Source organism: Coregonus lavaretus (assembly GCF_964263955.1).
Source record: "Coregonus lavaretus genome assembly, chromosome: 17".
Lineage (NCBI taxonomy): Eukaryota > Metazoa > Chordata > Actinopteri > Salmoniformes > Salmonidae > Coregonus > Coregonus lavaretus.
In genome coordinates this window covers 16,038,460-16,181,370 of record NC_140004.1, presented here as the reverse complement: position 1 = coordinate 16,181,370, position 142,911 = coordinate 16,038,460, and the positions used below count along the sequence as shown (strand labels likewise).

The following is a 142,911-nucleotide window of genomic DNA, read 5'->3' as shown; positions in this document are numbered from 1 at the left end:
GGCAAGCAACACTAAAGCATGCAAGAGAGCACCAGCTGTTCCAGATGACTGTGTGATCACGCTCACTGTAGCCGATGTGAATAAGAACTTTAAACAGGTCAACATTCACAAGGCCGCAGGGCTAGATGGATTACCAGGATGTGTACTCCACACTGCCCTTTCCCACCTGGACAAAAGGAACACCTACAGTTGAAGTCGGAAATTTACATACACTTAGGTTGGAGTCATTAAAACTCGTTTTTCAACCACTCCACGAATGACTTGTTAACAAACTATAGTTTTGGCAAGTCGGTTAGGACATCTACTTTGTGCATGACACAAGTAATTTTTCCAACGATTGTTTACAGACAGATTATTTCACTTATAATTCACTGTATCACAATTCCAGTGGGTCAGAAGTTTACATACACTAAGATGACTGTGCCTTTAAACAGCTTGGAAAATTCCAGAAAATGATGTCATGGCTTTAGAAGCTTCTGATAGGCTAATTTACATCATTTGAGTCAATTGGAGGTGTACCTGTGGATGTATTTCAAGGCCTACCTGCAAACTCAGTGCCTCTTTGCTTGACATCATGGGAAAATCAAAATAAATCAGCCAAGACCTCAGAAAAAGAATTGTAGACCTCCACAAGTCTGCTTAATCCTTGGGAGCAATTTCCAAACGCCTGAAGGTACCACGTTCATATGTACAAACAATAGTAGGCAAGTATAAACACCATGGGACTACGCAGCCGTAATACCATTCAGGAAGGAGACGCGTTCTGTCTCCTAGAGATGAACGTACTTTGGTGCGAAAAGTGCAAATCAATCCCAGAACAACAGCAAATGACCTTGTGAAGAAGATGGAGAAAACAGGTACAAAAGTATCTATATCCACAGTAAAACAAGTCCTATATCGTCATAACCTGAAAGGCCGCTCAGCAAGGAAGAAGCCACTGCTTCAAAACCGCCATAAAAAAGCCAGACTACGGTTTGCAACTGCACCTGGGGACAAAGATCGTACTTTTTGGAGAAATGTCCTCTGGTCTGATGAAACAAAAATAGAACTGTTTGACCATAATGACCATCGTTATGTTTGGAGGAAAAAGGGGGGCATGCAAGCCGAAGAACACCATCCCAACCGTGAAGCACGGAGGTGGCAGCATCATGCTGTGGGGGTGCTTTGCTGCAGGAGAGACTGGTGCACTTCACAAAATAGCTGGCATCATGAGGAAGGAAATGTATGTGGATATATTGAAGTAACATCTCAAGACATCAGTCAGGAAGTTAAAGCTTGATCGTAAATGGGTCTTCCAAATGGACAATGACCACAAGCATACTTCCAAAGTTGTGGCAAAATGGCTTAAGGACAACAAAGTCAAGGTATTGGAGTGGTCATCACAAAGCCCTGACCTCAATCCTATAGAAAATGTGTGGGCAGAACTGAAAAAGCATGTGTGCGAGCAAGGAGGCCTACAAACCTGACTCAGTTACACCAGCTATGTCAGGAGGAATGGGCCAAAATTCACCCAACTTCTTGTGGGAAGCTTGTGGAAGGCTACCCGAAACGTTTGACCAAAGTTAAACAATTTAAAGGCAATGCTACCAAATACTAATTGAGTGTATGTAAACGTCTGACCCACTGGGAATGTGATGAAAAAAATAAATGCTGAAATAAATCATTCTCTCTACTATTATTCTGATATTTCACATTCTTAAAATAAAGTGGTGATCTTAACTGACCTAAGACAGGGAATTTTTACTAGGATTAAATGTCAGGAATTTTGAAAAACTGAGTTTAAATGTATTTTGCTAAGGTGTATGTAAACTCCCGACTTCAACTGTACGTGAGAATGCTGTTCATTGACTACAGCTCAGCGTTCAACACCATAGTGCCTTCAAAGCTCATCACTAAGCTAAGGACCCTAGGACTAAACATCTCCCTCTGCAACTGGAACCTGGACTTCCTGACGGGTCGCCCCCAGGTGGTAAGGGTAGGCAACAACACATCTGCCACGCTGATCCTCAACACGGGGGCCCCTCAGGGGTGCATGCTTAGTCCCCTCCTGTACTCCCTGTTCACCCATGACTGCGTGTCCAAGCACGACTCCAACACCATCATTAAGTTTGCCGACGACACAATGGTGGTAGGCCTGATCACCAACAACCAAGAGTGTGCAAAGCTGTCATCAAGGCAAAGGGTGGCTACTTTGAAGAATCTCAAATATAAAATATATTTTGATTTGTTTAACACTTTTTTGGTTACTACATGATTCCATATGTGTTATTCATAGTTTTGATGTCTTTACTATTATTCTACAATGTAAAAAATAGTAAAAATAAAGAAAAACCCTTGAATGAGTAGGTTTGTCCAAACTTTTGACTGGTAGTGTACATTTACATCTTACCTCATTTACCTAGACTAACCTGTACCACCGCACATTGACTCGGTACCGGTACCCCCTGTATATAGCCTCGTTATTGTTATTGTTGCTCTTTTACTTTTTTACTTTAGTTTATTTAGTAAATATTTTCTTAACTCTTATTTTTCTTAAAACTGCATTGTTGGTTAAGGGCTTGTAAGTCAGCATTTCACGGTAAGGTCTACACCTGTTGTATTCGGCGCGTGTGACAAATACAATGTTATTTAATTTAATTTGATATGCCCCCTTTATTTATCCTACGGTTCTGACTTGGTGTACAGCAGTGGAGGCTCCTCAGAGGAGGAATGGGAGGACTATCCTCCTCAGTGAATTTCATAAAAATTAAAATTGTAAAACATTTAGAAAGTTATCCTTTTTAGATAAAACCATACTAAATATAATCACATCACCAAATAACTGATTAAAACACACTATTATGCAAAGAAGGTCTACAGTAGCCTCAACAGCATTGTAGGGTAGCACCATTGTGTAGCCGGAGGACAGCTAGCTCCCGTCCTTCTCTGGGTACATTGACTTCAATACAAAACCTAGGAGGCTCATGGTTCTCACCCCCTTCCATAGCCTTACACAGTAATTATGACAACTTCCGGAGGACGTCCTCCAGCCTATCAGAACTCTTGTAGCATAAACTGACATGTTGTCCACCCAATCAAAGGATCATATACAGTGGGGGAAAAAAGTATTTAGTCAGCCACCAATTGTGCAAGTTCTCCCACTTAAAAAGATGAGAGAGGCCTGTAATTTTCATCATAGGCACACGTCAACTATGACAGACAAAATGAGAATTTTTTTTCCAGAAAATCACATTGTAGGATTTTTTATGAATTTATTTGCAAAATATGGTGGAAAATAAGTATTTGGTCACCTACAAACAAGCAAGATTTCTGGCTCTCAAAGACCTGTAACTTCTTCTTTAAGATGCTCCTCTGTCCTCCACTCGTTACCTGTATTAATGGCACCTGTTTGAACTTGTTATCAGTATAAAAGACACCTGTCCACAACCTCAAACAGTCACACTCCAAACTCCACTATGGCCAAGACCAAAGAGCTGTCAAAGGACACCAGAAACAAAATTGTAGACCTGCACCAGGCTGGGAAGACTGAATCTGCAATAGGTAAGCAGCTTGGTTTGAAGAAATCAACTGTGGGAGCAATTATTAGGAAATGGAAGACATACAAGACCACTGATAATCTCCCTCAATCTGGGGCTCCACGCAAGATCTCACCCTGTGGGGTCAAAATGATCACAAGAACGGTGAGCAAAAATCCCAGAACCACACGGGGGGACCTAGTGAATAACCTGCAGAGAGCTGGGACCAAAGTAACAAAGCCTACCATCAGTAACACACTACGCCGCCAGGGACTCAAATCCTGCAGTGCAAGACGTGTCCCCCTGCATAAGCCAGTACATGTCCAGGCCCGTCTGAAGTTTGCTAGAGTGCATTTGGATGATCCAGAAGAGGATTGGGAGAATGTCATATGGTCAGATGAAACCAAAATAGAACTTTTTGGTAAAAACTCAACTTGTCGTGTTTGGAGGACAAAGAATGCTGAGTTGCATCCAAAGAACACCATACCTACTGTGAAGCATGGGGGTGGAAACATCATGCTTTGGGGCTGTTTTTCTGCAAAGGGACCAGGACGACTGATCCGTGTAAAGGAAAGAATGAATGGGGCCATGTATCGTGAGATTTTGAGTGAAAACCTCCTTCCATCAGCAAGGGCATTGAAGATGAAACGTGGCTGGGTCTTTCAGCATGACAATGATCCCAAACACACCGCACGGGCAACAAAGGAGTGGCTTCGTAAGAAGCATTTCAAGGTCCTGGAGTGGCCTAGCCAGTCTCCAGATCTCAACCCCATAGAAAATCTTTGGAGGGAGTTGAAAGTCCGTGTTGCCCAGCGACAGCCCCAAAACATCACTGCTCTAGAGGAGATCTGCATGGAGGAATGGGCCAAAATACCAGCAACAGTGTGTGAAAACCTTGTGAAGACCTTGTGAAAACGTTTGACCTGTGTCATTGCCAACAAAGGGTATATAACAAAGTATTGAGAAACTTTTGTTATTGACCAAATACTTATTTTCCACCATAATTTGCAAATAAATTCATGAAAAATCCTATAATGTGATTTTCTGGATTTTTTTTCTCATTTTGTCTGTCTTAGTTGACGTGTACCTATGATGAAAATTACAGGCCTCTCTAATCTTTTTAAGTGCGAGAACTTGCACAATTGGTGGCTGACTAAATACTTTTTTCCCTCACTGTAATTAATATATTACTGAAAGCATAAACTACAGCTAGCTAGCACTGCAGTGTATAAAATGTGGTGAGTAGTTGACTCAAAAAGAGAGAAAGACAATAGTTGAACAAATTATTTTCTTTCAAAATGAAGGAGAAGCAAGAGACAAATAGAGAGAGAGAGAGATTCTAATTTCTTTTCACTTTCAGTTTCACTTACTTATCTAGCAAATGCAGCTAGCTAGTTTAGCCTACTGAAACACCCTGCTCAATGTTAGCTAGCTGGCTATGACTTTACAACACTGGAACTCTTCCAAGTCAAGGTAAGCTTTTGGTTTACACATTTATTGCCACCGGGACCCGCCGGTGTAACTGCTTACAGACTGTACACTAACTTTACTGCATGATTGTAGCAGGTTTACTAATGGATTAACATTAGTTCTATTAGCTACGCTGACTATGATGTTACTCTAGCTAATATGGTGACAACTATGTATGCTGTGTGTAGCGTTTTGGTTTGGAAGGTTATTTCGCCTGGTCACATACAGCTGATGTGTTGTGCATTGAAGTCCACAAGCGAAGGGAAGAGGTGAGAGCAGGAGTGTGCATGGATGCGAGAACGAATACAACATGGCTGTCATCAAAGTTAACTGTGTTTACGGGTGATCAGGGGTGTATTCATTCCGCCGATTCTGTTGAAAACGACCTGTGTGCACTTACGTTGTAAACTTTCATTCATAGGCTAGGTTGCAGCAACCTCGTGATGGGTATAGGGAGAATTCGAGTATCATGTAGTAGCCTAAACCTATCGCTGTTACATTGAACTGGGTGAATGGAATATGAATGAGAGTCATCCAATATGATGTAATAGAAATAAGGCTATGCTCATGATAAAACATTTTTTTCTGAATTCTGTCGCTGTACATTTCAAAAGTGCTGAACAAATAGTTATATTGACTACGTCCGTCCTAGCTCGCTCATTAATGTCTTAATCGAAATTACGGATTGCCTTTAATCCGCTCGTCGTCTCCTTATGCCATAGATTGTACATCTCAATTGTCAGTAGAAACCACATTTGTTTAAGCAAGGCAGGCATGTTTTTTTACAAGGCAGTAAATGAGGGTGAATTAACTGTTTCGCTGCCAGACAAGGCTCCGCTTATAGCCAGGTGTAGCAGTGGTAAGGATTCCATGGCGCTGAAAAGAAAGCTCTGCTGTTGGGACAGCTTTATGTAGGCCCTTACAGCTTGTGGGAACCGTTTGTCACCGTTATAGTGCAATTCATGTATTGTTTAGTGTTGTGTTGTGTTGTGTTGTGTAGTGGCTTTGCTGGCATACATCTAAATAAATTGGCCCACCAAGATATACATGCTAAAATCGCCACTGTCCACGCCTAATAGTCATACTCGTCACTTATTATTATTATTATTATTATTATTATTACAAATAGAAGATTATCACTTCACACAATGGTGCTCGTTTAGTAAAGTTACATCAAAGCTGAATCAATGTCTCGCAAGATCACATAATGATTAATTCGTATTTTACATAACAGAACCAATATAATAGCATAGCATACTAGGCCTATAACGTTACTGTTACACCAAAAGTAGCTCCTCATTTCTAATGAGATTTTAGGATAGTTAGCTGAAGCTGAATAGTCAAAGAAAAAATGTAATGCGCCAAAACTCAACAGAGCCACTAGGCAGGATATATGCTTTGATTGAAACAAAATACAACAAAGGCCAATAGTTTGTTAACACCATCTGCTCTAATTCGCTAACGAAACAGATCGAAATGCATAGGCTATTCCCATGAAACTGACTGAGATCAATCAAGTGACTGGCATTCAGATGCAGTTTCACCTGTAAAACGTGAATATTTATCATTCATGATTGACAGTGATGATGTCCTATTTTGAAATTAGGTATGCCTAACTTGTTATTTGAAGGTATTAAAAATATAAAATTTTCTTGAGACAAAATGTGTGGGTAATTGGAGAATGCATTTTATGCATATTTTATAACAGGGCTCTCCAACCCTGTTCCTGGAGAGCTACTGTACCATCCTGTAGATTTTCATTCCAACCCTAATCTAGCGCACCTGATTCTGATAATTAGTTGGTTCATAAAATGAATGGGTTAGTTATGACTGGGGTTGGAGTGAAACCCTACAGGAAGGTAGCGCTCCAGGAACAGGATTGGAGAGCCCTGTAATGATAGGCTATTCAATAGGCTATCTTTCGGTACACACTTTGATTGAGGAAATGATGTCACCATTTACATAATTTTTGCACTCCCTCAACTAAAGAAATTGCACTAAACCACTGCAAGTAAGATCTGTGGTAGGTCTGTAGGGGGTGGTGTCTGCCAGTGGAGACTGGTGGGAGGAGCTATAGGAGGACAGGCTCATTGTAATGGCTGAAATGGAATAGAAGGAACGGAATCAAACATGTGGTTTCCATATTATTGACACCGTTCCATTTATTTCATTCCAACCATTACAATGAGCCCGTCCTTCTATAGCTCCTCCCACCAGCCTCCACTGCTGTCTGTATGCTGCATGTGTGCCCTGCTGGCTTCATCCATCTGAGCAGAAGCCAAAATGCAACGTCCCGTGCTCATTACGAACAGGGTAAATAAAGGACCTTGAATGACAGCACCATGGACAACTCCTCCATTCACCCGGAGACTTCGTGCAGTATTTTGGTCTGCCGCAGACCAGGTTTTAGCATTCTTCTCCATGTACATTGTGTCATAGCCTACACTTAGATTAGCCTACACTGTAATTCATTAACTGGACTGGATTATTTTACCACACCAGTATTGCAATCCAATATATGCACAATTTATGCAATACACTGAGATTTCTGCAATACACTGAGATATATTGCGGCGCTGTAATTATTATTTTTGCCTGCGCTACAGACGGCAATATTGGTTCGCTAATACAGGACTAGTAGAGGCCCAGTGCACTACTTTAGTGAAATAAATATACTAGATATTTAAACAAATAACGAATATTAGTTTTTATTCCGATTTTTCAGCGGGTGCTGCAGCACCTTCAGCCCCCCTACTTCCTGAGGCTATGCTTGCCACAGTCTGACAATGTACAATGGCCATTAGAATGGTATTGCTTTGGGAATACCGTGTGTGAGTGACGCCTGTTTGAACGAGTGTATTAGACACCCCCAAAACAAACACACACACACAACCCACCTGTCTCTATCTGTGTATGTAACCACATGGACTTGGATGAGATACCTCATCCCAGTCCGTGTGGTTCCTCCCTCTGAAAATAATCTGTGGCACAACCTCTTCCATGTCCTAATAGGCCTACTTATAATAATATGGTTATTATGTGCTAAAAGAGAAAGTATTTCCTTGTTACTAAAGCCAATTCTAAAGTATAGTTCCAGGTCATGTTATTATCATGTTGTTCAAGGTTATTGTATATATATATACATACATACATACAGTGGGGAAAAAAAGTATTTAGTCAGCCACCAATTGTGCAAGTTCTCCCACTTAAAAAGATGAGAGAGGCCTGTAATTTTCATCATAGGTACACGTCAACTATGACAGACAAAATGAGAAATCACATTGTAGGATTTTTTATGAATTTATTTGCAAATTATGGTGGAAAATAAGTATTTGGTCAATAACAAAAGTTTCTCAATACTTTGTTATATACCCTTTGTTGGCAATGACACAGGTCAAAATTTTTTTTCTGTAAGTCTTCACAAGGTTTTCACACACTGTTGCTGGTATTTTGGCCCATTCCTCCATGCAGATCTCCTCTAGAGCAGTGATGTTTTGGGGCTGTCGCTGGGCAACACAGACTTTCAACTCCCTCCAAAGATTTTCTATGGGGTTGAGATCTGGAGACTGGCTAGGCCACTCCAGGACCTTGAAATGCTTCTTACGAAGCCACTCCTTCGTTGCCCGGGCGGTGTGTTTGGGATCATTGTCATGCTGAAAGACCCAGCCATGTTTCATCTTCAATGCCCTTGCTGATGGAAGGAGGTTTTCACTCAAAATCTCACGATACATGGCCCCATTCATTCTTTCCTTTACACGGATCAGTCGTCCTGGTCCCTTTGCAGAAAAACAGCCCCAAAGCATGATGTTTCCACCACCATGCTTCACAGTAGGTATGGTGTTCTTTGGATGCAACTCAGCATTATTTGTCCTCCAAACACGACGAGTTGAGTTTTTACCAAAAAGTTATATTTTGGTTTCATCTGACCATATGACATTCTCCCAATCCTCTTCTGGATCATCCAAATGCACTCTAGCAAACTTCAGACGGGCCTGGACATGTACTGGCTTAAGCAGGGGGACACGTCTGGCACTGCAGGATTTGAGTCCCTGGCGGCGTAGTGTGTTACTGATGGTAGGCTTTGTTACTTTGGTCCCAGCTCTCTGCAGGTCATTCACTAGGTCCCCCCGTGTGGTTCTGGGATTTTTGCTCACCGTTTTTGTGATCATTTTGACCCCACGGGGTGAGATCTTGCGTGGAGCCCCAGATCGAGGGAGATTATCAGTGGTCTTATATGTCTTCCATTTCCTAATAATTGCTCCCACAGTTGATTTCTTCAAACCAAGCTGCCTACCTATTGCAGATTCAGTCTTGCCAGCCTGGTGCAGGTCTACAATTTTGTTTCTGGTGTCCTTTGACAGCTCTTTGGTCTTGGCCATAGTGGAGTTTGGAGTGTGACTGTTTGAGGTTGTGGACAGGTGTCTTTTATACTGATAACAAGTTCAAACAGGTGCCATTAATACAGGTAACGAGTGGAGGACAGAGGAGCCTCTTAAAGAAGAAGTTACAGGTCTGTGAAAGCCAGAAATCTTGCTTGTTTGTAGGTGACCAAATACTTATTTTCCACCATAATTTGCAAATAAATTCATAAAAAATCCTACAATGTGATTTTCTGGATTTTTTTTCCTCAATTTGTCTGTCATAGTTGACGTGTACCTATGATGAAAATTACAGGCCTCTCTCATCTTTTTAAGTGGGAGAACTTGCACAATTGGTGGCTGACTAAATACCTTTTTCCCCCACTGTAGTACATTTATCATAATTTGGTTGTAATCCAGAGAGGTTAGAAAATGTATCTAGATCCTTTATGAGGCTGTGGAAGGATTCAAGTTGTGGATTTAAAAGAAAACATAAATCATCAGAGTACAATGACACCTTTGTTTTTAAGCCCTGGATTTCTAATCCCTTGATATTATTGTTGGATCTGATTTTAATAGCTACCATTTCGATGGCCATAATAAATAGATATGCCGATAGTGGACAACCTTGTTTTACTCCTCTTGACTGTTTAAAACTTTCGGCGAAATAGCCATTATTTACTATTTTACACCTAGGGTTCCTATACATGATTTTAACCCATTTTATAAGAGATTCTCCAAAATTGAAAAGCTCCAGGCATTTATATATAAACTCCAGTCGTACTTTATCAAATGCCTTTTCAAAGTCTGCTATGAATAGCAGGCCTGGTTTCCCATAATTTTTCATAGTGTTCTATTGTTTCCAGTACTTGCCTTATATTATCTCCAATGTATTGTCCATGTAAAAAAACATGTCTGATTAGAATGAAAAATGTCCGACAATACCTTTTTAATTCTATGCGCTATACATGTTGCTAGAATTTTTTTTATGGTTGGATCTTTATATTTCCCACTTGTATCCTGTTTAAGTAATAATGAAATCAGACCTTCTCCTTGAGTGTCTGATAATCTACCATTTACATAGGAATGGTTAAAACATGCTAATAACGGTCCTCTGAGTATATCAAAAAGGTTTGGTATACCTCGACTGTTATGCCATCCAACCCTGGAGTTTTCCTGGACTTAAAGTCTTTAATTGCATCCAGAAGTTCCTCCTCTGTAATTTCACCTTCACATGAGTCTTTCTGTATGGCTGTTAATTTTACATTATCAATAGAAAAAAATCTCTACAATTAGCTTCAGTTAGAGGAGAAGGAGGCAACTGAAACGAAAACATATGCTTAAAGTACTTTGCTTCCTCCTTCAAAATATCATTTGGTGAATCATGGGTGACTCCTTCATTTTTAACCAGTTTCAGTACATTCTTTTTGGTAGCATTTCTATGTTGAAGATTAAAAAATAATTTGGTGCATTTTTCCCCATATTCCATCCAGTTTGCTTTATTTTTATAATATATTACACTTGATCTTTCTTGAATAAGTTTCTCCATTTCTTTTTGTTTTTCCTCAAATTTATTCTGAGCCTCTATGTTACAGTTTTTATTGCTATCTATCTGTTCTGTTAGACCTTCTATTTCCTTTGTTAGTATGGACTCTTTTGACCTAAATTGCTTTTGTTTTCGAGATGAGTACTGAATTGCATGGCAATTTAAAGGTGTCCCATACAATAAGGGGATTTGCTGTACCTATGTTATGTCGGAAAAATTCAGTTATAAATTCCTCTGTCCTAGTTAAAAACAAGTTATCATCCAATAGGCTTTGATTACATTTCCAATATCCTCGCCTACGTGGAAATTCAGTAAGAGTAATGTATATGCCAATTAATATGATGGTCCGACCGCATTCTGTCCCCTATCAACACTTTTTAAACTTTTGGTGCCAACGAGAATGACATAAGAAAGAAGTCAAGACGACTAGCTTGATTGAGTCTCCGCCATGTATATCTCACTAGGTCAGGATATTTAAGCCTCCATATATCCACTAGTTCTAATGTATCCATGACATGTACATGATATCTTTAATTTGATCACTCTGTTGTCGCAGATAATTTTTTCTGCGCAGCATGAAATGCAAATTGTAGTGTATTCAAAGTTTAAAAAGGCTTTTAAAGTTTGTAATTTCCACTTTAAAATGTCAGACATGATTTTTCCTAACGGAAAATGTATCAACCCCTACAAAAATGTCAATTAATTATAATCTACAGTGGGGAAAAAAAGTATTTAGTCAGCCACCAATTGTGCAAGTTCTCCCACTTAAAAAGATGAGAGAGGCCTGTAATTTTCATCATAGGTACACGTCAACTATGACAGACAAATTGAGAAGAAAAAAATCCAGAAAATCACATTGTAGGATTTTTTATGAATTGATTTGCAAATTATGGTGGAAAATAAGTATTTGGTCACCTACAAACAAGCAAGATTTCTGGCTCTCACAGACCTGTAACTTCTTCTTTAAGAGGCTCCTCTGTCCTCCACTCGATACCTGTATTAATGGCACCTGTTTGAACTTGTTATCAGTATAAAAGACACCTGTCCACAACCTCAAACAGTCACACTCCAAACTCCACTATGGCCAAGACCAAAGAGCTGTCAAAGGACACCAGAAACAAAATTGTAGACCTGCACCAGGCTGGGAAGACTGAATCTGCAATAGGTAAGCAGCTTGGTTTGAAGAAATCAACTGTGGGAGCAATTATTAGGAAATGGAAGACATACAAGACCACTGATAATCTCCCTCGATCTGGGGCTCCACGCAAGATCTCACCCCGTGGGGTCAAAATGATCACAAGAATGGTGAGCAAAAATCCCAGAACCACACGGGGGGACCTAGTGAATGACCTGCAGAGAGCTGGGACCAAAGTAACAAAGCCTACCATCAGTAACACACTACGCCGCCAGGGACTCAAATCCTGCAGTGCCAGACGTGTCCGTCCCCCTGCTTAAGCCAGTACATGTCCAGGCCCGTCTGAAGTTTGCTAGAGTGCATTTGGATGATCCAGAAGAGGATTGGGAGAATGTCATATGGTCAGATGAAACCAAAATATAACTTTTTGGTAAAAACTCAACTCGTCGTGTTTGGAGGACAAAGAATGCTGAGTTGCATCCAAAGAACACCATACCTACTGTGAAGCATGGGGGTGGAAACATCATGCTTTGGGGCTGTTTTTCGGCAAAGGGACCAGGACGACTGATCCGTGTAAAGGAAAGAATGAATGGGGCCATGTATCGTGAGATTTTGAGTGAAAACCTCCTTCCATCAGCAAGGGCATTGAAGATGAAACGAGGCTGGGTCTTTCAGCATGACAATGATCCCAAACACACCGCCCGGGCAACGAAGGAGTGGCTTCGTAAGAAGCATTTCAAGGTCCTGGAGTGGCCTAGCCAGTCTCCAGATCTCAACCCCATAGAAAATCTTTGGAGGGAGTTGAAAGTCCGTGTTGCCCAGCGACAGCCCCAAAACATCACTGCTCTAGAGGAGATCTGCATGGAGGAATGGGCCAAAATACCAGCAACAGTGTGTGAAAACCTTGTGAAGACTTACAGAAAACTTTTGACCTGTGTCATTGCCAACAATGGGTATATAACAAAGTATTGAGAAACTTTTGTTATTGACCAAATACGTATTTTCCACCATAATTTGCAAATAAAATCATAAAAAATCCTACAGTGTGATTTTCTGGGATTTTTTTTTCTCATTTTGTCTGTCATAGTTGACGTGAACCTATGATGAAAATTACAGGTCTCTCTCATCTTTTTAAGTGGGAGAACTTGCACAATTGGTGGCTGACTAAATACTTTTTTCCCCACTGTATATAATAATTCAAATTTCCTGTTGCTGCAGGATTATTTTCCTGCTGCGAGAAGCAGGGTCAAATTTAGATAGCACACCTGTACATAACATGGTATGATTGAAATATGAAAAGATATGAACAACCATTGTAAAAAGTGGGTGAATAATGCCTGAGATTTTTTATCCTTTCTAAAAAGGCTATAGCCGCAATCAAACACACAAACGGCACCCTATACGATTTTACCTGATTTATATCTGTAAAGAAAAGATTAATATTAGTGATAGTAATTCTGTGTCATACTTTCTGAATTTTTGGGGACTGTCACTCAGCCCCAAAACTACTGCCTCTCAGAAAAGAAAATAGAATTAGACCAGGCGGTGTCTGACCTCTGACCTGGAAGATCGTCAAGGTCAACAACTCCAGTCACCCGAGCCACGGACTGTTCACTCCTGTTCACTCCATTAGTTACCATCTGGAAAACGATATCAGCGCATTTGGCAAACTGCCTACTCGGCGAAGGAAAGGCGCCCTGTGTGAAAGATTCTTTGACAAACAGTGATATACACTCTGAATGACCTCAAATGATTAATCCCATATTGGTCTTTCACAGTCAGGCCAACCCAAGCTGTACTGTGCAAGTAGGCTAATATTAGGCCTACTAATCAAATAGATAAGTGAGGCTGTCAACTGAGTCAGAAATTCACAGGTTTCAGATTTTTATTTTTCAGGTTTTCGCGCTCAAAGTCACACTTTTTTAATAGAAAAACATAAAAATGGGATGTTCTAAGTCCACAACAATGCTTAAACCACATCAAGAGACCACTTTTGAGGTCTGCGAAAAATCTAAGAAATTTAGATTTTGAGGGTAGTTACCCCTTAATTTAACTGTGCAGGCACCTAGCACTGTTGTTTGGTTAGCTGGGTTTCTAAAGTGCACATGAAGTGGTGTTTGCAAACCAAATGGCCACTGGATTGATGCAAATAATCATGATATCATTCCTCCAGGTAGGCATAGGCTACTTTTTAGCTAGTTACCATTTAATTGAGAAGAAAAGGCTTTCACAACATCTACCAGAAGATGGTTAGGGCTATCATTAGTATCACTATATTTTTCCTGTTCCTTAATTGTTTGAAACCATATTATGAGGCATGTCTTACCTTGTTTCAAAGTAGCCTATAGCCAAAATCCCACCATAGAAATGTGGAGGCAATTATTTTATGAAGACTGCCTCATATGGCTCTCCTGTTCTATTGGTTTTCAATTCAACTTTATTTCATTGTCTAGCAGCCAAAGGTATTATTGTAGTCATATTAGCAACCCATGATTGTTGTCATAGCTGCGGGATGTAGGGGTGCTGGGGGTGCTTCAGCACCCCCTTGTGGTGAGATGTTAAAACTGCAATAATGTGTTGTTGCAATAAAAAATGATTAAATAGTTGCACTATTGATATAAATGATAATGGGATTTGGGTAGGGGAGAGAAAAAAAAACATGGGATATTTATATACAGTGCCTTCGGAAAGTATTCAGACCCCTTGACGTTTTCCACATTTTATTAGGTTACAGCCTTATTCTAAAATGTATTAAATTGTTTTTCCCCCCTCATCAATCTACACACAATACCCCATAATGACAAAGCAAAAACTGGATTTATTTATATATATATATATATATATATATCATATTTACATAAGTATTCAGACCTTTTACCAGTACTTTGTTGAAGATTACAGCCTCGAGTCTTCTTGGGTATGACGCTACAAGCTTGGCACACCAGTATTTGGGGAGTATCCCATTCTTCTCTGCAGATCCTCTCTGTCAGGTTGGATGGGGAGCGTTGCTGCACAGCTATTTTCAGGTCTCTTCAGAGATGTTCGATTGGGTTCAAGTCCGGGCTCTGGCTGGGCCACTCAAGGACATTCAGAGACTTGTCCCGAAGCCACTCCTGTGTTTTCTTGGCTGTGTGCTTAGGGTCGTTGTCCTGTTGGGAGGTGAACCTTCGCCCCAGTCTGAGGTCCTGAGCGCTCTGGAGCAGGTTTTCATCAAGGATCTTTCTGTACTTTGCTCCGTTCATCTATGTCTCGATCCTGATTAGTCTCCCAGTCCCTGCCGCTGAAAAACATCCCCACAGCATGATGCTGCCACCACCATGCTTCACCGTAGGGATGGTGCCATGTTTCCTTCAGACGTGATGCTTGGCATTCAGGCCAAAGAGTTCAATCTTGGTTTCATCAGACCAGAGAATCTTGTTTCTATGGTCTGAGAATCTTTAGGTGCCTTTTGGCAAACTCCAAGCAGGCTGTCATGTGGCTTTTACTGAGGAGTGGCTTCCGTCTGGCCACTCTACCATAAAGGCCTAATTGGTGGAGTGCTGCAGAGATGGTTGTTCTTCTGGAAGGTTCTCCCATTAACACAGAGGAACTGAATACTTATGTAAATAAGGTATTTCTGTTTTTCGTTTTTAATAAATTTGCTAAAATGTCTAAAAACCTGTTTTTACTTTGTCATTATGGGGTATTGTGTGTAGATTGCTGAGGAAATTGTTTTATTAAATCAATTTTAGAATAAGGCTGTAACGTAACAAAATTTGGAAAAAGTCAAGGGGTCTGAATACTTTCCGAAGGCACTGTATGGTCCCCATTCTGCATGGAGAGCTCTCGGCTCTGTTTTGTAAGCGGTGCGCTCATGATATGCTCATATCTATTCAGTTGTGGGGGTTTGGAGTCGGACACACACTCTGCTGTACGTTAGACAGTTTAGTTTGAGTTAAGGTCTCTCTCTCTCCCTCGTCTCTTCTCTCCTCCTTGTGGTGGATATCAACTGATCTGGAGCAATAGTCTTCCACTTCTATTTTCTATTAGTTTACAATTCTAAACTTGGCGGAAAGGTAATGGGAACAATATCAAATAAGGAACATGGCATTCTCTCGTCCTTGGCTCGTAGGCCTGCTCCTGCCCTATGTCAAACACGTAGGCATACTAACCCACTATCCTAGCAAGCAACACAGTGCTGGCCGCGGCCCAGTGAGTGGCGCTTTCCACCCACTGGTGCACGATGGATCGTATAGCTGTCCGTTTGTGCTCAGTTTTAATAGATACAATCTTAGTTACAACACCACTCTCTTTACCGCGCTCTCTCTCACAAACACCCTTTGTAATTATGCAGTACAAATAAATGTGCACTCTGTTCACAACAGTCTATTCCTAGGCAGCGAGTGAGTTTCAAGTTTGTGAGTTTCAAGTTTGGGGAAGCTTACAATTTATCAAACCATTTAACTACCGATCTGCGTGCCAGTTGTGATTTTCATATGCACATTTTCATGGAACAGTTTCATTTCAATGGTTAATAATACAAATCGGAATTAAAATGATAAAAGTAGAAAAGTAGAAATTCCACTAATGCGAGCCTTTGCCATATGGACACATTGATTCACTGTGAGCCATTGGCAGCTGAATAAATTAGTGCATGGAACTAAGAGATGCCTATAGGCCAATGTAGCAGTAGGCCTATAACTTCCATTGTCAACTAAGTAAAAATACATAAAGCCGACAAATAAAAACAGAAAATATCCTGATGAAGATGCAGGTTCTTTCAATTGCATTCATCGCTCTACTCCACCTGTCTGCCTCCCTTTCTATATGTCTTGACTTGAGCTATAGCTAGTGAAGTGCAACATTGTATCAAATCAATCAACTGGGTCCACCCAATGAAGGTCTGGCCGGAAGCTGTTGCTAGCAAACTTACAACATTGTATCAACTAGCCTCCGGGCCCTCAGAGTTTCCTGCACCTGTGAGCTCGGGACAGACACAGCTGTTTTTGTGCAAAGAGAAATGTGTTCAGGTATTTTATGACGTTTCCACTGGATATGTGGTATCCCAAGAGCATGGCATCTTGCTCTTTCACAATGAGTGAGGCCTGGTGATTATCAAGATTTTTCAAATAATATGAAGAACTATTATTTTTCACAATGACTGAGAAGCTCCGCTGATTAGTAGTGGTGAGTTAAGACAATCAGAAATCAGACATCCCCAAATGGGCACTTTCCTACTTTTGCGCACAGCAGGCCAGTTAGCCTACTTCTATGCCTGCTCAGCCGCACAAGCTCCCTTCACATTAAGAGGACAGAGAAACCAGACACATGCTCATTGCTCACATGGAGCGCTCCAAACAAAATAATAATAATAATAATATGCCATTTAGCAGACGCTTTTTATCCAAAGCGACTTACAGTCATGCGTGCATACATTTTTGTGTATGGGTGGTCCCGGGGATCGAACCCACTACCCTGGCGTTACAAGCGCAGTGCTCTACCAGCTGAGCTACAGAGGACCACAAATACAATGAAAAAATTGACAAAACTCATAAATGATGGTATGAAATAAATCACAACTTGTTTCTCACAAGAGTAGGTTGTGAACTCTGCAAACAACGTTTCCACTCCGAGAATAAGAACGGTAAATGACTGTAGGCCTAATTAATCCATGCATTAACAGAAATTAATGTAACCAAATGATGGGATTAATGGTAAATGTTTTACTAGTGACATATGCAATAGGGAATTGAACGAAATAAACAAAGGGCAAACAATAAAACAATGAATGAGCAAGAATTGGTGTGAGACAGCTCAGCGCATTCTGGAGAGAGACACGCCAATATCTTTGCCAATGTCTTGCCCGACTCACGCCTCTCCCTTGAGATTAATGAGCAAGCCTAAATTACCCCTGCTTCAGGCCTATTACCTACAGGTGTTGCCGTTCCAGCCCAGTTCCGATCCTAGAGACCTGCTGGTACCAACCGCGGCACCGGCTTCCCACTCGGCTGCCGACGGCTGGGGTGGGAGAAACCTTTATTAAAAACCTAGCTCAGGGGTTGGGTGACCCATAGTTCATCATGCTCTCCTAGGACTATAAGACCAGGGGAATTCGAGTGGTGAGTATACTTTCTCAGCTCGGCAACTTACAGTATCATTAAATAAATATAGTTGTACACCCACGGGTGCACGTAACAAACACTTCACCTGTGGACCTGGAGTTACTCTCCGTAATGGGACCTAGTGTCCCACGAGACTAAGAGGTATATTCACCTTGCCGTGCCTTAGCCTATCATCCTAAGACATTTCTATACACACCCCAAGCATGGACCCCATCGATAGCAAGAAAGAGGAGACCCTCTGCTCTATTACGGTCAGTGGCCCCAGTCGGGAAAATCAATTCAAGGAAAGCCCTTTACAATTACCCTAATTATCCCCCAAAATATCCTGTCTCCCAAGCCGAGATCTAAGGTTTTTTTTTTTTTTTTTACATGACTTTAAAAAACCTAAGCCTATGCAACATTAACCTATTAAAAACAGTACTGTAGTCATGAAATTTGTGCAGTAGGCTATAGGCCCGTAACATTATCACAGCATATTGGCTTTGCTTGAATTGCCCTCCCAATGCATTGTTGTTCTTCTCAGACCATAAAAAAATTATCAACATTTGAGGTAGGCTATATGATCACACCGGTAATAGATCAGTTGTTGTATTACTTGTGAGGCACAGCTGAGTGAGAATACATTTGAATAATTTGCTTTTTTACTTTATAATAATAATAATAATATGCCATTTAGCAGACGCTTTTATCCAAAGCGACTTACAGTCATACTTTACTGGGCTGATGGAGCCTGCATCTGATGGTCAGTCTCAGCGGAGGGAGAGGGTAGCAGATTGGTTCTGCCTCTCAACGTCCCTCCGTTCTCCCTTTCCTCTGCTGACACTGACCAAAAAGGGACACTCTCTTCCAGCTGCTGGCAAAATTCGAGTCGCACTGCATTATTTCTACCTCATGCACAAATTCATCTTGTTACGCCTATGACCAAGTGAAATATTCCTAGATATAAAAAAATACCCAAGCCGCTAATAATAACAATGCAAGCCTATCGATACACTTTCCTACTCATTCATGGCAGCTGCAGTGCTGGTTGTAGTGCGAGTGGAAGTAGGGAGAATGCACATTTTATGGCTTATGAAAGTGTTGACAGTGCTGAGTAAAAACTTAAACATGAACTCACTCATAAAAACAGCAGCTCTTTGCTGTTTTCGTTGACAGTCTCTCTCTCTAGCCATGGTTTTAAAATCTCACAGTATCAACTTTGCTGTAGCTTTCTTTTCCGCCTGCTACGTTACTGCAGACACGGTAATATGAGTCCTCTGATTGGCCAGCGGTAAGCCTATAGTGCACTTGATTTTCTCCCCCCGGGCCCGCCGGGAAGGCAGTTGTACCTTCAGACATGAAATGGATGAAAATGGGAACACGTCACCTACTACGTGCGCTAGGCATTTGAATCGGGTGCACCTACCGCCAACAGCGAGACTAATAAAAAAAAAAAAAGGAATGCAAGGCTTATCGTTGTTTTTTTACAGAAATGTTTGACAATCGACTAGAAATGCCTTGGCGATCGACCAGTTGGTGACCACTGCCTTAAACCATGACTTATATACTGTCATATCAACACACAACTCCTCCTTCAAAACTGGTTACATCAGATTCATACAATACTATAATTTCCCCTTATTCAATCACTCCCTTAAAACCGGTTACATCTGGTCCATACTGGACTCCCCCTCCCCAAACCCCCAGCCCTCATTGCTCGTCATCTTCCAGAAGGACTTCAAAGGGGTTTATGGAAGTTCATGTAGCCCCAGCTATTCAGCCACTCATTCATCCATTCCAGTGTGAACGTCTGACCAATCAGGCCTCCACTCACATAGCCGCGGCATGACAGTTTCCCTGTTACCATTCGAACCCAACCTCCACCGGCTAACCTCTTCCACCTGGTTTCCTCAGGTGCCCATTTTATTTTTTACAAGTTTCCCTCTAACGTCCTTTAGACTGAAACGATACAGCTTGCCCCTGGCTCATGCTATAACGGTCACATCCTTCTCAGGGGGATGGTCCTACACTCAGATCATAGGGTACGGTAATCACTTGGGTGTCTCATGTGTCTCCTGCTGAATAAACCGTGGCCAGATAATGGTAACAAGTCCAGTAATTGTTTCTCCAATCCAGTTTATTCAGGCATGGTTTCACATAGTTCAGCACCTCCCAGGTTTGCAGACCCCACCATACACAAGCCTTATCAGTGGTAAACACTTGGGTATACGATTTTAGCGCACTTTTCACCGTGCCGATCCTCGTAGCCCTGTGCAATTATACCGCCATAAGCCCTTCTCCCAGGCTCCCACCTGGTGTATAGAGCACCTAGGAGTTCCCCAGGAATTCCTGACTCCATCCAAGGTGAAGTCCTTGCCGTCTAGGGCCTCAGCCATCGCCTTACTCACACACTTATCCAGTTCCGCGAAGTGAGTTCGATTCACCCCATCCAAATCCCCGGGGGTGGGTTGGGACTGTACCCATATTTCTATTCCCACCATTCCAGGGGGTCGTTCACAGCTAATATGTACAGTGTAACAGGCCATCGAGCGCCAGGGAGGGGGCGCGGGAGCAGGCGTGACAGTACCCCCCCCCCTTAGGGACGCCACCCCGCGTTCCACCTGGGCGAACCTGAGGCATGGGAGCCGGACGAGCCGGCCGAGGCGCGGGAACCTGTCTAGCCTGACGGGCCGGCTGAGGTATGGGAGCCTCACGAGGGTGTCAGCATTCTGTGAGGACAGATGCTGGGAGACAGGAAGCAAGTACAGGGAGTGAACATTTAATGGAAAAAACAGACAGGAATAAAACACGGACAGCGTCTGGACAGGGGAAACCAAACAAGATCAATGCTGACACAGGGATCAAACAGAGGAACAGACTGATATAGGGGAGGTAATCAACAAAGGGAAGGAGTCCAGGTGAGTACAATGAGCGCTGATGCGCGTAACGATAGTAACAGGTGTGAGTAATGATGGGTAGCCTGGCGCCCTTGAGCGCCAGGGAGGGGGAGCGGGTGCAGGCGTGACAGAGGTGGCCTCTCTTGACCAGGGGCATGTCAAATCTAGTTTTCCCCAAAACCGGCTATCTTGGTGTATGCTCACGATGCATTCCGCCTCCCCTGATCCACTGTTTCCACAAACTCTCTTTCTCAGAGCGGTGTGTCAGGATCTCCCCTGTGGTTCTTAATACACCAGTCAGCATACTGCCGAGGTGGTCCTCCATTTCTCTAATCCAGATCAGCTGCATAGGTCTGTCCTCCAGTTTGGACCATGACACGTGACCAAATACAAATATCTATGGTCCCAGTTCACATCCAAAACTCGAAAGCCCGTCTTATGATTCAGGTTGCCATCAGTGACCCAATTATCCAGCCCTTGGGTACAGTTGTCAACCGTTCTGTTCAACTCCTTCCCCACCACTTTGTTAAACCCACTCCACTTTTTTCTCACATTCCAGTGTCTGAATAAATGACTACCATCAACGGGGCCCCAGCCTTGTCCCCACCCACATACTGTATCATTGGTAGTGTGTATGTTTCAAACACGGGATAATACTCTGTTCCGTTAAATTGTCTAGTTGGCCTTATTCCTACCCTAATATGTGTGTGTTCCCAACCAGGCGCTACCATGAGCAGAGCCCTGAACAGCATGCTCATGCTAATTTCGTAACCTCATTTACACCACTTCCTGCTAGGCTTTCCTTCGGGTCCAGATGGTAGGGAAGCTCCATCTCCTTTGCTTCCCTTTACCTCCATTCTTACCCTTTCTGGGTGTCGGCTTGGGGGCGTCCTTTTTTACCAGGTCAGTCCAGCTGCTGGCTTTACCACTCTCACTTCTGTTGAAAGAGAGTAGAGACCCGTTAGCGGCACATAGACCGTCCTAAGCTTCTCCCTCAGCTGCACAGGCTCCTTTCCTGCCAGTGGACCAGGCGCTCTGTCCACCTGACCCCCAGGGACCTGCAGTACACCCTGTCTAATTGTTTCCTAGGTGACTGCCATCAGAATCATTTCCTTGCATCTTATTCAGGCTTCTCTACTCCCTCTGCCATCTAATCTGGTCAGGATTTAGCGCAGCCTACCACTATTTTTCCCTTCCTCATCCGGAATTTGAATTCCCGTTTCCTCCCACAGGATTCGAGAATCCTTCATAATTTCCTTTATCAACTGGTTCCAATGGTATAATTTCCATAGGCCTGTCCAACCCTTAGCCTCTATCCAGTCGGTTAATTGGGTGACCCATATTGAGGTGTCCCCTCCCTGGGTACAGGGGTTCAGGCACTCCATTCTGACGTGCCCTGTCCCACTGGGATATACCTCCCATTGAATCTCCCTCAAGCCTCCTACTGCGCTCAGAAGGAGTCTGGTAAATTTCCTAACCTGGTAACCATCAGCCACCTCGGCTGACATTAGCAGGCCTGCCCTTTTTAGATCACTACATTCCTCACATCTCCCCAGCTGTGCCTCATCCCACTGACAGGAGCAGTCCTGGGGTCCTTTCTCCAGTCTCTCATTGCCACACTGGCCTACATTTTTAAATTTTTAGTCATTTAGCAGACGTTCTTATCCAGAGCGACTAACAGTTAGTGAGTGCATACATTATTTTTTAATTTTTCATACTGGCCCCCCGTGGGAATCAAACCCACAACACCAGGCACGACTGCAGGCCTTTTATTTCCTGGTCCTTGCCATATCTTGGGCAGGTTATATCCCAGGCAAACTGAGCATGCTCCCCCAGCCAAAGGACCACACCTAATCACTTCCTTCTCCCTGGATATCAATCCATGATTTGCCCTGTTCAGAAACCCCAACCCTCTACCGATCCATGCTTGGGTATACCCTTGTCTCAACACTATGATCCCCTGTACGATGGCCACCCCTGCCCAGGGGGGTAGTGCTACAGTTTTTGCTGCCATACGCAGGGCCGGCGCCAGAACTCATCCGTTGGATGGGCATTTGATTTCCATAGAGCGCCAAAAAAAATCACGGGACCTCCTATATGGATATATGTAAAAAAATATATATATATCTTTTTTTTTTCTTTTTTTTCAAGGGTTCAATCAATTGTATTCGTGCAGTGCCTTTGCTACAACTATGAAACAGAAAGCATTGGTGTTGGAACCCCGTATAAGCTTATTTGTTGTAATATTTAATAAATACCCCAATAATAATAAAAATAAATACCCCAACCACCAAGACACACGGTCAGCAAGATGCATGGTTAAATGACACAAACATCAGTAGCCTAAACATCATTACAAGGGCCAAGTGTGCTTGATAATAGTGAAAATCATCACAAAAGCAATAATGGCATTATAAATATGTGTTAATATGACAGCAGTCAAAAAGTCAATTATCAGTTGGAGCATGTCCATGTCACATAGCCTAAACAACGAAAGCTGTTGAGTGCATTGCTGATTTTATTTCTTGCTTGAGATGTAGGGCCTGTTACCTCAGTAATGACATTTTGTGCTGATAATAATAGCCTGTATAATTCTCACTGGCTTGTTCTATTCTCTCCGGTCTCACCGTTTCAACCTCCCGAGTGGCGCAGTGGTCTAAGGCACTGCATCGCAGTGCTAGCTATGCCACTAGAGATCCTGGTTTGAATCGTAGCCGGCCGCGACTGGGATACCCATGGGGCGGCGCACAATTGGTCCAGTGTCGTCCAGGGTAGGGGAGGGAATGGCTGGCAGGGATGTAGCTCAGTTGGTAGAGCATGGCGTTTGCAACGCCAGGATTGTGGGTTCGATTCCCACGGGGGGCCAGTATGAAAAATAAAAAATAAATGTATGCACTCACTAACTGTAAGTCGCTCTGCGTAAGAGCGTCTGCTAAATGACTAAAATGTGGTGTGGTGCGTACAGTTCTGGCTTTTTTGCGCTTAGGCCACGGAGGTTCAGGTTGAGGCTCAGAATAAGAAGAATACTCGTTAGAGATGCCACCATGATTAGAATACTAATGAGTTACAGTGGGGGGGAAAAGTATTTAGTCAACCACCAATTGTGCAAGTTCTCCCACTTAAAAAGATGAGAGAGGCCTGTAATTTTCATCATAGGTACACGTCAACTATGACAGACAAAATGAGAAAAACAAATCCAGAAAATCACATTGTAGGATTTTTAATGAATGTATTTGCAAATTATGGTGGAAAATAAGTATTTGGTCACCTACAAACAAGCAAGATTTCTGGCTCTCACAGACCTGTAACTTCTTCTTTAAGAGGCTCCTCTGTCCTCCACTCGTTACCTGTATTAATGGCACCTGTTTGAACTTGTTATCAGTATAAAAGACACTTGTCCACAACCTCAAACAGTCACACTCCAAACTCCACTATGGCCAAGACCAAAGAGCTGTCAAAGGACACCAGAAACAAAATTGTAGACCTGCACCAGGCTGGGAAGACTGAATCTGCAATAGGTAAGCAGCTTGGTTTGAAGAAATCAACTGTGGGAGCAATTATTAGGAAATGGAAGACATACAAGACCACTGATAATCTCCCTCGATCTGGGGCTCCACGCAAGATCTCACCCCGTGGGGTCAAAATGATCACAAGAACGGTGAGCAAAATTCCCAGAACCACACGGGGGGACCTAGTGAATGACCTGCAGAGAGCTGGGACCAAAGTAACAAAGCCTACCATCAGTAACACACTACGCCGCCAGGGACTCAAATCCTGCAGTGCCAGACGTGTCCCCCTGCTTAAGCCAGTACATGTCCAGGCCCGTCTGAAGTTTGCTAGAGTGCATTTGGATGATCCAGAAGAGGATTGGGAGAATGTCATATGGTCAAATGAAACCAAAATATAACTTTTTGGTAAAAACTCAACTCGTCGTGTTTGGAGGACAAAGAATGCTGAGTTGCATCCAAAGAACACCATACCTACTGTGAAGCATGGGGGTGGAAACATCATGCTTTGGGGCTGTTTTTCTGCAAAGGGACCAGGACGACTGATCCGTGTAAAGGAAAGAATGAATGGGGCCATGTGTCGTGAGATTTTGAGTGAAAACCTCCTTCCATCAGCAAGGGCATTGAAGATGAAACGTGGCTGGGTCTTTCAGCATTACAATGATCCCAAACACACCGCCCGGGCAACGAAGGAGTGGCTTCGTAAGAAGCATTTCAAGGTCCTGGAGTGGCCTAGCCAGTCTCAAGATCTCAACCCCATAGAAAATCTTTGGAGGGAGTTGAAAGTCTGTGTTGCCCAGCGACAGCCCCAAAACATCACTGCTCTAGAGGAGATCTGCATGGAGGAATGGGCCAAAATACCAGCAACAGTGTGTGAAAACCTTGTGAAGACTTACAGAAAACGTTTGACCTGTGTCATTGCCAACAAAGGGTATATAACAAAGTATTGAGAAACTTTTTTGTTATTGACCAAATACTTATTTTCCACCATAATTTGCAAATAAATTCATTAAAAATCCTACAATGTGATTTTCTGGATTTTTTTTCTTCTCATTTTGTCTGTCATAGTTGACGTGTACCTATGATGAAAATTACAGGCCTCTCTCATCTTTTTAAGTGGGAGAACTTGCACAATTGGTGGCTGACTAAAGACTTTTTTTCCCCACTGTAGATCTCAATGGGGACACACCAAAGAGATAGATAGAGGACTCATCATGGATATAACCAGTTTTAGCATGGACATTGCCACTGAGGGCCTCCACCATTTTAAAATAGTCAACTGGGTGGGGAATCCTATGGGTTGGGCGCAATCAGCTAATGATCAGAGCATTGTCTACTTCTTCAAATTGGGTGTTATTGTTTGTAAATGGCTTTAACCTATATAACCGCCATCTAGTGGCCATAATAAATGAATGACACAAAATTTGGTTCAAGACTCCAGCAATGCAGGTGACAATAAATCACCAATATTAGCTTCACACTTTTTTTTTTAACACAAAAGAAGAAAACTGACTACTTTAAAATGGAGATAGCCTCAATACATATGACTGTATATATGAATGGACAAAGCCATCGATCATGTGACACCATTAATTCGTATGTGAGTACTCAATAGCGCATTGAAGCCAAATGAAGTCGGTTAAGATGGCATCTCATGGAGACCTAACATGCACAGTTTGAGCTACTCCAATAAGTCACATTGCAGTCTTGGTCAGTGCTGCCCCCTCTCATTGAGTAACTCAAGTTGAATGCCAACCGGGGTACTGCAGGCTGCCATTAGTAACTAAATTATCCTTATGACTTCTTCTGTGTGCGATTTTAAAATAATCTGTTAAAGGACATACATCTGATGTATTAGAAGCAATTATTGGTACCATGATTTTCTTCTAAAAACATTTTTATTTACACAAAAATTCACCACAAAGATTTTTCCATTCACTATAATGGGGGATCCTTGTTTTCTGCGAGAGGGGGCACTCATTCTCCCCTGGGCGCTGCCCAAGCTGTCACAGACGCTAGTAGCCTATAATGGCACAGATATAAGTCCTCTATGGGACAAGCGCCAAAGAATGGAATGGACAGCATTCCCGCGTTCCTGATATTCCAATCTTTACGGAGTACATTTTAACAGAAATCAGACATTCCTAAGTCAAATAAATAGCATAGTAAAATCACAACCAGCACCAAAACACAGTTTAGTTCCCGAATTCGGTCCTTTGTCATGATGACGATAACGTAGCCTAGTGTGCTTTCGCTCTGCCCTGTGTAGTCTACTAACTGTAGTGTCAGGTTAAAAAACCCTAAGTCCATGACACACCTTTTACTACTGCAGGGGTGTAATCATTAGTGCACACCTGAGTAAACAGTTGCAAACAGTTGCCAATACAAAACGTTTTTCCATCAAAAACGAGAGTTTCTATTGGGCAAATTCAGGTAGGTCACTACCAATGATGTGCGTCATTGGTCAGTATCCGTTTGTTCCGTTTGCTTTTGTTGGCTGTTTGGTTCCTAGCTAGTACACCCCAGGTGTAACACACCCTGAAAGTATTGCCCAACCCGCTTACCCTGGTATACGGCGCTAGGCCTACTCTTGACTGAAAAAAGACGCCGACCGCTGTCATCAAAATGTGTTTATTTAAATCTTTACGGTACAAAATGCTATCCAAACGTATATGAAAACGGTAAACGCATAGGCTTCAAATATATCTCCATAGATTTTCACTTATTCAGATACATCCCTTGTACAGCAAGGCATCAAAACATAAAGGACAACACAAGGAAATCAGGCTGGTAAGGTAAGAACTACGTGGTTGTAAGAACCAAGTGGTTGTCAGCTTTCATGACAGTCACAACAATTAACAATGTCTGAGTAACATCTCACATTCTATTAGTGAATGTAATTATGTTGGCCAGCTGTTATTTTAATGTTATCCCCAAAAGATGGGGATAAAAAAACAATCCTGTCTATCTTAAAGGGGAAAATCTACAGTTGCTACATCCACTTTTGCACTTGAGCTTAGTTCAACTGTCATACCCCATCAGAACCCAAATTATAAGCTTGCTTTACTCCAATGTTTGTAAACAAAGTAAATGTAAACAAATACTGTATAGCCTCAACATGGTTAAAACTATAATTTAGAAATCATGGATGGACAGTCCTTGCATCTATAGCTCTATGAATTTGAGAGTGGTTACATTTTCCCCTTGACAGGGCATGTACATTTCCGTCTTGATCTAGTTGGTCACAAAGAAAATTATCAGAGATTTCAGAAATGTTTATTTTGCTTAAAAGTGTTCAAGTTCGACTGATATTTGAAACGAGCTTCCCTTCCAAACCTCTTGAATGACAATAATTAAAACAGGTGAAGGTTTTAAGTTTCAGACCATGGAAGTAACATTTCAACATGGTTTTGAGGGTCTTGATTGTACAATGCAAGTTTAACTGCACTCCAGGACTCCTATGGATCAGGTTAGTGTATATGAGGAAGAAGGAGATACGTTTTTTTTTTATACAACTTCACATAATTGTGATTCTTTATGAGCCAATAAACCTTTTTATAAAAAAGAAGAGTACTTTACTGAAAGTCGTGCACAGGAGGCACTGTTTCTCTACGATAGAAGAGAATGTATGAAAATGTATGCACTCACTAACTGTAAGTCGCTTTGGATAAGAGCGTCTGCTAAATGACTAAAATGTAAATTTCTCCTTTCTCAGCTTCTTACTGAAAGTGGCAGGCATGTTCTTTGTTATTGTTTTAACTGCAGATTTTTAGCTATACAATATAGATCCAGAGGTCTCTGTTTGCTGTGGCTTTGTTTATGTGAGAGGTTTGTGGTTGTGTGTATACAGTATACAGTGGCTTACGAAAGTATTCACCCCCCTTGGCAGGTTCCCGAGTGGCGCATTGGTCTGGCACTGCATCGCTAGCTGTGCCACTAGAGATCCTGGTTCGAATCCAGGCTCTGTCGTAGCCGGCCGTGACATGGGGCGGTGCACAATTGGCCCAGCGTTGTCCAGGGTAGGGGAGGTAATGGTCGGCAGGGATGTAGCTCAGTTGGTAGAGCATGGCGTTTGCAACGCCAGGGTTGTGGGTTCGATTCCCACGGGGGGCTAGTATTAAAAATAAAAAATATTATGTATGCACTCACTAACTGGAAGTCGCTCTGGATAAGAACGTCTGCTAAAAATGACCCAAAAATTTTTTGGGGACCACTGCTCCACTCGGGAACCTGCCAAGGGGGTTGAATACTTTCGTAAGCCACTGTATACTGTATACACACAATTTTTATTAAAAACTATTTTGTTGCCTTACAACCTGGAATTAAAATTGATTTTTTGGGGGTTTGTATCATTTGATTTACACAACATGCCTACAACTTTGAAGATGCAAAATATTTTTTGTGAAACAAACAAGAAATAAGACAAAAAAAACAGAACTTGAGCGTGCATAACTATTGCGGCAGACATAGCGTTTTCCTTGATGGCCAAAAAGTTCAATTTTAGTCTCATCTGAGAGTACCTTCTTCCATATGATTGGGGAGTCTCCCACATGCCAAACGTGTTTGCTTACTTTTTTCTTTAAGCAATGGCTTTTTTCTTGCCAATCTTCTGTAAAGCCCAGCTATGTGGAGAGTACGGCTTAAAGTGGTCCTATGGACAGATACTCCAATCTCCGCTGTGGAGCTTTGCAGCTCCTTCAGGGTTATCTTTGGTCTCTTTGTTGCCTCTCTGATTAATGCCCTCCTTGCCTGGTCTGTGAGTTTTGGTGGGTGGTCCTCTCTTGGCAGTTTCGTTGTGGTGCCATATTCTTTCCATTTTTTTATAATGGATTTAATGGTGCTCCGTGGGATGTTCAAAGTTTCAGATTTTTTTATAACCCAACCCCTGACTTTGCCCCTGACCTGTTTGGAGAGCTCCTTGGTCTTCATGGTGCCGCTTGCTTGGTGTTGCAGACTCCGGGACCTTTCAGAACAGGTGTATATATACTGAGATCATGTGACAGATCATGTGACACTTAGATTGCACACAGGTGGACTTTATTTAACTAATTATATGACTTCTGAAGGTAATTGGTTGCACCAGATCTTATTTAGGGGCTTCATAGCAAAGGGAGTGAATACATATGCACGCACCACTTTTCCGTTATTAATTTTTTTAGATTTTTTTGAAACAAGTAATTTTTTTCATTTCACTTCACCAATTTGGACTATTTTGTGTATGTCCATTTCATAAAATCCAAATAAAAATCCATTTAAATTACAGGTTGTAATGCAACAAAATAGGAAAAATGCCAAGGGGGATAAATACTTTTGCAAGGCGCTGTATGTGTGTGGTACCCTCGTGGTGAGCCTCTGGTGACTGTGAGTTGTTTGTGGTGTGTGTGATTGTCAGATGGAGAAGAGGAGCGGTCTGCGCCTGTGTCACTTTGGGACAGCCAGGCGGAGGCGATGGTGGGGTCTGAGGAGAAGATGGATTTACATTTACATTACATTTACATTTACATGGAGGATGCTGGGGCTGTTTAAGATCAACCAGGAACATGACTTCTGCAGCCTCACCTGTCTTATGAAAGAGGGCCTGCATGCTGCCCTACAGACCAGCAACGACACAACAATACCTGTGAGCAAACCTATAGACTACACAACAATATGCACACTATTTCAACTGTCACATAGAATACATTTTTATACCATAGGAACTTACTGCATTGACCCACCTCTGAGAAAATTGCTCTACATACAGTATTTGCATTGTACATAGCTTTCCCTACTTATATGACAAGAAACCTTTCATTGCGGTTTGATAATTAGTTGATCTTGTTTCAATCAGGATAAACTTTCTGCTGAACATTACAAATTGGCGGAGACTCAAGTCCACAAGGTGCTATTTAATCACTATTCAAACAAATATGTTAAACCAATCCCGACAGCATACTGTCTATTTGAGTAAATGTTTTTTGGGACACGTTTCAATTTTGACCCGTGGTCCTCTGTTGCCTCCCCCTGCAGGACTTGGAGATGCAGACGTTTGCAGGGCCGGTGTTTGCCAGCCTGCGGCGCTCCCTGGATATAACAGAGGAGGAGTACCAGAGGTCCCTCTCTTCAGACGGCTGCTATCTACAGTTCATCAGCAACTCCAAGAGCAAGGCTGACTTCTTCCTCACGTGAGTCCTGCTGGAGGACACCATAAACATCATAAATGTACACACAACACACCTAATCTATGTCAACTCTATATAGTAGCATATGTAGTAAATGTCTTTTTTTCTTCCTTAGGAATGACAAGAGGTTCTTCCTAAAGACACAGAAAACACGGGAGGTTACCTTTTTCCTATCCAACCTGAAGGCATATATGGATCACTTGGAGAAATACCCCCACTCACTGATGGTCAGATTCCTGGGTGAGAGAGAAGACCAACAGCTTAAGATCAAAATATCACATGACAAATGGACTGTCACCTTTGTCAGATGTTCATATTCTTATTTTCTTATTCCAGGTCTCTATAGTATCCAAATTCCAAATAAAACAAAGGTAATTTTAATGAAGCACAAATATTCACAAACACAGTTGTTTTTTTACTCTGTAAGTAACTTTTCTCTCACTCTCCCTCAGAAGTATTTCATTGTGATGCAGAATGTGTTTTACCCGGACGAGAGGATTAATACCAGGTAAACATTGTTTGTATTGTAGTTATGAAAGATAAAGTTGATTAAAAAAAATATATTTCTGGATTGTTTGTTGCCAATTTTGGCTTTGTCTCTTAGATATGACATCAAGGGCTGTGAGGTGGGTAGGTGGACTGACCCTGCATCTACGGGAAGCCCAGTTACTAAGATTCTGAAGGATAACAACTTTGAAGGAAAGAACATCATTCTGGGTAAGAGTCTGGTATGCCCTATATCTGTCAGCACCTGAGGGGATGGATAAAGTAATATTGTATTGTGTTCTTTCCTTGTGTCTTATCAATTGAAAGGTAAATCCCCACATGTTCCCCTAAGAAGTAAACATTTATCATGTGTTGACAGATCAGCAGCGCTCCTGGCTTGTGGAACAGGTTGAAATAGACTCTGCCTTCCTCCGTAGCCTCAATGTGCTTGACTATAGTATCCTGCTGGCCCATCAACCCTTGCACCAAGACGAGCAGGACAGGAAGCACTCCTTTAGTAACCTGACTATGCGCACTGCAAAGTAGGTGTTCAGTGGAGAACAATAATCTACTGTATGACAAAGTATGAAAAAAAGTAACACAATAGTTTTCTTTAGTGGACCTTCCAGGCAAGCAACTAATGTAAAGTAACAGTGAGAAGATAATTAGAAATCAGGGCTTTTACTCTTAAGCTGAGTTATTGAATGGTCTTTCCTCTGCAGGTCCATGGACCAAGACAGTCCCACAGAGGAAGATCCCCCCGCTATTCCGTTGTTGGAGGGGGACTCTGCTCGACTGGCATCAGATACAATAGACAGTGGGTCAAACCACATCCAGAATACAGGGGAACACTCTGGCCATGGAATCCCCCTCCAGGAGATAAACCTACACTCAGTAAACCGTACAGATGCAGAACTCCATGAGTTCCATGCTCATCACCGTAGGCTGCTGCCTAATTTAAAAAACTCAGTGCATGTCATAGACGGACCAAAGCTGCGCTACTTTGTGGGTATTGTAGACTTTTTCACTGTGTATGGTGTGAAGAAAATGCAGGAGAACCTGTGGAAGAGTCTGCGCTTTCCTGGCAGAGCCTTCTCCACTGTCAGCCCAGCTACCTACTCACAGAGGTTCTGCCAGTGGGTAAAGGACCACACCAAGTAAAACGGGGACACTGTGAGAGATAGATACATTGCTAGAAACACAAAGTCCATTGAAAGAAACAGAAGAGAATGTCAAGTGAATAATCAAACTGGGCATCATTTTTTTGTTTGTTTTGTGAACAGCATGAACAGTAGGTGGCATCAAATAGCTTCTGTTGCAGTGGAAGCCTATTTCAAAATACATAATGTACAAACAACTTGTCATGTAACTTATGTTATTCAATTTGTTCATATTATGGTATTCTATGTGTTATATTATATAAAAAATGATCTAGAGGAATTTCACTGAAGTGATATTTACCCCAAACAATTATGTCAGGTTTCTCAAAAATCATACATGAATGTGTATAAAAATGTATTGGAATAAGTCGTGAATAGAAAATCAATAATAAAACCTGTCACTGCATAAGAAACCATAAACTCCATAAATTGTAAGATGGGTAGACGACCATTCATATAAGGATTCCAGGATGATGTGTAGATACCAGAGACAGATACCGCTGACTGAATAACATCTGTCGCTGGACATAGCTAGATGTGTGTTTAGCCAGATACTTCCTACATAATGGATTTCAACGTGAAGAAATTAGCTTCGGATGCAGGAGTGTTTTTCACACGAGCTGTACAGGTAGGGTAGTTTATTTCGTGTCTCCTATACATTGACTAACGTTAAATGCTAGCTAGCTAATGTTCGCTAAATAGCTAGTAGCGTCTGGCTTCAGTAAAAACTGGAAACGTGATGATTTGGCATCATTGCCAAAGTCCTTTAGCTTACGTTATTGACAGAATACCCTCTATATCCTATACAAAACACTGGTTCAGCTGACGTTATCCTCCCTTCTTCACAGTAGCCATCGTACAGTACTGCTAGCTAGTTTGCCTGGCGTGCACTATAGCCAGATATATTGGAGGAAGGTTTCTATGCCGTCTGTTATAGCCACTGCTAACTTGATGCTATAGCAGAAGTTCGCTAGTTGTGTTTTCGCAGAGGTCTTTCTTTGCCTTTCAGGTACAGTGTAGAGTGTGGGGTCAGAGGTGGCCTATCGTGTCCCCTTTGTCCAACCCCCAAACATTCCAAAGCAAGATAAATCTTTCATTATTGTGACAGTGTGTAACAGGTCATGATAAAAATGTCACCAGGGAATGACAGTGGGACTGATTTCCTAATGACAGTAACGTTGCAAGGAAGCAATGAATGTCTGCTCAGCCCATCGAAATTCTGGTGAAACATTAGACAGGGACTGGGAAACTAGCAGGTGTAGTGTTTCATGGCGTATGAGGGCTTGGTATTTAGTTAGATGGTTTCCAGTAGCCTATGAGGAGACGCATGACGTGAAGAGCATCTCAAAAGCAGTGATAATGCTGAAGCTTCTAGTGACATGGCATAGGGCAGCTCCACAGGCACTATAGAAAAGTACAATGATACACAGAAACAGTGGAAATCTTGAGTCAATGCAATAGGCCTACTGCAATAGGCCTTGTTCACAGACAAGTGAAAGTGATGCTGTCATTGTGTATTTTGCCAAAGTTCACAGGGGAAAAGTTTGGACAGGTAGAGAAGACTGAGCTGGATGCCCATTTTGAGAGTCTGCTCAGCCGTGCTGATTCCACTAAAAACTGGACAGAGAAAATCTTCAGGCAGACAGAGTGTCTGCTGCAGCCCAACCCAAGTAAGGCCCGGCATACACACTGAACTCCCACCCCTACTTAATGCAAACACACACACATATACACAGGATAGAAGGACCAAAAACACATTAGATTAAAACTGTAAAAAAAAAAACGTTTTATGTGAAACATGGTGGTTACATGGTGATAGAGAGCAGGGAGCTCTAACCTGTGACTTTCTGATTTTCCATGCTACAGTTGACCACACTGGTGAGTATCCCTCCCTCCCATAGTGCCCTGTTGTGGAATCTTTTCATCCGTATGGTCTGTAGTGCAGCTCTATGCAGTATTGGGCATTTTCAAGCACCAGTCTGTTCTAACACTTGGTCTGTTGGTATGAAAACCTGTTGATTATCCTCTATGGCAAGCGGTAGCCTACTTATTAGTGAGCAGCTCAACAGCTGTGTCAGCTGTAACATGCAGCAATTCATTCCTCAGAAACATGCATTTACCATGTTTGGGATAAATATGTTAGTCTCTCTACAAAGGCATTATCTGAGTGAAATAACATTTATCTCCACAACGACTTCATTCTACACCTCGTTCCCACCATGTTGAATTACAATACTGTACATTCTCATTTTGGCCATTTTCTTACTTTGCTTTGGCATTCTTCTCTCCCACCAATTTCCATTCTCAGACTAGGTTTCATAGTGTCCATCAGTGACAACTGTTTTTTGCCAGGCCTCTCTTGAAGCATGCCCCCTCTTTCTATCTGCAGGTGCCAGGATTGAGGAGTTCCTGTATGAGAAGCTTGACAGAACGGTTCCCTCCAGACCAAATAATGGAGAACTACTGGGTCATTACATGCAGGATGCGGCAAAAGATTTTGGACCTGGAACTCCATATGGTGTGTGACTCAGGCTTTGTGTACACTTATTCTTCCCAGGTGGTCTAAATCTGGTTTGTTTGAGCGGATTGGCCAGTGATCATTTCATTTTTGAGAGAGGAAGCCGACACCGTGCCTTGGGCCCCATTCAAATCCATTAATACAATTTTCTGGAAAGTGCGTTTACACACTTACCCAATACATCTTCACTCTGTGACCTCACCCTTATGCATGCTATAAGAAAAGCTCAAACCATTTGTGGTATATCCCTGTGAGAAAAGATCTCCATAGTTGATACAGGATATTGATTTTAGATTACATTAGAAGTCAGTCACAGGTTGCAGGTGTAATTACAGGGTACAGTGAAAATCTTAAGCTCTGAGCTCCAACATATGGTATTTTTCCAATAGTTTGTAGTGTATAACTCTTTCGAAAGCCTTTGTTTATACTGATGATTTCACCGTAAGGTGAGTGAGCAGTGAGATTGGTGATGATAGCTGTTGTGAGCGTTAGTGAATTGGTCTCCTCCCACCCCTTCACTTCCCTGCCCTCCAGGCTGTCTCATGTCTGTCAGGCCAATAAATCGGCCTCTCTCCTTCACTGTCCTGAGGATCAATAGTTCTCTCTCTCTCACTCTCTCTCTCTTCTATGTGGATGTTGTTGAGAGCTGCAGGCTTGGCTCTGATGCGCAGAATGTTTATGCAGAAATTAGTTTATTAGGTGTTGTGGAAAATAACCACTATACTGTATTACAAATAAGGTCTTACATAGTTTTTGTTGCATCAAGAAATGACTTTATTAAAGTTTCAACAAAGCCGATACCAGTCTGCAGAGTGGCACCCCGTTCTCTCTCCCTTACGTCACATTATATACCATCATCCCCAACTCTTCTAGCTCTAAATCCCTCCCTCTTCAGTTTCCCGCTCTTTATCACTCCACGCCCACTTCCTTTGTCTCTGAGGGGGGCTAAACCTAACATACACAAACCTCACCCCATCATGCTGCAATCAATCAAGAAGATACCAAGGAGACCAAGGTCTAGCCCAAACTCCATTCAACCCTGGTGCCACTCCCTTCACTGTGTTTGACGAGAGAGACAAGTTTCAGTCTCTCATCAGATAAGACAGCCATGGATTTAAGTAAGAGCAAGCAATTTGACCCTAGGGCAGATTCCCTCTCTACTCACCCACACAGTGAAATTATGACCCAATACAATTCCTGGCCCAGTAACAAAGAATTCTAACTTTATGCTCTTGATTAACCCAGTTCTACCTCATAGTCCATTAAACTCTACAGTTCATTACTAATAATTCACCACATAGGCTGCCTGTCTGTGGTGCTTTTCTCCTTCAGTTGAAGAAATGTAACTCAGTCACAGAGACCTGAGTACTGGGCCATGTACAGTTTCATTTAGAGCTCTGCAGTACTGCTGCTTAGCAAGGATTTGATTTATAAATTAATTCCATTATTTTAGAATGGCAAGCTGATGCCAATAAGTCCCCTTTGTTTTTTCCAATATGAAAAATGCACACAAATACAGTAACCTATACTAAGCAAGAACATGCATGTTTTAGTGATTTTAAATCATTTGTTTTCTAATTAATTAATTTGTACATCATGTCACAAAGCAGACAGCTGTGTGGAGCAGTGGAAACCCCTGTGGAAACCCCTTATTGGCATACAGATCAATACATCACTCATCAATCCCATTCTCTCCTCTCCTGCAATAGTAACTAGATGGGCACTGAGCTGCTCTAATCAGGTCGTTAGTGGCCTGTTTCTCAGTTGTGGGTTTTAGTGATGCAACCTTCTGTGTGTGGGTGTAGTAGTGGCTCCTCAAAGCAATGACGTGTAGAAAAACAATTATAGTTCCTCAGTATAAGAATGCAGTCTGTCCATGTTTTCCAACAAATAACCTACACAGATATTCATACTTCAAATTACACAAGTAGTAGGCCTGTTTGATGCTATTATCCTTGCTATGTGGTATTCAGCAGGTATCCCTGTACTCCTTTAGTCTGTTTTACATCTGAGGAAACCACAACGTTCAAAGGGGGAATTTGAGTTTCTGCTTTTTTTGATAGGTCATGTCAAGAATGTTGCTACTCTGGAGGTTCCCTCTCTGTTTCCTTCCCACTTTCACAGGTATTAAGTAGTTGGGCATGTAAAAGACACAGAAACGAAACTTAAGAACAGGAAGCATAGAAATAGCGCACATTGAACAGATCTACCGCTTCTTAGACTTGTTTTCAATGAGAATGACAGATCTATTACACACATTTCTATGTGAATTTGGGTGACCCAAAAAGTTGCATATTGCAGCTTTAATGTTTGAGATCCTAAACTGGTTGTGTTGCACTACCAAGTCCTATTGGTCTCGACTTTGTCTATCTGTATTCCTCTGATAAGTATTAAGTCATTTCTCTGATAAGTATTAAGTCATTCCTAAGTAATAAGTCAGACACTTAGACCTATATTTCACATATTGTGTGTGGGTTCATCATATGCTCATTGTGTGTGTGTGTGTGTGTGTGTGTGTGTGTGTGTGTGCTATAGGTAACACCCTGATCAAGGTAGGCGACTGTGAGAGGAGACTAGGCGGTGCACAGAGAGAGTTCCTACAGACCTCCGCTATCAGCTTCCTTGCCCCACTCAGGAACTTTCTGGAAGGAGACTGGAGGACCATCTCAGTGAGTCTGGCTTTCTGGCCTCAGAGGGACATCTTGGGATTGCATGCAGACCAGTGTATAGACCAGGATTGAATACAATGCTAATCAACACCTTGGGATTTACTTTACTACTTATTACTGTATGGATGTAGCAGGACTTAAGGGCCTAGCCAAGTTAAACATAGCCTGTATGTGTGGGGTTATGCCGTGCAGAGAGTTGCTGATCTTCTCCTCCCTGTCTCAGAAAGAGAGGCGTCTCCTGGAGAACCGCAGACTGGACCTGGACTCCTGTAAAGCACGGCTGAAGAAAGCCAAACTAGCAGAGTCCAAGGCCGCGGTGAGTCCCCCCTCTACCCCCTGCCCTCCACCTCTCCCTGTGCCCCTTCAGCTGCATCATGTAACCAGCCTCCAGTTCAGCGTGAACTGCTACTGCTAACTAACATCTTTCTCTGTTCTAATTATGTTCACAGTGTGAGGGAGAAGTGAGTATTAGTGTAAAATATTGTCCACTTTAGTTCTTTATTTTCCCTTTTTCTTTCTGACATGCTCATTGCCACCATGAAATCCAGTTGAATCCATGTTTGTTTTCCAAGCATTGCTCAATGAGAAGCCAAGAGAGGAAAAAAACAAAAACAGACTAGAGTTGTCTTGAAAGTGAATGAAATTAACTTGTGGCATGGTACACTGGAGCAAACCCATATATGACCCTAGAGTCAACAAAACTGAGTAGTACACAAAAGTATTTGGAAAATGCCTTTAAATTGGACTAGTTTATGGTTCCAAAGTGACAAACTGCATCCAATTTCCAAATCTATCCCCTCATTAAATCACAAAGGCCTATTTGAGACCAGTAGTGAGAGGAGAGGCCCTGTCCCATGTGAGTGCAGATGACTGGGGTTGAGAGTCCTGATTGCTAACATGCTTGCGCTATTATACCATGACCAGTGAATGTCTAGCTTCACCTCACATTCCCTGCTCCCACTCAGAGCATTTGAAATGTTTAGATTTTTGGCTGAGTTTTTCCTTCAGCTCAAAGATCTGATTTGATAAGCCATTGTATTAGCCATTTGAGTAGTTGTTTTTCTGTAATAACATGAGTAAATAAACAGATATACAGAGGAAATACATTTTCTTTCAGTTGTAGACTAATATCAAATCAGATATTTGAAACCTGTATGCATGGTAATTGCCACATGAAGGCATGCTATTTTTGAAATATGTATTTGTTTGTTTAGCCTACTTACACTATATATACAAAAGTATGTGGACACCCCTTCAAATTAGTGGATTTGGCTATTTCAGCCACAACCGTTGCTGACACGTGTACAAAATTGAGCACACAGCCATGCAATCTCCATAGACAAACATTGGCAGTAGAATGGCCTTACTGAAGAGCTTAGTGGCACCGTTATAGGGTGCCACCTTTACAACAAGTCAGCTCGTCAAATTTCTGCCCTGCTAGAGCTGCCTCAGTCAACTGTAAGTGCTGTTATTGTGAAGTGGAATCTTCTAGGAGCAACAACAGCTCAGCCGCGAAGTGGTAGGCCACACAAGCTCACAGAACGGGACCGCTGAGTGTTGTAGCGCGTAAAAATCGTCTGTCCTCTGTTTGCCACACTCACTACCGAGTTCCAAACTGCCTCTAGAAGCAACATCAGCACAAGAACCGTTCGTCAGGAGCTTCATGAAATGAGTTTCCATGGCCGAGCAGCCGCACACAAGCCTAAGATCACCATGCGCAATGCCAACCATCGGCTGGAGTGGTGTAAAGCTCACCGCCATTAGACTCTAGAGCAGTGGAAATGCGTTCTCTGGAGTGATGAATCACACTTCACCATCTGGCAGTCCGACGGACGAATCTGGGTTTGGCGGATGTCAGGAGGACGCTACCAGCCCGACTGTAAAGTTTGGTGGAGGAGGAATAATGGTCTGGGGTTGTTTTTCATTGTTCGGGCTAGGCCTCTTAGTTCCAGTGAAGGGAAATCTTAACACTACAGAATACATTGACATTCTAGACGATTCTGTGCTTCCAACTTTGTGGCAACAGTTTGGGGAAGGCCCTTTCCTGTTTCAGCATGACAATGCCCCTGTGCACAAAGCGAGGTCCATACAGAAATGGTTTGTCGAGATGGGTGTGGAAGAACTTCACTGGCCTGCACAGAGCCCGGACTTCAACCCCATCAAATACCTTTGGGATGAATTGAAACGCCGAATGCGAGCCAGGCCTAATCGCCCGACATCAGTGCCCGACCTCACTAATGCTCTTGTGGCTGAATGGAAGCAAATCCTCACAGCAATGTTCCAACATCTAGTGGAAAGCCTTCCCAGCAGAGTGGAGGCTGTTATAGCAGCAAAGGGGGGACCAACTCCATATTAATGCCCATGATTTTGGAATGAGATGTTCGACGAACAGGTGTCCACATACTTTTGGTCATGTAGTGTATTTCTTTCCTGCAAAACATTTGTCTTTTGATACTTTATTTACTTTGGGATTTTCCACATACTCATACATTTACATAAAATATACATTAAAGATCAAACCAACAACTCATCACCCAGATATAGCATTCACAGTTCCAGTTCCTCTATACTCCATTATATTATAGCTTAGCCTCTGTGAAGACAGGAACTATTGTCCAGGTATACTGATGGTGAATGACATGATGGTTGAAGGTTGGCTTCCTTTATGGGCTATGACACATGACAGGCTGTGTACAGATAATGATCTCACATCCTGCTGTGTTTATTTACACATGCTGCATAACCATTAACATTCTAGTCTAACGTGGCTTGGGACTCCCCAGGAGATATGCAGGTGTTGAAAGATATTTGGACCGGTCTCAGACTTGTCTCTGTATATCAGCAAGCAAAGAACAAAGGGTTTCGTTTTTGCTATGTGTGCTTTCCTGTCACATGACATTCTTAATTTTTTTGTTTTGTTTGTTGATTTGTTTCTTTGGTTTGGTGCACACCATACTGTATGTGTAAACTCCTCTGCCATGTCTGTAGGGTGTGCCTGATTTTCAGGAGACCAGACCCAGGAATTATGTCCTCTCTGCCAGTGCATCTGCGGTAAGGAGCTTAAACAGCCAGTCCACTCTACACTAACACTGTACATGTAGCCTACTCTCACTGACCCTCAGTGTGCTCATACCCTCGAGCAGCCTCTCCATACACTCAGTGTACACATGCGTCATGTTGCAGGCAGATAGAGACTACAGCCTACTGTTGAGAGTGCAGCTCCCCCTAGAGGTCCTAGAGCAGTGTTTCCCAATCCTGGTCCTGGGGTTGCCTCGCGAGCCACCCTGATCTAACAAGCTTTCATGAATTGTTCACTACACAGACAGAGATCTGTGTAGCGAACCATTCACGTAAACTCGCAAGATATTCTCTACACAGATACAGATATGACAAAGTTGGCTCTTTTACAATGGGGTCATTGGAAAATAATGTTTGTTTTCCCCTATTTGTGGGCGTGGTCCTTCTTATGACGTGAATATCGTCTTGGAGTATAAGTCACTATAATGTTAATCATGTCTGTCTTTGTGTTGTCACCCATGACAACCAGGGTTGTATACAAGACACACCATGAGACATATTTATTAACATCACCAGATTGCTTTCGGCATAGTTTTACGGTAGTCCATTATCTATCTATGTGACACTTTTCGGACACACCCACAAAAGTAGTGTAAATATCTTCACAGGTGTTTCACTTCAAATTATCCAGATAAAATGTACTCTGAACACAGTACCAGAATATTTGGCAAAAGCTGCTGTTCTGAATGCACTCTTGGGTTGAAAACGTATGTTTCTTAACTGTCATGTCATCAGTCTCAATCCAATCTAAGAATGTGTGTGTCTCCCCTGTGATGTCATCAGAATGTGTCTCTCTCTCCCCTCTCTTGTTGTGCTGTGGCTTTTCAGCTCTGGAGTGAGGAGGTGGACAAAGTGAGTATGACATGTTTGGACACCATCCTCACGTACTGTCTAAATAAATTATTTATTTACTTTTTATCTTTGTTTCTAGATAGTGTCTCTTTCCACAAGTTATCACCCCCAGAGTTCACACAGGTGGACACAAAAACAAAACAGCTGATAAAGGACAATGGGGTGATGTAATATTACATGTAGGTGTTACCGCCACACCAGCGGTCACGAGTCATGAAGGCAGTCAAATTGAACGTGACCGTTTAGTCACGGTAATTAGGCTTCTCCAAGCTCTGATGCTGCTGATCGTCATTAGTAGCATAACAAACTTGATAACTGGCTGTTACTCAGCACTCTGTTGTCCCTCTAATCACTCTGACATCAATGCAAATGTAATCGAAATTCTAATGAAACGCTTCATGAGAGCCCATGAGTTCATGTTGCGCAACATTTCTATAGTCTATGCAATTGCACGAGATCCCATCAGCTTTCTATAGGCTAGGCCTACTATATTTATTTCTCAACTTTCCTAATATTAAGCACATTGCTTATCTTTACAACAGGAGTATAGCCTACCTGGCTGGCATGAAAATGAACCACGGGAAAATCGTCCTCCATTTGCTATTTAAGTGCATAGATTACATGTATTTTTTCCCACTGCCCCTGTTTCGAGACGGGTGCATGATAATATAATAATATAATATGCCATTTAGCAGACGCTTTTAACCAAAGCAACTTACAGTCATGTGTGCATACATTTTCATGTATGGGTGGTCCCTGGGTTCGAACCCACTACCCTGGCGTTACAAGTGCCATGCTCTACCAATTGAGCTACAGAGGTCCATTCTAAATGAAAACAAATTTCACACATATATTATTTAGATTAAATCAAGAATAGTCTGATGGGTGACAATATTAGCCTATCACTTATGAATTATATATTATCATTTGTGAATGATGCCCAGCACAAGGCAAGAAACAATGCCTTTTATTGCAACTTTTTAAAATCATAGTCGCACACCTCATGTAGCCTAGCCCATAGGCCTATATGTTTTAATAAGGATTGTATCACAACTAAAGCGGCCAAATAACTTCTTAAAATTAAGCACATTAATCCGCTTTACAGGGGTGTTAAGCCTAACTGGCATACATAAACTCCCGAGTGGTCTAAGGCACTGCATCTCGGTGCTTGAGGCGTCACTACAGACCCCCTGGTTCGATTCCAGGCTGTATCACAACCGGCCGTGATTGGGAGTCCCATATGGCGGCGCACAATTGGCCCAGCATCGTCCGGGTTTGGCCGGTGTAGACCGTCATTGTAAATAAGAATTTGTTCTTAACTGACTTGCCTAGTTAAATAAAGGTAAAATAAAATAACATAAATAAAAATAAGCAGCGTGTGAGTTTCAAGTTTAGGGAAGATAATTTCCACCATAAAAATGCACCTGTGCGCTTTGCTGCACTTATAATGTGAAGAAATAGCCTAATAGTTTATCAACATTTAAAGCTAAACATTCTGATCTGTTGTGTCAGCCACATTGCGTAAAAATTAATTTGGGATCTATCGCATCCCACAACTGTCCCAGACTATGTTTGGAATATTTATTTCTCGCATAGAATAGGTCAACTTTTGTACTATTGGGGATAGTAGATTGACATAGGCTAGTGCTTTTGCTGTTCGTTAGGCCTACTCATCTTGTTGGCTGACGAAAAGTAAATGTGGACAGTTCTTCCAATATCTTCAATATGCACCTTGGAATTGGATAAGGACATGCGCAGTTGCGTCCCCGATGTGTCTGTCTTCACTTGTAGCCTGTGAGAAAGACCCGATCACGTGATGGAGAGCCATGTGAATGAGAGGTGCTTCGGAGTTCGCAGCACTCCGGGCCAAGGGCACAACGGCCACTGGCCGCAAAAGGCATGGATTTTGTTTAGGGTGCATTACGGCCACACAAAGGGGATGCCGCCGTGAAATTCAAGGCATTATCAAGTGCTTGTCAAATTCTGAACGAGAGACTGATAAAGTGTGTACAGCCTGCGCAAAAAAACTGCAGAGCTCATGCCTTTCAAGCAACTTTTTTCAAATCATCATTAGAGTTGCCTAATTTATAAAAAATCTAAACATATAGCCCAACGTTTGTAGAACACCTGAAGTTACATAAATAACTTTAAGCATAAAGGAATACCTATTTCTTTGTTAACCGCTCAACACAAGAATAGCCACATGTGCGCACTCAAGTCATTTGGAGAAAATATCATTTATATTTTATTCAGCTTTGTTCAATTGTATTCTACATACTATAAAATAATGCAAATCTTGTCTGCTAAATAAACCAGTGTAGCCCACAGTCATTTGGCATAGCCAGATCAGGACCTAACATAAGGACAACTCATAGTATGCTATTTTGTTCTTCTGAAATAGACTACATTTTCTTCATATCTTGCTTCTTTAGACATGTATAAAATAAATAATGGATTTATTGTGAAGGTGTAGGCTATTGAGGGAAAAACGTTTTTGATCCCCTGCTGATTTTGTACGTTTGCCCACTGACAAAGAAATGATCAGTCTATAATTTTAATGGTAGGTTTATTTGAACAGTGAGAGACAGAATAACAACAAAACATCTAGAAAGACTCATGTCAAAAATGTTATAAATAGTTTTGCATTTTAATTAGGGAAATAAGTATTTGACCCCCTCTCAATCAGAAAGATTTCTGGCTCCCAGGTGTCTTTTTATACAGGTAACGAGCTGAGATTAGGAGCACACTCTTAAAGGGAGTGCTCCTAATCTCAGTTTGTTACCTGTATAAAAGACACCTGTCCACAGAAGCAATCAATCAATCAGATTCCAAACTCTCCACCAGGCCAACACCAAAGAGCTCTCCAAGGATATCAGGGACAAGATTGTAGACCTACACAAGGCTGGAATGGGCTACAAGACCATCACCAAGCAGCTTGGTGAGAAGGTGACAACAGTTGGTGCGATTATTCGCAAATGGAAGAAACACAAAATAACTGTAAATCTCCCTCGGCCTGGGGCTCCATGCAAGATCTCACCTCATGGAGTTGCAATGATCATGAGAACGGTGAGGAATCAGCCCAGAACTACACGGGAGGATCTTGTCAATGATCTAAAGGCAGCTGGGACCATAGTCACCAAGAAAACAATTGGGAACACACTACGCCGTGAAGGACTGAAATCCTGCAGCGCCTGCAAGGTCCCCCTGCTCAAGAAAGCACATATACAGGCCCGTCTGAAGTTTGCCAATGAACATCTGAATGATTTAGAGGAGAACTGGATGACAGTGTTGTGGTCAGATGAGACCAAAATCGAGCTCTTTGGCATCAACTCAACTCGCCGTGTTTGGAGGAGGAATGCTGCCTATGACCCCAAGAAAACCATCCCCACCGTCAAACATGGAGGTAGAAACATTATGCTTTGGGGGTGTTTTTCTGCTAAGGGGACAGGACAACTTCACCGCATCAAAGGGACGATGGACGGGGCCATGTACCATTAAATCTTGGGTGAGAACCTCCTTCCCTCAGCCAGGGCATTGAAAATGGGTCGTGGATGGGTATTCCAGCATGACAATGACCCAAAACACACGGCCTAGGCAACATAGGAGTGGCTCAATAAGAAGCACATTAAGGTCCTGGAGTGGCCTAGCCAGTCTCCAGACCTTAATCCCATAGAAAATCTGTGGAGGGAGCTGAAGGTTCGAGTTGCCAAACGTCAGCCTCGAAACCTTAATGACTTGGAGAAGATCTGCAAAGAGGAGTGGAACAAAATCCCTCCTGAGATGTGTGCAAACCTGGTGGCCAACTACAAGAAATGTCTGACCTCTGTGATTGCCAACAAGGGTTTTGCCACCAAGTACTAAGTAATGTTTTGCAGAGGGGTCAAATACTTATTTCCCTCATTAAAATGCAAATCAATTTATAACATTTTTGACATGCGTTTTTCTGGATTTTTTTGTTGTTATTCTGTCTCTCACTGTTCAAATAAACCTACCATTAAAATTATAGACTGATCATGTCTTTGTCAGTGGGCAAACGTACAAAATCAGCAGGCGATCAAATACTTTTTTCCCTCACTGTAACATGGATTTATTATACTTTTTAAAATGTAGATGTTTCAAAGGTCTGCATCAGTGGCTTGTAGGCTATGTGTGGAAGCCAGGAGATGCTAAATGTGTTTATGTTAATTAACGTCAATTACGGTGAGACCGACAGTTATTTGCTCGACAATCACCGGCTGACGAAATTTCGTAACCGCCACAGCCATAATTACATGATATCTCGTTCTGTGTTTTTGTTGTTCTGTAGGCAGCGCATGAACTTCGAGTGGCCCAGACAGAGTTTGACAGACAGGCAGAGGTCACACGGCTCCTGCTGGAGGGCATCAGCAGTACACACGTGAGTCATGATGTCACACATGTGGAGTGGACAAACATGACCACTACACAAAACCATTCTCTTTAGCATATGCACTGTTTACCATGTATTATGCTGTTTTAACATGGTGGTCACAGGGTATGTTGAGGTTGTCTTGTCTGTGTTTTGGATATGTTGTCTGTAGGTGAACCACCTGCGCTGCCTGCATGAGTTTGTGGAGGCGCAGACAGCCTATTACAAGCAGTGTTACCTGCACATGCAAGACCTGCAGAAAGAGCTGGGCAGGTGAGGACTGGCTCTGGGTAGATGCAGAGCATTTATATTGGGCACACTTAGCTGGGGTGTCTATGGCTGGCTTTCATTTGCTGCAAGCTGTTTATCAATGACCGTCTCCACTGTTATCTCTTATGCTTTCAGTTCCAATGGAGATGTGTAAGTAACATTTGATGACGATTACAGTTGAAGTCACCTTTACTCAACATATTTATGTTCACCGTTTTTCTAAATCAAACATGAAGTCTTATTATTCCTTAGGGAATGTGCTGTGTACCTTACGACTGTCTTCTCTCCCTAAACCTCTGCAGGTTTCCCAACGCGTTTGCTGGTAACCCGGGCCTCTCCATGGCCTCCGGTGGCTCCTCTCCCCAGGGGAATGCCACCCTACCCCTGGACACTGCCAGCGCTGTGGAGACAGACACACTGAAAATCGAAGAGGTACAGGCTCCTGCCACGGGCACACGCAAGGCCAAGGTCCTGTACGACTACGACGCTGCCGACACCAGTGAGCTCTCCCTACTGGCTGACGAGGTGAGCACACAATCCTTTCTTTCTGCACACCAGTGATTAGTTTAATCAGGTGTGTCCGTGAAAGGCTAGAATATGTGGACTGGTTGCTGGCTCATGTACAGTTGCATTGTATTAACACTGCTGAAGCACTATTAATACACTACTGTATGTTATTTTGTCTTTTCCCAGCTAATCACAGTTTACACAGTGCCAGGCATGGACTCTGACTGGCTTGTTGGAGAGAGAGGGAACCAGAAAGGGAAAGTGCCTGTCACATACCTGGAGCTGCTCAGCTAAAGAAACTACACTCAAAGAAATACATGGACAGACAGACACACACACAAACACACACACACAAAATTGCACTCACATGCCTTCAAACATGCAGACATCGACAAATTCAAACAAGCAAACACACCCACTGTACATTCTTTACGCACGAGGACTGCATGAAATCATTGGTGATTATGAAGCCAAATGCACTACATTGAATATGGATGAATGGTTACCATGACAACTTGGCAGAAAATTCTGAAGTGTAAGACGTTTACAGATTATCTTAATTTCACCCTGCTTCTCACCGCAGGAAAATTATCCTGCAGCAACAAGAAATGTAAATGATTATGTGGATTATAGTTAAGGGACATTTTTGTAGGGGCTGATAAATTTTTTCAATAGGGCAAATCAAGTCTGGCATTTTAAAATGGAAATTACAAACTTTAGAAGCCTTTTAAACCTTGAATACACTACAATTTGCATTTCCTGCTGCGCTGGAAAATTCTCTGCGACAACAGAGTGGTCAAATTAAGATAGCAGATCAGTACATACTGAAATCCCCTGTATTATTCAGACTTTTTTATTTTATTTTAGGTGACCTAAAGCAGGTGTGAAGCTTCTTACTAGCGTCATAGCCTACCCACTCAGTAGCACCTGTTTAAACTATATGCACCAATGCATGCACCAATGCACCAATCTTTTCCATTCCAAATACTATTAGGGTACTGTACGTCTAAAACATATTCCATACACCCTGTGCACCTCTGGTTAGTCCACATTCCTATGGCATTTCCCTGCACAGCTCTACCACTACCTGGCACTGAAACATTTCATGGCCGTATGCCCTGCTTAGTGACTAACTGGAAATGTACTCACTCTCACAGCGAAGATTTGAAGCACTCCTAGTCGTTTACTAACTGCCTTACAATGATGGGAGAGAGCTGTTTCCATCTGCTATAAGTAATAGAATGTATTGTACACACCACAATGTCCACACTCTCCTGTTTGCTTGGACACTTCTTTTGAAGAAGAAAAGCCAGATCTAACATAGAACATACATTTTGGCATGCAAGACTATAACTTGTTATCATTTAAGTATCTGTGGTGAGCAAAATTCCCATTTGTGTCCCTTTTTTAGTTTGCTCTTTTGCTCTTCTGTTTCTTAAACATGTTACTGTTCCTTCAGTTGTCTTTCTGTGATCTCAGTGGCTTCAGACAGGACCTAGGCTGCTGCATGTTATGTGATACTGGCAGGAGTTGGTCAGACTACTCTGTCCACTGCAAAGCCTCTTTTAAAAAATTGTAATCCAAAGTTTTAATGGCTGTATATTTATTGCTCAGACCTTATTAGTACCAAAGCAAACACAAGTATACACATGCATGCAATTCTGAGCCCAAACCTGGTTTGTACCATTGCTGCTGTGACTGTTTTGGCATGTCTTGTTTTGACCCTTTTCTGCCTTTACTGTCAATGTATTTATTGCCTGTTTACAAGCCATGCTGAGTGAATGAAAATATGTAGGATGTAATAAAAAAGTATGCTTTATTTGGACACAATCCGGTTATGTGGTCGTCAGCTCAAGTTGTTCTTAAGCTAATATTCTGGTGTAGCAGTCAGTCAGATCGAATGTAATCATTCTCTTCTTTATGTAAGATTTAACTTTATGTCCAACATCCTGTAACACATCAAATAAAAGTTTATTGGTCGCTTACACAGATTTGCAGGTGTTATAGCAGGTGCAGCGAAATGCTTATGTTACTAGCTCCAACAGTGCAGTAGAATGTCTAGCAAATACACAAATAATCAAAAGATCTAAATAAGAAATCAAGAAATGTCAGAATGAGTCCAATTAACAATCCAAGTAGATATATTAGAGTGAGCAGTGTCAGAATCCAGAATATAAATAAGTGGTGTGTATAGACAGTATATAACTTGGAAATAATTGTATGTACAGTAGTAGGTATATTAGGATGAGCTATGTTGAGAATACAGTATACATACACAGTTAGTAAACAATATAATATATGCCACACAGTCATGGGTGTACAGGGAGTACAGGAGGGGGCTGGGCACACACCCCTGGGGAGCCCCTTCTTGAGGATCAGTGTGGAAGAGGTGTTGTTGCCTAACCTCACCACCTGGGGTCAGCCTGTCAGGAAGTCCAGGATCCAGTTTTAGTGGGAGTTCAGACCCAGGGTCCTTAGCTTAGTGATGAGCTTGGAGGGCACTATGGTGTTGAAAGCTGAGCTCTAGTCGATGAACAGCATTCTCACATAGTCATTCCTCTTGTCCAGGTGGGATAGGGCGGAGTGCAGTGCGACGGCGATTGTGTCGTCCGTGGATCTGTTGGGGCGGTATGCAAATCATAGTGGGTCTAAGGAGTCAGGTAAGTTGGAGGTGATATGATCCTTAACTAGCCTCTCAAAGCACTTCATGATGACAGAGGTGAGTGCTACGGGGCGATAGTCATTTGGTTCAGTTACCTTAGCTTTCTTGGGTACAGGAACAATGGTGGACATCTTGAAGGAAGTGGGGAAAACAGACTGAGATAGGCACGAGGTTGAATATGTCTTTAAACACTGCTCCGAGGATGCAGCTTGGGATGCCGTCTGGGCCGGCATACTGGTAATTCACTGTTTGACACAACATACTCTCCTATTTCTAATCGTTTTATGAGTACGGCATCGACATGTTCATGCGTATAAAGTATTTTATCTGGCATGCTTGGCATTAAAATTATGATTTCATTTCAAATAAACAAAGAAAAAAATAGCTTCAAACCGCATTTAAAATAAGTGCTATAGGTCATTTGTCCAGCAAATCGGGGAATATACGTACATGTTTATGTATATTTGAAATGTCATTACAGTTATGTTTATCTATAGTGCCTGTACATTCTAGAGGGTGCACCACGTACTCTCACTACTGGCGTCCCCTAGGGCTCGGTTCTAGGCCCTCTCCTTTTCGCTCTATACACCAAGTCACTCGGCTCCCTCATATCCTCACATGGTCTCTCCTATCATTGCTATGTGGATGACCTTAAACTACTTTTCTCCTTCCCACCTTCTGACACCCATTTGGTGACATGCATCTCTGCATGCTTGGCAGATATCTCAGCTTGAATGTTGGCCAAACACCTCAAGCTCAACCTCAGCAAGACGGAGCTGCTCTTCCTCCCGGGGAAGGCATGCCTGCTCCAAGACCTCTCCATCACGATTGACAACTCATCGGTGTCCCCCTCCCAGAGTGCAAAGAAACTTGGTGTGACCCTGGACAACACCCTGTCGTTCTCTGCAAACATCAGAGCAGTGACTCGCTCCTGCAGGTTCATGCTCTACAACATCCGCAGAGTACGACCCTACCTCACACAGGAATCCAGGCACTTGTCATCTGCCGTCTGGAATACTGCAGCTCGCTGTTGGCTGGGCTCCCAGCTTGTGCCATCAAACCCCTGCAACATATCCAGAACGCTGCAGCCCGCCTGGTGTTCAACCTTCCCAAGTTCTCCCATGTCACCCCGCTCCTCCGCACACTCCACTGGCTTCCAGTCGAAGCTCGCATCCACTACAACACCATGGTACTTGCCTGCGGAGCAGCAAGAGGAATTGCCCTTCCCTACCTTCAGACTATGCTCAAACCCTACACCCCAACCTGAGTAAAAAAAAAAGCCTTTTGTGAACTAACACTCGCAATTGACTTTTCCCCCCTTACTGAATTTGCTGATAGCAACTTTATTGAGGAAAGATATACTTATTATAACTGAGATACACTATATATACAAAAGTATGTGGACACCCCTTCAAAATAGTGGATTCGGCTATTTCAGCCACACCCGTTGCTGACAGATTTATAAAATCGAGCACATAGCCATGCAATCTCCATAGACAAACAGTGGCAGTAGAATGGCCTTACTAAAGAGCTCAGTGACTTTCAACGTTGCACCGTCAAAGGATGCCACCTTTCCAGCAAGTGAGTTCGTCAAATTTCTGCCCTGCTAGAGCTGCCCCGGTCACGTCTTGCAACACACACTACCGAGTTCCAAACTGCCTCTGGAAGCAACGTCAGCACAATAACTATTCGTCGTGAGCCAAGCAGCCGCACACAAGCCTAAGATCACCATGCTCAATGCCAAGCGTCGGCTGGAGTGGTGTAAAGCTCGCCGCCATTGGACTCTGGAGCAGTGAAAACGTGTTCTCTGGAGTGATGAACAACGCTTCACCATCTGGCAGTCCGACGGATGAATCTGGGTTTGGCGGATGTCAGGAGAACGCTACCTGCCCCAATGCATAGTGCCAACTGTAAAGTTTGGTGGAGGAGGAATAATGGTCTGGGGCTGTTTTTCATGATTCGGGCTAGGCCCCTTATTTCCAGTGAAGGGAAATCTTAACGCTACAGCATACAATGACATTCTAGACGATTCTGTGCTTCCAACTTTGTGGCAACAGTTTGGGGAAGGCCATTTCCTGTTTCAGCATGACAATGCCCTCGTGCACAAAGCAAGGTCCATACAGAAATGGTGTGTCGAGATCGGTGTGGAAGAACTTGACTGGCCTGCACAAAGCATTGACCTCAAATCCATTGAATACCTTTGGAATGAATTTGAATGCCAACTGCGAGCCAGGCCTAATCGCCCAACATCAGTGCCCAACCTCACTAATGCTCTTGTGGCTGAATGGAAGTAAGTCCCTGCAGCAACGTTCCAACATCTATTGGAAAGCCTTCTCAGAAGAGTGGCGGTTGCTATAGCAGGAAAGGGGGGACCAACTCCATATTAATGTCCATTATCTTGGAATGAGATGTTCGAAGAGCAGGTGTCCACATACTTTTGGTCATGTAGTGTATGTTGTTGTCCCACCTAGCTATCTTAAGATGAATGCAATAACTGGAAGTCACTCTGCATAAGAGCGTATGCTAAATGACTAAAATATAAATGAGTAGATGTGTATCAGGTGCAAATCGAAAGTGGAGGCAGGGCCTTACCGTGTCGGCTATGCACAGAGAGATATCACTACATATATGATCCAGCCCACACAAACAAACACCCCAAACATTAGGCTGAACAGCACCAGCAGACGGGCCTTCTGGGAAGCCCTCTCTGCCTCCCTCATGTCCCCTCTGGCCAGAGCAGCACGGGTCTAGAGCAGAGGGGAGACACAACCAGCTCAGTCAGGACATGGTCTGTAGCCAACAGGCATATGCATTGTTTGAAGATGTCTGATAGGGTACAATTGAAAATCAAAAGAATTGAACTTTCCATAACTTTCCTTCTACTGAATCAGACATCTTGTTATGTCATCATTGGCGTAAGGAAGGCCTTGATAGTATCACTGCATTCTTAGGATTCTACTACACCTACACTGAAACTCATGCCCACTCTCTGCCTTAATTCATTTCACAGCCAGGCCTTTGTTAGTGCACTAAGGATATAGTGTACTTGAGTTACCTCATATGAATACATAAGGGCAATGAGGCCACTCATGAGGCAGCAGAAGATGGTGACCAGCAGGGACTCCACCATGTAGTCCTTGGGCAGGGGAGGCCGCTCATCCCCCAGTGGAGGGCCGTTCATGTACTGAAACACAACAGAGGCAAACATGCATGGACACAATAACCCATTAAAATAGTGGACATTCTTGATTTTGAATCGAGATTTAAAATAGAAATGGCACACTGTCGATCCAAGCACATTACTTTCATTACAACACAGGAAAATATTTAGATCTATTGTTAAATCCGGAAGTAGTCTCGCGTGGCCATAAGGGAATACATTTTTGAACCGTACGTGAATCATGTCCTGTGATTCAATAAAGCTATGAGGAGTAATTTAATGTGCAAATCTGTTATAAACTTACTGTATATCTAATAAATTTCCCCCCTTCCACCACCACCACCACCACCACCACATGAAAAAGTATGTGTGTTTGACAGCACATTTACACTTGTTTTTTTTTGTTGCTCTATACTGATACTCTGATACTCTCTTACTATGGTGTAGGGAGGGTAGCTGGGTGAAGGCATGAACTGGGCCTGGTAGAAGGCTGGCTGGTTGGGTCCTGGCTGGCAGGCTATGACAGGGGGTCCTGGGTAGTGAGGTGGTTGTGGAGGGTAAATAATGTAGGCCATCTTGGGGTCAGGTGGGCTGTAGGGTGGGGGCTCCTCTGATGGGGTAGATGCTGTCATGTCTGGTTGGACCAAGGAGATCTGTGGTTGACACACAGTCGAGGGCGTCCCTCCTGCTAGGTCAGTCTGGCCTAGCAGCTCCTCCCTGGTTAACCTCCCATCACTGTCACTGTGAGCTCTGTATGGCGGACAGGCAGCAAAAGTACTGTCTGCCTTAGGCACTGGAGGACAGACAGTGTGGACACTGTCACTGATGGATGACAGATGGGTGGTTTGGACAGGTAAACTTGTACGTCCAACATGGTCTTGGGTTCCTGAGTTTCCCTCCTGCACTGCTGTCCTCCCACTGGACATGGCCTGGCTCTCAGGGCCGGATGGTTGAATGACTAATGAGTAGAAAGAGGAAGGATAGATATGATGACGGCTGACTGTAATTCTTAGTCAACTGGCAATGAAAAACATGACTGAAAGTTGGTTATCTACAGCGATTATGTAGCCATGAATACATTACTAACTTTATTCATGAATGACTTATTTTAAAGGAAATGGTAATGTGATCTGTAATAAGTAAATAGAGGAACTCTCACAAGTTTCTCTGGGAAAGTTGACTGACCCACTTTGGGTTCTACAGTGGAAAACAGTGTATCTGATTAACTAAAAGGATCAGGCAAAATGAGTGTGGTTATTCAGTGTCACTCTCCAGCTGCCGGTGTGGTTTGTCATGGCTTATTGAGTTTCTGCTCGGGGGGGAGGAGCTTGCTGACTGACTGAGACCACAGAACAAACAGCAGGGCAGAGCCCCAGCCAAGGCATCCAGGCTGCTCTAGTGTTGCATGCCTAGGAGAGAGAGGGTTTAGACTTCGGCCCACAAAGATAGATTTGTAGATTTAAAACCAACTGAGATCCTGTAGAATCAATTTGTACTTGTAGATGGGTCAAATAATGTATAATGGACCTGTGCATCACTGAACATTCTGCAGGTTAAATAGAGCAATAACAGCAACCTAATTTCTCTTCATAACATTGTCATGACCCATATATTTACACCTGTTGTGACATTAATTGCATTATTTTATGGCTGATTATGACACCCACATAAGAGTGTCAAAACCCACATTTATTCAAATTAGTTTTTTCTCTGCCAAGAAGTTTCTTTTCACTTAAAATGTTGTTTCTTAAATCTATTGTTGTTGTTGTAATCAGTCATGTTTTTTTCATCATATTTTAAATAACTTGTAGAAAATACACTTTATGACACTGTCAAGAAGCATTATGACCATCCTGTGTCACTTTACTTGAACTAAGAAAATACACTTTATGACACTGTCAAGAAGCATTATGACCATCCTGTGTCACTTTACTTGAACTAAGAAAATACACTTTATGACACTGTCAAGAAGCATTATGACATCATAATCATATAAGCCAGATAGGCCTATCACATACATGCCCTTATATCAGTCATCAGTCAAAAAGAGGGTGTCTTGTCCTGCTCCTGAAATCTGCTCCTGCATTCATCCCAGTCATCAGCAACAGAGCATTGGGGTAGGTGCATGTCTGACATCAATGTGTGCAATTACAGTGATAATTTAATATGGTCAATTAAAAAAAAAATATATATATATATATACAACATAAACATACTGTTGACATGTAGGCTATGGTGTAATGGAATGTTTTGTGGGTTTTGACACTCTTATGTAGGTGTCATAACCAGCCATAAAATAACTACCGTGGTAGGTTTTGTGGGTTTTTACAGTCATATGTATGTGTCATAACCAACCATAAAATAATGCAATATATGTCACAACAGGTCTAAATATATGTGCCATGACAGTGTTATGACCATATTATAACAGGTTATGACAAGTTCTGTCAGCTGTTGAGACATATTATGACATGGTTATGACCGTGTCATAATGTGTTATAACGCTTGGTGTCAAGTAAAGTGTTGCTGAATATTCATTGTTTTATACAATCCCATCTTCTTTTGTTTTAAATAAACTCAATGCATACAGCTTATCTCATTTTGTAATGTTTGTTGTTTGTTTCTGTGTAATCCTAATCATTCAATTTAAATTCCCATTTCTCCCAAAGTACACTGTTTCACACATTTTATACAATAATAAATTACCATTTTGGTTTGTAGGACTAAATATGCCTTAGGGCATGAACAGAGACTAACCTGGGTCCATTTTGGCAGGCAGCGTACAGTACAGGGCAGTATACAGTTGGAGAACGGTAGAGAGGAGGATTCAGGTGGTCATCTGTAGAAAATGCCTGATCCAGACAACAGAAACAGAACATGGGACAGTTTGCAGCAGATATCCCATGGGCTCCCTCAAATGGCTACTGATCTTGTGCCTCCTCTCCACAAGGGGAGAAATAGTATCGTGTTTGTTTAATAATTGAAAGGCTTGTGTGTGGTGTGCATGTGTGTGTGTGTATGTGGTGTGTGTGTGTGGGGGGAAACCTAGATTGTAACATAACATGGAAACAAGAACATCACAGTCTCTCTGATCACACCAAAACCAATGTAAAAAATAAGCAACCATGTTTTAGAAAAGGTTGAGCTCATCATCATGAATGGGAACTGTGATAACATTTGCTAAGAAATCATTATAATGTAATGTTTAGACAATAATAAAATAAACACTGTAAACCCGAGTGTGACTCAGTAATCAGATATCTAGAGAACTGTACTTCCTCTCCTCATCCACAACAAAGGTGTGCTCCTTTCTTGTGCTCCTCAGGGTGACTCAATTAGTTGGTGAGCCTTTCTTTTTGCGTATCCTTTTGCTGACAGTGAACTCAAATGCCATGGGATTACAGTGCCTTCAGAAAGTATTCATACACCTTGACTTATTCCACATTTTGTTGTGTTATAGCCTGAATTGAAAATTGATTAAATAGATTTTTTTTCTCATTCATCTACACACAATACCCCATAATGAAAAAGTGAAAACATGTTTTTAGACATTTTTGTATTGAAGGTGAAATACAGAAATATATCATTTACATAACTATTCACACCCCTGAGTCAATACACGTTAGAATCACCTTTGGCAGCGATTACAGCTGTGAGGCTTTCTGGGTATATCTCTAAGAGCTTTGCACACCTGGATTGTACAATATTTTCCATTATTCTTTTCAAAATTCTTCAAGCTCTGTCAAATTGGTTGTTGATCATTGCTAGACAACCATTTCTAAGTCTTGCTATAGATTTTCAAGCAGATTTAAGTCAAAACTGTAACTCCGCCACTCAGGAACATTCACTGTCTTCTTGGTAAGCAACTCTAGTGTAGATTTGGCCTTTTGTTTTAGGTTATTGTCCTGCTGAAAGGTGAATTCATCTCCCAGTGTCTGGTGGAAAGCAGACTGAACCAGGTTTTCCTCTAGGATTTTGCCTGTGCTTAGCTCCATTCTGTTTCTTTTTTATCCTGAAAAACTCCACAGTTCTTAACGATTACAAACATACCCAAAACATGATGCAGCCAACACTGTGCTTGAAAATATGGAGAGTGGTACTCAGTAATGTGTTGTATTCGATTTGCTTCAAACATAACACTTTGTATTCAGGACAAAAAGTTAATTGCTTTGCCACATTTTTTGAAGTATTATCTTTAGTGCTTTTTTACTAACAGGATGCATGTTTTGGAATATTTTTTTTCTGTACAGGCTTCTTTTTTTCCACTCTTTCAATTAGGTTAGTATTGTGGAGTAACTACAGTTTTCTCCTATCACAGCTATTAAACTGTAACTGTTTTAAAGTCACCATTGGCTTCATGGTGAAATCCCTGAGTGGTTACCTTTCTCTCAGGCTACTGACTTAGGAAGGACGCCTGTATCTTTGTAGTGACTGGGTGTATTGATACACCATCCAAAGTATAATTAATAACTTCACCATGCTCAAAGGGCTATTCAATGTCTGCTTTTTTATTTTAACACATCTACCAATAGGTGCCCTTTGCGAGACATTGGAAAACCTCCCTGGTCTTTGTGGTTGAATCTGTGTTTGAAATTCACTGCTCGACTGAGGGACCTTACAGATAATTATATGTGTGGGGCACAGAGATGAGGTAGTCATAATAAAAATCATGTTAAACACTATTATTGCACACAGAGTGAGTCCATGCAACTGTTTACTCCTGAACTTATGTAGGTTTGTCATAACAAAGGGGTTGAATACTTATTGACAAAAGACATTTGAGCTTTTCATTTTTTATTAATTTGTAAAAATGTCATAAAAACATAATTCCACTTCGACATTATGTGGTATTGTGTGTAGGCCAGTGACAAAAAATCTCAATGTAATCCACTTTAAATTCAGGCACACAACAAAATGTGGAAAAAGTCAAGGGGTGTGAATACTTTCTGACGGCACTGTATATTGGTCAGCCTGTGTAAACAGGAAGCAATGCATCATTTAATCAACATTTACAACAATGGGTGTTGTCTGTCACACGATGGTGCAATAGCATGCATGCCATACATTCTGAAGTAAGGTTACGTTGAGGTGGTAAACACAGTGGCTGCTCATTCTGTTGTTTATCTGCTGGAAACACACTTCAAATGTCACTTTTACTTTTTTTATACAGTAGAAACACTATATGAGCTTTAGGGACATTTGTAGCTGACACAGTACCCAACCCCACAGGACAGGCTGGGAACACCACAGGGTCAGCCGTAGCGAGGCACTCATGGAGCAGTTAGGATTAAATGTGTTGCGCAAGGACACAACTCATAGATTTTCCTCATCAGCCCTGGGGTTTCAACCAGCAACCCTCTAGTAACTAGTCCGCTTCTCTTACTACGAAGTAACTGTCACCCCAAAAAAAAGACCTTCAACGGTCCAGGTCCGACTGTACTTATGGCTAACATAAATTAAGTTGTATACCACATACCGGATTGTGTAAGATCATCAATCTAATCTAAAGTTCCCTATTTGTCTGTGTGACAGACGTCACTGTGCTTGCTTAACTCTACTTCCTCCCCCACCAGCCCACACTGAGACTGGAACTCGGGACCTCTGTCCTGCAAACACATGTGACCACCCTTGTGTCTTCCCCACTAATCCAACTAGCTGACTAGGCATACATTTCCCAGATTGTACTTGTCCTAGGCTACACTTACACAGACAGCCAATTCTGATCTTTTGCCAAATGATTGGCAAAAGAGCTGATTGGTCAAAAATATCAGAATTGGGTTAACCCTATAGCTATGTCACTGTTTTACTGAATAACAGTTATTTATGGCCACACTTGAGAGCATAATAACACTGCAATGTTGTACTTCAAATGCTCTCTCACCCACATTCTCAAATCATTCTCAAATCAAAACTCCCCAGAAATAAATAAAGTATATAGTGAACAGACATTAATTTGTCTAATAAGTGATAGTGGTTACAATCATTTCAACAAAGTTATGCTCTCATTATGTAGCAGTTGACATATTCAATAGAAAACACAAACATAAAGCAAACATATATACAGCTCTAAAGTCCATTATTATCCCTGCACCTCAAATGAGATGTGCCCCAAAAAATGTATAGTCTTCTCGAAGGAGCATCAACTCATGGTACCTGTCCTCGTTACTCACTCTAAGCCTGTCCCCAGCTTTTAGTTTAAACACCCCGGATGTGCGGGTAGATTTTTCCCAGTATGGAGTCACTGAGTCAGGGGGCTGACAGCAATTTGATTTGGGCATGCATTCCACTGTGTCAGATGCTGTTAGGAGTTCTCTGTTCTTCTGGTAGTTAATTGCAAACAGGATCACCTTCTGGGAGAGGATGAACACAGGGTCCTCTTTGCTACACACAAAGTGACTAGGCCTTCGGAAGGTGATCTGCAGGTAAACCTCGTACATGCCATCTTTAAGCACGATGAGGTTGCCGTCATCATACTCAAAGCCGCTGAGGTGAGCAAGTCCAAGTTTGTCCTCCCATTCAAGGTATTCCCTTTTTGAATTACTAAATGAGGCTGGAGCTGGAAGAGAGACAATGAGGACATTACCTTTTAGCTTAGTCTTATAGATTGGTCTTTCAAGCAATAATATCATGAATAGTATCATAACTGTACCTGTCAGATGGGCACTTGGATTGGTTCCAACTTGCTGCTGCTGAACACTGCCTATATGGAGGGATAGAATAGACAGTGTGAGGATGATGATGATGATTATAATAATAATAAGAATCATAACAGCCATAATAATAATCAGAATGTACCTATAGAATCGCTTCCCGCTGAAGTGAGCTACAAATGAAAACACAAGATCCATTCAGATTTACTGTGTATAATAGTCTGCAAGATATATCACAGCCCTCTACAATTAGAATGACAAGCGTTTTCTGATCTCTCTAATAATTATACACATTTACTCTAGGCTACAGTTTCGATTCTTATCACACACAACACTATCCATAAATTAATTATTTGCAGATAACAGGTTGATTTTATGGATGGACACTTGTGCGCCGTTGAAAAAGAAGCTCACCTGGTTGTCTGCTGCTGCTGCTGCTTTATGTTGATATGCGTTTAGCAGGAGTGCCACACACGACAGAAGTATAGAGGCAAACGCAGCGAACCGAGTGAGGCACAGTGAGCGCCCTTTATCGCTGCCGCTCACCCGGGAATAAAGGATCATGTCACTCGTCGCATGATGACACGGGATCTCACAGCGAACCTCTTCATTGCCAGCGGGTGTCATGATCAGCATGGAGGGAGTACTACTCAATGGATTTTGCAGTTCATGTCCGACTTTTATAAATCTTGTCGCCCACGTTCCACCTACAGTCAGGGTATCGTGTAAAGGTGTTGTCTCAAACTGAGTTTCAGTGTAGTCCCTACAGTTGCCATTGTTAATTTAACACTTAACTTCCTGTTTACATTGAACTTAAAAATGAATGGGAATCTAGCCATACTATCAAGCAAGATACTGTTGTAAATATTGTAACTCAATAACAATGGATTTAAGGTACGTTTATTTGTTTTTCTCAAGTTGTTACAGGATTCAAATTTCAATCAAGTTTAAAATATAATCAATCATTCAATCATTCGAAATGTTCAATAAATAATAGACAATTAAATAAACCCTTAAGAAAAAAGACTGCATTCAGAGTGCAGTATAACTGCAGAACACTATGCTGGAAATACTGCCACCAAAATAACCCCCAAAATGTACTGCAGTAATTTTGCAGTAAAACTGCAGTTACAGTGCAGTATAACTGAACTGCAATACACTGCAGTTATTCCGCAATTACTGTGTCCAAAATACCACAGTGCACTGCAGTTACTGCACTTTTACTGCAGTTTCAAAACATAAGTCATCCAATCAAAGCAAAAATAGACAGATCAAATCAAAAGGCAAATCAAACAAATGGTCAGCAAAAAGTAAAAACAAGAAAAATAAATAAAAGTGTATTTTCAAGGTTTGTTTTTTGTTTGTTTAAGTTACAGCTCTTTATTGACCATAACTGGCAGTGGACATAATCAGTCTTCATTGTCACAACACCAGTGGTGGCTGGTGGCCCTTAAAATGGGGAGGACAGGCTCATAGTAATGGCTGGAACGGAATAAATGGAAGGGTCTCAAACAATTCAAACACCTGGTTTCCATGTGTTTATACCATTCCATTGACTCCATTCCATTCATTATTATGAGCCGTCCTCACCTCACCAGCCTCCTCTGAACAGAACACATAGGTCGCATTCCCCTGCTCAGACCTGCACGCATGACATTTTAGTCATTTAGCAGACGCTCTTATCCAGAGCGACTTACAGTTAGTGCATACATTTTTTTTTTTTTTCCCATACTGGCCCCCTGTGGGAATCGAACCCACGACCCTGGCGTTGCAAGCGCCATGCTCTACCAACTGAGCTACACGGGGCCCAATCATTGCATCAACCAATGATTGCATGTGCTGTCGGGCACCAGATTGCTATAACATATGATGTGATTAGCCAATACTTAAAATACCTATCTGCCCATAAACTGGCTGACACTCTCATGGTTGCAAACAAATATTCTAATGAGCCATCAATCTAGACCACCTGGCCAGGCTGGAAGGACCGGTGTTATGACACTGATAGCTTCTCGGAACTGATGGCTTCTACAGTTGTGGCTAGATGGAATACAGGTCCATCCAGTTGTTGCTTTCGAGGACAGTTGTAGCATTATAGTTAAGCCAAACGCTAACTATTTTCCTATCCTTAACCTAATTCTCCTAACCTGCTATGTTAATTCTCCAAACCTGCTACTTAAAGTCACTTCAGCCACAACCGTAGAAGCCATCAGTTCCTAAGAAAACAGCAGTATCACCACACCGGCCTTGACCACGGTTGTCAGTCACTCTCCTCTGCTTGATTTTCACCTTCAACACACAGCACTGAGTGCAGATGTGATGACAGCAAACTCAATAGAACTTCTCTCAGGCGTTGGAGGGTCTCTGTCTTCTGGGAGTGACCCTCCCCCACTGCCTCACAAACAGCTCGAAGGACATGGGCTCGAAGGGAACTGGGTACAAGGAACTGCCAGACCTACACCATCACGCGTCATCTCCTTCCATACCCGAAACACAACCCCATTGTGAAGGGCCAGGCAGTCCCATTGTGAGTAGTAGGCCTTGGCCTCTGGGCCAAGGGAGGAGATACTACCCCAGGCAGATTCTGGCCAACCTCCAGTCATCCCCACACGACTGCCAACACTAGGTCAGTTTCCTTGTTTTCTCTGAAAGTCCTGCTCATCCAAAACCTCCAAGGGGATATTCACCCTGTCTGCCCATCTGCTGGGAGACACTCAATTCTTGGGCCTCTAGCTGCATGGTCCTCTCCTGGCGGTCATCACTGCCGGCTGCTGCCCGTGCTGGCAGCTCCCACTGACGGTGCACCAGCTGAGGTGGAGCTACTGCTACACAGTACCGAACCATGTACACATTACACTTTTTTGCAGTGTTGCCGCTTATGCCCATAAAAAGGAAGCAAAGTGAATGAAGTTATGCTACTTAAAGCTAGAATTACATTTACATTTACATTTTAGTCATTTAGCAGACGCTCTTATCCAGAGCGACTTACAGGAGCAATTAGGGTTAAGTGCCTTGCTCAAGGGCACATTTACGTCATTTAGCAGACGCTCTTATCCAGAACGACTCACCAATTGGTGCGTTCACCCTATAGCCAGTGGGATAACCACTTTACAATTTTTTTTTTTTTGGGGGGGGGGGGGGGGGGGGTAGAAGGATTACTTTATCCTTAAAGAGGTGGGGTTTCAAATGTCTCCGGAAGGTGGTGAGTGACTCCGCTGTCCTGGCGTCGTGAGGGAGCTTGTTCCACCATTGGGGTGCCAGAGCAGCGAACAGTTTTGACTGGGCTGAGCGGGAGCTATGCTTCCGCAGAGGAAGGGGAGCCAGCAGGCCAGAGGTGGATGAACGCAGAGGTGGATGAATTCTTAATTGAAACAATAACAAAGCACTCCCCGCCAGTGTTTTGCTAAAAAACTAAGGGATGGAGGTGGAGAAATGTTGCCACTCTCAAATTCATAGACAGAGCTATGGATGCAAGGACTGACCATCCATGATACACTAAATGACCAAAAGTATGTGGACACCTGCTCGTCGAACATCTCATTCCAAAATCATGGGCATTTATATGGAGTTGGTCCCCCCTTTGCTGCTATAACAGCCTCCACTCTTCTGGGAAGGCTTTCCACTAGATGTTAGAACATTGCTGCGGGCACTTACTTCCATTCAGCCACAAGAGCATTAGTGAGGTCGGGCACGGATGTTGGGTGATTAGGCCTAACTCGCAGTCGGCGTTCCAATTCATCCCAAAGGTGTTCGATGGGGTTGAGGTCAGGGCTTTCTGTGCATGCCAGTCAAGTTTTTCCACACCGATCTCAACACACCATTTCTGTATGTACCTCGCTTTGTGCACAGGGGCATTGTCATGCTGAAACAGGAAATGGCCTTCCCCAAACTGTTGCCACAAAGTTGGAGGCACAGAAATGTCTAGAATGTCATTGTATGTGCTATAGTGTTAAGATTTTCCTTCACTGGAACTAAGGAGCCTAGCTTGAACCATGAAAAACAGCCACAGACCATTATTCCTCCTCCACCAAACTTTACAGTTGGCACTATGCATTGGGGCAGGTAGCGTTCTCCACCAAATCCAGATTTGTCCATCGGACTACCAGATGGTGAAGTGTGATTCATCACTCCAGAGAACGCGTTTCCACTGCTCCAGAGTCCAATGGCGGCGAGCTTTACACAACTCCAATGTCACGACTTCCGCCGTGGCTGCCTCCCCTCCTTGTTCGGGCAAATTTCGGCGTTCGTCCTCACCAGCTTACTAGCTACTGCTAATCCCATTCTCATCACTCCACTTGTCTTGTCTTGTCAATCACACACACCTGGTGCTCATTCCCCTAATTAGTATGTGTATAAGTGTTCCCTCTGTTCCCCTTGTCTTTGTGAGTGATTGTTTCATTGTGAGAGCGAGTAGCTCGGTTGAGCTTGGTTATTGCCAAGGTGGAATATTTCCCTTGTGATAGTTTCGTTTTGACGCTGGGTGCGTTTTATTTATGTAAACGGAATAAACTCTGGACTTCGGTGTTTTACCTCCTGTGCCTGACTCCTTCATTCACACCTCATCACATCCAGCTGCCGCTTGGCATTGCGTCTGGTGATCTTAGGCTTGTGTGTGGCTGCTCGGCCATGGAAACCCATTTCATGAAGCTTCTGACGAACAGTTATTGTGCTGACGTTGATTCCAGAGGCAGTTTGGAACTCGGTAGTGAGTGTTTCAACCGAGCACAGGCGATTTTTACACGTTACGCGCTTCAGCACTCAGCGGTCCCATTCTGTGAGCTTGTGTGGCCTACCACTTCGCGTCTGAGCCGTTGTTGCTCCTAGACGTTTCCACTTCACAATAACAGCACTTACAGTTGACCGGGGCAGCTCTAGCAGGGCACAAATTTGACGAACTGACTTGTTGGAAAGGTGGCATCCTATGACGGTCACATTGAAAGTGGCCTCCACAATCCCCCAACCTCATCCCAATTGAGATGGTTTGGGATGAGTCGGACGGCAGCGTGAAGGAGCCAACAAGTGCTCAGCATATGTGGGAACTCCTTCAAGACTGTTGGAAAAGCATTCCAGGTGAAGCTGGTTGAGAGAATGCCAAGAGTGTGAAAAGCTGTCATCAAGGCAAAGGGTGCCTATTTGAAAGTCACTGAGCTCTTCAGTAAGGCCATTATACTGCCAATGTTTGTCTATGGAGATTGCATGGCGGTGTGCTCGATTTTATACCCCTGTCAGCAACAGGTGTGGCTGAAATAGCTGAATCCACTCATTTGAATGGGTGTCCACATACTTTTGTATATATAGTGTATCAAATGTATAGTTTTAACCATGTTGAGGCTATACAGTGTTTGTTTACATTTATGTTGTTTACAAACATTGGAGTAAAGCAAGCATATATTTCGGGTTCTGATGGAGTCAACAGCTGAACTAAGCTCATGAGGCATTTATAAGTTATCTTCTTCAAGAATCAATAGGTATATATATCATTAACTTATATGTCCAAAAATGGATGTAGCAACTAAGGATTCTAGCTTTAATTGCTATTGATTAATAAGAAAGAAATGAAAACTTTCAGACCAGTCTTCTCTGTTGAACTTCTCTGGCTGTACTTCATTAGCACTGAAACGACTCAAACACAGAAACACAGCCACTGTGAAACAATATAACAAAATACATCTCCAGGTAGGGTAAACATGCAAATATAAAGGAGTTAAACACAGTTACAGACTAAGCAAGAAACCCTCTTTTATTTAGCATTGTGTGTGACATTTTCAGTTTGTGGTATTTACACAATTCCCATGAATAATTTAACTGAAAACAGTAGTTAGGGATGATGACATGTATCCTGCAAGACAATACAGAGGGTAGGTCTTTTTATAATTCATTTCCTGTGTGGACTGTGCCCAGACCATATTGGAGCCTTTTAGTGTACGGGTACCGACTGTTCTGAGTGCACTCTACCTGTACAATAATAATGATCCTATTCACATTCATCTGTACAATGTCCTACTCTTATTTACAGTGATCACACTGGGGAAAGAGGCAGTACCTGAGGAGTGAGTTCCCTTAATAACTTAACCCATTAATTATACTTTTTACAGAAACAAATCCTAGATATCATTGTAGTTTATAAACAACATAAAAGCACGAGCAGGATTAATAGTGATGCTGCCAGCAATACATTACCAAGATCAGTCTATTTTGTACTGATAAGACTACATAAGAAATTGAGGCTGGCATAATTTTGTCCTAGAAGTGGATTACTTAATGAAACCTGCTTAAATAGACTAGGACTACTTTTTGAGCAAGAACATGTTCAACAACTTCTGTTGAGGTAGACATTTCTCAAACCAGCAGATTAGCACACCATCAGTAAAAAGCTCAAAGTGATGATCATAACAAGCAATGGGACAGACTGCCCTGCACAGTACTGAGTAGAGAGAGGATACAAGGTATGCTTGTTTTATCATCTAAACACTCCTTGTTAATACTCAAGGTTAGGACCTGGCAATTCTTCATCCAGGATACAACCGAAAACAAAAGACGAGGTCATTAAGCCAGCAGCCGTCACTTTTCCCAATAACTAACAAAAAATACATATACATGAAATCATTTTGCACTTCTTAATATAGCACACAAGTTAAAATACCATGTTCCACCTACCATGTACCATCTTACACGTGGAACATTTATCCCAAGAACAAAACTTGAAACAATAAATACAATTAATTAAATAACAATCATTGTCTGGACCAGATCTCTGTTCAAGTTATAACTTAAACTATTAGTCTGTTTTAAAAGGTTCTGAAATGCTCGGTCTCCTGATGAGTGGTCTGATGTCCATTGAGCTGCATAAGGAACAGTGTCCATACAACAGAGACATGGTCCTCTACTCTTGCATGGGCAAACACCCCATTACCACAACCATCCACGTCTTTAACAGTGCCCTCTGCAGGCACAACTGAAGTAAAACAGTCTACTCTTCTTTGGACCCTTCATTGACTTCTTCTTTTACATGAATCACTTAAATCTGAAATGGAGCCCAAAACGTAAAATAATCTTGTAATCTTTTGCCAGGACAAAACCAACAGAAACATACCATCCCTTTTTCCTCTGTCAGTCTGTTGGTTCAAATGGCCTTATGCAGAATCTCGAGTTACACATTGGCTTTGGGTTTGGTGTCCAGCAGCTTTGAAAGTCTTTATCCATTTCATGTCTCTGTCCTGTGAGGCAGGCAGCCAGGCCGGAAGCCTCTCGGTGTGTCCAGTCTGTACGCAGTGTGCAGTCTGTCTGCCCTGTGGGCTAGGCCTTGTAGCAGTTGCCCTGGGTGGTGAGAGCCAGCTGGCCGTTGGGTGCCACCTCGTTGGCCTCGTCCTCCAGCAAGCCCGATACGTCAGCGTTGGGAATGCTGTCATGGTAACTGCTGCAGCTGATGTTGTCCTCCTTCAGCTCGATGGTCCAGAAGGGAGCGTTGAGCTTGCGGTTCTGGTACTCTCGGTAGGTGTACACCCCTCCCACAAAGCCCAGAAGCACCACCACCACAAGGATGATGACGGCCAGGACGATGATGTTGAACTGGGTCCAGGAGACCTCTGTGAGGGCGGCTGTGGTGTTGTCTGAGGGGCTGCCCAGGCTGGTGAGCAGGGCCTGGGTGGTTGCTACGCTCAGCAGGGTGCTGGAGTTGGTGGTGGAGGGGGGAAAACTGGTGGGCACCGTGGAGGTCAGGCCCTTGCTGCTGGGGGTTGGAGCAGGGGTGGTGGTGTTGGTTTTAGGGGCCTCGGTTGTTGTCACAGGCTCTGGCGTAGGAATTATCCGTGATGCTAAAAAACAAATTATTTACAATGTGAATGGGCATGAATTGAGCTACTCATGGCTCATGCAATAGCTTCACAACTACTAATACTCCTCTGCACCAAATTATTGGATGACACTTACCTGGGCGGGTGCAGTTGTGGGCGTGGGCGTCCCCTGTGAAGCCGGCGGCACAAAGCTGGCATTGAGGCCCCGTGGTGTTGTTGGTGCAGCTCAGGCAGTGGCCAGTGTCAGGGTGGCAGAGCTGGGCCGGGCCCATAGGGTCTGCGTTCCCACTGCAGTCGCAGGGGACACACCCACTGTTGGCACTGTAGAAGCCAGCCTTGCACCGGTTACACTGCTGACCGCTGTATTCAGACAGGCACTGGTCACACACTGGGAACCCATCAGAATCTAGGTAAACAAAAACACACACAAATATATGTCAATCATAAATCATAAGAGACTTGGCTGATGTACTACCACTAGGTGGCACCAGAATGCCAAAGACAGATTGGTTTGTAATACTGTACAACGCAAAAGGTAAGCCCTATGGCAGTGTCTCTAGTCTACTATAGGCTACTTAAGGGCTACACGTGGGCTATATAAGAGTACCCTAGCTAATAATACAAATGTCTTCTGTTGCTCAGACGCATTTTTAACCTACCCCAAAAGTTTCAGAGAAAAGATTCAACGATAATAATAATATATGCCATTTAGCAGACACCTATCCAAAGAGTTTTTGTATGGGTGGCTCCAGTGGGAATTGAACCCACAACACTTGCCGTTGCAAGCACCATGCTCTGAGCCACACACGACCACCGATGTAATCAGAGAAAGATATGGCTTAAGTGTGGAAAAAAGACTGTTCCACAAACACGCGTCTTTACGGCCCGGAATCAAATTCACTTTAATCGTTTCTAAAGACTGATCCCTTGTATCAGAGCATCATCATCACTCCTCATTATCATGAGATGTCAGTCTCCTCCAGGGTCAGCTTTCTCCTCCAGCCTCTGGTCCTTAGTAATATGATGCTACTATACAGTGCCCTTCCTTCTCTCCTAATGGCATCACTAACTGTTATATATCCCCTTCTGCTGTAAGCACATCCATTAAGTACCAGGAGGTCTGACACCAAATATTATTGAGCACAGTAATCAAGCTTGCTATATGTCATTAGCGTAAGTGTTGATCCCCTCCTACTAAGCAACGTAATAGAGAAAATAGCGACATACTCAATGGTACCCTAAGCCACATCCTCAATGGTACCCTAAATGTGTGCTGCAGGCTTAAGTCTGCTCAAGATCTTTCCGACTTATGGACCAATAATTGTGCCCACAACAGACACACTTTTAAAGCGACAATTAAAATCCTAGATGAGCGCTAGACCAATGAAGTCTAGGAGTGATAACACCTCTTATCTATAGGCAGTGTCTGATTGGTCGGGTTTAACCCTGGGCCGTTGTCAGTGGAAACACTGCAGTCAGAGTGAAACATGTTATGTCACCAGGAGAGAACATGACCCAGTCAGCACGGTGACGGCTGGGGGCAAAGGACCTTCACATATGGATACTGACTCAACAACCTGACCTGGATATTTATCCAATACCATCCTCCCTCGCTACTGCTATACAGCCAGCTCAGCCACTGACAGGCCTGCACTTCCTTTTCATGCACACACAAATATACAGTACCAGTCAAAAGTTTGGACACACCTACTCATTCAAGGGTTTTTCTTCATTTTTACTATTTTCTACATTGTAGAATAATAGTGAAGACATCAAAACTATGAAATAACACCTATGGAATCATGTAGTAACCAAAAAAGTGTTACACAAATCAAATATATGTCATATTTTATTTGAGATTCTTCAAATAGGCACCCTTTGCCTTGATGACAGCTTTTCACACTCTTGGCATTCTCTCAACCAGCTTCACCTGGAATGCTTTTCCAACAGTCTTGAAGGAGTTCCCACATATGCTGAGCACTTGTTGGCTGCTTTTCCTTCACGCTGCCGTCCGACTCATCCCAAACCATCTCAATTGGGATGAGGTTGGGGGATTGTGGAGGCCAGGTCATCTGATGCAGCACTCCATCACTCTCCTTCTTGGTCAAATAGCCCTTACACAGCCTGGAGGTGTGTTGGGTCATTGTCCTGTTAAAAAACGAATGATAGTCCCACTAAGCCCAAACCAGATGGGATCGCTGCAGAATGTTGTGGTAGCCATGCTGGTTAAGTGTGCCTTGAATTCTAAATAAATCACAGACAGTGTCACCAGCAAAGCACCCCCACACCATAACACCTCCTCCTCCATGCTTTACGGTGGGAACTACACATGCGGAGATCATCCGTTCACCCACACCGCGTCTCACAAAGACACGGCGGTTGGAACCAAAAATCTCAAATTTGGACTCCAGACCAAAGGACACATTTCCACCGGTCTAATGTCCATTGCTTGTGTTTCTTGGCCCAAGCAAGTCTCTTCTTATTATTGGTATCCTTTAGTAGTGGTTATTTTGCAGCAATTCGACCATGAAGGCCTGATTCACAGTCTCCTCTGAACAGTTGATGTTGAGATGTGTCCGTTACTTGAACTCTGTGAAGCATTTATTTGGGCTGCAATTTCTGAGGCTGGTAACTCTAATTAACTTATCCTCTGCAGTAGAGGTAACTCTGGGTCTCCCATTCCTGTGGCGGTTTCATCATAGTGCTTGATGGTTTTTGCGACTGCACTTGAAGAAACTTTCAAAGTTCTTGACATTTTCCGTATGGACTGACCTTAAAGTAATGATGGACTGTTGTTTCTCTTTGCATATTTAAGCTGTTCTTTCCATAATATGGACTTGGTCTTTTACCAAATAGGGCTATCTTCTGTATACCCCCCACCTTGTCACAACACAACTGATTGGCTCAAACTCATTAAGAAGGAAAGAAATTCCACAAATTAACTTTTAAGAAGGCACACCTGTTAATTTAAATGCATTCCAGGTGACTACCTCATGAAGCTGGTTGAGAGAATGCCAAGAGTGTGCAAAACTGTCATCAAGGCAAAGGGTGGCTATTTGAAGAATCACTCTCCAAGAAGGAAGAGTGATGGAGTGCTGCATCAGATGACCTGGCCTCCACAATCCCCCGACCTCAACCCAATTGAGATGGTTTGGGATGAGTCGGACGGCATAGTGAAGGAAAAGCAGCCAACAAGTGCTCAGCATATGTGGGAACTACTTCAAGACTGTTGGATAAGCATTCCAGGTCAAGCTGGTTGAGAGAATGCCAAGAGTGTGCAAAGCTGTCATCAAGGCAAAGGGTGGCTATTTGAAGAATCTCAAATATAACATATATTTTGATTTGTTTAACACTTTTTTGGTTACTACATGATTCCATCTGTGTTATTTCATAGTTTTGATGTCTTCACTATTATTCTACAATGTAAAAAATAGTACAAATAAAGAAAAACCCTTGAATGAGTATGTGTGTCCAAACTTTTGACTGGTAGTGTAAGTCAATGTTTTATTAGCCTTAGGATGAATGAGTCAGGCCATCGTTTACCTTTGAGAAAAGAGAGGCTACACACAGATCATTTAATATGAGTGACCCATCTCTCTATCGATACTGCATTGTGGATTTGTCACTGTTGCCAGGGCAACCTCTAACTGAGGCTTTTGTTGATTACTCATACACCACATTATCACCCTACTGCTGCCTTGTTAATTCCAGGAGCCGTGGTGTGGTGCCATCCCCCCTCTGTTCTACTGCCTGACTAGCTTGCTGTGAAGTGGCCCGGCTGTGCTCTATGTTCAGCTCAACCTCGGCCTGGTGTGTGTGTCCCCCTTCCCCTCCCTGTCCAGTGACATAGCTGTTCAGCTCAGCCCCTTCGGCACTCGACCCTGGCTGGGCAAACACAACCTGACAGGCCTCAGAACCCTCTCCACATGGCTGTTGCCAGGCTGCTAGGACCCAATGGGAGGCTGTCAGCAGTCACATGGCTGCGGCTGATTGGTCAGATCAGAGGTGGGGAGGACTGTGAGAGGTGAAAGACGGTGACAGATAGACAGACAGGGACTCTACGTATGTCTGTGGCTCCAAGGCTCAGGCCTCATCTGCTGAGTTACCAGGTTATGATGGGTACAAACCAATGCTGGCTTGCTTGGTTAAAACATAATATCGAATACATGTCTACATGAGACATTTGTGATTTTGCTGATGTGAAGAGACCCATCCACTGTTAGGCCCTAACATACCAACACCAGCAGGGAGAAGACAGATAGGTGGGATTAAACATTGTCAACCAGAGGGTCCAGATATTGATGCTTTGGCAAACCATCACAAGTAAATTGCAATTATCTGTGAAAGACAAACAGTATCCTTGCGAATGGGGTTATAGTAATGGGGACCAGAGCATTCATCCCTGGCAGTGACTGTTGATGGTGTTTTGCTGTTGGAGAGTTCACAATAGTGGGGGTACGCTGTACCGGTTGAATATTAACCTATCATAATAATCCAAAACAAAAACCTTAGGCTATTACACTATTATTTATAATTTCCTCATGTCACCCGCATGAAAAATGTACGAATGGACTTGAAAACGTGTGGAATATGTTCCAAAATGTGGTATGGTTCGACATTTTGTGAAGGCAGAGATGAGTGGCCGAGACGCACGCGGACAGTGGATGCATCAATTCAGGTTACAAGTGTAGGCCTAATGAATGAAAATCAGCAAATGTTTTGGTGTTTTGTTACAGATGTCTTTTTCCATTCCTCAAATGGCGTGTGCACAGTGCACTGAAGCCTATGGATGCAGGGATTATTTTAGAGCGGACGAACGTGCGCAGGTAGCCAGGTTTACAAGAGCATTTTGTAGTGGTGGACAATCAGATTAAAACATCATGTTAATGTAATACATTTTGAAAGTTAAACGACAAATCTTCACTATTAGGCCCACAGAGATTGTATTAGACTAAGGGATTCTACATTGGGTGTACAAAACATTAGGAAAACCTGCTCTTTCCATGACAGACTGACCAGGTGAATCCAGGTGAAAGCTATGATCCCTGTTAAATCCACTTCAAATCAGAGTAGATGAAGGGGAGGAGACAGGTTAAAGAAGGATTTTTAAGTCTTGAGACAATTGAGACATGGATTGTGTATGTGTGCCATTCAGAGGGTGAATGGGCAAGACAAAATATTGTCTTTGAACAGGGTACGGTAGTAGATGCCAAGCGCTCCGGTTTGAGTGTGTAAAAAACTGCAACGCTTCTGGGTTTTTCACGCTCAACAGTTTCCCGTTTGTATCAAGAAAAGACATCCAGCCAACCTGAGTCAACATGGGCCAGCATCCCTGTGGAATGCTTTGAACACCTTGTAGAGTCCATACCCCGACGAATTGAGGCCAAAAGGGTGTGCAACTCAATATTAAGGTGTTCCTAATGTTTTGTACACTCAGTGTATATGTAATTCTGTTTAGGCCCCCCCAGAATTCTGGGTCAATCCCTTCTGCGGTTACTCCCTCTTGCCCAGGCAGAGCACACCAAGACATGTTGACAGGTACACCAGCCTAGCAACCAGACTGGCAAGAGTACTAATATGTGACCTAAGAAGGGCACTACTGAGGCAGGGGATAGTGGCTACTCACCAGTGTGACAGGTGCCAGTGGAGGTGGTGTTGGAGCAGGGGCAGGGGACACAGGCATCGGTAGTGGCAGCACCAGAGCTGCAGTAGAATCTGGGCTTGCATTCCGCACTGTTGGGTCCTTGAGTGTTGCCCTGGCAGTTCAGACAGATGCCTGTGGAAAAGGAGGGGAAGTTATGGTTAAAAGTTAATGACCATTTCCTATGCTAACATATTTTGAAAACAGGGGTCTGTTTCTTCAATGTAGGGACTATGATATATGCTATTTATTGACCACACCTGAACATTGGTGCTTTTGTTTGTATAGTATAGAAACCGTTAATCCAGCAAATACTACTATCCTGCCGATTTGAATTTGAGCCCCAGACTGTTTAGTTGCCTGTTACATAGTAATGGAGTTGAGGGGTTTTTGTGGAATAGGAACCAATACTTCTCTATGGGATATGAAATTATTCTGTATATTGGGGCATTGCAGATGTTCTCTAAATGAAGGAATACAGTAAACACTTGTTTTCTCTGTCCTTCTCGATAGAGGACACCTCTATCACTCTTATCTAAAAACAATGACCCTATAGAGGTAGGAACAAATCAGCTTGATTTTCCAGTATTCAGATTGAAATGGAACAGGTCACTCTCATGTTAATCTGGAAGAGACAGTCTAGTGTGTTTTGCATACCCTCATGTTTCTTATGTAACGCTCCCTGGCTGACAGAGGGTCATTGTCGATGATGTCAGACCTGAGCAAGGAAGTACAACCACATTATTTATAATTCTTCTGCATCACAATGGCAGACAGATGGGTTCTACAATCCCATCCACCTTGACCCCTCCAAACCTCTCAATAAGTGTCCACTCATACAACAATACCCAGGATGGGGGAACGGACACACACACAAACAAACAGGATTATTGTGTAGCAGGGAGAAGAAAATGTGATTGTTATGGTTGTGGTTTGTAGATAGAAGGTGTGGTGTAGTGGATGACTCACCAGATTGCGGGTGGCAGTAGTTACTAAGGCTGTTGCACTGGCAGGGTTGGCACCCAGTGCTGCTGAAACGGAAGAAGCCTGGGTGGCACTCGTCACACTTGGGCCCGTACACTCCCGTCTTACACACACACATCCCTGAGCTGAAAGAACAGGAGAGCACAGTCAACATACGATCACATCACATATTTGATTATCCAGCCTTTAGGTTTTGTAACAGCCTAGCTGTAATGCTGGGTTTGAGAGCTCTCTACAGTCTGACAGTGAAACTGCACTATTTGGTTAGGATTGCATTAGCCATGACATTCTGTGCCCAGATTATTCTAATGGTTTCACACATGACATCCTGCAGGTTCCCCCTGAGTGGTTTCTCCCATCAATCCATCTGCTACCCATAACTCCCATAACACTCCCTGCCCTTTATGTTTTGATTGAATGAAGAGATTGTTGTGGTTGTAATGTTGAAATTTGTAACTTGTAGTTTTGTTTAAAAAAATAAAAACCAGATCCTTCCCTCCGTCGTGAACAGAGCACAGCTACTCCAGACGGGTTCAATGGCATGGGTTAGCCTCCCATCCTCCACAGTTCAAAGCTGTCTATTTAATTCCACTAACATGGTTGGCATGTTCTGGGGGCAGGGAAGCATGGTAGAGTCTGGACCACAGATTGGAGCACTCTAGGAACATCTGGTCCAAGGCTGGAGACTGAGAGGCTGCCTGGATCCCACAGCCTACAGGCCAGGCATGATAACTCAGCCTCACAGGGCCTCTTTCTGACAGGTTTTCCCCTCATATACTCTATTAGACAGTGACCTTGAGGAGTGCATAGGTCAGGGTACCTGTGGGACCCTCTTCAAGCATTCAGCACGTCTCAAGCGCTCTCAGCAAGACACAAAAGGACAAACCCCCTCCTACACAGCCCTATCTCCTGCTGGGTAGAAAGAGAAGCTATGCCCAAAGAGAAGGGATTATGAAAGGGTTATGTCTCAAGCAATAACTAATTCACACCCAGTGGTCTCTGGTCATCATGGACTGACATGCAGCTCATAACTAACCCTGAATGGTACAGTGAGGCTCTGCAGGGTTGGGCTATGATCTAAAAACAATAGGCAAGTAATTCATTACAGATAATTCACTATGGTTTTGATTACAGTACAATCATTACAGAGAATTCACTGTAGTTTTGATTACAGTACAATGCCTTTTGGAAGGAGATGAAAGTAATCAATGATTCCAAATTAAAGAGAAGAATAAATACAGTTTGTCATCTGTTTATTGTCTATGTAAATTTGAGGTAATAAAATTGCGGGCTAAAACCAAACAATGTGTTAGTGTGCTGATGATGATGATGATGCGTATGATTGCTGACAGCTGGAACTACAGGGTGCTTTCTATTTGATTATCCAGTCTTGCTCTAGCCCACTTAAATCCAATTAAACTTCAGCTCTTTAGCACACTGTCGAGCTTTGAACACTTATTTCATTCGCTAATGCGTTCTGTCCTAATGCCTACACACACCACTGCATTTCACCTGCACATTCCACATACTGCTGCGTGGCCAGCCTGCAAAACATACAAGCTGAAGCTTATATTGAATTGTACAGCACATGAGACACTGGGGGGAAAAGGAATGGGGTTGTTCGTTCACAGAAAATATGTCAGGCTGCACATCTATAGGCTACACACACACGCTCTCTGATTCCAATCGTCCTGTGTGCTGATCCCCGAGTCTCAAAGGAAAAACACACAGAGAAGAGTCATGCCTGATCACTCCCTTTCACCCAAAACAATCAACAGAATAGATCTGTGGACTACAACGAGCAAATAACAATCAAGCCCAAGAAATGACAGAGCAGTTGCCTCAATGCCTTCCCATGAGTGCGTGGGCCTTGTTCAAATGAGGCAGTATTAAAACACTGCTATTGATGCAAATGTTATGTTGATGGTAATGCTTAGTGGGCCGTGTGTAGCCTGATGGGAAGAACAAGGCTAGGAGTTAAGCAGCTCGAAATAAACACAGACAGAGACACACATTCAAACAACCATGAACCCCCCCCCCCCCCCAAAAAAGACAAAAACACACATGCACCATCATATGACTCCATGGGATTGGAGGCGGAGAGGAGAGTGAGCCATAGGAATGTGACACAGTAGAGAAGTAATTGCTATTTTCTGTTGCTATGGTTGCAAAATTCCTGTAACTTTCTCAGGTTCTTCAGAAATCACATTTGAAAGACTCCCAGAATCAGGAGGGAATAAGCAGGAAATCTGGAATTCTCCAACCAGGATTTCTGGAAAACCTGCGAATTTTGGGAAAGTTACCAGAATTTTGTATCCCTAAATGCTGCATAATCAACAGCACTGCTTATATAGTACGAATATTCCTGACACCTTGCTTATTTGGTAAAAAGCACACAAGAAATTTGGAGGCAGGTTCCCAGTATCACTGTCAGTGATTCAGTCTCTCTGATGTAAGAAGCTTTTCTTTTCTCGCCAAAGAGAGCAGATGGTGAGAAAATCTCATAATTTAATATGTTTTTGGCGAGACGTAAACAGTGTTGTACGACAGCACTGATCTCATCCTTGGTGGCCCAATTCCCCGACTGGTATCAAACCAACCACCCCAAACCAACCAGTGATGACACCCTAGAAGCCACCATCTGTGATGGTATCTGCTGAGCCACAATGAAACGTTTAAATGTAATCTAATATGTTTGATGGAAGATGACCTGACAAATACTTGATATTGTAGCTGGGAAAAGCATTCTGGGAGTAGTTATTGTGACTAGAGGAAATAACAACCCTAGGATCCATTCAAACAGACATTCCCAGACCAGGGCACAACAGAGATGAGCAAGGTTGGTAAGGCTGGGTTCTCTATGGAAATGTATCCTAAAACCAGGATATGGTTGAAATGCTAGTCATTCACTCACAACTACCACCCACCTAGTGTCACCAGGGGGAGGAGGGGGTTGTTTTGGTGTGTTTTCATTGGGCTTCAGACTGTGTAGCCCAGCCACTCTGCTCCGTGTTATAGACGCATATTAACTAGGTCAGTATTACATGGCAACCAGGCTTAGCTTAACCCTGTTCTGCTGCTGCCATGGCGATGCCGGCCATACATTGCTTGCGCATGACTGGGGAATCACAATAGACTGAGCACATATCTGTGCTGCAGAGCTGACTGCATCCTCTTTAACCACTGGGAAACAGCAGTCAGAAATGCAACCTAAGTGTTCTCATATACACCATGCGGGAGGAGAATGGTCGCCAGTCAGGAAAGACATGCACTGTTCTACACTAAGCATGTTTTAGAGTCAGGGCTCACACTGTCAGATCTTCAGAGAGAGAATGTTTAACAACAACAAGGGCCAAGAGTGGTGATCCATTCCAGAGCGCTCCTGGCTCAGGATCACACATTGGGCCAGTTATGTAACTCAGCTCAGAGTAAAGCCTGGCACAATGTGCTAGCAGTCATGGCCACTGCACTGCACTCCAGCCATTAAAGCAACAAAGCCTCCCCACTGGGTCCTTGCCACTAATACAGCATGGGATGCTGCCTCCTGCTAATGTGAGTGTTGGGTTGGTCGCCTGCGGTGGCCTGTCACTCGGCCTCTTCCTACACAGCACTCTACCCTTCGTTCTTCCTCCCCGTCAGAGAAGGCACACAGCTGTGCCGGTGTAGCATATACCAGGAGAGTCCTGTCAGGTTTGGATACCATGCATCTACCTACTACCTGCACTTCGGAGCAAACTGCATGCACCACTAGATCAAGAGGCTAGTATGTCGCTCTGGAGAAAACAGTAACGGTTAATATCAGGTGTGACAAAAGGATATCAATGCATGAACTGATACATCATTTTGGCTCCCCCGACAGTGCTCTGTTAAACTGGTTCATGATGACATGACCCCATCAAAGGGAAGGGAGGATATTGAGAGGGATCTCCCCGGGTTTCCATTGATTGCCCCAGTAATTCTAACTTGTTCAATCAAACCCACATGAAAAGGGAGAGGTTTGCGCCGGAATCGTTGAAAAGAGAGTGCTTTTTCAACTAAATATCCCAAAATAAAGACATTAAAGCACCCGAAACACATTTACACCAAGTCGTGTTTTCATATTCATACAAAATGGCTCGCAATCTCTCAATTCCTTCCTGACAAGAAATATGCAAACATAAAAAAGTGTTATTGAAATTTGTTTAGGCTACTGTATTAGAGAGTGAGACTAAAGAAATAGGAAACATCTGCACCCAAATCAATATTTCATTACAGACTGTGTTCCCATTCCATAGAGGACGAGGGTGAAAAATAAATGTGCAACTTTCAAAACAGTGCCCCTAAGGATTGGCCCAAATAAACTATTGATATAACATTTATGGCGAAAGGAAGTAATTTGAGCTAGAACATAATTGTTTTTGGTAGTATATTGACATAACTGTGGAGCTAAATAATGGTAGTGGATTACAGAGCAGTACCACATCATATCAGAATACAATCATTAATTTAGTTGCTAAGATACAGTAACATGAAGCCTCCTACTATGTCATCTGGGGCTCAATGCTACTGTCTCTTAGCAACAGCTTGTTTTTCCCACAGGCTTGAGATTAGTCCCATTTCTATCAAACTGTTCCTGTACAGTTTATCTGTTTGTCAAGCCCCCAGCCTACACAGAGAGACAGAAAGTGCAGTCGGCACTGATTCCAATGCTGCACTCATTATTATTTAGTATTGAGGCCCTAGATGAATCAGACTACAGGAGAGAGTCAGGAGTACAAACTGGTACAAAACCCATCCTGTTAGGCTGAGGATTACCATCAAATCACCTTCACATGTTAAGGTTGTTAACACAGATCATGATTTAAAAAAGGGCTCAAGACGAGACTGGCCAGGTTCACCTCCTCCAGTCTGCGGTCTGTAAATGCACACATACTGTATGAGCATATTGTCATGAACTATCAGCCTAATGGCCAGAGGTCAAGTCATTATCACTAATCATCACGCCTGAAAACAAATGATCAACGGAAGGCGGAAGAATCTGAGACGAGCCTACAGCTCAGTAACTTTTGTTTTGACTGATGGATCTATTTCCATGTTTGTTGTTGGACCCCTGTGGATCTAGTTTGGTAAAGAGCACAGCAGGACACAGTAAGACATAGCTTCTTACAGATGAGTGAATTAAAAAGTAGCAACTTCCTACCAACATGGTCTAGTAGGCTGGGAGCCTAGAATATTATTATTGCTACCAAGAGGAGCACATCCTTCCTATGCAAGATAACAGCAACAACAACTGAAACCAAAACAGTACATCTCATATCGTGCTTCAACCACATCGAATAGCTCATCCTCAACAACTTTCATTTGATTTACAGTTTGTCTGAAGAGAACTGTGGCTCTACTTTAAGATTATGGCACTATACAGATCAGAAATATGCTCATGCTTAACCTAGATCCGGTCAGTTCATGTCCTTGAGGTAATGTGAAGAACAAAGAGCTCAAGTTGAAATCCCAGGCAGGCAGCTCTGATCTAGACGTCTGCAAGCCAATGACATCCTGGTCCTCTCCCAGGTTCCAGGCTGGATCAGATCAGAATTATGCTGTGATCTGGAACCAGTAGGTAATTAGTTTAATCCAAGCCCTCTGTTCCTGGCCATGCAATTAAATAGACCTAAGCGAGAACACACAGACACACTTACAGAGTTCCAAAAGCAAATGTGATAGAATGCCAATTTGCCAAAGTAAAAGATGAATATGACTATAACTGTAATACGAAAGGCTGGATGGTCCATCAGTATATGAGAGGCATCCTCTAAAGCATGAGGGAGACTGGGGGGGTCTGGGAGCCAGCTAATCTGTGTAAATCACAGTGCTTACCCGCTGGGAGAGAGCTGGCCTCGCCTGGGTTAGACCAACGCTACGCTAGCTGGGTTTGCACTGTGTAGGCTCAGACTGTCTGAGCAGGATCATTTTATGTGTGCTAGTGTTACTGCGTGAGGGCAGGGCTAGCCCCATACGCTCCTGCCCTCAGAATAACCCCCTGGCCTAGCTGCCCCTTCACCCGCTTCTCACTTGATCTATACTCTACTCATTCCGTTTTTGTGGTAAATGAGGGAATGAGGCAATAAGCAGTTTTCTCCCTGAATTTGAATCCTACAGCTTGAGCCCCATGTATATTCCTACATGAATGTATAAAATGTTTGTCATAAACTTAATTTGGCACAATACAACATAAGCTCTAGGTTATCTACCTACTGTATGTTGACGGTTGATTCACTGCCACTGGGCATTAGAAACATCACAAGGATGTTCACTCAGCTTTCTGACCAGACACATTCCTTCCAAAGGTTTAGAAGCCAAAATACAACAGCTATTTTTAGCGTGTTCCTAAGCCAAACAAGCTGCCTCTCTCCAAGTCACACTCTTTCTGACAAACTGTAAGGCTGCATCTGGGACAGTGTGTTGTTTAGCTCAGGATATGAGAACCAATCTGTGGTCCTCTGTAGCTCAATTGGTAGAGCACGGCGCTTGTAACGCCAGGGTAGTGGGTTCGATCCCCGGGACCACCCATACGTAAAAATGTATGCACACATGACTGTAAGTCGCTTTGGATAAAATGATCTGCTAAATGGCATTATATTATTATAACCAACCGAGGTCTGGCAAACCAACTGTCTCTCTCTACAAAGGCCAGGGGGATGGTGGCCTGGTCGGCCAGGCTGCTGAACAAGACCAGGAGGATAATGACTACCACAAGATGGCTCCAGTATATCATAAACACTAGAGATTTGGAGCCGCTCTAACTCTACATCATCCTGTGTGACAAGTTCATGTATATTTCAGAGCAGTGTCTTGATGCACAGTGTCTGCTAAATCAGTTATTCAAACAGATTTGATACATTGTGATTTCTAAACTACATCTCAAAGATGCAGTAGATATGAACTAAAAAATGACAATTTATTCTGGTTTGGTTGGTAGTACGCTATACTGGATGTATAGTGTTTAATTCCCAGTGCCATTAGTGCATTAGAGCTCTTACCTGTCACATAGGTGGTTGACAGCGCCGTAGGAGTCACAACCGCAGGGTATGCAGCCAGTGGTGCCATTGGTGAAGTGTCCTTCCTCACAGTCCTCACACAGCAGCCCAGTGTACCCTGACATGCAGACACATTGACCTGTCTTCTTGTCACAGTCATCCACGTCTAGAACACCCTCACTGCTGCAGTTACACAAAGACTCTGCAAGGACAGAGAGGAAGAGATTGTTATGAAACGGCACCACTAGGATATTCTGTATACACACACATATACTATGAGAAGTGCCAGATCTGGATGACCGTGTAGACTCTGCTGAGTGGCCATGTATTATTTATTTGAGCTCAAGTACGATGAGCATGGAGTCTGAGTGTTCCTTCCACCTCGCTTCAGACTGTTTCCAAGAGAGAGATGGAGGAAGAGGAGGGGTGTCACACCCTGGCGCTGGGACTCTATATGTTGAGCCAGGGTGTGTTCGTTCTATGTGGTGTATTTCTATGTTGGGAGTTCTAGTTTGTTTATTTCTATGTTGGCCTGAGTGACTCCCAATCAGAGGCAACGAGTGTCAGCTGTGGCTGGTTGTCTCTGATTGGGAGCCATATTTTAACTGTCTGTTTTTCCCTTTGTGTTTGTGGGTTCTTGTTCCAGTTGGTTTTGTGTTTGTACCGTGGACTTCACGAGTCGTTTGTTGTTTTTGTTTACTGTCCGTGTTTATCGCTAATGATAAATAAACATGTTCGTTCATCACGCTGCGCCTTGGTCTACTTCCTACGACGATCGTGACAGAAGAACCCACCATCACAGGACCAAGCAGCGTGTCCAGGAGCAGGCAGCCTGGACGTGGGAGCAGATCTTAGACGGGCAGGGGTCCTGGACCTGGGAGGAAATCCTGGCCGGGATGGATCGCCGGCCATGGAGTGAGACAGTAGAGAGGCGACGGAGAGAGGAGCAACGGCGTGATCAGTGTCGTCGTCGGGCTGACGAGAGGCAACCCCAAAAAAAATTTAGGGGGGACACAGGGCATGGACGACGGGGCTGACGGAGGCAGAAAAGGGGCGTATTCAGAAGGCCACCAGGTTACGGGGGCCACTGGTCAAAGTAGGGAAAGAAGGTTTAGAGGCACGGCGAGAGGTACTGGGGTGTGTTACCAGTCCGGTCCGGCCCGTTCCAGATCCCGGGGTAGAGCCAGTGGTGTGTGTCCCCAGTACGGTCCGGCCTGTTACGGCCCCTCGCACCAAATGTACGGTGCGCGTCGCCAGCCCGGTCCGGCCTGTTCCTGCCTCTCGCACCAAGCCTACGGTGTGCGTCGCCAGCCCGGTCCGGCCTGTTCCTGCCCCTCGCAGCAAGCCTACGGTGTGCGTCGCCAGCCCGGCCCGGCCTGTTCCTGCCACTCGCACCAAGTCTACGGGGTGCGTCGCCAGCCCGGCCCGGCCTGTTCCTGCCACTCGCACCAAGTCTAGGGTGCGCGTCGCCAGCCCGGCCCGGCCTGTTCCTGCCACTCGCACCAAGTCTACGGTGCGCGTCGCCAGCCCGGCCCGGCCTGTTCCTGCCACTCACACCAAGTCTACGGTGTGCGTCGCCAGCCCGGCCCGGCCTGTTCCTGCCACTCGCACCAAATCTACGGTGCGCGTCGCCAGCCCGGCCCGGCCTGTTCCTGCCACTCGCACCAAGCCTACGGTGCGCGTCGCCAGCCCGGCCCGGCCTGTTCCTGCCCCTCGCACCAAGCCTACGGTGTGCGTCGCCAGCCCGGTCCGGCCTGTTCCTGCTCCTCGCACCAAGCCTACGGTGTGCGTCGCCAGCCCGGCCCGGCCTGTTCCTGCCACCCGCACCAAGCCTACGGTGTGCGTCGCCAGCCCGGCCCGGCCTGTTCCTGCCACTCGCACCAAGCCTACGGTGCGCGTCGCCAGCCCGGCCCGGCCTGTTCCTGCCACTCGCACCAAGCCTACGGTGCGCGTCGCCAGCCCGGACCGGCCTGTTCCTGCCACTCGCACCAAGCCTACGGTGTGCGTCGCCAGCCCGGCCCGGCCTAAACCTGCCACTCGCTCCAAGCCAGGGGTGCGAGTCGTCAGCCTGGTCCAGCCCGTTCCTGCTACTCGCACCAAGCCAGGGGTGCGAGTCGTCAGCCTGGTCCAGCCCGTTCCTGCTACTCGCACCAAGCCAGGGGTGCGAGTCGTCAGCCTGGTCCAGCCCGTTCCGGCCACTCGCACCAAGCCAGGGGTGCGAGTCATCAGCCTGGTCCAGCCCGTTCCTGCTACTCGCACCAAGCCATGGGTGCGAGTCGTCAGCCTGGTAAGGCCCGTCGCTGCTCTACGCACCAAGCCAGGGGTGCGAGTCGTCAGTCCGGTGAGGCCCGTTCCGGCTCCACGCACCAAGCCAGGGGTGCGCATCGTCAGCCTGGTAAGGCCGTCGCTGCTCTACGCACCAAGCCAGGGGTGCGAGTCGTCAGTCCGGTGAGGCCCGTTCCGGCTCCACGCACCAAGCCAGGGGTGCGCATCGTCAGCCCGGTCCGGTCCGTTCCTGCTCCACGCACCAAGCCAGGGGTGCGTATCGTCAGTCTGGCACAACCCGTGCCTGGGTCACCGGTGCCTAATCAGGTACCGGTCAACTGCTCCACAACGGAGCTGAAGCTATCCGCTCATACTACGTCCAGTTCAGCTCCATAACAGCGGGGCCGTTATGGGGGGATTATTGGAGGGTGGTGGGCAAGCCCGGAGCCAGAACCGCCGCCGAGGAGGAAGGCCCACCCAGCCCTCCCCTGTTTTGCTCTGGTTGAGGCGCGGTCGCAGTCCGCGCCTTTAGGGGGGGGTACTGTCACACCCTGGTGCTGGGACTCTATATGTTGAGCCAGGGTGTGTTCGTTCTATGTGGTGTATTTCTATGTTGGGAGTTCTAGTTTGTTTATTTCTATGTTGGCCTGAGTGACTCCCAATCAGAGGCAACGAGTGTCAGCTGTGGCTGGTTGTCTCTGATTGGGAGCCATATTTTAACTGTCTGTTTTTCCCTTTGTGTTTGTGGGTTCTTGTTCCAGTTGGTTTTGTGTTTGTACCGTGGACTTCACGAGTCGTTTGTTGTTTTTGTTTACTGTCCGTGTTTATCGCTAATGATAAATAAACATGTTCGTTCATCACGCTGCGCCTTGGTCTACTTCCTACGACGATCGTGACAAGGGGGACGCAGAGGATGAGGAGATAGGATAGAGACTGACTGCTGCTGCATGAGACTGCTGCGGTTTTTCCAGGAGACAAATGTGAAAACAGTCAAAACTGCCTCATGACATGCAGAGGAAATACCAAGCTGCCATTGGTGTGCTTTGAGCATGTGGGCTGTTCTTCCACGAGAGGAGACAGGTTGCTGCTACTAACACAGCCTAATTTACAAGAATGATGTGGGAGGCTGGGGGAGGCAGGGCTGCTGCATTCTGTCATACTGTAAACCATTATACAATACTGTACATTGAAAGCTGAGAACAAAAAATAGAGGTTTGGGGAATAATGTTAATTGCTGAATTTGTGTCATATTATGCACATGACTAGAGCAAACGAACAGTTGGAAATCCAGTGTGTTGACAAAGTTGCTTGTCCTTTCAGGTCCATGTAGAGGTTGAAATTGAAACAAATGGGTGTTGAAGTACAACAGTGTGTCCTATGATCCAATATGGTATTGTGCTACGTTTGCTATTAGCACAGTACTGTATTTTCTGTACAGTGAGATAGGAAGGGTTTGACCTTAACATAGTACATTTTGTCCAACGTTACTGCTCTAAACGTTCAACACACGTTGTTGTGCCGTCTTCTCAGACGTCGGCATGGCCATTAGAGGGGATTTCATGTCATTTTCTGCAACAGTAGCGTCCTCCTCAGATTAGCGCTCTCCATCTCTGGCCACTGTTCCAGCTTTATGTAACAGTGAAAGGGCATGGTTATGCAAGCCTGGAGAGCACTGTCAGCTTTCCATTTATTCACTGAAGCCATCTTCCCTGCACAACTGTCAGCCAAGATCACCCCCCAGACTGTGTGAGATCCTGGGCCGTGTAGCTGCCAATCTCACTCGCACGCTCGCTCGGGCATACGCACAGGGTTTCACTCTGTGTTGTATTAGATTTGACCCAAACCTGTAGTTTTTAATTTAGGCCAAAAAGTGTCTTTGCCATATTGTCTTACAATATTAAGGCTACTACAAGCTTCACTCCGCTGATCTACGTGCGTGCGTGCACGTGGGTGGAGTGGGATTTTGGGTGTAGCAGACACCTTTTGGTAATATGATATCCTCGCGGGTCCCACTCCCATTCACAAGGGGGTGATAGCAAAGTGTTTTCATTTTTTATTTAGTGAAGGCAAGGAAGTGTCACCTTCCATTGCTAGGTAGTAGCACAGATTGAACAATGAGCCTGATGTTTCAGCAGCTGTATAAACCTGAAGCAACCGGTTGGCATTTCCACTTACCACCAAATATGGTGATGAGAGGAAGCCCAGTGTCCGGCAGTGGGAGAAGGATGGATTTTGGCCAACATTTTTTCGTGGTTGAAACATTTGATCTCAATACTAATTTTTTTAGAAATTAAAAGCTGAATTGTCTTGAGCCAATAAGTATTAATGCCCTTTGTTATGGCATGCCTAAATAAGTTCAGGAGTAAAAATGTGCTTAACAAGTCACATAATAAGTTGCATGGACTCACTCTGTATGCAATAGTGTTTTAAATTATTTTTGAATGACTACCTCATCTCTGTACCCCACACATACAATTATCTGTAAGGTCCCTCAGTCGAGCAGTGAATTTCAAACACAGATTCAACCACAAAGACCAGGGAGGTTTTCCAAATACCTCGCAAAGAAGGGCAGCTATTGAAGAAATAATAATTTGAATATCCCTTTGAGCATGATTACTTTATTAATTACACTTTGGATGGTGTATCAATACACCCAGTCACTACAAAGATACAGGCGTCCTTCGTAACTCAGTTGCCGGAGAGGAAGGAAACCGCTCAGGGATTTCACCATGAGGCCAATGGTGACTTCAAAACAGTTACAGAGTTTAATGGCTGAGAATGGATCAACAACATTGTAGTTACTCCACAATACTAACATAATTGACAGAGTGAAATGAAGGAAGCCTGTACAAAATAACAAGGCACTAATGTAATACTGCAAAAAATGTGGCAATGCAGTTTACTTTTTGTCCAGAATACCAAGTGTTATGTTTGGGGAAAATCCAATACAACACATTACTGAGTACCACTCTCCATATTTTCAAGCATAGTGGTGGCTGCATCATGTTATGTGTACGCTTGTAATCGTTAAGGACTGGGGAGTTTTTCAGGATTAAAAAGTAACAGAATGGAGCTAAGCACAGGCAAAATCCTAGAGAAAAACCTGGTTCAGTCTGCTGTGGTGGAGATGAATTCACCTTTCAGCAGGACAATAACCTAAAACACAAGGCCAAATAGACACTACAGTTAAGTGGCGGCTGGTGGGAGGAGCTATAGGAGGACAGGCTCATTGTAATGGCTGGAATGGAATTAATGGAACAGAGTCAAACATGTAGTTTCCATGTGTTTGATACCGTTCTATTTATTCCATTCCAGCCATTACTATAAGCCCGTCCTCCTATAGCTCCTCCCACCAGCCTCCACTGCTGGAGTTGCTTACCAAGACCACATTAAATGTTCCTGAGTGGCCTAGTTACAGTTTTGACTTAAATCGGCTTTATGATTCATTTGGAAACGACAGGCTGTGGTCTATCTTGGGTTAGTTATAAAAAAATATTTGGTAGTAGTTAGCTGGCAGCCTGGCTAGCTGGCTTTAGCCTGGCTAAAAACATAGCAAGCTAGCTAGCCTTTTTAACTTCCAACATCTCCATGTGAAATAATCTGATTTATAAAAAAATATGCCCTGGCCTCCCGAGTGGCGCAGCGGTCTAAGACACTGCATCGCAGTGCTAGAGGCATTACTGCAGACCTGGGTTCATTCCCGGGCTGTGCCATAACCGGCCGTGGCCGGGAGTCGGGGGGGCTTTACTTGGCTCATCGCGCCCTAGCGACTCCTTGTGGCGGGCTGGGTGCCTGCAGGCTGACCCCGGTCGCCAGTTGAACAGTGTTTCCTCTGGTGCGGCTGGCTTCCGGGTTAGGCGGGTCATGTTTCGGAGGACGCATGGCTTCGCCTCTCCCAAGCCCGTTGGGGCATTGCAGCGATGAGCGATGAGACAAGATTGAAATTGGGTAGAAAAAGGGGGGTTAAATACAATAATAATAATAAAAAATATGCCCTGGCAAATATTCTTATACTTGCCGGTGTAACCTTATCCCAGTTTGATATGCTGCTTGTGTATTCATAGAGTACCACAGTATGAGTCATAATACCCATTAAACCTAGCGGTCAAACAGGAAAATGGTTCCAATCGTTTTTCCACCATTCATTTTTCCCAAAGGGATTTTAGAAACACTTAAAATAAGGGCTGTGTTTCGTGTAGGCTTACCCTGGCATGACGTTTTGATAACTGTGTAAATCTCTCTAGGACAAGATGACTTAATATATTCACCTGTATATTTTAAGTGTTTCTAAAATCCCCTATGGAAAAAATGAATGGTGGAAAAACGACTGGAACCATTTCACTGTTTGGCCGCTACGTTTTATGGGTATTATGACACCTCCACTGTGAGGCTCTATACCCATATCAGCTAAAAATGGAAGGTCATCATGTTTTGGTCATGGAGAAAAAAAGCACATGGATAGCTAGTTTGCTACAGCAGGTTCTACCATTTCACAATAGCCGGAGCGTATTACAAGGAGCCGCCCCTTTTGTGATGAATAAAGGCATTGCAACACTCCGAATCTTGTGTTTGCATAGAGCTTGTAGTAAGCTTTACTTAACGGCCTTGTTGCAAACAGCATGGATGATTTGGAGTGGATTTTTTAACACAAGCTTCCTTCTTTTCACTTTGTCATACAGGCCAGTAATGTGGAGTGAATACAATGTTGTTGATGTCTGTGTATTTTCAAGTATTGTGGTGGCAGCATAATGTTATGGGTAGGCTTGTCACCGGCAAGGACTGGGGAGTTTGTTAGGATCAAAATAAATATGAAAGGAGCAAAGCCCATGTAAAAAGTTAGAAGAAAACCCGCCCAGTCTTCTGAAAACCTAACCCTGGGATAGAGTCTTATTTTTCTGTGGGGCAATTACACAAATTGTAATGCCAAAGACACACCAGAATGGATTTCCAAGAGGTGTTGAGTGTTCCTGATTTAAATCTGCTTAAAAAACTCTGAAACAATGTTTGAATATTGCTGTCCATCAATTAATCCCAACCAAATTTACTGAGTTTAAGCAATTTTGACAAAAACAATGGATATGTTTCCCTAGGAGTTGTGCAAGGTTGGTAGAATCTTATTCAAAATGATTCACAGCTGCAATCAATATATTATAATTTTGTATTTCTTAGTAATTAGGACATTTTTACATAATTGTTCTTTCTCTTTGAAAATGTTGCCCACCCCAATCTCTACATAGGCTCTGTCGGAACGTTTATCGTCATGCAAAGCACTTGAACGCAGAACAGCGGGGCCAGTGACGAGAGAGGAGGGAGACAACATAAACCGCTAAGGTTATAACAGTGCTGGCTCATTCATGTCTTGGTCTGCTCATTTTGATTGGATGTGGGGTAACATTCCCCTGTCCCCCCCTCCTTGGTCTAAGGATGTTGAATAGACACAAAGGCTACGGGGATCACTGTCCAAACGGACGCGTTGTCTGCTTGTATGAAAAATAAATAATATCATGGTGGCAATTATATGCAGACATGGAGAAGTCTGTGTGGATGGATGAATAAAAACAAGGGATAAACGCCCTCCCCTCCCATCCAATCACCATAATATCTGACACACTTATGCATGTCATTATACATAGCCTACCTCAGAATAAAGGCCCCACCATCTCTGGGAGCGCCAAACGTAGCTTATAATAATATTACTCTTGAACCGGTATGTTCTAATTCATATGGATAATTGAGTTATGTCTGATCATTTTGCAAGGAGAAAGCCGCCGATGGTTTGAGGACCACGATCTATTGTTTCTACAATCTCAGTTTCTTCGCCTGCCTGCGCTCTGCGTCAAGACATAATGCGGACGTTTTGGTTGTGCCTTTGGTTACATATTAATAACAAAAATTGCATGAAAAGGGACATTTCTGCAAATATAAGTGAATGTGTGAGGTGATTAAAAGGTCAGAGAGTAAAATATCATATATGCTATCAGTCTATTAATGAGGTGTATCTATTGTGGAGGTGTGGCAGAGGATATTCTATACACAACACAAGATAAAATGACAATTGATGCGCCTTGGAACATTATATATTTTATTCTTATCACACCTAAGCGCCAACATAGGCTCACCTTGACTATTCTCGGAGGTAATCGATGCATCGATGTTATCTGAAGACCATGCATCATTTGTCGTCCGCTGAGAAACCATGGAGACCATGGTCTGCAGCGTTTTTTCTGGAGGAAAATCTGATTGCGCATCAGTGGATCTTTTGCTTGAATTTGATGTTCTGGAGCTCAACGCCGTTATTTGTTGTCTAGGGGTTGAAATAATTTCTATGCTTGGCCTTGGGGTTGTCGGAAGCTGAATTGTGGTTGCGGTTGGCGAGACAGGAATGGTGGAGACCTGTATCGTTTTGCTGGTCGCTCCGGTGGAGACAATTGTGGGGGACGGCGTGAGCCCCGTTAGTAGGCCGAGCACAAACCTGTCCTCAGGTAAACGATTAGGCAAGGTGGTGTAGAGCTGCTCCAAGCTCTCGGATGCTGAGCGAGGCTTCCTGGAGATAGGCGACGCATTGTAGGAGTTGATGCGAGGTCCAGCATCAGAAAGTCCAATATACAAAATAAATAGCAACGCCGGGGATATGTACATCATTAAGGTCGTTAACCTCATATTCAATTTCAGCTCTCCATGTAAAGCCTTAGTAATGGTCTGTCTCAGACCTTTCCCTGAATGGACTAGCCTATGCTGTTCGCAATTGCTGCCCAGTTATTGCGAACCGAACTACCCGCAGCTTCTTAGCTTCACTTTCGGTTCAACCTAGCCCAGCGCAATGAAACTGAACGCTGTGGATTGTAATACTCTTCAGCCAATCAGGGCATTGAGGGGGGGTCTCGTGGTATGGTTAGGCGTTTGTTTTTCCATCGCAAAGGCATTTGATTGGTTCAATGCGTAATCGTGAGCCAGTGCGCAATGAGAAGTCTGTTTGACTTTTCTCTTTAAGTCTACGGACCACATCATTTCACACACTTTAATTGAACAAATATAAAGAATCTAAGATTACATAATTTTATGATTATAGCCTAGACTAAACATTACATCCATTCGATTATGGCACATTAGGCCTTGGCTATTCATGAAATAACATATGCCCCTCTTTAATCGATTTACCCCCTACAAGCAACAACATGTTGAAAAAGTAAGCTATCCAGGACTGTGGGCCTAGACTCGAGAAAAAAAGATGGTGATGTTTATTATGCCTACGCTGTAGGATACGTGCGCGCTGTAGCCTAATCACCCATTGTTTCTACTGTGTGCGAGCGACACTATGTGGCTATTGGCCTAAACACCTGCCGTCTACAGTCATTCATCAGCAGTGACATGAGCTGCCCAACAAGATCAAGATCAAAGCTACAGAGCTGTTACACTCAATAATTAATCATTTGATTATATGATTAGACAATCCTTAAAGAGCCCACAATATACAGTGTCCGGGGATCTGGGGCCTATACAATCTAAGGCCTAAGTAGTGCATAACCCACACAGCAGATGGCAGCACAACGCAAACTATTCAGTAAATCCGCTAGACGGAACCAAACATGTAGGCTAAATAGGCTAGAAACATTATCGCGAACAGCTGATACAATGGCGCCAATGGACCTGAATAAATACAAGGAGATTGCCAAGCAGTGTAAATATTTACCTGAAAACGACCTCAAGGTGAGAGTCACTGCCTTCGCAAAGTCGATCACCGAAATAAGCCTGATGAGCAGCACATATAGTAAGGAGCCTACTAATCAGACCTAAACAATGGCAAAATGGCTGTCACTTCTAAATCATAGACTATCTAAACTGACCTGAAATCACACAGACAGACTGTGATGCCATTATAACCAAGAATTTGAATTAAATGGATGCCATCATCATGCTTGACGAAATTATTGGTATGATATAAAATCCCAGTTTTTAATGGCTATGAATAAAATGTGCCATTTACAGTAGTTGTCACTAGTTTATGGATGTTCTATTATGACATGCATTCATTAAATCATTGCTTGGGCATTGCATCACATATCACACAGCACATTACACTGCTCCTTATTCTAAGGGTGTGTGTTTTTTTCCTCAGAGGTTATGTGACTATGTATGTGACATATTGCTAGAGGAATCCAATGTCCAACCAGTGTCCACCCCAGTGACAGTGTGTGGGGATATACATGGACAGGTAGGCTACTTCATTGACCCTCACAGCCATACAGCATCATTGCTAAATATTTGTCTTTGAAACAGATTCTGTTTCTTTCCATTCTTTAATTTCCAGTAATTCTGAAGTTAACTTGCTTGTTTCTTCTTCATTCAATCAGTTTTATGATCTGTGTGAACTCTTCAGAACCGGAGGACAGGTCCCAGACACAAACTATATTTTCATGGTGGGTATAAACTCAACTATTATCCCCTCGTCCACTCCCATTTATGTTATTGTTGTCCCCCATGATGAAATCGGGGAGGGGACTGTGGATCTGTCTCCGTCTGTCCGTTCATAAGTTAAAGGCGCTACATGGTCAATCTGACGTCTGCATTGGCCGTACAGCATTTACGTGACACAGCCTCTGCAGAAGTCAGGGCATTCATACTTCTTGCGCTTCGCGGAACAGTGCAGAGCTGTTGTGAAGGAAGTTGTCTTCTTCTTCTTCTTCTTCTATGATATAATGGCGGTTCCGCAAACAAACGTTAAAGGTAAATGCCGCCACCTACTGTGCTTGAGTGTGTGGCAAATCACGGATTTACAACATTACTAAATCCTCCTACCTAACTCAGTACTTCTGAGAACAAAAAAAAAGAGCCCTACTAACTTCTAATAGACCCTCCCCACCCCCAAAATCCCTTCCAACCCCCCCCCCCCCCCAACCCTGTCCAACCTCAATGACCCTACATTTCAATCTTTCCCTCTCTTCAACATACTTACAACAATATAACAACACATGCTCCACCGTTTCATCGACCATACACTCCAGACACAAACCATTCACATGCTTGCTAACCAGATGTAATGACGAGTTCAATGTACAATGTCTTAAACGCAATCGCGCAAACACCACCTCTTCCTTCCTAATCTGACCTTTGAATCTTGGTCCACCGACCTTTCTTTGGAGGGCATATAAATGCCAGCCCTTGGCCTCAGAGTCCCATCTCTTCTGCCACACATCTATCAAAATGGCTCTGATCTTACATTTGGCCTCACCTCTACCCAGTGGAACATTAATATCAATTATATCTAGTTTCAAAGGTCTTTTGGCTAACTGGTCTACAATTTCATTCCCTTCCACACCCGAATGTGCTGCGATCCGAAGGAAGTTGTCAAGGAAGTGACTTTGTGTTTATACAGGATCTTTGTGTACTTACCGTCAACCAATCATGTCAATGCGGAGCTATTCAGAGCACACCGCATTGCTACAAAATTTGAGAGGCACACGGCGATGCGGTACGGAGCTCATTTTGGCCTCTGCATGCCTCTGGAGGCTCCCCAATTGTGTCACACCATCCATCCATACGGTGCCTCCAACCATATTTTGGGATCAAACATAAATTGGCTTTAAGTCACACAAGATATCTCAGACAACTGGGCCGATTTTGGCGAAAGGTGGGTGAATGATGCGTCTTGCCATAAAGATCCGGCCTTTACAAAATTACACGGATTGGCCCAAGGCGGGAGCTATAGTGTTTAACTGAAATGTGTTAGTCACACGCTGCATCCTTTGTGGGGGACTACATGTTTGCTGTTACATTTTAGAAGACACTCTTATCCAGAGCGACATACAGTAGTGAGGGTACTTTTTCCCATACTGGTCCCCGGTGGGAAGCGAACCCACAACACTGGCGTTGCAAGCGCCATGTTCTACCAACTGAGCCACACAGTTGCCTTGTTTTTCATAGTGTTTACAATGTCCATCAATAATGACCCCATCAGGATTATGTGTATTTGTGTCTCTTCAGGGTGATTTTGTTGACCGGGGATATTACAGCTTGGAGACGCTCACATACCTGCTGGTGTTAAAAGCGAAATGGCCTGACCGCATCACACTTTTAAGAGGAAACCACGAAAGCAGGCAGATAACCCAAGTGTATGGATTTTATGGTGAGATTTTCTTCATTAAATCACCATATCCAACCCAACCAAATGTTGTATTAACACATTAGTAATTGATGTACAATGCAAACCCTTAACTCCAGGTGCTCTGGTTGTAAATGGGATGTTCCTGGTCTATGTTGCCTTTCAGATGAATGCCAAACCAAATATGGAAATGCAAATGCCTGGCGCTACTGTACCAAAGTGTTTGATATGTTAACAGTTGCAGCAGTGAGTATAACTCTATTGCTTTGTATTTCTGATTTCCTGCAGTAACAACCCCCACGTCACAATTTTACCATATCAAGCCAACATGGGGATATTTTCTACTGTCACAGTAACTCGGCATTCTAATGCTGTGCTGTGGTTGTTTTCTTGTGCCAGCTGATGGATGAGCAGATTCTGTGTGTTCATGGGGGCCTCTCCCCGGACATAAAGACCCTGGACCAGATCAGAACCATTGAACGTAACCAGGAGATCCCCCACAAGGGAGCATTCTGTGACCTTGTGTGGTCAGACCCCGAGGATGTGGACACCTGGGCCATCAGCCCCAGGGGAGCTGGGTGGCTGTTTGGTGCAAAGGTCACCAATGAGGTGAGTACATTGTCAAGTTTATACTGTAAAATATATACACTACCAGTCAAAAGTTTGGACACACCTACTCATTCAAGGGTTTTTCTTTATTTTTACTATTTTCTACATTGTAGAAGAATAGTGAAGACATCAAAACTATGAAATAACACATATGGAATCATGTAGTAACCAAAAAAGTGTTAAACAAATCCAATTATATTTTATATTTGAGATTCTTCAAAGTAGCCACCCTTTGCCTTGATGACAGCTTTGTACACTCTTGGCATTCTCTCAACCAGCTTCACCTGGAATGCTTTTCCAACCGTCTTGAAGGAGTTCCCACATATGCTGAGCACTTGTTGGCTGCTTTTCCTTCACTCTGCGGTCCAACTCATCCCAAACCATCTCAATTGGGTTGAGGTTGGGTGGTTGTGGAGGCTAGGTCATCTGATGCAGCACTCCATCACTCTCCTTCTTGGTCATATAGCCCTTACACAGCCTGGAGGTGTGTTGGGTCATTGTCCTGTAGAAAAACAAATGATAGTCCCACTAAGCGCAAACCAAATGGATGGCGTATCGCTGCAGAATGCTGTGGTAGCCATGCTGGTTAAGTGTGCCTTGAATTCTAAATAAATCATAAACAGTGTCACCAGCAAAGCACCCCCACACCATAACACCTCCTCCTCCATGCTTCACAGTGGGAACCACACATGCGGAGATCATCCGTTCACCTACTCTGCGTCTCACAAAGACACGGCGGTTGGAACCAAAAATCTCTAATTTGGACTCATCAGGCCAAAGGACAGATTTTCACCGGTCTAATGTCCATTGCTTGTGTTTCTTGGCCCAAGCATGTCTCTTCTTCTTATTGGTGTCCTTTAGTAGTGGTTTCTTTGCAGCAATTCATCCATGAAAGCCTGATTAACGCAGTCTCCTCTGAACAGTTGATGTTGAGAAGTATTTATTTAGGCTGCAATTTGAGGTGCAGTTAACTCTAATGAACGTATGCTCTGCAGCAGAGGTAACTCTGGGTCTTCCTTTCCTGCGGCGGTCCTCATGAGAGCCAGTTTCATCATAGTGCTTGATGGTTTTTGCAACTGCATTTGAAGAAACTTTGAAAGTTCTTGAAATGTTCCATATTGACTGACCTTCATGTCTTAAAGTAATGATGGACTGTCGTTTCTCTTTGCTTATTTGAGCTGTTCTTGCCATAATATGGACTTGGTATTTTACCAAATAGAGCTATCTTCTGTATACCCCCCTATCTCATCACAACACAACTGATTGTCTCAAACGCATTAAGAAGGAACGAAATTCCACAAATTAACTTTTAAGAAGGCATACCTGTTAATTGAAATGCATTCCAGGTGACTACCTCATGAAGCTGGTTGAGAGAATGCCAAGAGTGTGCAAAGCTGTCATCAAGGCAAAGGGTGGCTACTTTGAAGAATCTCATATATACAATATTTTGATTTGTTTAACACTTTTTTGGTTACTACATGATTCCATATGTGTTATTTCATAGTTTTGATGGATTCACTATTATTGTACAATATAGAAAATAGTAAAAATAAAGAAAAACCCTGGAATGAGTAGTTGTGTCCAAACTTTTGACTGATACTGTATATGAAATGGGTAGTAGTTTTATTTCTCACATTCACATTTATCTCACTGTCTTTCTTTTTTCATTATATATTGATGTGCAGTTTGTTCACATCAACAACTTGAAGTTGATCTGTCGGGCACATCAGCTAGTCCATGAGGGTTACAAGTTCATGTTTGATGAGAAGCTGGTCACAGTCTGGTCGGCTCCTAACTACTGCTATCGCTGCGGCAACATTGCCTCCATCATGGTCTTCAAAGACGCCAATACGAGGGAGCCCAAGCTGTTCCGGGCGGTGCCCGACTCAGAGAGAGTAATTCCACCCAGAACAACGACACCATATTTCCTGTAAACACTGCACTAACTATCATCAGCTTAGGCCGCACTGTTCTCAACCACCACATTTGTAATGCATCACATAAGGAGGAGTGACAACAACTCCTGTTGAAGTGACACCACTGATTATGTAATTCCTATTTTATTATAGTGTGTACCTTATATATGTACTGCATGTTTTTGTGTCTGCTGTAGCTCTGTGTGCCAACACACATGCATTGACACAGAAGTACCATATCAAGTAATACCACTACGTTTTAGGTGATAGCAGTGTCAATATTTTATGTTTTTATCTAACGCATGGCATGTTAGATTACATTAATCATGGTAGTTCACAATAAGAACACATGAAGTGAAACAGGATCACTACAGGAATAAGTCCGTTTCAGTTTGACTTGGGTCTATTTGCAACCTATTAGGCCTATAGAATGTTATTTCTCAGATGTTTGATTTTATTTTTGTAATGTACACTACCGTTCAAAAGTTTGGGGTCACTTAGACATTTCCTGAAAACATGAAATGAGTTTGAATAGGAAATATAGCAAAATGCATAGGAAATGTAGTCATTGACAAGGTTAGAAAAAATGATTTTTTTATTGAAATAATAATTGTGTCCTTCAAACTTAGCTTTCGTCAAAGAATCCTCCATTTGCAGCTATTACAGTCTTGCAGACCTTTGGCATTCTAGTTGTCAATTTGTTGAGGTAATCTGAAGAGATTTCACCCCATGCTTCCTGAAGCCCCTCCCACAAGTTGGATTGGCTTGATGGGCACTTCTTACGTACCATACGGTCAAGCTGCTCCCACAACAGCTCAATAGGGTTGAGATCCGGTGACTGTGCTGGCCACTCCATTATAGACAGAATACCAGCTGACTGCTTCTTCCCTAAATAGTTCTTGCATAGTTTGGAGCTGTGCTTTGGGTCATTGTCCTGTTGTAGGAGGAAATTAGCTCCAATCAAGCGCCGTCCACAGGGTATGGCATGGCATTGTAAAATGGAGTGATAGCCTTCCTTCTTCAAGATCCCTTTTACCCTGTACAAATCTCCCACGTTGACACCACCCAAAGCACTCCCAGACCAACACATTGCCTCCACCATGCTTGACAGATGGCATCAAGCACCCCTCCAGCATCTTTTCATTTGGTCTGCGTCTCACAAATGTTCTTCTTTGTGATCCGAACACCTCAAACTTCGATTCTTCTGTCCATAACACTTTTTTCCAATCTTCCTCTGTCCAGTGTCTGTGTTCTTTTGCCAATCTTAATCTTTTCTTTTTAGTGGCCAGTCTGAAATATGGCTTTTTCTTTGCAACTCTGCCTAGAAGGTCACCATCCCGGAGTCGCCTCTTCACTGTTGAGACTGGTGTTTTGCAGCTACTATTTAATGAAGCTGCCAGTTGAGGACCTGTGAGGCGTCTGTTTCTCAAACTAGACACTCTAATGTATTTATCCTCTTGCTCAGTTGTGCACCGGGGCCTCCCACTACTCTTTCTAAGAATATAATAATAAGCCATTTAGCAGACTCTTTTATCCAAAGCGACTTACAGTCATGTGTGCATACATTTTTACGTATGGGTGGTCCCGGGGATCGAACCCACTACCCTGGCATTACAAGCGCCATGCTCTACCAATTGAGCTACAGAGGTTAGAGCCAGTTTGCGCTGTTCTGTGATGGGAGTAATACACAGCGTTGTACGAGATCTTCAGTTTCTTGGCAATTTCTCGCATGGAATAGCCTTCATTTCTCAGAACAAGAATAGACTGACAAGTTTCAGAAGAAAGTTCTTTGTTTCTGGCCATTTTGAGCCTGTAATCGAACCCACAATTGCTGATGCTCCAGATACTCAACTAGTCTCAAGAAGGCCAGTTTTATTGCTTCTTTAATCAGCACACCAGTTTTCAGCTGTGCTAACATAATTGCAAAAGGGTTTTCTAATGATCAATTAGCCTTTTAAAATGATAAACTTGGATTAGCAAACACAACGTGCTATTGGAACACAGGACTGATGGTTGCTGATAATGGGCCTCTGTACGCCTATGTAGATATTCCATAAACAATCAACAGTTTCCAGCTACAATAGCCATTTACAACATTAACAATGTCTACACTGTATTTCTGATCAATTTGATGTTCTTTTAATGGACAAAAAAATTGCTTTTCTTTCAAAAACAGGGACATTTCTAAGCGACCCCAAACTTTTGAACGGTAGTGTATATTTATTTAATTTTGTGTATCGTGTAGATATATATATATAAAGCACTCAAATCAGAAACAGCACATATGAGCAATACTATTTTTGTTCAGAAATATGTTGAGAATTTATTCATGCACTTGACTTAGTTGTCTCTTGTAATCTAGTCTTATAATAAAGCTATAAGCCTGATAATTGAGGTAAGCTCATTTTAAGATGAAGATCACTGATCTAAAGATGGGCAGTCCTATGAGAGCAGTAAGCCTAGCTGTGGTTATTTGTGTGAACTTACTGTGATACAGGATGAGCTAGTTAATATGGCAATTATCAAAATTAGAGATGCTGCTATTACTGTTAATGTCACGTTCGTTTATAGACGGGACGGACCAAGGCGCAGCGTGATATGCATACATGTTTATTATAATGAATAAACACAACGACAAAACAACAAACTAAATGAAACGTGAAGTCCAAGGTACAACAAACAACATACCTCACACGGAACAAGATCCCACAACTAACTAGTGCCAAAAGGCTGCCTAAGTATGGTCCCCAATCAGAGACAACGAGCGACAGCTGCTTCTGATTGGGAACCACACCGGCCAACATAGAAATACACCTACTAGAAAACCAACATAGAAATACACAACATAGAATATACACACCCTGACTCAACATATAAGCGTCCTCTGCGTCAGGGCGTGACAGTACCCCCCCCCAAAGGTGCGGACTCCGACCACACAGCATACACATAACAGGGTAGGGACCGGGTGGTCATTCCGCCTCGGAGGCGGATCCGGCTCAGGGCATGACGACCTCTCACTCTTCGCCTCCCTGTTGTGCCCCTGGTCTGGTCTAGACCTCGGCGCGTTGCTTTCCCTCTCCTTCCTCCCACTATACTCCAAGCCCTGTCTGGACCCTGGTGTGGGAGATCCCGAACCTGGAGAGGGGCTGACGTCTGGGTCTGGACTGGAGCCGCTGACCGGAGCTGGACCGGGCACCGGTGGAGCGGACTGCTCAGGCTCCAGAGTGGAGCAGGTGACCTGAGCTGGATCAGGCACCGGTGGAGCGGACTGCTCTGGCTCCGGAGTGGAGCCGCTGACCGGAGCTGGACTGGACCCCGGTGAAGCGGATTGCTCTGGCTCCGGAGTGGAGCAGCTGACCGGAGCTGAACTGGGCACCGGTGGAGCGGACTGCTCTGGCTCCGGAGTGGAGCAGCTGACCGGTGCCGGACCAGGCACCGGTGGAACAGGCACGGGCCGTGCCGGACTGGACACACGCACCACTGGCTTGGTGCGAGGAGCAGGAACAGGCCGGACCGGGCTGGCGATGCGCACCAATGGCTTGATGCGAGGGACAGGAACAGGCCGGACCGGGCTGGCGACGCGCACCACTGGCTTGGTGCGATGGACAGGAACAGGCCGGGCCGGGCTGGCGACGCGCACCACTGGCTTGATGCAAGGGACAGGAACAGGCCGGACCGGGCTGGCGACGCGCACCACTGGCTTGGTGCGAGGGACAGGAACAGGCCGGACCGGGCTGGTGATGCGCACCACTGGCTTGGTGCGAGGTGCAGGAACAGGCCGGGCCGGGATGGCGACGCGCACCACTGGCTTGGTGCGAGGGTCAGGAACAGGCCGGGCCGGGCTGGCGACGCGCACCACTGGCTTGGTGCGAGGGAGCGGAAACAGGCCATACCGGACTGGCGACGCGCACCACTGGCTTGGTGCGAGGGGCAGTAACGGGTCGGGCCGTACTGGGAACACGCACCACTGGCTTAGTGCGGGAAGCAGGAACGGGCCGGACCGGACTGGCGACACGCACCACTTGCTTGGTGCGAGGAGCGGGACTGGGTTCCTTTATTAACCCCCGCTGCCTAACCGGGCTGGCGACGCGCACCACTGGCTTGGTGCGAGGGACAGGAACAGGCCGGACCGGGCTGGTGACGCGCACCACTGGCTTGGTGCGAGGTGCAGGAACAGGCCGGGCCGGGCTGGCGACGCGCACCACTGGCTTGGTGCGAGGGGCAGGAACAGGCCGGGCCGGGCTGGCGACGCGCACCACTGGCTTGGTGCGAGGGAGCGGAAACAGGCCATACCGGACTGGCGACGCGCACCACTTGCTTGGTGCGAGGAGCGGGACTGGGTTCCTTTATTAACCCCCGCTGCCTAACCAGCTCCTCTCGCCGTGCCTCTACACTTTCCTTATCCCTTATAGCCTCCTGTAGCTCCTCCCTCTGACCGAATAACTCCTGCTCCCTCTGAACCAATAGCCCCTGTAACATGGTGGCCTCCTAACCTGCAGATCTCCAGCCTCCTGCTGTCTCGTCGTCCACACCGTGTGCCCCCCCCCCAAAATGTTCTTGGGGTTGACTCTCGGGTCTCCGTCGTCGGCACTCCTCTTCCCGTGAGGACTCCTCCGGGAGCCCCCACGAGTTAGGGAACAGAAACTTGTCGTCGTCGTCATCCTCCGACTCCTCAGTATAATACTGTTCCCACTCCTCTTCCCAAGGTTGTAGGGACCCAAACTGAAAACCAACCGGGTGCAGTGGTCGGGGCTCTTCTCTCACGCTCCCCGACCACCCCTTTAGCCCCCCCAAAAATGTTTATTGGGGCTGCTTCTCGGGCCTCCTCCTCGGCCGGCTTCCGTGTTGCCGTTGCTCCTCTCCTGCCTGGGCATCTACCTTCGCCCATGGCCCTTTCCCCGCGAATATCTCTTCCCATGACCACAATTTGCCCATCTGTGACATGGCAATTCGCTCTTCCTGGGCACGCTGCTTGGTCCTCGTTTGGTGGGATCTTCTGTCACGTTCGTTTATAGACGGGACGGACCAAGGCGCAGCGTGATATGCATACATGTTTATTATAATGAATAAACACAACGACAAAACAACAAACTAAACGAACCGTGAAGTCCAAGGTACAACGTACAACATACCTCACACGGAACAAGATCCCACAACTAACTAGTGCCAAAAGGCTGCCTAAGTATGGTCCCCAATCAGAGACAACGAGCGACAGCTGCCTCTGATTGGGAACCACACCGGCCAACATAGAAATACACCTACTAGAAAACCAACATAGAAATACACAACATAGAATATACACACCCTGACTCAACATATAAGCGTCCTCTGTGTCAGGGCGTGACAGTTAATCAGTAAATACAAGGAAATACACTACATGGCCAAAAGTATGTGGACACCTGCTCGTCGAACATCTCATTCCAAAATCATGGGCATTAATATGGAGTTGGTCCCTCCTTTGCTGCTATAACTGCCTCCACTCTTCTGGTAAGGCTTTCCACTAGATGTTTGAACATTCAGCCACAAGAGCATTACTGAGGTCGGGCACTGATGTTGGGCGATTAGGCCTGGCTCGCAGTCAGCCTTCCAATTCATCCCAAAGGTGTGCGATGGGGTTGAGATCAGGACTCTGTGCAGGCCAGTCAAGTTCTTCCACACCGATCTCGACAAACCAGTTCTGTATGGACCTCACTTTGTGCATGGGGGCGTTGTCATGCTGAAACAGGAAAGGGCCTTCCCCAAACTGTTGCCACAAAATTGGAAGCACAGAATCGTCCTATAATGTCATTGTATGCTGTAGTGTTAATATTTCCCTTCACTGGAACTAAGAAGCCTAGCCCGAACCATAAAAAACAGCCCAACCCATTATTCCTCCTCCTTTACAGTTGGCACTAGCATTCGGGCTGGTAGCGTCCTCCTGACATCCGCCTCAACACTTGGCGGTCCCGTTCTGTAAGCTTGTGTGACTTACCACTTCGCGGCTGAGCCGTTGTTGCTCCTAGACGTTTCCACTTCACAAAACAGCACTTAGAGTTGACCGGGGCAGCTCTAGCAGTGCAAAAATTTGACGAGCTGACTTTATTGGAAAGGTGGCATTCTATGACGGTACCACGTTGAAAGTCACTGAGCTCTTCATTACGGGCTGTTCTACTCCAATGTTTGTCTATGGAGATTGCATGGCGGTGTGCTCAATTTTATACACCTGTCAGCAAGGGGTGTGGCTGAAATAGCCGAATCCACTAATTTGAAGAGGTGTCCACATACTTTTGGCCATGCAGTGTACAATCAACGCATTGTATGTCCTCCAGGTTCCGTCGTACTGTTTTTGTTGACTGACATGAAGTAGAGCGAATCCCTTTCCACACCCTTTTAGATTTGTCCAATGAACACGGACGCAGTGTACTGGCATATTACGTGTTGATGTAAGCGAGCTAGCCAAAGAAACAGTCCAGACATAGTAATAAATTTGTCGTAAAGCAGTATATTTGTAGTTATTACATTGGGAAACGGTAGAGTTGCTATTCATTGCAGAGAATACGTTAAACACAATGGGCTTCACTGGGAATGTGTTACTTTGTCGGAGTTCATACGGTAAGAGATTCCCTTGATTAGCTGGCTAACTTCGCTAGCTAGGCTAACAATAACAGCGACAGCGTTTGTAAAACTGGCTAGGTAGCTAGCTGATAGGCATCATTTGTTGAAATCTTCTGTCTCTTCCTGGAATTGACATGATCAAACAGCCGTGAACAGTTAGCTGGTGCCGACAGATTTCTTAAATCTCGAAATGTTGGGTTTTTTACAGAATGGTAACGAACTATTCGGAAACTGCTAATGAAAGCTAGCAAGAGAGCAGCCATCCTTGCCAAGACTGAGTAGCTAGTTAGCTACATTGTCGTGTCATCCAGCTGAAATATCATTAGCCTCTTCATATGTATGTCTTCGCAAACCTGCTAACTAAACCTGCTGTCACGTACGTGTCAACTGATCTGGTGACATCACAAATCATAAGGCCAAAACGACTTATCAGCTAGCTACAGTCAGTAGCATATCCTCATTCAGCATTTCTAATAGTTTTTATGCTGATTGCCATGACTCACTCTGTTGTCTATTTCAGATTGAAAGAGGAATGACAATGACAGTTTCCCTTTCTGTGAGAGGAGGCTACACTGGAATACAGCTGTTCTGGGACCCAGAACGACCACAGCCCGAGTGACAGAGGACTTGCATTGTGGAGCTTTTGGGGAGAGAACTAGTAGCAGGCAGTACACTTGGGTAAAGAAACACTAAGGCAAGGTGGAGATGTTTGCCAAACTGAAAAAGAAGATTGCTGAGGAGGCTGCCACTGCCCCCCGGACCGGAGTCCGCATGCCTCGCTCCTGCAGCAAAGAGTCCATTACGTCAGTGGGGGCAGACTCCGGGGATGATTTTGTAAGTACAAGTATTGTTACCTCACTGTCCATGCCAGTCATCCTTTGAACCCACTAAGAGTAATAATAATAATAATATGCCATTTAGCAGACGCTTTTATCCAAAGCGACTTACAGTCATGCGTGCATACATTTTTTGTGTATGGGTGGTCCCGGGGATCGAACCCACTACCTTGGAGTTACAAGCGCCGTGCTCTACCAGCTGAGCTACAGAGGACCACAGTTGGTCACATGACACGAAACAAGGTTTCCCAGGCTATTCTACAAGGAAGACATCATGGAAGAAAAGCTGGGAGGTTTCTTTGAAAGGATGGCTTGTGGCCTCTAATTTCAGTAGGCTTAAGTTTTGCACATATGAAATGCAAACAAAGGTCATTTATATCGTTTACACTCTTTCAATTCAACATAACTGATCTATAACATGATAGGCTTTCTCAGTGTTTTGAGAGATTCTGCCTACCTGACAGGAATGGCCCAGGCCCTCCATCAGTGTTTCTCCTGTGTAATGGAGCCCCAGGGACTGTCATGATGATGTAAATCACTACCATTTACATGCAACATATCAGATCGCCCTTGCACTGTGGTGTAAACAGTGCTGCATTCGCACTTTGAGATGGATATCTAATATTGGCTTTATGAATATCAGCGAAATAGTAGACCTAATGTACAAGACTTACAGTATGCAGAGCCAGGGAAAGAGCAGTGAAGCGATTTGCTGCGTTTTGAAGTATGGTGTAATTGTCTTTTTATATACATTACCAGTCAAAAGTTTGGACACACCTACTCATTCAAGGGTTTTTCTTTGTAGAATAATAGTGAAGACATTAAAACTATGAAACAACACATATGGAATCATGTAGTAACCAAAAAAGTGTTAAACAAATCAAAATATATTTTATATTTGAAATTCTTCAAATAGCCACCCTTTGCCTTGATGACAGCTTTGCACACTCTTGGCATTCTCTCAACCAGCTTGACCTGGAATGCTTTTCCAACAGTCTTGAAGGAGTTCCTACATATGCTGAGCACTTGTTGGCTGCTTTTCCTTCACTATGCCGTCCGACTCATCCCAAACCATCTCAATTGGGTTGAGGTCGGGGGATTGTGGAGGCCAGTTAATCTGATGCAGCACTCCATCACTCTCCTTCTTGGTAAAATAGCCCTTACACAGCCTGGAGGTGTGTTGGGTCATTGTCCTGTTGAAGAACAAATTATAGTCCCACTGAGCCCAAAAAGGATGGCATGGCGTATCGCTGCAGAATGCTGTGGTAGCCATGCTGGTTAAGTGTGCCTTGAATTCTAAATAAATCACAGACAGTGTCACCAGCAAAGCACCCCCACACCATAACACCTCCTCCTCCATGCTTTACAGATGGAACTAAATATGCGGCGATCATCCGTTCACCCACACCGCGTCTCACAAAGACACAGCGGTTGGAACCAAAAATCTTCAATTTGGACTCCAGACCAAAGGACACATTTCCACCGGTCTAATGTCGATTGCTCATGTTTCTTGGCCCAAGCAGGTCTCTTCTTATTATTGGTGTCCTTTAGTAGTGGTTTATTTGCAGCAATTCGACCATGAAGGCCTGATTCACACAGTCCTCTCTGAACAGTTGATGTTGAGATGTGTCTGTGACTTGAACTCTGTGAAGCATTTATTTGGGCTGCAATTTCTGAGACTGGTAACTCTACTGAACTTATCCTCTGCAGCAGAGGTAACTCTGGGTCTTCCATTCCTGTGGCGGTCCTCATGAGAGCCAGTTTCATCATAGCGCTTGATGGTTTTTGCGACTGCACTTGAAGAAACTTTCTAAATTCTTGACATTTTCCGTATTGACTGACCTTCATGTCTTAAAGTAATGATGGACTGTCGTTTCTCTTTGCTTATTTGAGCTGTTCTTGCCATAATATGGACTTGGTCTTTTACCAAATAGGGATATATTCTGTATACCCCCCCCTACCTTGTCACAACACAACTGATTGGCTCAAAAGCATTAAGAAGGAAAGAAATTCCACAAATTAACTTTTAAGAAGACACACCTGTTAATTGAAATGCATTCCAGGTCAACATCAAGCTGGTTGAGAGAATGCCAAGAGTGTGCAAAGCTGTCATCAAGGCACTTTTTTGGTTACTACATGATTCCATATGTGTTATTTCATAGTTTTGATGTCTTCACTATTATTCTACAATATAGAAAATAGTAAAAATAAAGAAAAACCCTTGAATGAGTAGGTGTGTCCAAACTTTTGACTGGTACTGTACAAGTAGGCTGCCTATATTCTGTTGACATTGCCTCTTGGTTTATGATTTGGGTCTGTGAGTCAGCTATCCTGTTGTTATATGGTTAGGTGTGTCTGGAGATTGGCATCCAGAAGCCAGTGGATTCCATGGTCAAGTGTGTAAATGTACGAGTGTGATACCACCACTCTTTTGTCAATGATGACATGAATTCAGAAATATTCCCCATCATAGAGCAGGATAAAGGGATAGTTAAGGATTTCGACAATGAGGCCCTTTCTGTACTTACCCTTTCAATGAGGCCCTTTCTTTACTTATGTCTCTGCATGCAGTTTGAAGGAAGTTGCTAACTAGCGTTAGCGCAATTGCTAACTAGTGTTAGCGTAATGACTGGAAGTCTATGGGAACAGCAAGTATGCTACCTGTTCCTGGCTAGCTGTTCCTGTAGACTTCGTCATTGCGCTAACACTAGTTAGCATTGGCTTGCGAAACTCCATACATTTCTTCATACTGGATGCAGATACATAAAAATGGTATCCACGAGTTCATCTGACTCTGGGGAAGTCATTGCCAAAATCCCGAACTATCCCTTTAATGCATTGTTGAGTCTTAAGGTGCAAACCTGTGTAATATGAAGCCCTGCTCGGGTGTCAGATCTGCCCTGCTCTGTTCACTTGACCACACATGACTTGTAGGCACTAGAACACACACTGTTCCTTTTCTCTTTTGGAGAAGGTAGCTTAACATACTGTATGTAGAGACAATTCCGCTTAAATCTTTGAGGCTAATCAGTAGACAATGTGATGGTGTTATTCCACATTGCACTGTTGTGTTAGATATTATATTACTTTCAGAATATCATAAGATACAGAATTTTTGTTGATGTTATTGGAAAGCGTCAGAAGTGTTAATCAGTTCAGTTGTGATTTTACCCCCCCCCCCCAGCCTACGGTTGACAATATGAATGGAGTGGCTCTTCTTACAGTGTTACTCAGATCCAGTGTCTTGGGGCTGATGCGTCTTTCCTTTGTCATTTGCACTATTTTGAATTATTTAAGTAATTGACTGGTAATAAGATCCAATCACCTGGTAGGCTATCCCTCATTAAATTTGTAGTAAAGTAAAATCACGCACAAACCGTCATTCTGTTACCAAACTTTGCATCTGCACTGTTCTTCAAGTTTTTGTAAAATGTTCAGTGTAAATTGTTAAAAGTAGTCCTTGTGCATAGAGTTGCATGGTTTGTTTAAATTTGAAATCATTGTTTTTTGTTTGACATACATTTTAAAGTGAAAGATCATTCTGTGACCATGGAATTGCCCTAAACACGCTCATAGACATGAGTTGGGTACCTCTGATATGAAATATCATTAATATAGATCTTGTCAGTGGGATATTTCATAGATTCTACAACATCCACAACATACAGTGGGGAGAACAAGTATTTGATACACTGCCGATTTTGCAGGTTTTCCTACTTACAAAGCATGTAGAGGTCTGTAATTTTTTATCATAGGTACACTTCAACTGTGAGAGACGGAATCTAAAACAAAAATCCAGTAAATCACATTGTATGATTTTTAAGTAATTAATTTGCATTTTATTGCATGACATAAGTATTTGATCACCTACCAACCAGTAAGAATTCCGGCTCTCACAGACCTGTTAGTTTTTCTTTACCTGTATTAACTGCACCTGTTTGAACTCGTTACCTGTATAAAAGACACCTGTCCACACACTCAATCAAACAGACTCCAATCTCTCCACAATGGTCAAGACCAGAGAGCTGTGTAAGGACATCAGGGATAAAATTGTAGACCTGCACAAGGCTGGGATGGGCTACAGGACAATAGGCAAGCAGCTTGGTGATAAGGCAACAACTGTTGGCGCAATTATTAGAAAATGGAAGAAGTTCAAGATGACGGTCAATCATGCAAGATCTCACCTCGTGGGGCATCAATGATCATGAGGAAGGTGAGGGATCAGCCCAGAACTACGCGGCAGGACCTGGTCAATGACCTGAAGAGAGCTGGGACCACAGTCTCAAAGAAAACCATTAGTAACACATTACGCTGTCATGGATTAAAATCCTGCAGTGCACGCAAGGTCCCCCCGCTCAAGCCAGCGCATGTCCAGGCCCGTCTGAAGTTTGCCAATGACCATCTGGATGATCCAGAGGAGGAATGGGAGAAGGTCATGTGGTCTGATGAGACAAAAATATAGCTTTTTGGTCTAAACTCCACTCGCTGTGTTTGGAGGAAGAAGAAGGATGAGTACAACCCCAAGAACACCATCCCAACCGTGAAGCATGGAGGTTGAAACATCATTCTTTGGGGATCTTTTTCTGCAAAGGGGACAGGACGACTGCACCGTATTGAGGGGAGGATGGATGGGGCCATGTATCGCGAGATCTTGGCCAACAACCTCCTTCCCTCAGTAAGAGCATTGAAGATGGGTCGTGGCTGGGTCTTCCAGCATGACAACGACCCGAAACACACAGCCAGGGCAACTAAGGAGTGGCTCCGTAAGAAGCATCTCAAGGTCCTGGAGTGGCCTAGCCAGTCTCCAGACCTGAACCCAATAGAAAATCTTTGGAGGGAGCTGAAAGTCCGTATTGCCCAGTGACAGCCCCGAAACCTGAAGGATCTGGAGAAGGTCTGTATGGAGGAGTGGGCCAAAATCCCTGCTGCAGTGTGTGTTAAACCTGGTCAAGACCTACAGGAAACGTATGATCTCTGTAATTGCAAACAAAGGTTTCTGTACCAAATATTAAGTTCTGCTTTTCTGATGTATCAAATACTTATGTCATGCAATAAAATGCAAATTAATTACTTAAAAATCATACAATGTGATTTTCTGGATTTTTGTTTTAGATTCCACCTCTCACAGTTGAAGTGTACCTATGATAAAAATTACAGACCTCTACATGCTTTGTAAGTAGGACAACCTGCAAAATCGGCAGTGTATCAAATACTTGTTCTCCCCACTGTATATGTTTCTAGTACCTGCTGCGCCATAACCATGGAAGCTCCAGTATGACCTGCTGTGCTGATGAGGATCCCTCTATTCTGTGTGTTTGTGTTGACCTCCAGGCTTCTGATGGCAGTAGCTCCAGGGACGACCTCTCCTCCCAGATCCTCAGAAGGAATGATCAGATTCGCAAGCTGGAGGCCAAACTATCAGGTAAGACATGTCTGTATGGAGCCAGTTTAATCAGAGTAGGATGATGTGGTTGCGCCTAGGCCTAGACACTGATCTAAGGTTAGTTTTGCATTTCCCCCAACCATAATTAAGGTTAGGTTTGGTCTGATCTGTGTCTATTGTGCTTAGAGACAACTTTTACCAAGAGCAGTATACTCAGGTCAAAGGTCACATAACCAACGGGTAATGTCTGGCTTCTGTCTCGACCTCATGGCTTTTGTTAACACCGGCCCTCACAAAAGGTATGATAGGGTATCTTTTACAATTTTTCTTTATTCTTTACCAAATTCCCATCTGGTGAACGTTAAGAGCAAATGCCATGGCTTTTAGTCTACCTTTTAGGTTCTGTGTGTCTTTTCTCCCAGATTAGTGTGATAGCTACTCCTCCCTTAGAGGTGGTGTGTCTGACCCCTTAGAAAAGGTTAAAAGTCGCACATCTTCACGCAGCCTCTTAACCAGGATGGTTTTCTCATCTAAGAAAATCATTGTTTTTTCCTTCCATTTTTTCTCAATCATGTTTTATTTTATTTTATATGCCTCTCCATTTATTTTATTCCTCCTCCTCCCCGTGGCTTGTACTCTCATCCCCCTGTCCCCCTTTCCTGTGTGTGTGTACATGTGTGTTTTATGTGCTGTTGGTATTCCATCACCCCACCTCCTGCCACTAGGCTACGCTGAGCAACTCCAACTTATGCAGAAGACCAAGGACAAGCTTGAAATTGCATTAGAAAAACATCAGGATTGTACGTACTTTTATTCTCCAATCTCCTCTCATTTTGCTTTCTTTCTTTCTTTCTTTCTCTCATTTGTTTGTCTGCTGGCTGTGGTAATGGTCACCCAAAGCACCATCACTCGCTCAAGGAGGGGCTCAGAATCATATGCTGTCACTTCTATAGGTTTCCATATTTAAAAAATCTATTGTTGAAACAAGGGACTTGCATGCTTCTTGACATCATTGTTTTGAAATGTTTTTGGCACTGTTGTAAGTAGGTAAGTATTTCTGCTATGACAATTATATGAGACAATATAAAACAGTGGATGTTTTATCAGTATGTAAATGTCTATTACTTCCCTTTTTTGGTAATAATCAATGTTATAACAAACACCAATGTACTAACGTAACCAATAACAATAAAACATCTATAAAAATAAGTCCATTTGGGATGTCTGTGTTGGCCATGCTTAGATGCACTGCTTGCCTTTGCTTCTTGGAAACACCTAGCTTGGCTTACTGGACACATTCTATGGTCAATATTACTCTCACCCTTTTAAAGCTTTCAAAGCTAGCAGCTACCAACCACTGACAAATCTACAACCTGCTGTTTCAATTGATCCATCTTTGGCTAGCCAGTTGTATTGCTAATTATTTCTCTCTCTCGTTCTCTCGCTTTCTTTTACTACCCAGCCTCCATGAGGAAACTGCAGGACCAGAATGAGACTCACCAGACCAATAGAGCCAAAATGGCCGAAGGCATGGCTTTGGCCCTGGACAAGAAAGATCAGGTGAGCATCATATCCTTTGCACCACGAGGCATACGCTTGTGTGTGTTTATAGTTAGATTAAGTCCTGTCTTTGTCTGTAGGAATGGATGGAAAGGATGGCTACGCTAGATCAGGTACGCTAACATCTAACTAACATTCTAACATCTAACTAGCATTCTATGTTCTCATTCAGCCAGTCAGTCATCGTCTTTGTAGATGAGAGATCTATTCTGTCTGTGCCCCTCAGGAGAAGGCAGCTCTGTCTGTGCGGCTAGATGAGATGATGGAGCAGAGCCTCACTCTGTTCCAGAAGAGAGATGACCTGGATGAGCTGGAGGGCTTCCAGCAGCAGGAGCTCGCCAAAGTCAAACACATGGTACGCACTATGGACAACAAGGTCCCACTGTCTAACACTAACCCACCACATGGCATGTAGGAGGCAATTCAAACATACACATGTCGTTTTGTGCTTTATCTGTCTGTCTATTCTGATCCAAGCTGTAGCTATGTCGGTAATGATCCACCTTGGTAAAACAACGCTTTGGTGGGATCAAAAGTTTTTCTATTACCCTAGACAATAATGGTAGTTAAACATTTGTTTTAGTGAAGTCTTTTCTGTGGTGTGTCCTGTTTCGTTATGGTAGTTACTGAGGAAGGAGGAGCAGCTGGGACAGCGGGAGCGAGAGCTCCAGCAGAAGGAGGCCGAGCTGCAGACGGCCAAGAAGGGTTTGGCCGAAGCCCAGGAGAAGCTGCGGGCTCTGGGAGAGGAGCATCAGGAAAGTTGTAGGCTCAACACCGAGCTGGAGATCGAAAGGTTAGGACAGGACACAGAGATTGCCATGAATTCAGTAGTTGGAGATGCTTATCATCATGACTGAAAATAATGACCTTACTGATAAGGGAGAGTTTGTGTGCTAAATCTCTTGATGAAGTCTGCCTGTTTTCTTCTGGGTTTTCTGAGGTTTTGGTTGTTGTCTAACAGTACAGGGTTGTGTGTGTGTGGTCTCATTAAGAGAGGAGCTGCTGGAGGTCAGGGAGGAGGCTGAGAAGAAGATCGCTGAGCTGGAGGGCAGAGGCCAGAACCTGCAGAAGGTCATCCAACAGGTGTCTGAGGACTTCCAGAAGGTTAGCCCTCTAACCTATAGATGCTTCCTTGAAAAATCCTTTCACTGTATTGAAATGGTACATATCTGTAATGACAGCATATGAATACAGTTAGATAAATGTGATGATAACAGTTTATAACATTTTTCAGAATGTAGCAATCTAATTGTGTGTGTGTGTGTTCTCAGTCGCGGAGCGCGGAAGCAGCTGTAGAGAAGTCTCTCCATACCTTACAAACAGAGCACAATGCCCTGAAGCTGCAGCAACACAAGGTAAGACCAGACCACCATGTAACTCCTTATATGGGCAATTCCATATTTCTGTTACCAAATCTGCAGTTTTTCCAGTGAAAGTTTTACTGTGTAAATTGTTCAAAGTAGTCATTGTGCATAGAGTTGTATGGTTTGTAAAACTTTGAAATTAATTGTTTTAGTTTGGCATAAACGAAAAATCGGAGTCTCAGTGTATTTCCATTACCGTGGAATTGCCAGTATCTAACCCCTCCTCCTCCTCATTCAGTATGCTCTATAATTGCCCCATCCCTCTCTCTCCCTGTTGTGGTCCCCAGGCAGCAGTGACTGATGAGGACAAGGAGCGTGTGCTGCTGGACCTGCAGGAGAAGGTCTCCTCTCTGGAGAGACGTCTGCAGGGTAACCTGAGTGAAGACGAGCTCCTCCAGGAGCTGCTCAAAGAGGTAACTACAACAGCTAATCCTAAAGACAGAGGACTCCTGTGGAATTGGTATAAGGAAAATACCTTAAAGAACCATAAGTAAGTATTTCACTGTTAGTCCACATCTGTTATTTACGAAGCATGTGACAAATAAAATTTGATTTGAATGGTGATGCATTTCAAGTCAAGCTTATTTGTCATATGCACAGAAACACATGGTGTACACAGTACAATGAAATGCTTACTTGCAGGTTCACCTCTAAACAGTACAATAACTATAACAAAGAATTAATACAAATCATTTAGAAGCTTAACCCTTGGCCTATATGGAAAGGGCTAAATTGAAACGTTTCTTACAGAAGAAATATGAAATGCATATGCATAAGCATGGTAGCAATTGAAAAAGAACAGTTTGAAGATTATGGGAAAATTATTAGACCAAAGTTGAGGACACAATAGTTCACCTGACACAACACTGAATCCAAACATTACACTTTTATGTGCATTTGACAATTTCTGTACTTTTTGCCACATTTGTTGATAACGAAATTTGAAAATACTCTTGATACATTCAGTAACATAAGATTTTTCATGGAAAATGTGGGGTAGGTGCAACATAAGACAAGAAAATGACAAGGGTTTGAGTGAGAGGACTAACTGGTGTCTCCAAGTGGCCACACACCTCTCCGAAGTGTGCACAGTTCCTAAGTAACTTCAATGCACTTTAATGACTCAAAGAAGAGTCTTCATCTATAAGGTGCATTTTAGAGCTCTCCTAGCTGTGCTGTTGAGGAACTAGAGCAAGCACACTAGTAGTTGTTTTGTTTGGAACACAACCCTGCATCCCCGTCATCACACAATTACTGTTGTTGTTTACGCAATCCAAAAACCTTCCATTATAAATCCTATTCTGGGTCAGGTGGGCATCATTTGAAAGCTTGTTCTATTGCCAACATGACTAGCTAAGTTATAAAATATGATCTTACAGTTAGGCTTTCACAAGGCAATTCAGAGAAACAGATTGTCATTTTGGTGCGCATAGAAAGGAATCATGAGTGCATTCAGGTGCGTGTCCTGCGGCCAATATCTTCCAGTTGCCCAATTAGTGGAAGGGATGGGGGCAACTTCTTGTCGTGTGGTGCTCAAGTTCAGAACGTCTGTCAGTCAAAACCCATACAGCGCTCTGAAGCGGAGAGCCTGAGCTTTGATGTCATGTATAGCATGTTACTGTACAGCCACTGCGTTCCAATTTAGGCGCTTATCTGTGTCCAAATCTGCCATTTCCAACCTGTATACGGGTACGAGTGTAAAGGGTTCATGGAATAACAACAGAATAAACATTTAGCAGAAGTATAAATACAAGGAAGGCACTCAAACAAATGTACAGTATAATATTTACACGTGTGCCGGGGAAGGGGGATATGGAGAGGAAAGGGTTTTGTGCGATATTTTTAGCAATAATAAATAAAGTCCAATAGCAGCAGTCGTGGTGTGTATGTAGCGTGAGTGTGTGTGTGTGTATGTGTTTGTGCATATGGGTGTGTGAGTGCATGTGTGCTAAGGTGCGGAGAGTCAGTGCAAATGGTCAGTTCAAGTGTTCAGCAGTCTTTGTTTTTTCCCCTGTGTGTTAATGTGTAGAAGTCCACTCTGGAGCGGAGGCTGGAGGACATGAGAGTGGAGCTGCTGCAGGCACGCACCAACCATGCAGACACGGTTAGCTCACTGGAGACTCAGGTAAACAGCCCTCTCTCTACCTCTTCATCAGAGTTCTATAGTTCTTCACATGCAACTGGCTTAGATGCTCCATTAGTTAACAGCAACATATGAACAATTGTATGAACACATCTGGTAAGCATATTCTATCTCTCCCAGATATCCAGAATCAACAACAATGTAACTGAACTACAGAACCTGCTACGACACAAAGACGACTCTTCCAAGAACTACAGAGAGAGAACGGACGCACAGGTAAGCGATCAGGCACACTGGTGGGAGAGAACAATGTAAGCATTTCAGACCTGTGCTCTCTCTTCGTTCTTTCTCCTTGTGCGCTCTACCTTCAGTCTCTCACACACAGCCCCATGTCGCTCTCTGTCTTACAGATAGCAGGTCTGGAACAGCAGGTGCAGGAGAGCAACGAGAGGCTCAAGAACACTGAGCAGCAGATCACCGACAAGCAAGCACGCCTGGACGAACTGGTAAATGTTTGTCCGAGTACGGTGAAAGATGCTCTACCACCACTGTAAATAAAGTTGAAGCTGAGGCTGGAGCAAATGCAGTTGAACCTTTTATTCCTTGATTAGACTTCTTCATGTATCTTATGGGAGCCAGAGACACAGTTAATGTAAGTATGTGTGATGCTGAGACTGCCCTTTCCCCTGTGGTCACCCCCAGCATGCAGAGTGGAGTGTGGAGAGGGACAGTCTGCAGCAGCAGGTGTCTGCAGAGCGGCAGCAGGGCCAGGAGAGGGCAGGCTGGATGGAGGAGCAGCTCTCTGCACTGCAGACAGAGAAAGACACAGAGCACACCTCTGCCCAAGCTAGGATTGTGAGTTACAGTTCTCAGCTCTCACTTGCTCTGTAGATGTTGACATTTTTGTTCACTAAACTGTTCTCAGTGACATACCTGTTAAGGTACATTTTTACTTTGGTATTTGATAGTTTCGATGCAGATTTTGATCAGCTTATCCATTGGTCTCGGTGGATTGGTAATTGCACATTATCGGGACTCTCAAACAAGGCCATAAAATATGTATCTATCGTTATTAGACTGTGATCCTACGCCCTGTAATTTCTGCTTTTCTTTCGCTAACATCCCTTTATCTATTTTTCTCTGTCCCTATCCCACATCTCTCTCCCTCACCCACCTCTCCCCCCACCCATTTCTGTTTTGTGTTTCCCAGAGTGAGTTGGAGGAGGCGAGAGGAGCTCTGCTGAGAGGGAGGGATGAAGCTGACGTGGCTTTGAGGAGACGGGCAGAGGAGCTGGAGCAGGCCAGGGTCAGACACACTTCCTGCTTTATATTAGGCAGTCAGTTGAAAACAGGATGTCACAGATTTCATGATAAATTCAATTGTATTCTTGGGTCACTCCAGATTTTTTTGCATGCTGTGCCACACCCATTTCTATGAGAATAGCTACTGCATTACAACTCCAAGAAATGGTCCTGTTGCCCGTACACATGGGGTAATGATGCAGCGGTCTAAGGCACTACATCTCAGTGCATCTCAGTGGTAGAGGCATCACTACAGACCCTGGATCGATTACAGGCTGTATCACAATCCGGCCGTGATTGGGAGCCCATAGGGCGTCGCACAATTGGCCCAGCGTCGTCCGGGTTTGGCAGGGGTAGGCCTTCATTGTAAATAAGAATGTGTTCTTAACTGACTTGCCTAGTTAAATAAAGGTTAAATACCATTTTAAAAATGATGTCCCTGTATGTGACCCCAGTCGGAGCTGAGCAGTAGGCAGACAGTGAGTGTGGAGATAGCGATGGCTCTGGAGGACACCAGGAGACAGAAGGAGGAGCTCCAACTACAGGTCTGGAGAGACATCATACTCACTATCACATCATACATTTTTTCTGTACTCTTTTAAATAACAAACAACATTCTCTACACTGTGTTGGAACAAGGTTTTACAAAATTGCCAATGCTATTGACTTAATCATACTCGGGCAGCGAGTGATCTGTTACAAATTCATGAATTCAGCTTGTTTCGATTGTGCTCCTAAATAAATTATACGTTTACTGTCTCCTTTTCCAGGTAGGACAGATGACGACATCACTTCAAACAACATCGCAGGAACTGGCCCACATCACTGAGCAGTTGAAGCAGAGAGAGGAGGAACTCCAAACACTTCGCAATGGTAAACACTTAATTTCTCTGTCAGGTGCACTTTTCCTCTGTCTGCCTTGCTATGTGAATTTGGAAGTTGTAGTGTTGACTTAATACTGTGTAGTGTCTGATGCTCCCTTCCACTGTGTTTGTGTTGCAGAGTTGCAGAGGGCCCAGAGCTCCCTGTCCCAGCTGCAGGACGAGGGGGAGAGGCTGCGGGCATGGGCCCAGAAGAGGGAGGAGGAGAAGGACAGCCAGCTGGTCAGCCTGAGGCAGGAGCTCCTCACCCAGACCGAGCATCTGGATTCCTGCCAGTCACGGGTCCGAACACACACAGCGGGCACAGCCATTACGCCACTTTAACCCTGTTTTTAATGTCCTCCTTAGCTTCCATACTGTACATAACTCAAGTCTGTCATTACAGATTATACTTTTTGCATGTGTTGTCTGACTGTGCGTGTGTGTGTGTGTCTCAGGTATCTGAGCTGGAGGTGGAGGTGGAGACCCTGACGTTGCAGCTGCAGACTCCAGAGGTGTGTGAACCGGACCAGAATGGGACCGTGGACGACCTGGACCACATGCAGAAGGCCAACAGAGACCTGGAGCAGCAGCTTAGTGACAAGAACAAGGTCAGTACTGGGCCAACCAAAAACCGTGATCACCACACAGGCATGTTCGGATAATTACTCCTTGTCTGAAATATCTGGAACAGGTCCATTTCAGTGTTTGTGTGCTGTTATTGATTGGATGCCTGTTGCTTTACAGACCATTAAGCAGCTGCAGCAGAGGCTAGCTGAGCTGAAGAGGACCTTGCAGAAGGAGCTGGTGTGACATTTAGATACCTTTTAGTATGAGCATCCAATCTAAATCCAATATTTCTTCCATTGATTGAATATGGTCCATGTGCTGAGTTTTGTGTGTGATGGTTTGTGCCTGTGTGTTCCTGTTGCAGAAGCTGAAACCTGAAATGGAGTTAGAGGGGAAGGAAAGGGCCCAGGAAGGGAGAGGAGAGAGGCAGGAGAGGCCAGACAGAACCTTCACTGAGCCCACTCCAGCCCCAGCCCCTGGCCCAAACACCACTGTCACCAACACTTCTGACCTCAATGACTCACGAGAGATCAACTTTGAGTACCTCAAACACGTGGTGCTAAAATTTATGTCGTCCAGAGAGGCTGAGGTGAGAGCAACCCACCTGGTCCCTGTTATCGTAGCTAGACCCATCAGTATTGGATGTCTATGGTCATGGCTGAAGTCTAAATCTCTCCCTGTCCCCATGTCGCTCTGTCTCATAGGCCTATCAGCTGATCAGAGCGGTGTCTGTGTTGCTGAACTTCACTGGTGAGGAAGAGGACATGTTAAAGGAGACACTGGAGTACAAGGTGACTTTCTCCTTTCAGACATCTGTTCCCTGAAACTCCTCTGTCAAATGAATGGGCGTTATGGCCATACCACAGCCAGTGTACAGTGGGGGAAAAAAAGTATTTAGTCAGCCACCAATTGTGCAAGTTCTCCCACTTAAAAAGATGAGAGAGGCCTGTCAATTTCGTCATAGGTACACGTCAACTATGACAGACAAAATGAGGAAAAAAAATCCAGAAAATCACATTGTAGGATTTTTAATGAATTTATTTGCAAATTATGGTGGAAAATAAGTATTTGGTCAATAACAAAAGTTTCTCAATACTTTGTCATATACCCTTTGTTGGCAATGACACAGGTCAAACGTTTTCTGTAAGTCTTCACAAGGTTTTCACACACTGTTGCTGGTATTTTTACCCATTCCTCCATGCAGATCTCCTCTAGAGCAGTGATGTTTTGGGGCTGTCGCTGGGCAACACGGACTTTCAACTCCCTCCAAAGATTTTCTATGGGGTTGAGATCTGTAGACTGGCTAGGCCACTCCAGGACCTTGAAATGCTTCTTACGAAGCCACTCCTTCGTTGCCCGGGCGGTGTGTTTGGGATCATTATCATGCTGAAAGACCCAGCCGTGTTTCATCTTCAATGCCCTTGCTGATGGAAGGAGGTTTTCACTCAAAATCTCACGATACATGGCCCCATTCATTCTTTCCTTTACACGGATCAGTCGTCCTGGTCCCTTGCAGAAAAACAGCCCCAAAGCATGATGTTTCCACCCCCATGCTTCACAGTAGGTATGGTGTTCTTTGGATGCAACTCAGCATTCTTTGTCCTCCAAACACGACGAGTTGAGTTTTTACCAAAAAGTTATATTTTGGTTTCATCTGACCATATGACATTCTCCGAATCCTCTTCTGGATCATCCAAATGCACTCTAGCAAACTTCAGATGGGCCTGGACATGTACTGGCTTAAGCAGGGGGACACGTCTGGCACTGCAGGATTTGAGTCCCTGGCGGCGTAGTGTGTTACTGATGGTAGGCTTTGTTACTTTGGTCCCAGCTCTCTGCAGGTCATTCACTAGGTCCCCCCGTGTGGTTCTGGGATTTTTGCTCACCGTTCTTGTGATCATTTTGACCCCACGAGGTGAGATCTTGCGTGGAGCCCCAGATCGAGGGAGATTATCAGTGGTCTGAGGACAGAGGAGCCTCTTAAAGAAGAAGTTACAGGTCTGTGAGAGCCAGAAATCTTGCTTGTTTGTAGGTGACCACCATAATTTGCAAATAAATGCATTAAAAATCCTACAATGTGATTTTCTGGATCTTTTTTTCTCAATTTGTCTGTCATAGTTGACGTGTACCTATGATGAAAATTACAGGCCTCTCTCATCTTTTTAAGTGGGAGAACTTGCACAATTGGTGGCTGACTAAATACTTTTTTCCCCCACTGTATATCAAATGAAATAGGCCATGACACTGTTTTGTCCTCAATTGGCCTCATTTCTTAAATGTACTTGCTATCTGTTGTTTATTTTGGAATACCTAAGCTACATCCGGAGGGAAAATGTTATTTTAAAGAGGCTAGAAAGCCAGTATGAGGGTTTGCGCACAGGCTAGAATGAAAGGCGGCCGGTGCGTGGGAGAGAAAATATCTGTAGAGTTCCAAAAGTACTCGCACTCAAAACCATGAAAAGGAATAACACAAGGAGGCCGAGATGCAAAAAATAATATAATGATTTTAATCCATGCTCAAAAGAATACAAAAAGTGAAATAAATAATGTACAGAGCATATGTATCGGCCTTATGCCTTCACCAGTGTTGTACAAACAAATTAAGAAGGCACTGTGCGTAACAGGCGCAACAGGTGCAAGCAGATAGTTAATTAGAGACTGGTGAATAGGGAGTCGATGCGAATATATAGAAGAGTATAAAACATTGACAATTCATATGTCACATATAATTAGAAAGAGACAAGAGTCTGGGCTACCATAACTTTCAAGCACACATCACATATACAGTTGAGACGGGCACAGAGTCAAGCTGCAGTGCAGCACCCCTAGATGGAGAGCAAGTTGTGGGGTTAAGGGCCTTGCTCAAGGGCCCAACGGTAGGGGAATGTCTTCAGGATGTGAACCCAGCAGCCCTCCAGTTGCCAGATGAATTCCCTCCTATTTTTCCAGCGCCCGACCCTTCCACAGTTGTAACTATAGTTCTAATAGTCCAGTGATACATGTATTTCATTTGATATAATCGTAACATCGCTTTGTTTTTCAGATGTCCTGGTTTGGATCCAAGCCTTCTCCAAAGGGTATTGTTCGGCCGTCAGTTTCAGGGGCACCTGCTCACTGGAGCTGAGGGGACAGCGAGAGGAAGAGATGTGGAGAGGACAGAGACACACATGACTTTTATCATGTCCTTGCATGATGTCTCCCATCACTGTGGTAACCAACTGAACATTGTGAAGAGGACACTACCTAAGCTTTAAAACGGTTTCTGACGTGACACAGATTCCTATATAGCTCTTCAATCTCCTTAAAGGACTTTTTTCTTGCTCTTCAAGAGGACAGAGAAGGGCTCCACAATGACTTGGAGAGGCTGTCTTGTTTTATGGTCTGTAAAAAACATTTTGGGGTGTGATTTTATTTACAAGTAAAATGGTTAAAGCAGACATGGGATTGCTGCGTTGATAAATGTTAACCTTAAAGGGATACTTCAGGATTTTGGCATTTATCTACTTCCCCAGAGGCAGATGAACTCATGGGATACAATGTCTATGTCTCTGCATCCATTGTGAAGGAAGTTAGAGGTACTGTAGTTTTGTGATCCAATGCTAACTAGCGTTGAACAATGACTGGAAGTCTATGGTATTTACTAGCATGCTAGCAGTTACCATAAACTTCTAGTCTTTGCGCAAACGTTAGTTAGCAACTGCGCTAACGCTAGGTACCCCTTTAAGAGTAACCCTTCTCCCTCTTGGAATTAAGTTAACATGAGATCTTTGATGCAAACAGTACAAGTATGTCTTACGGAATTCAGCAGGTGTTAACAGAGTGGGATGGGTCAGGCCTACCAGACTGTCACGACTCTGTTTGACAGAGAATTTTATTTATTATCTCTGTGCTCCAATGTCTCTGTTTTTTCTTTAATTTAGATGTAGAAAATGGTACTTGCTGCCTAATAACTACCTATGGTCTATGGCTGGGAAAGGGATCTTGTTGGATTGCGAGTGCATGATAATAATAACCTTGTAAATGCTACCACCCCAATCAACCACTCTTCGGTTGAATGGATCCCACCAAGATTTCTGAAGGACCCTTCACAACAGTATTTCATTTGGTTCTTTCCTACAACAATATTAATTCTGGGGGCTTGTGTAGAAAAATATCATGTTAGAATGAGAACTAGAATGAGAAGGTTTGCTGTTCTCTGAAGGGGAGGTGAGAGCCATACATCAATGGTGTTGATATCAATGGAAAAAATGTATGTTATGTAAAGAGGAGAGGAGTGACTCTTAATATAATGTTGATTAAGTAAATAATTATTGAAAGATATCTAAATAAGAATTATTGGAGGATGTGCTCTACCTTTACCTGCCTTGTGTTTGTGTAAATGACATTCCATATGTCTATTTATATATGAAAACTGTACATATGCATTGAGAACTTTATAAATCACTGGATGTAAATTATTTTTGTTTCACCTCTTGCAGCATTTTACACCATCTGTCTGTCCATGTTGCCAGTCTTGGCTTGATGCTCTGTCTCACTTGCATCCTGCAAGAAGTGACCCTTTTTATGAGCTTACAATGTGAGGGCATTAACATTGTACTGGAGGAAAGCCCATTGAGTACAGTATGAATGCCTTATACCAGAATGCATTGGATCTCTGTAGAGGAAAACCTGTCTCCCTACATTCTAAATAGAATGTGAACCAGGTGTGAAATCTCCATGTGTCTGGTGACGTTACAATACTGTAGCATTTGTTGTCACATTCATCAGGTTTCTGTGGTCAGTCAACCCTAGGGCTTTAAACTTTCTTAAAATGGACATGATCTACATTCAATTATAAAACACCACACTTCATTAACAGTGACCTGTTATTGAATAATACCGGGTATCACACAAGTTTAGAATTCTGTATGGACTCCAGTAAGGGCTTGAAAGCAATCTGCCTGAAGTAGTTATATATAACTACAACATTAATATCACAGCACAGGTGACTATGACTCCACTGATCAATTTACTGCAAGGTCACTATCAAAAACCTGATGCTCTTTTGAACCTTCTGTTTGATTCCGCTATGTGTTCAACTCTGGTTTTTAACAAATAAATAAAAGAAATCACTACAGATTCTCTTCATTTGCATTTTAACAAGTGCTACCACAACAAATTATTTAGTTTTGTCTTAATTTATATTGTGAACATAAAGGTTTGTTTTCATACATTTTCTCCGGTACAGTGTACAATCCTCATGATTCTAAGTAAAGCAGAGATGCAGCAAAACAAAGTGGGCAACAGTAATTCTCAGTTGAATCCATTCAGTGGCGCTGTAGGCATTTCACCCATGCGCAACAAAAGGAACGCCTCCGACCGGAAGATAGCTGATGCGCGAACACGTTTTCGGTCTTTCTTTTCCTGTGGCAGCATCGACGAACATGGTGAGAGGCTCGCGGCTTTCGTTCAATTCAGTAAAATTGTCCTGTCTATTCCACATAAAACGACCACAGTTGATAACATCCATGAGCATGATAATCTTATCTTGCCACATATGTTTGTGGTAGTTCGAGAATGGTCCTTCATTTTTCGCTTGTCACCATAACCGAACGCGAGCTAGCTAAACGCTAACGTTAGCAAGTTTGCTAGTTACTAACGCTTACTAGCGTTAACTAACCAGTTACGTTGGCTACATTTTAGTCATTTAGCAGATGCTCTTATCCAGAGCGACTTACAGTTAGTGAGTGCATACATTTTCATACTGGCCCCCCGTGGGAAACGAACCCACAACCCTGGCGTTGCAAGCGCCATGCTCTACCGACTGAGCTACAGGGGACTATAGCTAGCTGTCAAACATGTCTCATAACTACTTCCAAATGGAATGGTTGTTAGCTTACTAACTAGCTATGGCGGTTAGCTACCAACTATTTCACTACTTATCAACTTAATTATTTCGATATGTGTGTTGCCAATTAGAATACCTAGGAGATTCATTAGCTGTCAGCCCACGTTGACTGTGTGTGTTAATTTCGCGAACTAACGTTACATGGGTAACGTTAGCTAGTTCGCTAACTGTTAGCCAAATCGATTTTCAAAGCTTGTGTCCCCGTTTTTTGTAAATCTTAACAGGGCAAGATCAAGGCTAGAGACCTGCGGGGCAAGAAGAAGGAGGAGCTGCTCAAGCAGCTGGATGACCTGAAGGTTGAGTTGTCCCAGCTCCGTGTAGCCAAGGTTACTGGTGGAGCTGCCTCCAAGCTCTCCAAGATGTGAGTATTATTTGGACTGCAGAAATGATGCAGTGTCAGCTTGTCCAGAGTTGGCTGTCACTGTTTATGGTGAAGGAAAAAGTGGCTTCTCCGTTGTTATCTCGCAGTGAGGTGATGGTTATATGACTATGGTATACAGTGTTTAGATGCAGTAGGGCAGTCAAAATGGCCATATATTTCTGCTAAAATCGTGAATTGTACTAAACCCTTATATTTGGATCTGTTTCCTTTCAAGCTGTGTCGTCCGCAAATCCATCGCCCGTGTTCTGACTGTCATCAACCAGACTCAGAAGGAGAACCTGAGGAAGTTCTACAAGGTAAGAGCAATGCCCTCCATACCCACATCTATTCAACGTTTTAGTTAAACAAACCTGATGAATGGTTAAAAACCAGCGGGCGGCTCTGACCACAGAGTATCTGCGAACATTTTCTGTTTATTTCCTGATTTTACGTGTTGACATGCCACCGTTCGTCAACACCCAACAGGTGATCTGCTGCACATGGTGTGGGTTATGGCTTTTCTTAAATGTCAACCTTGACCACAATTAAACATGCTGCAGATTAGTTTAAGTGACCTGTGTAACCTAAAAATTTCAGAACTAGGTTGAGTGCCAACCCTGACTATCAGACCTTGAATTTCCCGGCTGCACATGGCTGTCAATTTCCCCCTCTGTGGCCGTAATGCCCCTTAAAAAATCCATGCCTTGTGGCCGTTGTGCCCTGAATATAATAATTATAATTCCCTTCTCCCGGCTGCCTATCACCGTGCTCCGAAGCACCTCTCACACGCATGGCTCTCTCAGATATCTCAATTCTTATTAACCAATGCCCGTCACATGATCAGGTCCTTCTCACAGGCATTGCAGCTCCAAAGTAAGGTATAAGTGAAAACCGACATATTGGAGATGCAACCGCACGCGTTAGTCCATATGTACTTTGTCAGCCAACAATATGAGTAACCAACCACAGCCTATGTCAATCTACTATCCCCCATAGTACAAAAGTTTACCTATTCTATTGGTCAGCTTGTCCTTCTGTGCGAGAAATAAATATTCCAAACATACTCTGGGACAGTTGTGGGACGCGATAGATCCCAAATTAATGACAACTGTACATCAAAAAAAACTTTTGAAAGCAATGAGGCTGATTCAACAGATCAGAATGTTTAGCTTAAAATGTTGATAAACTATTAGGCTATTTCTTCAAGTAAGTGCAGCCTCTCAGATATCAAGGTGGGTGATGTTACAGTGCGCAACAGGCACTGGCCTTTCTCTATCTGAACGAACAGTGCCTCAATTATGTAGACAGAATCAAACCTTTAGATATTAATAATGATCCTACATATGTGTCACATATTTTCAGGCGTGTCCCTCATGTCAGTATCAGTCTGGACATAACCAAGGCGCATTGGCTGCAGCCTGTTGTCACCTACACTTCGACATATAGGCTATTTATGTACATTTACACATGTTTTTTTTACAGAATAGCTTCTGTTTAAAAATTAAAAAATTAAAATAAATTTAATTGCCTATTTTGGTTAATGTCCTTGGTGCCCTGGCAGATTGGGCACCTCTTGGCCAAATGGCCTTGCCCCTAAAATCACAATTCCAGGCCTGCTGACTATACAGCCCAGTTTAATGCTGAAGGCCAGTTTATACGACCAGAATTGAAGAACAATGCAATAGCAGCAGTCCTAATCTGAGTTTTGTTCTGGTTATTTTTAGTACATATCGCATATAGTGCCAATGTAGTGTTTATTGTAATTTGACTGTGAATGTCATGTTTCAGGGTAAGAAATATAAGCCCTTGGACCTGAGACCCAGGAAGACCCGTGCCATCCGCAGGAGACTCAACAAGCATGAGGAGACTCTCAGAACCAAGAAGATGCAGAGAAAGGATCGCCTGTATTCAATTCGCAAATTTGCTGTCAAGGCTTAGGGTCGTTTATCTTGTACAAATAAATTGACTAAAAAGAGGAAGTATGTTGTCTTCTGTAAAGGGATGTCACTCAAAATGGTGTATGTGAGCGGGTGGAGTGTTGATTGCAAATATCTTCAGGGTAATTATTTGGTGAGACATTTTGCATCGGCTTTGCAATCTTAATATGCACTGATAATGGATATTATGCTGAGGATCCTGCTGTGTTTAGAAAAAAACGCTCTTAGTTGGAATTGGGACAACCTCAATGCCTTTGCTAAAATACTGATCTGAAGAATGTGGTCAAAAGTTTTGAGAATGACAGGTATTGGTCTTCACAAAGTTCGCTGCTTCAGTGTTATGATATTTTTGTCAGATGTTACTATGGTATACTGAAGTATAATTACAAGCGTTCCGTAAGTGTCAAAGGCTTTTATTGACAATTACATTACGTTTATGCAAAGAGTCAATATTTGCAGTGTTGACCCTTCTTTATCAAGACCTCTGCAATCCGCCCTGGCATGCTGTCAATTAACTTCTGGGCCACATCCTGACTGATGGCAGCCCATTCTTGCAAAATCAATGCTTGGAGTTTGTCAGAATTTGTGGGTTTTTGTTTCTCCACCCGCCTCTTGAGGATCGACCACAAGTTCTCAATGGGATTACGGTCTGTGGAGTTTCCTGGCCATGGACCCAAAATGTCGCTGTTTTGTTCCCCGAGCCACTTAGTTATCACTTTTGCCTTATGGCAAGGTGCTCCATCATGCTGGAAAAGGCATTGGTCGTCACCAAACTGTTCTTGGATGGTTGGGAGAAGTTGCGCTCGGAAGATGTTGGTACCATTCTTTATTCATGGCTGTGTTCTTAGGCAAAAATGTGAGTCAGCCCACTCCCTTAGCTGAGAAGCAAAGAACCGTGGCGTGACCCTGGACAACACCGTTCTCCGCTAACATCAAAGCGGTGACCCGATCCTGCAGGTTCATGCTCTACAACATTCGCAGAGTGCGACCCTACCTTACACAGAAAGCGGCACAGGTCCTAATCCAGGCACTTGTCATCTCCCGTCTGGATTACTGCAACTCGCTGTTGGCTGAGCTCCCTGCCTGTGCCATTAAACCCCTACAACTTATCCAGAATGCTGCAGCCTGTCTGGTGTTCAAACTTCCCAAGTTCTCATGTCACCCCGCTCCTCCGCACACTCCACTGGCTTCCAGTTGATGCTCGCATCTACTACAAAACCATGGCGCTTACCTACGGAGCTGTGAGGGAAACAGCACCTCCTTACCTTCAGGCTCTGATCAGACCCTACACCCAAATGAGGGCACTACGATCATCCACCTCTGGCCTGCTAGCCCCCCTACCTCTACGGAAGCACAGTTCCCGCTCAGCCCAGTCAAAGCTATTCGCTGCTCTGGCACCCCAATGGTGGAACAAGCTTCCCCACGACGCCAGGACAGCGGAGTCACTGACCACATTCCGGAGACACTTGAAACCCTACCTCTTTAAGGAATACCTGGAATAGTCTAACAGTAATCTTTCTACACCCCCCCCTCCCCAAGTGGTGGTTGTCCCACCGGCTATCCTAAGTTGGATGCACCTATTTGTAAGTCGCTCTGGATAAGAGCATCTGCTAAATGACTTAAATGTAAGCAACCCCACACGTGAATGGTCTCAGGATGCTTTACTGTTGGCATGACACAGGACTGATGGTAGCGCTCACCTTGTCTTCTCCGGACAAGGTGTTTTCCGGATTCCCCAAACAATCAGAAAGGGGATTCGTCAGAGAAAATGACTTTACCCCAGTCCTCAGCAGTCCAATCCCTGTACCCTTTGCAGAATATCAGTCTGTCCCTGATGTTTTTCCTGGAGAGAAGTGGATTCTTTGCTGCCCTTCTTGACACCAGGCCATCCTCCAAAAGTATTTGCCTCACTGTGCGTGCAGATGCACTCACACCTGCCTGCTGCCATTCCTGAGCAAGCTCTGCACTGGTGGTGCCCCGATCCTGCAGCTGAATCAACTTTAGGAGACGGTCCTGGCGCTTGCTGGACTTTCTTGGGCGCCCTGACGCCTTCACAACAATTTAACCTCTCCTTTAAGTTCTTGATGATCCGATAAATGGTTGATTTAGGTGCAATCTTACTAGCAGCACTATCCTTGCCTGTGAAGCCCTTTTTGTGCAAAGCAATGATGCCGGCACGTGTTTCCTTGCAGGTAACCATGGTTAACAGAGGAAGAACAATGATTTCAAGCACCACCCTCCTTTTAAAGCTTCCAGTCTGTTATTCTAACTCAATCAGCATGACAGAGTGATCTCCAGCCTTGTCCTCGTCAACACTCTCACCTGTGTTAACGAGATAATCACTGACATGATGGCAGCTGGTCCTTTTGTGGCAGGGCTGAAATGCAGTGGAAATGTATGCAATTTGCAAATTGCCATCATCAACTGAGGCAGCAGACTTTGTGAAAATTAGTATTTGTGTCATTCTCAAAACTTTTGACCACGACTGTAGTATTTCATAGCAGGAATGTAATAACCAGTAATGACCTGTGGGGTGTACTCATACTGAATGTCTTGACTCTGGGTACAAAGTGATGATGAAATTAACAATCATAAGGTTATATAAACAAGCATTGTACTTCCTATCATATGCATAATTTATCTGTATTGTATTTGTGAAATATCCGCATAATACTCAGGAACGGTAGTAGGAAAAACACCTATGAACTCAGTAATGTAAAACGAGAAGCTCAAACAATTGATGTCAAAATTAGTAATGGGAACTAAATTCCCTTGAATTCCCCCTCAAACCCACCCCTAACACTCGGCCTATGTTTTTTTTTTTCAAGTGTTTAATTGAAATCTGGCTGCTACAACCAATGATGTCATACGATGGATATGAATACCATTGATCCATGCTATTGATCAACAGCAGTGCTGAAATGGTATGGCTCCAGTGGAAGATGCACTATGACTATAGGAGGCATTTTTCCACCACAAGGGGGCAAAATGTATCCAAATCAAATGTTTATTCGTCATATGCTTTGTAAACAACCGGTGTAGACTAACAGTGAAATGCTTACTTACAGGCCCTTCCCAACAATGCAGAATGATTACAAAATATCCCATAACCTACTGTAAGGTATTAACCGAAGTAAGGTCATGTTATTTGTGCCAGTTTGACATTTGGTTTTTGGTAATGTGGCCAAATGATGAGTTGGTCAGAATGGTTTTGATTTGATAAAGTAATGGGACTGTAAAGGTAAGCTGAAGTACGGGGTCCTCTGGATAGGCATCACTCAGTCAGTAGCCTAACTAGAATTCTCCACTGCTCTGCTTATGACTGGGTAATATCTCAGCTGCTGACCATTGGGACTGAACACAATACAATGTAATTCCCCATCCACTTGCTGTTTTCCATGGCATGCATTTGTATTTTCCCACGTCTCTCGTTTCAGTTCTTTATTCACTGCACCATTAATGTAATGTTATTTCTATTATGTCTGTAAGGATCTGGACAATTTGAAGAACCCAGTCATGACATGAACACAAAGCTGATCTGTTTGTGTACTTTGATATCTCATATAAGGTATTTTTTAGCCCAGTGTAATATACATGCATGTTTACATGCTTTTTCATCAGGGAACCACATTCTCTATACAAATATTTGCCTTTTCTGAACTGGAAGCAAGATCACAATATCATCTTTGCCTCTGGCATTTCCTTGGATCAGGTTATGTCAGATAGTGTTTTTACAATCACAGCTCCCCCTGTAAGGTCTAATCTTTTAGCTGACTATTTCTTATGGTTGGATATGAATCAGTTGGGTCTCACTGGCAGGTAAGATATTCCAACAAACCCAAGATATGGGATTCAATGTGAATGGCAGGATGAATGCTCTTATGTCTGATTTGTTGTGTATCTGCCAATATGCCTCTGCAGAACAAACACACTCTTAATCTCCTGGGGTCCAGAAAGACCCCACACAAAGGTCTTGGTGGTTTTTATTTTGGGGAGTCTGTTCACATGCTGCCTTAAAGATGTAGGGGCCCTCCCTTGAACAGCTGCCGGCATTATCTGGAGAGGGATGCATTCCTGTTTCTGTTCCATGTCATGTCCATGAGCTCTCTGCTTTGGAACCACAAGGCCATTTGTTCTGTAATGTGTTATCCCCTGGAACCTGGGATTGTCAGTGGGCTCCATAGAGCTGATGATGTCCTCTGAGGGGCCCTGTAGACTGGGGTTTAATGTAGGGGCCTCCTGTATTTGGACGGTTTCTTTATGATCCTGTTGTAGACCAGTATTATTGGTAGGGTTCAGCATTGTGACATTTTCTGAAGGGGTCGGTGTTCTGATCATTTCTGTGGTGTCTTCTAGGCCGTTGTTTTCTACTGTAGGCCTGTGATAAATAGATGTATATGATTAGAAAGGAAATGGATGACAAATGTTAAATTTAGCCTCACTATGTTAAAATGTACTGCTATATTTCACACCATATGTGTTTCTCTGCCATAATTTGATCAGTGGCTATCGTATTTCTACACCAGATTCCATGGGAGACATGATAAATTCTCCTGAATTCCTACTGAGAGCATCTGGGCAAACTTGTTCATGTGGTGGTCACTGCATGTTTCTGTCAGAAGCTTTTTTGTCTACTCACCCACAATGACATCCTATTTCAGGGCTCTGTTATGATTTCTGGATGGAGGGCAATAAAAAACGGAAATATCACATTTACTAAAGCATTCAGACCCTTTACTCAGTACTTTGTTGAACCATCTTTGGCAGCGATTACAGCCTTGAGCCTTCTTGGGTATGACGCTACAAGCTTGGCACACCTGTATTTAGGGAGTTTCTCCCATTCTTCTCTGCAGATCCTCTCAAGCTCTGTCTGGTTGGGTGAGGAGCGTCGCTGCACAGCCATTTTCAGGTCTCTCCAGGGATGTTAGATCGGGTTCAAGTCCGGGCTCAGGCTGGGCCACTCAAGGACATTCAGAGACTTGTCCCGAAGCCACTCCTGTGTTGTCTTGGCTGTGTGCTTAGGGTCGTTGTCCTGTTGGAAGGTGAACCTTCGCCCCAGTCTAAGGTCCTGAGCGCTCTGGAGCAGGTTTTCATCAAGGAACTCTCTGTACTTTGCTCCGTTCATCTTTCCCTCAATCCTGACTAGTCTCCCAGTCCCTGCCGCTGAAAATCATCCCCGCAGCATGATTATGCCACCACCATGCTTCACCGCAGGGATGGTGCTAGATTTCCTCCAGACGTGACTCTTGGCATTCATGCCAAAGAGTTCATTCTTGGTTTCATCAGACCAGAGAATCTTGTGTCTCATGGTCTGAGAGTCCTTTAGGAGCCTTTTGGCAAACTCCAAGCGGGCTGTCGTGCCTTTTACTGAGGATTGGCTTCCGTCTGGCCGCTCTACCATAAAGGCCTGATAGGTGGAGTGCTGCAGAGATGGTTGTCCTTCTGGAATGTTCTCCCAGCTCACACATGCTTTTTAAGTTATGCCCACAAATGTTCTATAGGATTGAGGTCAGGGCTTTGTGATGGCCACTCCAATACCTTGACTTTGTTGTCCTTAAGCCATTTTGCCACAACGTTGGAAGTATGCTTGGGGTCATTGTCCATTTGGAAGACCCATTTGCGACCAAGCTTTAACTTCCTGACTGATGTCTTGAGATGTTGCTTCAATATATCCACGTAATTTTCCTTCCTCATGATGCCATCTATTTTGTGAAGTGCACCAGTCCCTCCTGCAGCAAAGCACGGCCACAGCATGATGCTGCCACCCCCATGCTTCATGGTTGGGATGGTGTTCTTTGGCTTGCAAGTCCCCCCTTTTTCCTCCAAACATAACGATGGTCATTATGGCCAAACAGTTCTATTTTTGTTTCATCAGACCAGAGGACATTTCTCCAAAAAGTACGATCTTTGTCCCCATGTGCAGTTGAAAACCGTAGTCTGGCTTTTTTATGGCGGTTTTGGAGCAGTGGCTTCTTCCTTGCTGAGCGGCCTTTCAGGTTATGTCGATATAGGACTAATTTTACTGTGGATATAGATACTTTTGTACCTGTTTCCTCCCGCATCTTCACAAGGTCCTTTGCTGTTGTTCTGGGATTGATTTGCACTTTTCGCACCAAAGTACGTTCATCTCTAGGAGACAGAACACGTCTCCTTCCTGAGCGGTATGTCGGCTGCGTGGTCCCATTGTGTTTATACTTGCCTACTATTGTTTGTACAGATGAACGTGGTACCTTCAGGCGTTTGGAAATTGCTCCCAAGGATGAACCAGACTTGTGGAGGTCTACCATTTTTTTTCTGAGGTCTTGGCTGATTTCTTTTGATTTTCCCATGATGTCAAGGAAAGAGGCACTGCGTTTTAAGGTAGGCCTTGAAATACATCCACAGGTACACCTCCAATTGACTCAAATTATGTAAATTAGCCTATCAGAAGCTTCTAAAGCCATGACAACATTTTCTGGAATTTTCCAAGCTGTTTAAAGGCACAGTCAACTTAGTGTATGTAAACTTCTGACCCACTGGAATTGTGATACAGTGAATTATAAATGAAATAATCTGTCTGTAAACAATTGTTGGAAAAATTCCTTGTGTCATGCACAAAGTAGATGTCCTAACCGACTTGCCAAAACTATAGTTTGTTAACAAGACATTTGTGGAGTGGTTGAACAATGAGTTTTAATGACTTCAACCTAAGTGTAAACTTCTGACTTCAACTGTATATAGACAGGTGTATGTCTTTCCAAATCATGTCCAATCAATTGAATTTACCACAGGTTGACTCCAATCAAGTTGTAGAAACCTCTCAAGGATGATCAATGGAAACAGGATGCACCTGAGCTCAATTTCGAGTCTCATAACAAAGGGTATGAATACTTATGTAAATAAGGTATTTCTGTTTTTAATTTGTATAAATGTGCAAACATTTCTAAAAACCTGTTTTCGCTTTGTCATTATGAGGTATTGTGTGCAGATTGATGAGGAAAAAATGTGATTTTATCAATTTTAGAATAAGGCTGTAACGTAACAAAATGTGGAAAAAGTCAAGGGGTCCGAATACTTTCACGAATGCACTGTATATATACTGTATGTATGACATTATAACACCCATATAACACCCATAAATGAAACCATACCTCACATCCTCCTTCTCTATCTCTATATCCATATCCTGCTCTTCATCCTCATAGTACGATGAAGAGGGCAGATAAAGATGCAGTGTGGATAATGTTGAGAAAGGCCTCCTCCCCCTCCACGTGTCCTGCTGCTGTCCATGTGTGTTGTCATATTTGGCGTTGCAGGGCACTCTGGGACATTCTTACAAGAAATGTGTTATAAAGTCAGTCAGTCAATGTGAGGGATATGGTTTTGGAGTGTCAACAGCTACCCTCTGAAACTACGGCTGCAGATGTTTGATGATATTCAGTCTTGGCTAATGTCCCAAATACAATATCTTGAAATTAACATGGTCAGTGTATGAGAGATTGAGCACAACTTTATTTAAAGCAGTGTTAAGACTGTGTGTGTGTGACCATTATCGATAGAGGATTTCAAAGGTAAAAAACAAAAGCTGCAGCTCAAAAACACATACCACCCTACAGCTAACACACAGATAGGAAATTTCATGTGAGCGGGTAATAAAATTGGTTGATTATTTGTTTGGGCAACCAAAAATAAACCACAGCTGTTTAGCCTGAAGTCAGAATGGGAAAAGATTAGTTTATCCATGTTGTTTGGATATGTTTATGGGAATTTGTGAGGTTGATGGAAGCCTGTGTGTATAGCTCTAGTGTTGGCTCATAAGAGAGCACTCCGATCAATGGGCATTTTTAATGGTTAGCACTAAGGGTAAACAGCAGCCTCAGTCACATTATGGCAGCGATGAGTACACTTTAGCTCCAGATGCTGCAGCACAAGTCAGGTTAGCCACTTAAGCAGTAGTAATTGGGCTTTTGATTTGTGTTTGATTTGTTACACGCAAAGCTAGTGCTCCTTACAAGTTAGCTTTGTGGATTAAGGGACTGTGTAAGCAAGCGAAATAGAAACAAGAGATAAAAAATGAGATCAAGAAAGAAAGAATTTGACAGATGGAATATATTAGATATTTTCCACTAAGATAAGGGTGTTTACCTGTCCTGTCCCTGACTTGAGCTCCAGGTCTCTGGCCCGGGTCTCTGCGCCTTCCTCCTCCCCCGGGTGCAGTAACTGGTCTGCTCATGGCTCTGGTTCCCCTCCCTGGGCTGTTCTCCAGTCTACCCAGAGCACTGCTCACTGGCCTCCCTCCCACTCCTCTGGCATTGCTATTGGGAGTCAACCTGGCACTGCTGCAGCTGGGCCTCTGCTGCAGAGTACAACGGAAGCCCTGGGCTGAGAGAACGCAGGTAGAGAACAGGATCTTCAAATGAAAGTAACAGCAATAGAGTTTTGATATTGCTTTAATGCACCATACTAATTTCCAACCAACCCCTGCATGATTATTTAATCAGAATGAATGGATTGTTTTGATTATGTTGCTGTGGATATGAAGGTATTGCTAGAGTATCACCGTAAAGGCAACTGGTGTAGACATCATCTGAAGAGGTGGGGTCTGCTGATGCTCTGAGGGATCGCCTCTGGAAACAGGATGTTGGTCTTTGTAACCAGGATGTTGGCCTTGGTAACCATGCAGAGTGCACTCGATCCATGCTGAGGCCTCTGGACTGAAACATCCCTATTGATTTATAGAAACAGGCTTTGGACTCTGAACTAAATGCAACTTTTCTCTTGGGCTCTTTTAATGAAAAATCCTTATTAAAATGAAATGCATACAGTTAGAGTGCAGCTGGCTGTGACTCACAGGACAGTAGGTAAAGCAGCACAATCCTTAAACCTAAATCACCAAAACATCTGCAAAAGAAGAGGAAACTTCATTATGGAGCGTTAGACACAAGCATGTTCGAATACAAATGCAGATGTTTGAGTGCTGTGATGTTTGAACATGTCTGTTAGGACTCTATCAACACATACAGAGACTGAACATTAAAGCTACAATATGTAACTTTTTGGGCGACCCGACCAAATTCACATAGAAATGTATGTTATAGATCTGTCATTCTTATTGAACGCAAGTCTAAGAAGTGGTAAATCTGTTCAATGTGCACTATTTCTATGCTTCCTGTTCTTAAGTTTATTTTTTTGCATCTTTTACTTTCGGTTTTGTACACCAGCTTCAAACAGCTGGAAATACAATATTTTTGGTTATGGAAAATATATTTCACAGCGGTTTAGATGGTACAATGATTCTCTACACTTTACTTCCTTGTTTTATCACATAAACTAACATTTGGCAAACTATTCGAATTTTAGCAACCAGGAAATTAGTGATTTCTGTTAATACTGTGTATCGGACAATGTCACAAAAACGATCTGTGTGCTTCCATGGGGCAGAAGTCAGCGTGTTGTTGTGATTCTGGATAGCCAGATTGCTAGCAAGAGTGACAAGAAACTGCAATGTGGGGAATCATAAGTGGCTCGTTTCAGATCGTTTCATCTTGTTCTTGATACCATGTCTTGTTTTGAGGTGTTTTGACTGATTTCATGTCAATGCTAATATGGCTAAAGTCCACTAGCGAGCTAACCAACAACTGTATGGATGTATTTGAGAGGAAACAACAAGTGCTCATTGTGCAAATGTATAGCTTACATGTTGTCAGCAATCTAAGCCAACGTAATAAACTGACCTTCTGCACCTCCTTCCTGACTACCGGCGTATACGTAACAGAATACGTATGGAGGAGATCCTCCACATTCTCCACCTCCTTGACACCACCAGAGAAGATCTTCATACCACTATCAGAGGGCCTCATACCACAGGTCGTCACAGTGAGTCAGTCCCCCAGCCTACCCAGCAGTCCGCCCAGGTCAGCGATGCCCGACTGTCCCTTCCGGAGAAGTATGACGGTACTCCATCGAAATGTCGTGGCTTCCTACTCCAGTGCTCCCTCTATTTCGTCCATCAGACGGGAGCCCCCACCACCGAGAGGTCCATTATCACACACTGTCATTTCCCTGCTGACCGGGCGGCCGTTGGAATGGGCTACGGCAGTCTGAAAGAGAGGAGAGGAGGATCTGGGTTCCTACGAGAGGTTCATTGCTCTGTTCAGGGCGGTGTTTGACCATCCTCCAGAGGGCAGAGAGGGAGGTGAGCGACTTCTCCAACTCCATCAGGGTGCTCAGACCACTGCGGAATACGCATTCACCTTTCGGACTGTGTCAGCCTCCAACGGATGGAATGAGCCGGCGCTCCGCACCCTATTCTGGATAGGACTGCGCGAAAAGGTACAAATTGAGTTGGCGTGTCGGGATGACAACCTTTCCTTGGACGCAGTCATCACGATGGCCATCCGTCTGGATAACCATCTTTGGAGTGCCGGTGCTTACCTCGCCTCCCTCCTTTGGCCGTCCTGAGGCAGAGCCTGAACCCATGGAGATAGGGTCCACAAACCTCCCCGCAGCAGAGCGGCGTCGCCGGAGGCTCTGCGTCTATTGCGGTCAGGAGGGGCACCAGCTTCAGCGATGTCCGGTGCATCCCAACCCGGGATCCATGAGAGCAGAGGGGCGGCCCTGTGATCATCCGTTTCCCTGGAAAGGCTTGAGTACTACATCATCATCGTTAAGTACCGCTACCCTCTCCCGTTGGTACTGAGACGCCTCCTGGATAACCGCCTTTATGTTAAAGCGGAGAAGTGCCAGTTCCATCAGGTCGACGTCTCCTTCTTGAGATATCGGATCAGCCCACGGGGTTGTGGATGAAAGGAAGGTCGAAGCAGTTAGGTCATGGCCAGTCCCAACCACCATAAAGGGACTCCAACGGTTTCTGGGGTTTGCCAACTTCTACCACCACTTCATTAAGAACTTCAGCTCCGTCGTCTCTCACCTCTCTCCTCAAGGGTGGTCCTCGTAAGTTGGTGTGGAGTCCTGCAGCCGATGAGGCCTTCTGCCTACTGAAGGGGTGTTTCACCTCCGCCCGTTGCTGCCACCACCATGCTTCACCGTAGGGATGGTATTGGTGATAAGCGGTGCCTGGTTTACTCCAGATGTGACACTTGGCATTCAGGCCAAAGAGTTCAATCTTGGTTTCATCAGACCAGAGAATCTTGTTTTTTGGCAAACTCCAAGTGGGCTTCCGCCTGGCCACTCTACCATAAAGGCCTGATTGGTGGAGTGATGCAGAGATGGTTGTCCTTCTGGAAGGTTGTCCCATCTCCACAGAGGAACTCTGGAGCTCTGTCAGAGTGACAATTGGGTTCTTGGTCACATTTAAAATGTAAATGTCAATGTTACCTAGGTTATCCCTATGGCTCACAGCAAAAACTTCACCTTTTTCAAACGTTATTTTCTTGTTGTCTGCTTGTTTTAGTCAATTACAAAATTACATTTAAGAAAAGTACAACATGTCTAAAGATTGCTTTTCAACATTGCCTGCTCCCGAGCGCTATCGCTACTTAGAAAAATTTAATGTTGTAGGGCTTCCCTCATGCCCCTGTTGTGGAAATTCTAATCAATAATGAGGAGAGACAAGGTCAATCTCCAATCAGGATATTACTTTATTCAAAACGTATTAATAAGGCAGCAGGTCACAACACATAGAGTGAGTGCTCTGCAATATTGAGGCTGGTCGACCCAACACTCTTGAGTGTTGGGCCAAGAGCTCTGACATACAAAGAATACAAATATATTTTATAGCGAAGATACACCCTCTTAGTCTACATGTCAAACAAAAGATGTGTGGAATTGGTCAAAAGGTTGGGATTTGTATGAAAGAAATGAATAATTCACAGCAGACAGTATCTGCTGTGAAGACTGTTCTTATTGTATGAAACCCAGAGTTTGGCCCCTAAGACAAGGTTCTTATCAACTATTCATAATAGATCACGTCCCTTGTACCTTACACACACAGACACCAATTCAGTCTATGAAAATGCAGGCTCAGTCAGACCGGAGACATCTCCCTCTCACACACCATTAATCATGAAATGGAATGTGGCTGTTAGTTTTATCACTTAGCAATCCTTAAATCAATTGTCAGCTCCAGACACCCCTATCTCGAGTAAAATCCATGTCCTTGACCACATACCTAGACTAGCTGCAGGGAGCTGGAGTAGAAACCTCCCTTTACAAAAACACAGCATTAGTAGAACCGTATATCTTTGTTAACTATTAATATTAAACAAAGCAGGTACACAGGTTTAATTTTTCTCTCAAACCCCTTTTCATGAAGGTGCTAGCAGCCATGTGAGTACTAGCTAGCTACCGACCGGAACATTAAGCTAGCCAAGACCAACAACACAAACAGACGGACTATACAGTGGATTGCAAAATTATTCACCCCCCTTGGCATTTTTCCTATTTTGTTGCCTTACAATCTGGAATTAAAATAGATTTTTTGGGGGTTTGTTTCATTTGATTTACACAACATGCCTACCACCTTGAAGATGCAAAATATTTTTTATTGTGAAACAAACAAGAAATAAGACAAAAAACAGAAAACTTGAGCATGCATAACTATTCACCCCCCCAAAGTCAATACTTTATAGAGCCACCTTTTGCAGCAATTACAGCTGCAAGTCCCTTGGGGTATGTCTCTATAAGCTTGGCACATCTAGCCACTGGGATTTTTGCCCATTCTTCAAGGCAAAACTGCTCCAGCTCCTTCAAGTTGGATGGGTTCTGCTGGTGTACAGCAATCTTTAAGTCATACCACAGATTCTCAATTGGATTGAGGTCTGGGCTTTGACTAGGCCATTCCAAGACATTTAAATGTTTCCCCTTAAACCACTTGAGTGTTGCTTTAGCAGTATGCTTAGGGTTATTGTCCTGCTGGAAGGTGAACCTCCGTCCCAGTCTCAAATCTCTGGAAGACTGAAACAGGTTTCCATCAAGAATTTCACTGTATTTAGCGCCATCCATCATTCCTTCAATTCTGACCAGTTTCCCAGTCCCTGCCGATGAAAAACATCCCCACAGCATGATGCTGCCACCACCATGCTTCACTGTGGGGATGGTGTTCTCGGGGTGATGAGAGGTGTTGGGTTTGCGCCAGACATAGCGTTTTCCTTGATGGCCAAAAAGCTCAATTTAGTCTAATCTGACCAGAGTACCTTCTTCCATATGTTTGGGGAGTCTCCCACATGCCTTTTGGCAAACACCAAACGTGTTTGCTTATTTTTTTCTTTAAGCAATGGCTTTTTTCTGGCCACTCTTCCGTAAAGCCCAGCTCTGTGGAGTGTACGGCTTAAATTGGTCCAATGGACAGATACTCCAATCTCCGCTGTGGAGCTTTGCAGCTCCTTCAGTGTTATCTTTGGTCTCTGTTGCCTCTCTGATTAATGCCCTCCTTGCCTGGTCTGTGAGTTTTGATGGGCGGCCCTCTCTTGGCAGGTTTTCTTGTGGTGCCATATTCTTTAAATTTTTAAATAATGGATTTAATGGTGCTCCGTGGGATGTTCAATGTTTCTGATATTTTTTTATAACCCAACCCTGATCTGTACTTCTCCACAACGTTGCTCTGACATGTTTGGAGAGCTCCTTGGTCTTCATGGTGCTGCTTGCTTGGTGGTGCCCCTTGCTTAGTGGTGTTGCAGACTCTGGGGCCTTTCAGAACAGGTGTATATATACTGAGATCATGAGACAGATCATGTGACACTTAGATTGCACACAGGTGGACTTTATTTAACTAATTATGTGACTTCTGAAGGTAATTGGTTGCACCAGATCTTATTTAGGGGCTTCATAGCAAAGGGGGTGAATACGTATGCACGCACCACTTTTCCGTTATTTATTGTTTCGAATTTTTTGAAACAAGTTATTTTTTTCATTTCACTTCACCAATTTGGACTATTTTGTGTATATCCATTTAAATTACAGGTTGTAATGCAACAACATAGGAAAAATGCCAAGTGGGATGAATACTTTTGCAAGGCACTGTACAGCTACAAGTAGTGAGTGGCATTACTAAACAAATTAAATGTATTACCTGTGATTAAATGTTTTCTATACACATAGCTACATGTAGCCTACTTGGACACCGGAATCCACATTACCCACTCTCCCACGATGAATAGTCTAAAGCCACAGGGCTCTTCTCGCAGGCTCTATTTCCCTACATGGGAGCATTGCGAACCGCAGGTTGGGACGTTTGACCTGGTTACATGTACATGTACAACACAGCAGCTTTTCGGAATGTTTTGTTATTTCTGTATAACTAAATATTTAAACATTGACGACGAAGTTGACTCTTTTACAATGGGGGTCAATGGGAAAGAATGGTTATTTTCCCCAATTTGTGGGCATGGTCGAGGGGAATTCCTTATGATGTGAATATCGACTTAACTTAACAAACTTCATTTTGCTTCAATGTGCTTTTGAGTCTTTCCATAGGAATGAATGCGATGGCTTTGCATTGGTATATACTACTTGTGTTTGATGCTGATGATGATTGCAGATGCATAGCTATGTCGTGATAACAATGTTTTTCTATGGACTTATGGAACATTGAGTTTAGGAAGCAGCAGCAGCAGCGCGGGCAATCAGTGAATCGTCATTAGTCTTTCATTAGGGTATCATGCCATGAGAGTAATGTTTGTTTTCTGCACACATTCCCCCCTCACACCTTCACTATTTAGTCCTGTCAGGTACCAAGGAATTCCATATGATTGAATTATGATTTTGAAACTTGAATAAACAATAAATGTGAAAATGTATCAAAAACATCAGGAAAAGTATGCAGAAAATGTTTGCTTTTTTAGTTTTGCAGAGGCAATAAAGTACATTTACACAACGTCTTAAAAACAGTACCCATTGTACGAAAAATACTTGGTCCTCATGTTAGCGCGGTCACTTTGAGAAGTGAGCTCAGGCCAAGAAAGCATATTAAAAGTTACCCCCCCCACCCCACCCCCACAGACACATACACACAACATAACAAACACATAAATCAATGTAATATCACAATAGAAACAATGCAACACTTACATATCAAAGATCAATTTACATATTTACATGCACATACATTTAATCATACAATGATCCTGTCACTGGAAGCAGAACTATAAACAGTGGTCTACTATGTCTATTTGTCTTTCTTTTTTGTTTGTGAGAATGACAGTGGCAGTAATCAGGCCTATTACAGCTGAAGGGTAAATGTTTGGCTACAGTTTCAGTGATGATAATAAGCAGTTGTGAGTTGAGTTTACAGAGCAGGCCCTGATTAGAGGATCACAGTGGATGGAACTGGATTGTCACTTTGATTAGAGGACTGGTGTCAATCTAACTAGATAGGAATATCTCAATGCAGAAGGTACAGTTTGACCTGTGACAATTAATCTCCCAAATCCTTGAACTTCTGCTTTTTCGTAAACAAATTTTCCACCCAAGACATTATTACGAAAACAGAAGGCTTGTCATTCTGGAATGGATTCAGTAATGATATGTTGTTTTAGTGCATTGGGAAAGAAGCGTCTCTGTCAACAATCTAAGAGAAACCATATGTGAGTGTTTCTCACACATGCCTTTAGGGACTATTTCTAACACAGAGCCTTCCAACATTTCCACCACAACAATAACGTTTTCCAAACCATTCTTACCTGCTCTCTGAAGATGTCCAAGATTTTGACCACCATCATAGACTTTGAGGGAATGTTTCTGTGGTGTTCTGATTGTCAGCCCATTTTCTAATGTGTTTCTCTGAGTTTATCAACACCCAGGGATTTACAGGGCTGACAGACCCACTTTACTGTTGCCAAGGGCACAATGAGCTAAGTTGCAGGATTTGTTTGTGGTTGGTGAGGGGGCAAGTTTCAGTATTGTCATAGTAACAAAAAAAACATACCAACAAGTGTACAGTATATGATTCACAGACATCCTGGATAATAGTCTACGAAAAGTTTGTCAGTTTTTGGGGAGCAAAACCTAACCATCGTATCTATTTGCATTGGTCTTGCAGCCTATGGTAATAATTCAATAGTCCTCCAAGATAATGCTCAAAGGTCATGCGTGTGAGTGAGAAGGAAGCTTAGCATTATCGAGTGGATTTGGGGCACCTTGGTGATGCTTTTATCACTGCTCCATACCTAATTTGAGGACTTTAAGGAGGACAGGTGGAGAAGGAATTCATATATCTGGATTTTGTCTGTCTCCACCTTCCACCCGGTGAGCTGCATGTTGGACTGATTCCAGGAGAGGAGGCTTCATGTGGTAGAGATCCTGTTGTCTGGTTTCACTTACAAACCTGTCGCCATCCATGTCTTTGGCGTTGTCCAGGTGAAACTGCTGTTGAACAGAAGCAGGTAGAACCTGACAGTTTAGTACAATACAGCCACCACTGTCTTTCTACTGACAGCTACACTTCCCTAACCCTAGGCAATTATGTGTTCTCCAACTGTGAAATAAAATCACCATATAGGTAGTAATGTGAGAGGGGAGCCATTGGAAACTTATAGGAATAAATGTTTTTCAGTGTCATTGCAGCAGGAGGTAAGACTGAGATGCCCCCTTTTCCATATCCCTAGTGTGTCCTGACTTCTGAAATACAAGTTCCTGGCGGATGAGCCCAGTGTCTCTTCAGTCTGATATTTTGATTGTCTATCCACCCATTGTAAAACTAAAAGTGGATCCTAGTCTTAGCTCATATGGAGAAAATGTTAAAGGGACATTTCAAAATGTTTCAACTTCATATTCATCATCTCTAGCAAAAAAAACGATTTGCATTTTTGTTGCTTTAGTTCCCAGTCCCAGTAAGTGTACTGTAGTTATTTCTCCCCAAGTATGATTGGAAGGCCTGTGAAAGTTCTGAGGGCATCATTCCTAGTTAATAAGTGGAAGATCATCTAAATTGGGTATTCCCCACAGTCTAGTCAGACACTAGCCATGTCTGTTTGCCCTCTGTGTCCAAGACAAGCTAGCTCATCTCAACAGGGAACAGTTACCAGTGACATTGGAATACTTTTCTACATGACTTACAATAGGAGTCTCTTATGCAATGCCCTTGGCGACTTTTCTGTCAACTACACTCAATGAGTTATTTTCGCAACCACCATACCTCCAGACAGGGTAGCCCTATGAAAACTGGTAACTGGGTATGTTTGATGAGTCAAAAGACACTTTCCTGTGCAGGGGAGAAAATATTTTTTTGGGTCACATAAACCTTATTTAGCTGACGCGGACCTAAACTGGGCTCTTCAAGCACAAGGGGAGTGGTGTTTTGACATATCCTGGAAACCCAGTTATTGGGTTGATTGCTTAGGACACTAAACTTATTAAACCATTGATTATTTAATAGTTCTCATAATTATTCATACTTGGGGTTGCGGTTCTGTTCTTTATTCCAACAACAATGTCAGTACAGGAACAGATTTAGTCACTGAATCCAAATAAACCCCCAATTACCTAATCTCAGTCTTTGGCCTCCTTGTCCCAGTTCTTCCCTAGTTACCCATGCGGAAGAGTCCCCCAGTCCTCAAACCCATGGCCATGCTAAAATAGGAGATGAGATGTGTTAATGTGGAAATGCATCATTGGACATATCCCCGACACTGCCTGTCCTTGTCTGTAGGCCCATTAACTCCACACCATTTAGAAAGAGGTCTTGCCCTCCTCAGTAGTCCCACTATGGGGGTTTCCTGGCCTTCACCATGATGTCATCCCGATAGTTTAGGGCCTCAGGGTTGGGCCCTTTTATACTGTCAATGGTTGGGGCCTCACTGTAGGGTGTGGAGTGATGAGCTGCACTCTCTCGCTCTCTGGGCCAGAATTCTAATCCATCTAATCCATCTCTCCTGGATATCAGTACTGATGAGGTGTTTCATTACGCGTAGAGCGAGCCTTAACTGCTCCAGTTGGGAGAGACCTGTACTGTCATTCACATCAGTTTACTATTACACCCAAAGAGAGTGAAGTCTCTCTGGGTTAGGTGAATGTATGAACAGCACACAGCCCATGGGATCCTAGGAGGCCAGGATATACTGTAGCCTACGTGATGAGAGATAGTTAAGGCATGGTTCATGTGGAGCAGTCTGAACACATGTCAAATGAGGGGCACATGCTGATGGGGGGAGGAGAGGGAGGAGGATAGGAGGAGAGGGAGGAGGTGTTGAGGGAAGGTTGTGTGGGAATGTGAGGAGTTGATCAAGCCTTATGTTATCTGTTCTCATCATCCAGGCCTGATGCAGGACTGAGAGATGACTGGAGAAGATTTTCAGGCCTGCTGCTCTATAATCCTGAGGAGAGGAACATAGCAGGTGGGCAGTTCAACTCATCATGGTCTGTGTATATTCCCAATAAAGAGAGATATGAAATGCTCAGTGTGTTGTATTTGCAGTTTGCGATTGTCATCCAGTTAGCTTTAGGTGGAAAACTTAATTCCAGGTGATGTACATAAAAAGAAAGACATTTATAAGTACTGTAGTTTGTGGCCTGAGAAAATAACCTTTAACTCAGTCGAATACCATGTCCAAAACCAGATTTTTTAGCCTTGTTTATTTCACATTTTAAGGTCACTTAAAAATGGGAGACAAGGGGCCATGTTGTTTGACTGGAAGCCAGAGGTTAGTGCTGAAGACACCAGTGGAATTTGTTTTAGCCTGTGAGGAGCTCTTTGTTAAACCTTAACGAAATCCAATATAAACAAATACATTATCCTCTACTGAACCATGGAGTGTGGCAACAAAACAAATGTAACAGTTTCTGCACAGAATTGAATGCAATAAAACATAAATAGACACGCACACACACACCCCAGATGGAATCCAATTGAAAG

At 43.6% G+C, this 142,911-nt stretch overlaps 8 protein-coding genes across 16 annotated transcripts; 5 read left to right on the top strand and 3 right to left on the bottom strand.

Annotated features, from left to right (window-relative positions):
* The first annotated feature begins 4,662 nt into the window (after positions 1-4,662).
* Positions 4,663-32,729, top strand: LOC311144599 (phosphatidylinositol 4-phosphate 5-kinase-like protein 1). Of its 5 annotated transcripts, none has more exons than XM_084180635.1 (10): positions 4,663-4,988; positions 29,900-30,127; positions 30,338-30,388; positions 30,517-30,671; positions 30,784-30,908; positions 31,005-31,039; positions 31,124-31,176; positions 31,273-31,385; positions 31,534-31,696; positions 31,877-32,729. In XM_084180635.1, the coding sequence occupies exons 2-10, from the start codon at positions 29,900-29,902 to the stop codon at positions 32,313-32,315; spliced, it is 1,362 nt and encodes a 453-aa protein (XP_084036761.1). In that variant the 5' UTR covers positions 4,663-4,988; the 3' UTR covers positions 32,316-32,729. The 5 variants fall into 5 exon arrangements, with proteins under 5 accessions (XP_084036761.1, XP_084036758.1, XP_084036760.1 ...); XM_084180632.1 differs by having other exon boundaries at positions 4,906-4,988; positions 31,121-31,176; XM_084180634.1 differs by lacking the exon at positions 4,663-4,988 and adding an exon at positions 20,844-21,022 and having other exon boundaries at positions 31,121-31,176.
* A 27-nt stretch (positions 32,730-32,756) lies between these two features.
* LOC311144957 (endophilin-B2-like) lies at positions 32,757-48,431 on the top strand. 2 transcript variants are annotated; one of them, XM_084181147.1, is made up of 12 exons: positions 32,829-32,942; positions 33,843-33,984; positions 34,704-34,832; positions 37,368-37,501; positions 37,725-37,817; positions 40,490-40,552; positions 41,408-41,431; positions 45,738-45,827; positions 45,991-46,091; positions 46,224-46,238; positions 46,391-46,613; positions 46,782-47,109. In XM_084181147.1, the coding sequence occupies exons 1-12, from the start codon at positions 32,880-32,882 to the stop codon at positions 46,887-46,889; spliced, it is 1,185 nt and encodes a 394-aa protein (XP_084037273.1). In that variant the 5' UTR covers positions 32,829-32,879; the 3' UTR covers positions 46,890-47,109. The 2 variants fall into 2 exon arrangements, with proteins under 2 accessions (XP_084037274.1, XP_084037273.1); XM_084181148.1 differs by lacking the exon at positions 46,224-46,238 and having other exon boundaries at positions 32,757-32,942; positions 46,782-48,431.
* A 116-nt stretch (positions 48,432-48,547) lies between these two features.
* On the bottom strand, positions 48,548-55,334 carry prrt1b (proline rich transmembrane protein 1B). 3 transcript variants are annotated; one of them, XR_014614552.1, is made up of 5 exons: positions 55,175-55,334; positions 52,855-53,375; positions 52,313-52,441; positions 49,353-52,004; positions 48,548-49,212 (listed from the first exon to the last, which is right to left on the bottom strand). XR_014614552.1 is itself a non-coding variant. In XM_084181152.1 (5 exons), exons 3-5 carry the CDS (start codon positions 53,341-53,343, stop codon positions 51,858-51,860), a joined length of 765 nt encoding a protein of 254 aa, XP_084037278.1. In that variant the 5' UTR covers positions 53,344-53,375; positions 53,577-53,826; positions 55,175-55,334; the 3' UTR covers positions 48,548-51,857. The 3 variants fall into 3 exon arrangements, 2 of the variants coding, with proteins under 2 accessions (XP_084037278.1, XP_084037277.1); XM_084181152.1 differs by adding an exon at positions 53,577-53,826 and having other exon boundaries at positions 48,548-52,004; XM_084181151.1 differs by having other exon boundaries at positions 48,548-52,004.
* Positions 55,335-57,197: 1,863 nt separating this feature from the next.
* LOC311144499 (tumor necrosis factor-like) lies at positions 57,198-59,799 on the bottom strand. Its single transcript, XM_084180525.1, has 4 exons — positions 59,482-59,799; positions 59,213-59,240; positions 59,067-59,117; positions 57,198-58,973 (listed from the first exon to the last, which is right to left on the bottom strand). The coding sequence occupies exons 1-4, from the start codon at positions 59,701-59,703 to the stop codon at positions 58,510-58,512; spliced, it is 765 nt and encodes a 254-aa protein (XP_084036651.1). The 5' UTR covers positions 59,704-59,799; the 3' UTR covers positions 57,198-58,509.
* A 4,991-nt stretch (positions 59,800-64,790) lies between these two features.
* LOC311144336 (multiple epidermal growth factor-like domains protein 9) lies at positions 64,791-89,551 on the bottom strand. Its single transcript, XM_084180371.1, has 6 exons — positions 88,883-89,551; positions 80,502-80,700; positions 73,471-73,610; positions 72,487-72,636; positions 66,997-67,266; positions 64,791-66,881 (listed from the first exon to the last, which is right to left on the bottom strand). The coding sequence occupies exons 1-6, from the start codon at positions 89,421-89,423 to the stop codon at positions 66,364-66,366; spliced, it is 1,818 nt and encodes a 605-aa protein (XP_084036497.1). The 5' UTR covers positions 89,424-89,551; the 3' UTR covers positions 64,791-66,363.
* An 833-nt stretch (positions 89,552-90,384) lies between these two features.
* On the top strand, positions 90,385-95,441 carry LOC311144313 (serine/threonine-protein phosphatase 6 catalytic subunit-like). The gene is made up of 7 exons (XM_084180347.1): positions 90,385-90,470; positions 90,880-90,975; positions 91,115-91,180; positions 92,745-92,886; positions 93,029-93,108; positions 93,262-93,471; positions 95,157-95,441. The coding sequence occupies exons 1-7, from the start codon at positions 90,396-90,398 to the stop codon at positions 95,403-95,405; spliced, it is 918 nt and encodes a 305-aa protein (XP_084036473.1). The 5' UTR covers positions 90,385-90,395; the 3' UTR covers positions 95,406-95,441.
* A 6,386-nt stretch (positions 95,442-101,827) lies between these two features.
* LOC311144543 (golgin subfamily A member 1-like) lies at positions 101,828-121,053 on the top strand. 2 transcript variants are annotated; one of them, XM_084180571.1, is made up of 24 exons: positions 101,828-101,978; positions 102,502-102,815; positions 108,149-108,239; positions 108,926-109,000; positions 109,663-109,760; positions 109,841-109,873; positions 109,987-110,115; positions 110,384-110,553; positions 110,753-110,864; positions 111,032-111,115; positions 111,412-111,537; positions 113,154-113,249; positions 113,388-113,483; positions 113,618-113,713; positions 113,910-114,062; positions 114,418-114,513; positions 114,965-115,054; positions 115,280-115,382; positions 115,512-115,672; positions 115,828-115,980; positions 116,117-116,176; positions 116,304-116,528; positions 116,644-116,730; positions 118,983-121,053. In XM_084180571.1, exons 2-24 carry the CDS (start codon positions 102,687-102,689, stop codon positions 119,061-119,063), a joined length of 2,544 nt encoding a protein of 847 aa, XP_084036697.1. In that variant the 5' UTR covers positions 101,828-101,978; positions 102,502-102,686; the 3' UTR covers positions 119,064-121,053. The 2 variants fall into 2 exon arrangements, with proteins under 2 accessions (XP_084036697.1, XP_084036698.1); XM_084180572.1 differs by lacking the exon at positions 109,841-109,873.
* Positions 121,054-121,293: 240 nt separating this feature from the next.
* Positions 121,294-124,162, top strand: LOC311144923 (large ribosomal subunit protein uL29-like). The gene is made up of 4 exons (XM_084181103.1): positions 121,294-121,365; positions 122,051-122,187; positions 122,423-122,504; positions 123,976-124,162. Exons 1-4 carry the CDS (start codon positions 121,312-121,314, stop codon positions 124,123-124,125), a joined length of 423 nt encoding a protein of 140 aa, XP_084037229.1. The 5' UTR covers positions 121,294-121,311; the 3' UTR covers positions 124,126-124,162.
* The last annotated feature ends 18,749 nt before the right edge of the window (positions 124,163-142,911 follow it).

Bases quoted from the DNA above. Each gene is read 5' to 3' on its own strand.
- LOC311144336 (XM_084180371.1), bottom strand. From the start codon at position 89,423: ATGAGGTTAACGACCTTAATGATGTACATATCCCCGGCGTTGCTATTT. The intron at 67,267-72,486 runs GTGAGTAGCCAC...TTGTTTACCTAG, and splicing joins CACTGGCACCTGTCACACTG to ATTCTGATGGGTTCCCAGTG. The intron at 66,882-66,996 runs GTAAGTGTCATC...TTTGTTTTTTAG, and splicing joins CCACAACTGCACCCGCCCAG to CATCACGGATAATTCCTACG.
- LOC311144923 (XM_084181103.1), top strand. From the start codon at position 121,312: ATGCGCGAACACGTTTTCGGTCTTTCTTTTCCTGTGGCAGCATCGACG. The intron at 121,366-122,050 runs GTGAGAGGCTCG...AAATCTTAACAG, and splicing joins TGGCAGCATCGACGAACATG to GGCAAGATCAAGGCTAGAGA. The intron at 122,505-123,975 runs GTAAGAGCAATG...GTCATGTTTCAG, and splicing joins ACCTGAGGAAGTTCTACAAG to GGTAAGAAATATAAGCCCTT.
- LOC311144957 (XM_084181147.1), top strand. From the start codon at position 32,880: ATGGATTTCAACGTGAAGAAATTAGCTTCGGATGCAGGAGTGTTTTTC. The intron at 33,985-34,703 runs GTAAGGCCCGGC...TTCTATCTGCAG, and splicing joins TCTGCTGCAGCCCAACCCAA to GTGCCAGGATTGAGGAGTTC. The intron at 37,818-40,489 runs GTGAGTCCCCCC...CCATGTCTGTAG, and splicing joins TAGCAGAGTCCAAGGCCGCG to GGTGTGCCTGATTTTCAGGA.
- LOC311144313 (XM_084180347.1), top strand. From the start codon at position 90,396: ATGGCGCCAATGGACCTGAATAAATACAAGGAGATTGCCAAGCAGTGT. The intron at 90,976-91,114 runs GTAGGCTACTTC...TCATTCAATCAG, and splicing joins GTGGGGATATACATGGACAG to TTTTATGATCTGTGTGAACT. The intron at 91,181-92,744 runs GTGGGTATAAAC...GTGTCTCTTCAG, and splicing joins ACACAAACTATATTTTCATG to GGTGATTTTGTTGACCGGGG.
- prrt1b (XM_084181151.1), bottom strand. The intron at 52,442-52,854 runs GTAAGAGAGTAT...GTTGTGTTTCAG, and splicing joins GCTACCCTCCCTACACCATA to TACATGAACGGCCCTCCACT. The intron at 52,005-52,312 runs GTAACTCAAGTA...CCTCTGCTCTAG, and splicing joins CCCTTATGTATTCATATGAG to ACCCGTGCTGCTCTGGCCAG.
- LOC311144599 (XM_084180632.1), top strand. From the start codon at position 29,900: ATGGAGAAGAGGAGCGGTCTGCGCCTGTGTCACTTTGGGACAGCCAGG. The intron at 31,040-31,120 runs GTAATTTTAATG...ACTCTCCCTCAG, and splicing joins AAATTCCAAATAAAACAAAG to AAGTATTTCATTGTGATGCA. The intron at 31,177-31,272 runs GTAAACATTGTT...TTTGTCTCTTAG, and splicing joins GACGAGAGGATTAATACCAG to ATATGACATCAAGGGCTGTG.
- LOC311144543 (XM_084180571.1), top strand. From the start codon at position 102,687: ATGTTTGCCAAACTGAAAAAGAAGATTGCTGAGGAGGCTGCCACTGCC. The intron at 115,981-116,116 runs GTCAGTACTGGG...GTTGCTTTACAG, and splicing joins AGCTTAGTGACAAGAACAAG to ACCATTAAGCAGCTGCAGCA. The intron at 116,529-116,643 runs GTGAGAGCAACC...TCTGTCTCATAG, and splicing joins TGTCGTCCAGAGAGGCTGAG to GCCTATCAGCTGATCAGAGC.
- LOC311144499 (XM_084180525.1), bottom strand. From the start codon at position 59,703: ATGCTGATCATGACACCCGCTGGCAATGAAGAGGTTCGCTGTGAGATC. The intron at 59,118-59,212 runs GTACATTCTGAT...CCCTCCATATAG, and splicing joins AGCGGGAAGCGATTCTATAG to GCAGTGTTCAGCAGCAGCAA. The intron at 58,974-59,066 runs GTACAGTTATGA...TCTCTCTTCCAG, and splicing joins TCCAAGTGCCCATCTGACAG to CTCCAGCCTCATTTAGTAAT.